The 120466-nt window shown below is 42.8% G+C and overlaps 5 protein-coding genes across 5 annotated transcripts; 2 read left to right on the top strand and 3 right to left on the bottom strand.

Annotated features, from left to right (window-relative positions):
- Positions 1-3196: 3196 nt before the first annotated feature.
- ppp2r1bb (protein phosphatase 2, regulatory subunit A, beta b) lies at positions 3197-12902 on the bottom strand. Its single transcript, XM_068745236.1, has 15 exons — positions 12796-12902; positions 11950-12040; positions 11664-11764; positions 10991-11223; positions 10312-10459; positions 10067-10222; positions 9155-9269; positions 8966-9036; positions 8277-8411; positions 6813-6986; positions 6581-6641; positions 4906-5060; positions 4620-4762; positions 4455-4546; positions 3197-4366 (listed from the first exon to the last, which is right to left on the bottom strand). Exons 1-15 carry the CDS (start codon positions 12871-12873, stop codon positions 4350-4352), a joined length of 1770 nt encoding a protein of 589 aa, XP_068601337.1. The 5' UTR covers positions 12874-12902; the 3' UTR covers positions 3197-4349.
- A 598-nt stretch (positions 12903-13500) lies between these two features.
- On the top strand, positions 13501-16105 carry med29 (mediator complex subunit 29). The gene is made up of 4 exons (XM_068745489.1): positions 13501-13712; positions 13850-13908; positions 13995-14079; positions 14714-16105. Exons 1-4 carry the CDS (start codon positions 13518-13520, stop codon positions 14969-14971), a joined length of 597 nt encoding a protein of 198 aa, XP_068601590.1. The 5' UTR covers positions 13501-13517; the 3' UTR covers positions 14972-16105.
- Positions 16106-16638: 533 nt separating this feature from the next.
- mlf1 (myeloid leukemia factor 1) lies at positions 16639-24135 on the bottom strand. The gene is made up of 8 exons (XM_068745264.1): positions 23997-24135; positions 23390-23546; positions 19798-19842; positions 18661-18735; positions 18421-18549; positions 17970-18129; positions 17658-17796; positions 16639-17533 (listed from the first exon to the last, which is right to left on the bottom strand). Exons 1-8 carry the CDS (start codon positions 24044-24046, stop codon positions 17467-17469), a joined length of 822 nt encoding a protein of 273 aa, XP_068601365.1. The 5' UTR covers positions 24047-24135; the 3' UTR covers positions 16639-17466.
- A 691-nt stretch (positions 24136-24826) lies between these two features.
- Positions 24827-111303, bottom strand: rsrc1 (arginine/serine-rich coiled-coil 1). The gene is made up of 10 exons (XM_068745141.1): positions 111217-111303; positions 110505-110718; positions 108148-108252; positions 91404-91625; positions 77679-77715; positions 68638-68689; positions 41752-41820; positions 28960-29066; positions 27063-27170; positions 24827-25500 (listed from the first exon to the last, which is right to left on the bottom strand). Exons 2-10 carry the CDS (start codon positions 110690-110692, stop codon positions 25408-25410), a joined length of 981 nt encoding a protein of 326 aa, XP_068601242.1. The 5' UTR covers positions 110693-110718; positions 111217-111303; the 3' UTR covers positions 24827-25407.
- Positions 111304-113652: 2349 nt separating this feature from the next.
- On the top strand, positions 113653-118732 carry shox2 (shox homeobox 2). Its single transcript, XM_068745573.1, has 5 exons — positions 113653-113920; positions 115518-115726; positions 117487-117544; positions 117834-117922; positions 118439-118732. Exons 1-5 carry the CDS (start codon positions 113662-113664, stop codon positions 118730-118732), a joined length of 909 nt encoding a protein of 302 aa, XP_068601674.1. The 5' UTR covers positions 113653-113661.
- Positions 118733-120466: the final 1734 nt, after the last annotated feature.

Raw genomic sequence — 120466 nt, 5'->3', positions numbered from 1 at the left:
ATCATCTTATTTCAACATTTAACTCTTAAACAGAGCACTTCTGTGGCGCAGCTTGAACATTCAAGTAATGAATAAAATACTTTTTCCACTTTGGACTTGGACCAGAGCAAGAGGAAATATTAAATACGAATATTTAGAGCAAAATGAAATGAACAGCAGCTCAATCGGCAGCTTTCTGTCATCCGCTTCAAAACACTTCCGCACCGCAGACATCCTCGCGCGACTCGCTTCAAGCTGCTTCCGTGTTTAGCCAGCATTCAACCAATAGTGTCACAGCAAGTGACGTCATTCCGCACGCGTCACCATCTCTGTCTGTAGGAGAGAGGTCTCACTCTGTGCCACAGCGTAACTCCAGATCTGACAAAAGGTCATGACAAATAACGCTCCATATATATCCGAGTCCTGATCCGATCTTGTGATTGGGCCCGATTTCCGATCACAAAGATCGGATCGGGACATCCCGAGTTACAAGTACCGACCATAAAGGCTGACAAAGGTGTTTCTGTGAGGTTTGTTAGAAAATGGAAAAGTAAATTTCCTTCTCAGTATCTTGTTTCAAGCAGAAATATGTTCTAGCTTCCAGGTAAGGAATTTCATGAAACATCTTCAACCACAAAACAAAAGTCCAGTTTCTTCAGATTCAACTATAAAGAATTCATGACGTGGATGAAGGAAAATCTAAATCAATATTCAGAGTAAAATGTGCTGCTAGAATGTTCGCCTCAATCCAATCAGCCCGCTCAGACAGAGAACAGCTAATCCTGCTAACCAGAAGAGTGGGTGGGTGGGGGGCTCTGATGGAGAAGAAAGAACCCCCCCCCCCCCCCCCCCCCTCCTGCTTTGCGGGGTGGGAGGGAGAAAACAGATCATTTCAATTTTGACACACTTTAATTCTATATTTTAAAAAAAGCGCACGTCTCCTTACAAGATGGCAGCATTGTCTATAGTTGAATGCAGTTATTTATAGGATGTCCTCGGTGCAGCTGTCTGCTTCTGAGCCCTTCAGCAAGGCAGCCTGTCAAAGACGCTTGGGGGGCGAGAGACGCCAACAAAAGGCAGACGGGAATCGTCTCTCTCTTTATCCCAACAGCATATCACAATATCAGACGCCGATTCACTCATCAGGCCCCCACGTACACTTTGATGACATCAATGGTCGCTATGACAACAGCAGGAGGGTGGATGACAACATCCGACTGCAGGTTTTTTTTTAAGAGCAGGAGATCACAGCGCTGTTTTCAGCATCGGCGCTGCAGGGGGGGGGGGAGAAAAGGCTTGGCGACAAAGGCTTGAAGCTCTGAACGCAAAACGGGTAAAGCTGCACCTCTTAAAAAAAACTAACTATATAACTAAAGGCACCAAAATGCATTTATTGTGAGGCACGTTGCAGCATGCATGTTCTGCTTGGTCCCTCGGCTCTAGGCTGGAACACAAGCTGGACAGCAGATGGACAGAGGCAGAAACCCCGGTTCAGAAAAATCGGGAGCGTCCTCTTCCCAAATGACGTTTGTCATTCGTCACCCCTAAAAAGAACACGTGACCTGACTGTGTGTGACGGTGCTGGGGGGGGGGGCTTTGCTCGGCTCCCTTTATTATAAATGACACAGTCCTGGGAGGCAGCTGCATTGACGTCATGGCTCTTCACTGCTGTCAAAGGCTCCGGCTGCTGAGAATAGAACGCTGCCTCCGGTGGATCTCAGCCCTCGCCCTCAAGTAACTGTGCTTTACTGAAGAGTTTATGTTATTGGAAAATTGCAGTTCACAGCTTGGCATTAAAAAAAAAAAAAAAAGTCTTCTTGATCTGTCCCAGAGGTCCAAACGCACCATCATCATCATCCTCCTACTCTGAGCCATGAAGCCGTTATCTCCTAAATAGCTCTGGAGGGGGGTCTCACTGGACCAGAATGTGCTGACACACACACACACAGCAGCATTTCAGTGCGTGTGCATCGCGTGTTCTGACTCGAAGCGCCGGGCGGCTCCGAAGAAAGCTGATGGGAGATTTGAGGAGATAAAAAAAAAAAAAGATCTCATAAAGATCTGTCATGTGATTTTTATCCCCCTAATCCCGTCTCCCCAAAAGGACAGCGTGTCCCCGGTCTGATCAACGACAAAGCAAAGCAAGACAAACAATGAAAATGTCTTTGATGCTTCCGTGCTCCACCCCCCTGAGGAAAGGTTCAAGGTTCCCGACCCAGCCCTTATTTTGCAGCCGACCCCTTCCCAGCAACGCTCGGGGCAGAGGGCAGGTGTCAGCTGCAGATCCTGCCCTGCTCTGCTCTGCGTGATTCCTCTGTGGCTCCAGCGCTTTCATCTCCACAGCAGCTGCATGCCAGGTTACAGCATGAGATCGGGAACATTCGAGAGCAATCCCACTTGTTTACAGGTTGAGCTGCTATATTTGGTGTTGAAAAGGAGGATGCCGTTTCAAAGAGTATTTACCATTCTTGGACCGGAGGTTTCACATCATGAAGTCACAGCGGATATAATCAGGCGTCTTTCCTTTTGATGCAGGATACGTTTTACAACAGTTTGCTGAGAGCACACCAGTAACACATCCTTGGGGATGCTTCTCTTCAGTGGCTCCTGGAGGACATGGAAGCAGCAAAAGACAGAAATGACAGAGGAAAAACCTGCAGGACAAACGTGCCTGCGTAGATTTAGTCTCCAGCCAGAGAACAAGCCGAAACGGACCCCGAAAAGCCTCTCGCAGAAAGTCTCGAAACATCCGGTCCAGATCTCAAACACAGTATTTCGGGCGGGGCTTGAATCTACATCTACCAGAGACAACTATTTTTTACTTCACTAAAAAATCAGCAATGATTGGTCTCCATTATTAAATCCATTAATCAATCACCTGCTTTTGTCACACATTGAGCCCGACGGCTGACCCAAACATCCTGATGCTTTTCATTGTATTCAAATGAGAAACACAAGCACGTATCAACCAAGTCCTCAAAACTCTAATGTATCTACCCATTATTAGCCTGACTGAGAGGTAGCGTCGACAATCATTTCCTCTTTGCTCATCACCAGGCAGCAAATTGGCAATTACACTGACAAGAGGCCTCCGTGTACTCGAGCAGAGACGCAGGCCTCAGCGGTCCAGGATTTACTGTAGTACTGCATCCCAAGACGCAGTAGTACTGCATCCCAATTCATAGCAGACCTCAAAATAAAATAAGAGTATTCTGGATACAGGACAATCAACAATCAAGGTTTATTCAATAGAACAAAATAAGAAGGGCGAACAGATACAACACATCCCATAATAAAACACACGCGCTTCCTGACCTTGTGCACGGCGGCGGACTTACCGGGTGTCGAGGTTTAGTTCGTGCCCCCCTCCCCACCCCCGACAGCTATGATTCATTTCATTCATTAGCATTCTATTAACGTCGAAACTCACAACAACTGATCAGAACAACAGAATCAGAGTGGATTTAGATTTAAACACTAAAACTGAGCTGGTTCAGATCTGAGCGCCGGGAAGTTTATTTACTTGTTTGACCAATTCAATCAGAGTTGCTGCAGAGGAGACGGGTTGAGACGTCTGGTCTGCAGAGCTGGGAGAGGACAACACTTCAAACACCAAAATAAATCCCTCAGAGCATTCTGGAAACATGGCAGGTTTTCATCTGGCGGGGGAAAAGATTAGCAACCCTGGACAGAGAACTTTAAGAACTCGGGGAAACGGAACAGAGTCAGAAGGAAGGCCGACACAAACGGTTTGCTTCACCATCTGCCGCTCGAAGAGTTTGGAATCAAGTGCAGCAGCCTGGAGAGCTAGCATGAAGCAAGGCGCCGCGTAGCAAACAGACACGAGGCAGACTTTAGCACAACAGCGTACATGGGAGGAATGTGGGAGGGGCTCTGGTAGCATTAGCGAGCTAGCACAATAGCACATTATCAGCATGCACGCCCGAAGGTCGTCACACTTTGCTTTCGTTGAAGCATCAAATTACAGCAAAGAGGAAGCTGAACACAGACGTCTGTGCTGTGCTACCATTGGACAGAACACAGACGTCTGTGCTGTGCTACCATTGGACAAAACACACGTCTGTGCTGTGCTACCATTGGACAGAACACACGTCTGTGCTGTGCTACCATTGGACAGAACACAGACGTCTGTGCTGTGCTACCATTGGACAAAACACACGTCTGTGCTGTGCTACCATTGGACAGAACACAGACGTCTGTGCTACCATTGGACAGAACACAGAAGGGGCCGATCCATTGGTTAACACCTTTCTCTATACATTAACTAGTCGTTCCTGCACAGCAATAAATATACTGTAAAAGTGTTTGTGGTTCGGGTGCTCGTCTGCTTCAGCCATGTTGGGTCGGTTCTATTTGAGATCCAGAACTGTGTAAAAAGAAGAGAAGGAGGACATTAAAGTTCTGACTCTTCAAGGCGTGGATACGAGGGCCGAGAGAACGAGAGAAAGGTTTACCGCTGATAGCCTCCTGGGCAAAGTACTTGACGTCCATGTCTGTGTCTGTGGCCAGTTTATCCAGCACCGGCTTCACTTCGGACTTCAGGGTACTGGGGGGGGGGGGGAGAGTTGTGAAATTCATCATCGCACCAGTTGACTGCGATGCCGCCACAGGACGCGTACCTCTCCTCGAGCACGGAGCCGATCTTCTGGAGGGACTTGGCCACGTTGAAGCGCACGTTGGCCACGTGGTCGCTGGACATCTTGAGGACGACCGGCAGCATCTGCTTGGCGGTGATGTCGCGGCCGCACGGCCCCGACAAAGCCTGAGACACGATACAGGCGGTCAATAAACAGGTTTACAGGAATGAACACGGTGCAAGTCAATAAACGTGCATCGCGTCATATTATGGGATGTGAAACCAATGAAAGAATGTAACCCCGAGAGGAGACGACGCCGTCGACTCACGTTGATGCAGAACAGAGTCGTCATCCTGTGCAGGTAATTGGGGTCGTTCGCCATGCCCAGAACTTTGGGGACGATCGTGTTCTGAGCCCAATCGGTACCGAACTTCTCCACCAGCTTCATCAGGTTACAAGTGGCCGCTTCACGGATGGCGTAGACTACAAACACAGCGACAAAATTATTCTCAGGTCGCCGTGGCGGCGGGAACAAGCAGCTGCATTCTTCATCTTAACTGCTCAAATGTTTGTTTTACAGACTCTTTAGAGACTCGAAATATAAACACAACAAATACCTCAAAATGGATATTACTGCAATACCCATTTCATTGTACCTTCACAAAATATTAACACGAGACTTCTGATAACTATCAATTCATTATCACTTATGTATTGACTTGGTATGTGTGACTATGTCAACATTATCTCCAATGCGAAACACCAGAACAACACAAAAGCATCCTTGTAAAAGAATCGGAGGGGGAGGGGGCCGCTCTCTGCTGTCCCCAGTTCTCACCTCGGCCCTCTACACAAAAACAAACACACACAATCACACCAGCAGCATTCCGATGACGCAACAGAGCTGGTCCTTCGTGCTCAACACAAAGTGTGTGTCTGATTGGAAAGAATGCTACGTGCAGAAAACTCGAGACGCTGCGTTTGAGTATTGGTGACTGCCTAACAGAAGAGCTGCAACTGCTGGACGAGCCTGAAACAGAAATCTGTTCCTTGTTTGTGTAAACACACAAAAACATGGTTCAAGTCCAACCCTGACAGAATCAATGCCCTAACCTGCTCCAACATGTCAAACAAAGGCTCTTTTTACTGTATTCCTTTTATCAGACGTTGTTATTAGTACTGATGCAGTATGCGATGAGGATGAGTACCAAGAACTGCTTCCAAACGTATCCAAGTCCTGATTAGAACTGGATGCTGCGTTGGTATTTATGCAACATTTTGAGTCTGTAGCTGATGGGAGGAGCAGCCTGTACTTCTGCTGCCACGCGTCTGTTCTGTGATCTTCACTCATCATCATCATCATCATGTAGATAGGCTAAGACGGTGGGGGCACCGTAGGAAAGCAAACAAAACTTCACCCAAATAAAGTAATGGAAAGTTTTGTGTATTTAAAGTGGGGAAAAAACAATGCGATAAACGACTTGCAAATACAACATTTGAAAACTTGAAGGTGGACGGCATGTTTGAGGTACTTTCTCTTCCTTCCAAATACACGCAGCTTAGGTGAACTGGTAACTTAAAATTGTCCGTAGGTGCGAGTGTTTATCTTTCACGTGGCTCTGCCGTGCGCTGGCGACACGTCCAGACAACAGGACTAACAACCGACGCAACCTCGCCATAGCGCGCGACACAAACAGAAGACCAGTGTTCTAATTTAAGGTCTTGTGTATCAAGCAGCGTACCACGGGACAAAGCGCAACCACAAACAGTTAATACAAGAAACCATGGTAACAAGGGATTTGGTCCAATGACAGGAAGCTCCTTTGGAAATGAAGTGATTTTTGTGATGAATTAAAAAAAATAATTGCGAATTAAAACGGATGAAAAAATTCACATTTGAATTCACAAATGTGAATTTTCTGCATAATGGATGATTTTACGAGTTCAATTTGTCCCATCCCACATCACTCACTGGGAAACGTGAACACGTAAAAGTGCCTTACCGTGGTCGATAAGCCAGGCCATGCAAAGGTCGTTGAGCTTCTCATCAAAGAACTCCACTCCCTGGTAAAACATGAGAGTGTAATTGGAGAAGGTTCCGAGATGCCTTCCGCCTGACCGGAGACGTTCCGTTTGTCCGAACATTCCTGATATTTCCAGTTCTACGAGTTGCATGTTAGAGGAACTTGAAAACAAACTTTGTCTTTCAGCTATGTCCTAGACTCCACAACTCACCAACTGTCCCGCCAAAAGTGGCATGTACTCAATGATAGCAAGACGGACGCGCCATTTTGCATCCTCTGCCAGCTCCACAATGGCCGGCAGCAGCGACTGGGAGAGCTGACGAATGCCAATCACCTCATTTACACAGTCCAGGTTGGAGATGATGTTAAGACGCACCTCAGGGCACTGAAACAGAAAATAAAAGATGGGCAATTTAAAGTTATGGATCCATTTCACCATCAAAAACATTCAGATATCTATATCATTCTAAATACACACAGTACACAGCTTCGTAGACTTACAGCCACAATTGGTTAGGAGGGATTTGTCGTAAGCTGACTTGGTTGTAAGTCGGCCCATGCTAAAGTACCCTAAGTATATTATGCTGCGTCAGTTAAAGAGGTGCTGGAGTTAAAGAAGCCATCTATGTGAAACTCAACACAGGAAGCTCCTTTACCATCAGCAGTCCTCCACGTACAATGGAGTCTAGGGTTCCCTCCCAGCGGTGGGGGCCAACAGCCCTGGCTATCAATGACTCATTTGCTTTAACAAACTTGAGGACTCCCACTTGGTTAATATCTGGACTGTCCAGAAGTGTAAAAGTCTCTCGTATGAAGAGCGAAATGTCTTCAAGCTCTCCCCACCTTCAGCACCGAGATCCACCATGACCTGGATGACAGAGTCTCGACAGACACGACTGCAGAATGTTCCACAACTCGCTTTAAAAGCTGCCATCAGACAGACGCACCTTGAAATGTTCAGGTCAAAAGCTGTCAGTCTGGACCTTTAATCCAATTGCTAAATAGACGAAAAGGGACTGACAGCAGTCACAGCATCCAGACCTCCATAAATCTGTGTAACTTTAGTTGCATATCACAAATACTGCTATTTCTACAGCTGTTATTGGTAGTTTCATTATTAATCTGAGAATCATTTTTATTATTGTTGACGTCACAGAAATGGATTCATTGTAAAATCCATGACTCAGCTGTTCTAGACAAACCAGTTATGTTTGAGGAAGAATGTGCCATAAACAGCCCAGTGCGACTACAGACTCATTAAATACTCATCTACATCATTTTGTTCTTTTGGCAGCTCCAGAAATGTTTTCACAAATACAACCTGATACTAACAGTCACAAAAGAAATAGAGCAGACCATAGTACGGATGTTTCAAAATGACCTTCTGCTGTACACGTGGTGCCAGAGAAAACTTTGCTGAACCACTAAACTTACAACAGAACATACAATCTGAATATACCAACAATTATTCAACGGAAACACTGCAATTTAGCAAGTCTTCCAATTGTGCGGTTTCAGTCTGGCAGCAAAACAATCACTATCATCCAGGTACCGTCGTCCTTCCTCAGTCTGACTGGAGGCCAACGTATTTGGTTGATGCAGTATGTGTAAACGAATAAGTGTACAATATAGAGGGAATAAGTAGGACCCTTGTTTAAGCCTGCATTTCCTTTACCTCATCCTTGAGCTGAGCCAGGAAGAGAGGCAGCAAATGCTCTATTGTATTGTCCTTGCCCAGGATGGTTGAAAGGCCCATAATGACTGAGGCCAGGGCAGACTTCACATGCTGGTTGGTGTCTGAAACAAGTTCCTGGGGACAGAATGGACATGAATCAGCACAAGACCACTGCTATGGGTTACATTCACACCGCACTACAGAAGTCAATGATAAGAGTCATGGCAAATTCATACCATTACAGAAAATAGGCCTTACAGTTAAACACTGTATTTGAAATGAACTCAAACTTGGGTGTCGACAGAAACAAATGTTTATAATACAAACAGCGCTCACAGAAATCACGTTTACTGAGACCGATATCTATAATCTGTACCTTTATAGAAAAATAAACCCAGGACAGCAGCTTAATTTATCCCACCTCTACTGGTGATTCATTTGAAGGAAGTCCTAGGAAATTTAGATTTTTACATCAGTTGGACTAAACTGTTTTTATACAACACTGCCCCCCGCTGTTCAAAATCTAAACTGAAATTGGTTTATGGCTTTAATTCATGCTGCAAATAAGTGGCCCCCAACTTGATTATTTGCAAATTGATTTTTTCCCCCCCTTCATGACTGAGTTGAGCCACATCTAAGTATGATTTCTACTGATGGAAGAGCTGTCTGAAAACAACGGAATTTTTTACCTTGACGCAGGGCAGAATGTGAGTCATGATGACTTGTTCACGACTGTCTTCCGGAAGGTTCTCACAGAACTCTAATATAAAAAAATTAAAAAATACACACTTGGATTAAAATAAACTGCACATCAACGTGGGGAAAAAAAGCATGTTTCATTTCATCAATGTATCTGCAGTCCGTGCTCATGTTCTGACCTTTGACCTTGTTGGCTGCAGCAGCACGAACCTCGGCTTCACAGTCCTTAAGAAGGTTCTGGAAGGCTGGGACAAGATCGTTTTTGGTGATCTCTGGCCCCACTGCCTTTTGAAGCTAAATTAAGATGCATCAATGTGTCATTCATTGAACAAAATTGTAGCGACATTAATTAAAAAATATATTAGAGATAGAAATGGCCAGAAATCAATGAAATTTAACAATCATATATAATGCTGAGTTACAGCTAACAATGACGTTTGCAACGTCAAACCTTTATCTCCAAATCCTTTGTTTCAGCCACATTTGTGTTGATTCTAAAGAATTTTTATACCACACTTATGAGAATGGAGAAAAAAAACCTCTTAGTATAGAACTAAAAATGTTACAAGCACCACTCAATGTTCATTTAAATATATTCAGTGATTCCAATTGTCAAGATCCATCATTGCTAAACCAAACAAAATAATAGAATATTGGTCAGTTTCACTTGTATTTGCTGACGTGAGAGTAAATGGACATTTGATACTAGTCAGGATACCACTGAGCAAAAATCACACTGGAAACCTGTTCAGACAAAAAATAAATAAATCCAACACTTTCCAAAGTACTAGCACCCTGAAACAACATCCATATCTTTAAAGACTATGCCAGCCATATTCTTTCCTTAATGAAGCTAACACAGATAAGCTTAGACAATGAGGGAATAACCACTTTGATTTACTTTGGATGCAAAGCAAACAATTTCAAGTGTTGGTTAAGACCAAATCTTCCAAAGTATCTTGATGACTGTGATCTGGTGCTATATAAACTGAATGGATTTTTTTTGCCCTTTTTAGCAGGTCAACACAAACATCAGTCTAAATTGTGATTTTTTCATTTATAAACTAAACCCAAACTACAGCAAGAATTACCTCTGAGAACTTGTCAGCAACCATGTAGCGGACCCTCCAGGACTTGTCCTCTGCAGCCTGGCGCAGGGTCGGCATCACAAGGGTCTCCAGATCTTCTTGATGCAGCAGAGTCGCAATGCTAACACAAGCCTCCACAGCAAGCAAGCGCACAGAGTCCTGATGGAAAAAGCAGTATTGAGGAGTGATTAGAAAAGCCACCTCCGGGTCAATAGCATTTAAGATCGAGGAGATGCAACTGGTCATACCTGCTCGTCAGAGGCCAGAGCGGTGAAGAGGGAAATGATGTCACTTTTTACATAATCCAGCTCCAACACTTTGGCAAACTCCCCCAATTTAGATGCTGCGGCACGGCGCACCATAGGAGTGTCATCTGAGCACAATGTGCGAAAATGCCTGGAGATAAACAGAAATATGTAATCATATCCTCAAAATCAAATTGGATTTGCTAAAAACAATAAACTGAGGCGCATGTATGAACATGCTTTACATCTCTAGGGGACTAATAAAATATCAAAGAAACAGTTGACACCAGCCTTCCAGTAGAAGGATGCAAGTTTCAATGTATAGTACTCAACTGAAAGGCAAAATGTATGTAAACATAATTCATGTTGAGGTTACATTATATCTAAATTGTTACATTAACAGGCTAATATATGATTTAACCACTCATACTCGGCTATGTGTAAATCTGATGCATACTACGAGCTCCTTCCAAGATTTTAAATATAACTCAAGAACACCACAATTATTATTTTTGGTTAACTGTGATTATAGCACAGTATGACTTTCTTTTAACAGTAGCATTTAACTTGGTCTATTTAAACTTGTAACGTTTTATGTATTCATGATCCTATTGATAATATCAGTCACGAAAGACAAGGACTTAAGGAATTAAACATTTCCCTTTGTTATGAAGACACTTACTGGCGGATCTCTGCCTTGACAGTGCTGGAGACGCGAGGATAACAAACACTAAAAAGACCACAGGCAGATGTGCGAGAAGTGAACCAGTCCCCACTAGCCAGTCGCTTCACCAGAGGCTCAAAATGGACTTCCAGATCAACTGGCGAGTGCTCCTGAGAGATCTTCCGCAGGGACTCCACAGCTTTATCTCTGACTACTGTCTCCTCCACAGTAGCAAGGCTCTCCAATGGAGGCTGTGCATCAGGAAGGAATGCAAGACATTACTTATGTTTTTTTTTTCCCCACATGACATGCATGTAATGTGTGTAAGGCGCTAGTCAATGTTAGAGGGGAAAAACATTTTAAGCTACAGTAAATATTTTTTTCTTCAAGAATTTCAATGACTATTAATTAAGCACCAAATAACAGTTTAGTCAATAAAATATTTGTTTACACAATTAATTTCCTAAGATACAAAAAACGAAATTCATTATTTATAATACAGTCTGTTTTATAGCTTAAGCCTTTGTGGCATCCTGTTTCCTGATGAATGACCGCAAAGACCGTATCTGTACCATAAATTGTATCCAGGAATTACGTAGCATATCCACATTACAATGTGGTGAATTGTATTTACAACAGAGCCTGGTTGTCTGTCTCTAAAAGCATAAAATTGAACTCTCCAGCGACTTACCAAGAGACAATGGACATACTCGGGCCCTCCAACCAACATAGTGAAATTGCCAAGCTGCTCAGCCAAGGCCAAGAGAACCTCATCTTCATCATAAATGGTGTCTAATGAATGAGAAGAAGTTTGTGAGTATGCATGTCTGGAATTTTAGCATCACACGCAGCAACTGCATGCAAAAGTTTCAGATGTGCTTAATGTTTTACAGTAAAGTCAGCATTATTCCATATAAATTCCAACGACCGCGTCAAACATCGGGTGGCTTAAGGTGTAAGATGACCGACTTTAGCACCTGTGAGGAAAGGAAGGAGTTCAGTGCGAGTCCTCTCAACACCAAGAGCCAGCGCAATAGTGGACAGCTTCTTTATGCTGTTTAATCGCAACTGCAACGTTAAAAAACAACAACAACCGCCATGCATTAGTGATGCATTAAGAACAGAATGAAAGCATAAATAAATCAGTGTCAATACGTCAAGTAAAATTTAACGACACGCAGCTGACTCATAATATTTCAGCTCCCAGCTTAACTATGGTTCGCATCTTCCTATATCAAGCAATTTGTCCCAAACCTTTAATGTATGATTAAAAACTGAAATTGTAACCATGAGTGAGTTAAAAGCACTGCGTTTAAAACGGCAACAAGCAAAGATAACCATGCCCGAATCAAACCCATAGCTGGCTTTTTATTCTTTATATATATATAACGATTGAATTAATTCGACAATATACCGCGACGTTGACCGACAATCGTCGTATATTCAACGTAAACCATTTTGCTAACGATATGCTAGTAAGTAACGATGTGATGTTAGCTCTGCTGGCTAATCCAATGCCGCGGTTAGCTTGCTATGCTGAAACAATACTTTACAGCTTCAGTTGATATACGGGCCTAAATATCATGGCACTCCACTTCATTTTAAAACTCAACGTTGTAAATTATAATAGCAAACCAGCGATATTCGTACGAGAGGGTGCGGCCGTCAGTAAACCTGGATAGGCCCATGACCGGGAAGCGCAGTTAGCATTTATACCAGCTAGTTGGCAAATTATTAGAAGCGCGACGGATGTAATGCTTCAAAATCGCTTCTTTATGCAACACATTAATAAATACATTTACAGTTGACGCTCAAGTTACTACCTGAACATCTTCATTTCGCAGTTCATCAATGAGAACGGCGATAGGGTAGAGAGAATCGTCTCCATCAGCTCCTGCCATTTTGAATAAGGCTGCAGTTACCGAATGGCGCTGTCGTGCCGCACTACGGGGTTTCTGCGCGAGCGCCGCGGCTACAGGGCCCTCCCTCCGCCGCTACTGCGGTTCCGCTGCCTTCAGGTAACGACCGAGAAAACCTTCATCAACAAAAGCACACTCAAAGTTGGTATACATCAGAAAAAGATTATATAATTAAAATCCAAATTAAGCAATAACAAATAGAAAATTAATGTAAAAAGTGTTTTACAATGTAATAACATTAGAAAGTGCCAATAAATTAATGTAAAGTTAGCAAATGTGCTTATCCAGTCTTAAAATAATACATTTATTCACTTTTTATTCAATTTATACCAAACCAGGTATAAAGAACGACTTTCAATTCTGTCATTAATTATAATGCAGCATTTCCCCTGATAAAATGTTCGAATTAGGGTAAATAATATCATCATATATAAAGAGTCCTATGTGAGCCGTGAAAGTCACGTATTAATGAGAATGTGGTTGAAGAGTGGTGTGCAACAATGTTTACATTTGACAGGTGAAAACGGAAGCCAACGTTTAATTTTTAAAAACAAATCCACACTTCAGATATCAAAACGGAAGTAGAGACACATCTACTTCCGGGTTGTTTGTTCTCATACAGCAAGATGGCTTCTCAGCAGCAGCCCGGTGGTTCCATCCCTCAGCCCCTACTACAACAGCCGGCTTCGCTACAACAACAGCAGCAGCAGCAGCAACAACAACAACAACAACAACAACAACAACAGTTGAGCCAACAACAAGATTTTGATCCAGTTCACAGATTTAAGATGCTTATTCCACAGCTGAAGGAGAGTCTGCAGGTAATTCTGCTGAAAATACCGGAAGCACCTGGCAATAATAACTAAAACAGTTTTAAATCCGCCATAGTTATTTTAGAAGTTTAATACATAAAGCAGTGCGCTCTAAATATATTGTTTTATTTTAATTATTTTTTTAGAACGTGATGAAGATTGCGTCCCTGAACTTGGCCCACAACACATCGATTGACAATGGCATGTAAGTTGAATGTTGTAGCAATGGTCTTGAAGATTTGAGTTTCTGTCAGTAAGTTTTTATGTGTAATTTTTATTTTTCTGATTTAGCAAAACCAGCGACGCTTCAGTTCAGCGCTTTGATAAAAGCCTTGAGGAGTTTTATGCTCTTTGCGATCAGCTGGAGTTGTGCTTGGTAAGACATAAACACAGTACACACAGGTGGAATAACTGTATTTATCAATCCCAGATTAGGACTTTACAAAAGCAAAAGTAATCTTAATTGATCACGCAATCTACTGCGTGGGTTCTCTCCGGGTTCTGCGGCTTCCTGCCACCACCAAAAACCACCAAAAAGCAAATTAGGTGTATCGATAAACACTAAATTGTGTGTGTGTGTGGCCCTGCGATGAACTGGCGGCTTGTCCAGGGTGTACCCCGCCTCTTGCTGCCTAGTACTGTGTATGCATGCATGCATGTATTTCTTAAAATAAAGCAGCATGTCAATTTAAAAACAGACAAATATATGATCCTGACCAGTTTAACTGTAATCAAAGTAACATTACTGATATGGAACCAGAACTGAGAAGATTCTTGTGATTATAGGCATTCATTTGGTCACAGCTGATATAAACGACACCCTTCACCTTTAAATTTTTTTATTTACTTTTAAAATGTTATTTCTTTTTTACAAATGATTTATTTGACGTTCAAAACCTCTCAGTCATCTGTTATATTTAGTAGGTGGAAGTACTTCTTAAACCCATTTACACACATGTACTGTATTTACGGAAAAATCTATGACACTAATGCTCCTTCCCTTTCTGCAGCGGCTGGCGTATGAGTGCCTTTCCCAGAGCATCGACAGTGCCAAGCATTCACCCAACCTGGTCCCAACAGCCACCAAGCCAGACACGGTGCAGACAGAGTCCATGTATTATGCCCAATACCTTGGTATGATCAAGTCTCAGATATCTTGTGCAAAGGACATCCACAACGCTCTGCTGGAGTGTTCCAAGAAGATCGCAGGAAAGGGACCGCCTCAGGGAATCATGGGCAAAAAGAATTCAACACATGCAGAGAGCTGAGATCGTCAGGTCTCTGCATGTGTTGACCTTTTTGAGAGAGATGGCTGGATTTCATATTTTGGGCTGTCCCATATTCAAGGGTCAGTTTTGCACTACATTGGTCAATGTTTAATTTCTCAATACTTTTTTTTTTTTTTTTTAAATGTATGATTTGTGTGAATATTCCTGAGTCATGTTGTAAGATGACCAGCAGGTGGCAGAGCTGTACTCATTCACGTCTTTTATTGTTATTTGCATTGAATATTAAAATCTTTGGAATGCCAGTATTTTTACTTAAATGAACATGCAAAAAAAGAAACGCCTCCTATCGATATCTTTAACAGAAGAGTACAACCTTGCACGCAGGTTACAAAACAAGATCCGATTGATCATATCTTAGTCGTTAGTCAAATTCTACAAAATCGACAACTTGAATGGTTAAACTCTCGTTCAGAAATTACAGAGGCAGCAGAACAAAACTAGAAAAGCACTGAGCGCAGACCTCCGCCAAGCAGCTCAATTTCCCCCCATACCTTGATTCACACCAAGAATAATGGTCCTATATTCATTTTTTCTACATTATTAGATTCCTTGACCATGAAAACATACCATTAGTGGATTCACATTGACAACATCAGTTCAGCAGATATTTACAAATGGTAATTTGGTAATGGCATCTTCTCGATCTAGTTCCATAGGTTTTGAAGATACAACAAATCCATTGCATATTACTGACTCCATGGTGTCTTTGGTCTATTTTGGTGTCTGTTGCATATTTATATCTGAATTTGTTCCCTTGTAGTGACAAAAATTCAAAAGGTCCTCTATTTTGTCTTGTTCTGGATCATAATACCTGGAATTTATCTCCGATATATCTTGTTCCTGTCAGAAACGTATCCCTGTATTTTTTTTTACAGCACCCAGACCATATATTGTGGTCTATTAAAGTTACATGCACACATGCTGAAAGTAGCCCTTGCTCCCAATGATAAAGAATCATATATCAACGATAATTAAAAATTCTTGGCTCCACATGGTGATCTGGATCATCATCAAAAGATTCTAAATTGTTCTTGGTGTCTTTATACACCAATGTTAAAAAGTAAAAGTAAATCTGAGTTGATGTGTATTTTACAAGATTTTGTTTTTTTTTATAAAGCCTCCATTATAAATAAATGAAAACATCTGGATCTTTCGTTCTTTTTTTTTTTTATCCAGACGGGTTTTCCGATTGCGCTCAAGATTAAATGGGATCTAAGTTAGACCAAGACCCACCTTGAGAGTTTTTCCTGTAGGTTTGACTCTTAAAGCATTGGTGTTTATACAGGAGGAAACTCCTTTGGGATTTAAAAGAGCGGACTTGTTCCAGGAGATGTTGTTGTACCATCGCTACATTTCCCCGAACTGACCAGCAAGCTACATGCGTATATTAGTCGGAAGCTTCTTGCTATCTGTATGTTGAAGCAAAGGGATTACTAAAGTCATGTATACAAGCACATGAGAAGGGAGCATGGTGCATTTGCAGCTGTTACACATCTCAAACCAATCCGAGCTATTGACAAGTGGTTAGATCCAAAAATATCTCACTGGGCAGCGACCAAACAAGCGCAACGAAAGGTTCATCACAATGTTACATTGTACACCTAAATTCACACTTAATCCGATGTGGACTGAGAAAAGCACCAAAATGATGTTCAATAGTTTTAGATTTTTATTTCAGACCATAGTCTGCATGAATGCAGAACTTATTTCTAAAGCTTGAAAAAATATATAAAGAATTATTGAGAGTAATTCAGGCAATTGTCAGAGTTCATGTGTGCAACCAAAGTAATATATATATAAAAAGGGAAGAGTATTACTTTTTACAAAGATTACAGCAGATAAATTACATACATGTAACGCATTGGATACTAGACGACATAACAAAAAGACAATTTAGGCATTGTCGAAGTGCATTAGTGGATTTCAGTCAATGAGTTTGCGACGTCTTTTACGATGACAGACGATCATGAGAATGCCTCGCGGAAAACAAATGCTGCTACAAAACTCTAAACGGCATAAGTCATGTGGATGACAATTTAATTACACGTTAATACAGGACATTAGCATGAGTGAATGTCAGCATTTTCAACACCATCTTCATCTGTCGAGCAATGAATGATTGAATGAATGGTTTCCTGGTTATGAAAGATTTAGGACCCTTTGTACTTCCTATGATCTATTAGTGTAGAAGTTTCCCAAACAACTTCAGAACATCAAGTTAAGGCCAGAGCCACCATGGGATAGAAATTAACTTGCAAAGACTTTCAAGATTCAATCTTTATATTGTCACACTGCTCTGCAGATCCTACAGGTCATCCCATCCTTATGTTATCGAATCCAAGCGTGAACTGCTCGAGGAGTCAAAAAAAGAACCGAGGGATTTGAGGTGGTGTGATGAAGCTGTGTGTGTGTGTGTGTGTGTGTGTGTGTGTGTGTTGTGCATGCTTGAAACATTTGACCACACAAACAGATCTTCACTGCTTTGCTGAGCCTGAGCTGGTCGCGTTGCTTTTCCCCTCAGCCTTGGCCTTTGGTTGCTTTCTGTGGACAAACAAAAACAGCATATTGTACAAAATGCTGTGCATGACTAGCATCATCGTCTCTGCTTATTTGTCATGCGAGTCTGAACAGCAGATTGTGTCCTGTCTGAGCTTGTTGTACCGACCCGTGGACCTGCTCAGGGCTGGTGATGGCTGCCCGGTGAACAGCGCGGGGCCGGGGTTCTTCCAGGCAAGGCACGGGGCCAGACGGCTGAAACGTGGACAACTTCTGCTGCCACTCATCTTCAAAAGACTGTGCTTCAGCTGGGGGGGGGGGGGGGGGGCAGAGAAGATTATATATAGCTGCTCCATGAAGTTATTTTTTTAAATGTAGTTGACTATCGGTGAATGAACAAAGGTATTTCTATATACACTCCTTGTACCGAGGCAAATAGGAATAAATAAATTCCATAAATATGTTTATTACTTTGACATACTTTCATCAATATTCTGAAAATCCTGGTTTAATTCCTTGTCTCCTGTTTTCTTGTTGTATTTCTTCTCAATAACGTGTCCCCTGCTCTGGATGTGGTGACCGATGGCCATCTTCTCCAGGCCGCTCTCGGAGTCTTTGACTGCTTTCCGGGTCTCCTTGATCTGTCGTTTAAAAAGAAAAGAACATTTAAACTTATCGGAAGTACAAAAAAAAAAAAAAAAAGCCAACAGGCTTGTTTCCTTTATGTGCAAAGAAGAAGATGGCCAATCGAGTGGATGCAATCGATGCAGGATGGTGCCAATCCACGAGCTTAATGGAACAGGGCCCGTTATACCCCACCGGGAGGAGTCACCACAAGGAAAGGGCTCGGGGGAATGTTAGCGGCGTGATCAAACAGGAACGAGACGCTGAGCGACTCCACAGAAGCCGCTGACGGGGGTACCGGTACTTACTCCTCCGGGAGCACGGCGTGTCGATGAACTGGCCTGGAAAACCTTGGGAGGCTCATTCCCAACCTTTGAATATGTCATGACTGATGAAGAGCTGAATGAGTGGGTGTTTGAATCCGTGGACATGTTCCCCTGAAACACACACACACACACACACACACACACGCAACTAAAGTTAGTGTACAGCAACAGCCTGAAAGCAATAAAAACGAAAGAAAAGAATCACCACAGAAAAAAACGCACAAAGTTTCCATGCAGCTCTTCCATCCTGTTCCTCATCGTGTTGTCAAACATGCCAAAAGGATTCCTCATCGTGTCCTGAGAAGATGAAAGGAAAAGAACAGACGAGGGGTTGAGCGGCACGGCTCGCGTGCCACATGTTCACTAGACATCAACAGCTTGTAAACCAGCCCATTATATGCACAGACGACAGCGTGCTAAAGTGTTATCTAGGACACCGTCACGTTTACGGCACTTCACAAAATGTGACCCGTAGCAGGATTTATCCTCGATGGAAAATGTAAAGGTGGCCATCTTGTTGCTATTGGGTAATGACCATGCGGTGCAACGCTTACTTTATTTTGAGTCAGCAAACACTTCCCGCCCAGATCAGGCATGTCTCAGAATATGCATTCAAATTTTGTTCTGAGTCACTCCCAAGGAGAACCTCAGCATCTTCATCTCCGCCACTTCTAACTCCGCCTCCTGTCTTTTCCTCAGAGACACTGTCTCTAAGCCGTCCATCATGGCTGTCCTACCCACTGTCTTGTAGACCTTTCCTTTCATCCTCGCTGACACTCTCTTATCACAGAACACACCTGGTACTTTCCTCCACACGGTCCAGCCCGCCTGCACACGATTCTTCTCTTCCTTCCCACATTCTCTCCATCACTCTGCACTGCTGACCCGAGGTACCTGAAGTCCTCTCCCTTCTTTACGTCTATTCCTTGTAACCTCACTGTCCCCCTGGGACCTTTACTCCTGTTCACCTTCATTCCTCTCAACATGCAAATGCTACATAGCTCTCCATCTAATTGAAATAGGGTCTGTTTTTGTTATGAAGCACACTTGAGAAAAAAAAAATACATGTGATAAAAGTACATTTTTCAAATCTATATGTTCTACAGCTAAAGCTGCTGCCCTGCTATACAGTATGAGGAAAATACATCTGGCTTGTAATGCAAATGACCTATTTAAAAAAAACATGGCATGAACTGGGATGGTGAAAATTGGCACGACAGCAGAGGAAGCAATGTAATAGCTGCTGGTCACCTATAAGTAGTGGGGCTGTGTGCGTTATAGAGCTCGAGCATGTGCTTGGTCAGAATATATTGAAGAGCATCTAAAGTAGTTTGAATAATAGCAGAGGACTTTACTGACCATGTTGTCGATGCTGCCAAAAGGATTCAGCGAGCGACTCGCATCCTGAGGATGAAAACACATGAAATCAGGTCAGTAACATAGAATCGTAGCATTTCACACATGCAGACACACAGATCAGAAAGGCCTTTTGCATGTTTGTGGCGGTTGTTGCCAGAAGCGGTTGCCCCGCATTGTTCACTAAGTCTTTCACACAAAGGGCCCTCCCCTCTCTTCAAGGCTGTGAACCCTCACCCTGTGTAGTCCAAATCTGCACGTGTTTATGACCCGGCGGCCCGGGATAAGCATCTCAGCAGTCATCGCCATGTGTTCACTGTCCAGGGGTATTGTGTGTAATCGGGGGGTGTTGAATGACTTGTGTTCCATGTGTAATTGGGTCGCATTGCCAGAGATTAGAATGGGTTTAACACTGAAACCGAGCTTCGTTCTGGGAAGGCTATGGTGGGCTGGATAGACCAGTCAGGGCAGGGCTCAAAGAGTCCAAGGCTGCTCTTTCAGCTCTTTTTCAAATGTCAAGCTGATGTAAAATGCTCCTAGTATCTACTGCATGAAGCCCCCCCCACTGCCAATCTTATCCCAGCGGGGCATGTATATTCTAATAAATGCTGCTTACATATCTAGCAGCATTATATTTAGACTGGGGTCGAGTAGAGGGGAGATTGATGATAAAATATGGAACGTAAACCCAGTCATCTTTAACACATTATTTTCGGCTGTCTGGATGACTGCAGGTTGGCATTCTCTGCTCTCTCTCTCTCAATCTGACATCGGACCTGCCGCTGTGTCCTCTGAGGTCGGCTGCTACTGCTGCGGAGCTATAAGTTACACCGCCAGGGACGTGCTGCTGATAGGATTCATGCTTAAAAGGGAAAGTGTTACACTGTGGAAATGCAGCGACTCCAACGAAGGCACGCGTCACCCGGGAGGGGCCGGGGGCATTTAAAAAAAGAGAAAGTGTGCTCTCAGAAATAAAAGGTCACAGAGAAGAAGAAAAGGAGATGCTGAACATGGAGGTTACGTGATCCTCTATGTCTTTTTATTTGCATGGTAAACTGACCCAACGCCTCTATGCATCAGATAGACCTAGACAGTGATCTGTACAGATTTGGAGGCGGGTCAACGTGTGCTGGGTCACAGTACAATAATATGAGGGGTGCATTGGACATAACTGAGGTTCAGAGTCATTAAGATTTCCTCAATCCGTGAAGGGAGGGTTACGCCTTTGTCTTCTTTTTGTAAATCATTACTGCTGCCCATCTGTTGCAGGATTTTATTTTGAAATCCATTTTAAGCCATTTTCAGATTGTTTGTGCGTTGCCACCTTTTCCCAGTCACGGCATCACTAGCCTTACGTATATCTATGATGTGTGACTGACAGGAACTCATAGCAGCCTGCAACACAAGCCGGGGCTTACTATCCCAGTGGGAATCTAAGGCTATGCAAGCTAATACAAGAAGTATGCGTGTGCATGCCAGAGCGTCTGTGTTACTCTGTCTGTGTGTAATTGTACATGTATGGAGGGAAATTAGGTCCCAAAAGGTCACAAAGGTGTATTACATGATCGACAAATGAAAGCTTCAGAACATGCACAATGATTTGTGGATTATTCTGGGCATTCTTTCAAATGCACACGCAACTACCGATCAATTATTAATCATCACAGTTGAATCAATATTGAAATTTTACACAGATCAGGTTTCATTTGCATGGTGGTTGGAGACACTTAATCACCTCTGCACAGAAACACATTTATGCATGCTGTCTTTGCAGGTGGAAAAACTGGGTCATCTTGATTGTTGGTAAATTTGTGTGTAATTTCAAGGTGAGAAGAGACTTGTTTGAAATAGAAATAATTGTTTGTCATTCCTCAGTACAACAGTACACATTTTCCGACCGTAGCTGCCATGTAGCCGCTTGTAAATATAGTATATAAAGGATGCGGTTTAAATATGTTACTGCTTGGTGCTGGATCTTTTGTGAAGACATGAAGACAGTTCGCTCAGATAAAATAATAAGCTAAGGCTTCTGGAAAGTCCGAGTTAAAGAATCCATTTTAGGGAGAAAAAAAAAAGCATTATAGTTATTTATACTTTCTCTATTGAAAGCAATATTTCCCAAAAGTATGTTTAAAGACTGCGCGTGTTTATGCATTCATTACTCTGCACACATTTGTGCCTGTGATATTGGAGAGCAGTGTGAGAGTGAGACATCTATCATCTAGCAGCTAATGGACCAGCACAGCCAAGGCACCGTCTGCCCAACAGAGAGAGAATGAGCTTGACATACAATTCAGCACCAGAGCGTTCACCCTCGGACCACTTGTGAGCACCCCCCCCCCCCCCCCCCCCCTATCCTAACATAGATGCATGTAGGAGTAAGAGAGCCAAGAAAAAACTCTGGATCTTTGTGGTACATTTGATTAAGCTCGATTCTGTGTATCTTGATTGCTTGTTGCAAATATAACAGACTAGAAATGAGAAGTATATCGATGTTCTTCCTTTCACCCTGTAGAGCTCTCCCGTCTGCTGCTCCAATTATCTGTGAGTGCATGAAGTATTTCACGGTGTAAAATATAGAATTTAATCTTTGAGCTTTTCACAATATTGCTTCTCATCTAAAACAAAACAAAAAAAAAAACTCTTAAAGGACTGACACTCTGTTTATAACTGTCCATGTTAAATTAAATCAGCGGTTTGGATGTACATTTTGCATTGTAGTTCCATTTCACCCGCTGTCACTGAGGTCACTGGTCAAGTACTCACAGCCCCTCCTTTGCTGGTATGAGCTCGTCGACGGCCTGATACTAATTCAGGAAAAAGCAGCTTGCTGGCTGTTGGAGCTCGTCCGTCTGATGAAAGTCATTATCAAGGATAGGTATACAGGTTCCCAGGAGGTAGCAGGTGACAGGGACTAAGTGCGACTTAGCAGGGATGTATAAGCAGCGGAGAGGCTGATTCGACTTGAAAAAGGTTAACGGGTGCAAACGCCACAGCCACAGCCAAACCCCACCCCCGACTTTTCATTACAATCATGCACAACTAATATTAAACTGCTCCAGAGCAAGCAACTGGTCCATGGATACCCTCAAAAAGGCCAGTTTTTAATGGTCTCACCCTGTATGAAACCATCGATGCAGCTATATGGGACACATTAGCAGGACAACTTGAGCGATATCGAAATGAGCCATCGCTGTCAGGGGGAGGTCACCTCAGCAGAATCAGTAAGAGGCTTGGGCTAGCGTTTGAAAGAAAGCAGTGTGTCACTGGAACAATGTACTATAAATAGAGCTCCTAAGCGCTGGATATAACTGTCCAGAGAGGCCAAGGGGGGTCACCCTTCCACTGAGAGGCTCACATGGTCCCCATACCTCAGGGAGCATGCTCCCGTTACACCGCCGGTGGCCAGCTTCCATCATAACCTCAGCAAACTTAGCACTTCCTCCAAGCACTAATCTTGTGCGGTTACAATCCCACGAGGACAAAGAGGGTAACAGATAATAGAGCTAAATGATTAGTATGTCACGCGTTTGATCAATTTGTTGCCAATTACTCGAGTCCATAAATAGACAAATTGAAAAGCGTGCTCTCTCACTCTGTGCTCGTCCCTCAGCGCCCGCGTTGAGCTGGGGTGTTCTACCAGGTCGCGGCCTCTGCCATCCATTATGCTGGGCATTAAGGGCCCTCCGAGTGGCTCAGAGAAGCTACGCATCATCTGCCGCATGTGTTCCCTGTGCACCCGGAATGGATCCCTACGGCAAAGAGAGAGGAAGAGAAGTCGAAGCCTCAGTTTCCACCAAGCAAAGTGACATTCACTGTCCTCTGATGTTGTTATTCAGCTTCATAGCTTTTTTATTTTATTTATAATTATGCAGGAGTATCAGGCCATTTCACCACATAGCAGATATTACTAAGACGACAATGAAAATGTACGACAAACGGCTCACGTTGATATATGTATATGTGCCATGTTATATGCAGTGCATACATACATATACACATATATGTAAATATATACATATGTGTATTATATACATATATTTCACCATGAAGTAGTAACATGATTCATTCTATCTCGAGTAGGATTACAGTACCTCAAATATTAAAGTAGTACCATAATAAAACGCTGTCAACCAACCAAGAGGTCCAAATCCTCAGTATATCCACGCAGTTTTAATAAATGACGAGTTGATAATACTCACGATAAAACCAGATCATCCTCAAACTCCCTGAGATGATTATTGCTAAACATTTCCACTGACTTTGATGCTGTAATTCTTCCCTTCTTTTAAATCAGTGCGTCTCCGTCGCAGGTGTCCCAACTCCACCGTTCACTCCGGCTGCCAAGCGATACGATTCAAAACCAGAGTCGCTGTGACACAGACCACGTGGCGCAAATCAGGTCCTCGGATTGGCTAGCTATTCGGAGCTTCGCACTGGTTTTGTCTGAGCGCTGTGTGTGTGTTTGCGGGTGGCTGTCATGACAACCAACTCTAGACTGTTCTTGTAATCGAATTTCCAAGTGTTTTTCGTGCTTTTCACCACAAAAAATATCAATATATTTAAATCGGACGTAACTTTATGAGCTGTGCAACCACCTCTAATTAAAAACGACAGGAAATATAATTAATTATGTTGAGGAAAGCAGTCATATTAATAAACTGTTTTTAGCTGAAGTTCCTGGGTTAGGTAATTAGGGTGTGAAGACATTTCGGACACCCAATAGGAGAGCTTATACACAAAATAAATGTTAAATTTGGTTTGTGTTCTTACATTACACAAGCAAATCATTTTACTTTTTTAAAATTTCTATTTTAACACCAACGTTTCGGAGGATACGAGAGCAACACGGTGTCCCAGACGCTGTATAGATTTACCATCTGGCCGTTCCACAAATAGGCCCGAGCCTGGACTCTACGCTGCATTTCATTCCCTCGCACACAAGGACACAACATTCAAACAAACACAAACAGAAGCCACGAGGTAAGGACTGAGCTCTAAGTTTAAGCAAGACAAGAAAAGATATGTATTCCAGTTTTATTTCAAATTCTAATGCAGACCAACATTCACTCTGCCTCAGGGTTAGGGTTAGGGTTAGGGTTAGGGTCAGGATGACATTTGTGTTCGTCTATCTGAAAGTAGTGCTGCAACTATAAATGTTTTGGTGTAGAAGTAGATCCTATTGTTATCAACTCAATCCCACGTCCAGGTTTATTGTACTATTCACTTACAAAGGCAGAATACACTGTTATTTAGACACCAAAATAACTAATTTATATTAATGGGATGATTTGTGAAAGACAAAATCTAGCAATGCTTCATCTATCTACACAGTAAAACAGATCAATAATATAAGGGTCTATGTAAGACCTTCCACCCTCATTTAAAAATAAATGAATCCAAATATTGAACAGGACACTTTTAAATTGAATTATATTTAACAGCAATAAAATAAAAAACACACCAAAACCAAATGTTTCTTTGAGTTTCAAAATGTTCCTTTAAGATGGAAAGAAACAGAATGTAACATTTTCAAGGCCTTAAACAGAAGGAGGACCCAGCAACTTAATCGCCCTGGCAACAGGAAGAATCCACTGGTTTTTTTGGTGTCCTTTAGGTCACCGGACTTCCCATGAGCCGTTCCTGCCTTAGTGACATCAGCCTTTTGAGCCACAGCTCCTCAGCCTTTTCCTTGTCCATGAACAACTGTAGGGTGGCACAGAGAGGACAAGTCAGGAAAAGAGGACAGGGACACACAAAAGAACGCCCAAAGCGTCCCACCTGTTACAAACACTGCATGAAGTCAGGTTATGCTGCTTTACGTTGTTGGAGAGAATGGACAGAGCTCAGTGGGGAAAATAAGAATATCTTAAGAACTTAGGAAGGACTGATGGGTATAATATGAACAAGAGAGAAAACCTGAAGACAAATGGGGAAAAATAATCACAGGATTCTATGACCAACGTGAAACAATAATTTGGACTTTAAAACACAGAAAAATCCATAAAGATTACCAGGTTTTTTTCATAAATTAAAATTCAAGAACATTTTCTGTGATGTAGGACAAGTAAAAGCACTTTAGTAGCTTTGGTAGCAATCGGATGGATAGAAGCCTCTAACAGTCCAGATTTAGCCTGCTTGGCAGCCGATTGATGCCCCCCCCCCACACACACACACACACACACACACACACACACACACACTCTGATACCATAGCAGTGCATTAGCCCAGTGGCATGCAATGTTCATCGTGGTACATCTCCAGCAGAAATGCTACTGACTGTGGGAGAGCTACGAACCCAAGTGTCTGACGAATGAAGGCCTCTGTTTATTAGAGGCTAACATAATAACTGTGGGGGGAAAAGGCAGTGAGACCCAGGGAGAAATTAGAAGATGATTTCTATATCCACGGCGTGTTTTTGAGACAGAGCTACTGTTGACATGCTAGCTGTGTGTAGAGTGCTTGTATATGACGATATCTGTCATTCATTATGCAAATCGTCGCTCCACCCCAGTCACATCAGTCGTTTATTCCTAACCCCTTGGTGCTTTCGGCTGCGCTGCATGCTAGCTGTGTGCTACATTCAACAGAGCATTCTTGCTTGTAATGTAGACCCTGCACTGGTGTGATGGTGCTAATGAGGCTGCGTGTGTGGGATGACAGTATCTGGGCTGGGCTAATGGGACTCATCTGTTGTAATTGGAAGTGGAGCTGAAGCTGAGGCCGGGGCCCGCCTGGGGCATATTGCTACCATACATCAGCCTGTCTGATCATGTGTGTGTGTGTGTGTGTGTGTGTGTGTTTGAGCTAGACGTCTGTGTGTGTGTGTGCGCATTTGTGGGGGTTATCTGCATACGTCAGGGCATAACTTTGTTTCCCCACAGGAGATAGATGACTGGGAAGCCCCCGGGAGCATTATTGGAGTTTAAAGTTTCCTTCTCGTTTTTCATCATTGGTCTGCAGGCAAGTGAGAAGGGCTAACATTTACTATATCGCGGGGCACAGGGTGGCGTACATGCGGCGTGGTGTTTGAAGCGCAAGGAATAGTTGTAAAATAAAGGTTTTTAATGTAACCCCCCCCCCCCCCCAAAATCACACAAGAAAATAAAAGATCAAATGATAAATGGTAAAAGAGATGGTGAGATCTAATTTAGCCATGATGATTTTAAGCGACTGCCTTATTAATCTGCCTGACAAGCTCGTGCTATTATTGCATCAAACACAATAATCTAAATCTGACAACGGTTTTCATCGTGTGTGAACTTACACTGGGATGAGCGAGCGCGTCGGTGTCATTGTAAATGATAGAGATAGGAAGGCTGACGTCCCGATATTCCACCGTGGCCGACTCCTGCTTCACCTCAGTGGGCTCGGTCTACACGCAGAAACACACCAAACGAGCAGTAACATGAGAATAGAATGTGCATTTAAACATTCAAATAGGTTTAGCATGCCAAAAGACATACCAAAGCACATTACATACACGTTTATAAAAAGGTAGTAAGAATAGTATTAACATAGGGGCACATTTTGTATATACTATATATTTATAGAGGGGTTATAAAAAATAAAAAAAAATACAAAAATGTGAAAGCCAATACAGCGCTTGTCCAGCAGATGGCAGTGAAAGTCTGACTAGTGCTGCAAAGCTTCTGGAGAGTTGTGTGGCAGAATCAAGCGGTTTGTATCCTGCATCTATTGCGCGTGTTATTTATCGGTGTAAGTGTTTCCATTATAAGATATGCAAGTGTCCTTGGCGTCCTACAAACACCCACAAGGAAACAGCACTATGACATCTTATGTGCCCTGATATTAGACACATTTTTTCAGTTGAAGCCAAGGAAAAAAAATCTTTCACTTTATTTGTTATTAATTAAAAGGATTTTAAAAAGTATCTGTCTCTCTCATGTTGAAGTGAGGCAAAGCTGACCGCAGAATATGTGATGTTTGTTTAGAAATTCTTCCTCCTCCATCCCGAACGGCATTATTTAAACGCTAATCAGCCCCATGTTTGGAACCATGGCTTGTTCTCCTTGATGTGCTTAATAAAGAAGACATATAAAAATGTATACTTTACCAAGCAATAGTCATGTTTCAAACACTCAGCAAACGTTTACCCAGTTGGAAAGATCTGCTTAAAATTCATTTGGCAAGACACAAAAAGTGCGTGGAATCTAGAACACGCTCGCTAATAAGGATTGTGAGGTGCCAAATATGAGATAGTATAACTGCGATCACAAGTGATGGTAACTGCATGCTGAGTAGAGATTCCATATGAAAGAGCTTGCTTTAAATCTTTGGCACCATTTACGTCTTAAGAATTATTCTTGTCAATGTATAAGAAAAAAAAAAAACATACATTATACTTGCTCTATCTGGAGTAAACAATGAAATATTTTTTTTTGTCAATTGTAGAACTCCATAATATCTAGTTAGCTATGTTCTCCGTGTTTCTCCGATGATTTGTGAGGCGAATCGTCAAATTACATATAAATGTGCTGACAGACCTGGCGTGTCATATTTTCATATACAGCATCGGTTACATTGAGAACAACGAAGGCTGCTGGTTGAACCTGGTTAAGTTTCATAGATCAACAAGAGACTAGCATAAGCTACCGGTACAATCTGTGCCTTCTGCCCGGGCCAGGCCCGACTGGCCGATTCCAGTCCAAGCTGTAGTTACAGGGCGGGGGGGGGGGGGTGTGGGGGGGCTTGCTCTTTGTCAGACTCACCAGGACGCGTCTGTGCAGCTTTGCTGTCACATGTTGTCGCCTTTCTTTTCAAAACAGCCATGAGCCTCAACAAATCAAATTCCTGCTCCTTCAGAGACATTTCAATAATGACTTCTGTGTTTTGTCTGCATCTGCACAACCTGTGTGTGTGTGTGTGTGTGTGTGTGGTGGGTGTTGGGAGGGGGAAGACACAGGATGGCTGTCGCCTGCTGTAGCTTTTGTGCTGGTGCCGTCTCTGCGGAGGCGCTGAGCAGCGGAGCATCCGATGAAAACGTCTCGGGTCAGAACAAATGGCTCTCAATGAATGTTTGATTTGGTCTGGGCTGTCTCAGGACAGACGGCGTAGCGTCGCAGAGAAGCAAATTCAATAAGAGACGGAGTGAAAAGACAGAGAGAGTGAGAGGCAGGGAGAGAAAGAGAGACAGAACGCACCTTTATATCGTCCCTGGATGATTTGAAAGCCTGAGGAACAAAGGAATCGCTCTCAATGGCCTCGATGTCCTTTATCCTTCGCACTTGCTGCTCCAGAGAAGTTCTCTCTGAAACACATGACACAGAGGGGAGGTTATGAAAAGCACACATGTCCAGGAACATGCGCACACACACACACACACACACTGTAGGCTTGTGGGGTCAGGCATCCCATGCCATTCTCTGAAAGGCCCCAGATTTCATTTGGACTCAATGTAGTTGATTTAGCGTTTTCTCTCTGACACACACAATACCAAATGTTTTATATTCCCCTATTTTAAGGGGGGGGGGGGGGGGGGGGGAATCCAAGGGCATTAAAGTTGCGACAAAAGGCAAGTGAAAAAAAAGACAAACAAGATAATAGCCAGAGAGTGAATTACACTGAGATAATGCATTCTAAAATAATCAAAATATGAACACAAGCTCTCTGCAATGGAATTTCATTATGGAGACTCAACATGATTAGGTTTCATATCGTTTTCATGTATCAGAAAGCATTTCGCTCCGGCTTGTACAATCTAACAAAGAGACGGAAATGGTTTCCGGTAAATGACTCTTGGATATAAACACATCAAGATTCTGCATTTCAGATAATACATCATTTCAAGGATTCAAGAGCAGCCGTCGTAGCGTAGGAGGGCAAAAATAGGTGTGCCGGGAAAGTTAGCAACGGAAAGTCTGAATGCTCCCATTATTCTCTGGCTGTCAATCTCTCCACTGATCAGTCAATGTTCATCTCTCTATCCCCCCATCCATCCGTCCTCTCCTGCACTCTCCCATCTCTCTATCCGTCAGTCAAGCAGACGTCTACGTTTCTCTGCTCTACTCGTGTAGGCTGTCATGAAAACAAGTACACAAACCGTGGAAGACCCACAAGCGCACACGTTTCAGCTCTCCCACACGGACACACATGTTTACAGTTACAGACTTTACGCTCGCATTCATGGATGATGTTAATGCACAAATGTCTCTCACTCACACACACACACACACACGCAACTGGAGCTAATAGCAGAAATTAATTCAATCCATTAGTAGCTACAGAAAGGGTGTCACAACAGATCTCCATGGTCCTGGTGTTTAATGAATAAATGAATATTTGTTTCAGCTTCCACAGCAAAGCATAAAATGCTATCACACACACACACACGCACACGCACACACACCCTATTATAGTTCATAACAGCACTCAAACAAACTTGATTTTGATTTAAATGCACTGTAGAATTGGACAAGTGAGTGACAAATGGTTCCTATCTGACAGACTATCAGCGTGTCATCCTATGGGGGGGGGGGTAGATGAGCGTGCACGTGTTAGACCAAAAACCAACATCACTGATTGGCTGACAATAAACTTTGCAGAAATAATTCACATCAAACACACACACAGATGCACAAAATATCTGCTACGCAGGTCCTCTGCAGGTCTGTCCTGCTGCTGCAGGATTCCATAAAAACGCATTGCTAGCAGATAAAACGCTTTACATATGCTTGTCGGTCAGATGTCAGCTGGAAAATATACGCATTTCAAGAAAAAACACCTAAAATAATGGACTCCGAGTGCAGACCTAGTGAGCTCAGCGACGGACAAAAATCAATACCCGAGCCGGGTAAGCACACTCAGCAGCTCGGCGAGGTCAAAGTTGATATTTAATATGGATGCATTATCCGGCAAATTAATTGAACAGGTCGAGTCAATCGTCACAGCGCTGGGAACGCTCGTCTTTCAGTGATGAGTGGCAGATGAGACGAAAGCTGAGAGAGAGAGACGAAAGGCAAAAACACACATAAAGACTATTAAATGTCTAATATGAACCTTTCCATTAGGTTAGCTGAAACTCTAACCAGGAAACGGGATTAAATCAATCCTTTAAATTCATTTTTCAATCTGGAGATTAGTGTAATACATGGCTGTGACAAGATTCATGGTGTGTGTGTGTGTGTGTGTGTGTGTGTAAAAGAGGGAGTAAGGAAACTTACTCGCCCGTCTCATTACTGAAATTAGTTGGACAGACAGCAGTGCTGATGATTGGCCCAGAATCAATAGGTTATTGTTATCCATTTGTCCACTTCATTGACTAAGAGCAAAAAGCGTGGACAGAAAATCAAACCAGCCAATGAAAACAGATTTCAGTTCAGACGAGAGCGCTATGCAGCAGTTACGCTTCCCTACCAGGAGAGGGCGCTGTTCAACCACGCATGCCTTGCATTGCGCGCAGGGGGCCTTTGGGCGATGGTAGCGTCATCTTCCTAAGCTTGACTTTGGTCTCCAGTTTGTCAATCAAGAGCAGCCGAGCTGAATATATTGCTGCTGCCGATTAATTCCAGTAATGGAGTGCACGAGCGCGCCGGCTAAATTACTGCAGCTCTTGTTGTGGAGGAGAAAAACTAACTCCCTGTTTTTTCCTGGGGTCTCCACAAATTGCAGAAGATCTTTGACTGTGTTTTGGAATTATATGGCAAACAGAGAGATTAAAGACTTTTAACGATTCCGTTAGAAATAAGCAGGCCATAGTACAAAAACACAATATATAGAAATGTAAAAACAAATTACGATCGGTGGGACTTTGGCATCTCAAACTTTCGTTTGGCAAAGTTTGATCGAAGACTCGTCATAATTTTCAGGAGTTTAGGAGTTACAAATCGTAAACTTTGTTTCTCTACGCAGCACAAACAGTGTCCTTCACGCCCAGCAACGATACAAGAAATAAATACACGAGCACAAACATTTATCTTATCTATTAGTAGAGTAACCTACACGTCATACATGCATGCAGACGGCAGCATTTCCGTTTCCCTTGGTTTCAATGATGTGCCCCCCCCCCCCCCCTCCTCCCATGATAAAGATGTGTAATTCAATCCTCAATTTAGGCCCGTCTCTGTGGAGATTTTTTTCTGCCTGCTAATTGATAGAAATTAAGCCATTAATCAAGCCACTCGCCATCATTCAACCCCGGGAAGATGAATACAAACTTTCATAATAACCACCTTACCCATTTTAGCCCTCATTAGCATTAATTTTTAATGCAATTATGCTATTCTTTTACACTGAGCTCATAAATTACTGCTCTTTTGTTGCTGGCTGGCCTTGTAAAATCCAAAGTAATGCTTTGTAGTCTGATCTTTAAGGCAATTACTGGCTTCTTCACTCTTTTATCTCCCTGCTTTTCAATAACCTGCTCTCTTATGATTTATCTCCGCTGTAGCCCCCCCTCCGTATTCCGCTCTCTGCACCAGCGGCCAACTGCCCCCGCTGCCACCCTCCGCCTCCAATCCCCCCCCATCCGCCCACATTCTCCCCATCTCTTTACAGCAGCCTCAGCTACATCAGGGATGCTCACAAGCACATGCACCAATGCTTGCCTCCATCAAGTTAACCATATTGACAAGCGTGCACGTATGAATCTATTCGACGTGTGTGTGTGTGCGTGCGCGTGCGCGCTCGCAGTAAGTTTGTTTACCATCTCCTTCAGTCATTTTCCAGCTCGTCCTTCATTAGTGAATTCTCAACACCAGCAATGGCGACAACATCAAGAATGCCAAGGTAAGAGCGGAGCGCTCCATCGGAGTCTTTCTCTGGTCCCCTGTGGGTCCTACCTGTAGGCTAGCTGCTACTGTTCATGTGACCCCTGAGCTGGGTAGACGCACTTACGTATGTGCGTAGTACAGAAAGCCCACACACTCTTAATGGCTGGCATTAAACGGCTGAGTTAGCTTAGCGGGGCCGTGTGCTGGAGCCCCATTCTCAGCAGCAGCATCCCGGGCTTCATCAAAGTCTTCGTCTGTACGATTCTCACGGCTCAAACAACCAGCTATAACGTATGCCTGGCCATCGGACTGAAGAGCAGCATTTACAAACTAGAATGGCTCACAGTAGAACAACGTACCTCCACCGTGTCCGTTCAGCTCGCCCGGCCCACGACGGTAAAACACCAAAACAAACTATTTTATAAAACCTCACTTTTTAATTAATGAGATTTATTTTTTGATATGACTAAAAACATCGGTGACCACCCTGCCTTGGCATAGAGCCGTCCAGTCAAAGATTGTTCTGCTTATCCAAACAGCCAACTCATGTTATTAAAAAGGCGTCTGGTGTAGGTGCTCAGTTAGGTAATACTTTTAGACCGTATTGATCAGGAGCCGTTGACAGGTTCTGATGTTTAGCCTTGAAAATGCATCAAGTGGCTAATGAGCAGCTATTAGGCCCATTGATTTCCTGATTTCAATTGATAGCTAGCAGGGCAAAGCTGCAAGTCAATATTTGCATAACTAATCCCCTGCAGCTTTAGGCATTGAAAAATGAGACATCAATGAGAGAGAGAGAGAAACAGAAAAGAAAGAGAGGGATGTATTACAAGAGAGAATGAGAGGGGATGAGGGTAAGAGCAGACGAATGCAGACCAGCCACCCAGATTTAGCCGTAAAGAGGCAAGCAGAGAAAAAACCCCAGCCTATCAGAATCATCCAAATGTCATGTCCACAGTTCTTTCCACCACTAAACAGATCTGCAAGTTGCCTGTAAAGTAGCAAAGCACCAATGGTGACATTGGAATAATGGCAAGATGTGACGCTGACGCCTGTCTGACGCCCGTGGCTGCTGGGGGTCGACGGGTCACGTGAAAAGAAGGAAAATCCTGTCGGGCTAAGCCAGATGTTCCGCGTGCGTGTCCCCGAGGAGTGCGTGCACATGTATTTATGTGTTTGTAAGTGTGCAGGGAGACGTCTGAGGACTAAGCAGTTTAATGCGTGTCCCCATGAGATAACACACACACACACACACACACATTCATCATGCACACTTTCCAAGAAAGCCACACACCTCCATAACCCAATGATGCACCTTCACCACACAAAAGCACACACAGGCCAAGTGATTCCCTTGTTACCATCATGTCAGCCGGTCTCCGTGGAGTTTGCCGTCCCGTCCCTGTGAGCAGGGGCCTGTCATGCATCAATCAGGCTTAGCTGCCCCCCCCCCCCCTTAAATCCCTTCTATGAATTTCCTATATAAGGTCTCTGGGTTATTAAGTGCACCAAACAATCTCAATTTTTGAATAAAATATCCGTTAGCATTAATTTCATGTGATATATTTATTCCTTATCAATTTGGCATCAGGAAATGAAGAGCAGCTGTAGACTGAGTGGCAAATACATGCACTATTCCTAGCGACCCCAAGAGATAGTGATCACCCACTCTCGAGGTTAATAAAGGTCTGAGTGATGAATTAATGCCCCCAAACAACCCGCTAATGACAGAATGACGCGGTCGGCACGTGTCACGCTCAGACGTCTTCTTCCACAGCTTTGCTCATCCCGTTATTCACCCTCCTCCCTCTTTTGTCATTCAACCACACTATGTCATCAAGCCCTCCCACTTTCTCTCTTCGATTGACCCGCTTCAGCACATTCCTACATTTGTAAATAATATTTTCTTTTTGAAAGGATCAACGTCTCAAGCCATAAAACCTGTTTATAAAGAATAATGATGCGTGGAATTGTTTGATTTACCCAAGATGGATAAAAGCAAATTATTTTTTTGCTTGAATTAAATTTTCCACCTTTTATCAAGACTGCACAGGAAGTCAAAAATAATCTAATGCTTATTTTTATGGTGGAAAAAGTTGGCTGTTGATTTAAAATGCGAGCTAAATGCTGACTGATCCTGCTGACCTCATAGCATGATGCTAGAGGTTCTAACTAAAACCAGGTGGGTGTGTTTCTTTAACTGTGTGTGTGTGTGTGTGAGACAAAGAGAGCAGTTTGAGTGTTAGTCGATGTCTTGTGCCTGGGTAGCATCATAGAATCTCATTAAATAGTGAAGCTTTCACAGGCTGAGTGGAGAGATCTTCAAGATCACAGCCACTTTCTCTGTCATCGTACTCAAAAGAGGGACTTGTGGCGTTCCCAACATTTTGTATTCCAGGATTTGCGTCGTGTGGAACGTCGTGGTCAGGGCAGGTTTATTATTAAACACTTTCCACACACAGAGAAACCTGACCACGTGTTTAATTTAACAGATAGGGTCTTTGAAAAATGATCCCGTGTTGGAAATGAAGGAACATTATCCTTCTGATTAGTCAGTAACATGAAGTGTAAGTGAAAATCAAGATTCTCTTCAGTCAGATGCATTCTGTTTTAGTGTCACTACAGTGAAAGTCATACATGATCAGAATTAATACTCTGCATTAACTTGATATTAAACTATGCCGTGCGTGTGCGTGTGTGTGTGTGCTTATGTGCATGCAGAAAAGAAGTGCAGCTGCCTCCATTTGTTTTAATCCCAGAGTGGTCAGCAGCTCTTTTATGAACATTCTATAATTAGGAAAAACACCACTGAACTAATTACTTGATTGGAGGGAGGTCTTTAAAATGAAAATGATGTAATTTGAATCCCGGAAACAGGCTCGATTTTGACGTACACTAACTAACACACATGCACGCACACGCACACACCTAGAGACCTACAGTCTTCTTGACAAGTGGCCATCAAGAAACCAACTCTTTCCTCTTGCTTGGGTTTTTATTGATTTCCCTGTCACTCCCCTGGCTCATGATAGGCAGCGAGTGTGTGTGTGTGTAGGCAGAGAGTCTCATGGTTTGTGTGTTCCAACTGTATTAGTAAAGGTCATGGTCATGATTGTGTACGTGTGTTTGTGTGTGCGTCTGAGTTATAATAATTAGGCAAATCCTTCTTATTTTGACCTCCACTGATGAGTAATAACCTTGGCACTACATTTTACCCTTCTGTTTTTGTAGGATACTGCCTTTGTAAAATAACCAAAACACAAAATGTAACTTTATTTATTTTCCTTCATTGCCTAAATTACTGGGGTAAAAACGGAAACAATAGATTATGGGCTATAATATCTAATCGGTTCTGACATGTTCAATTTCTGTCATTGAAGTGCGAAAGAGGGAAGTTTGCATTTCTCAACACCCCGATATGATGACGTTGTTTGCACAAGGAGAGGCTGCCGCTGCATCGCATCACAATCTGCTTGACAAGCTTCCTTCTTCTCGTGCCATATTTGTGTCATTGACTTTCTTGCGCATTTTAAAGACAGCTGAAGTTGAGTTGTGGATTGGATGAACAGCACAGCGTTCATAATTGTTTGCTGACAATATGTTCTTGTAAATTTTACCAAAGCCCCCTCGTACACACTCGTCTTTTCCAGAACACACACACACGCCCATAAGTTGACTAATGGCAACTTGCAGGGGCCACCACACGCCCACAGCCACAGCCACCCAGGATCCCAGCCCTTTGACCTGCAACAGTCTGGGAGTGCGTCTGATCGCCGTCTGACCACCCTGTTCGCCTGTATGATCATATCCAGACCAGACACGTAAGCGTGTGCGTGCAGTGGCCACTTTCACACGCTAAGCGTGATTTCAGTTTGAGTGCTGCACCAATACGCTTTCTCCAGTGAGCCCCATAGTAACAAATACTAATTTAGCTGAATTCAGGGATAATCTAAGTTTAAGGAAATCAATAAAAATGAAAGTTCATTTAAATGACTGCTCGTAATATATAAATATATATTAATTCAGTGTTGTAACACTTTCTTCATTATATGAATTTCTGTATTTGTTATTAACTGAATTAAGAGAGATTTTAATATCCAATACCTAATTTTCCACAATATGACATTATAAACCTAAATCATTTGGGTTTAAATGTGGATATATATCTAAATCGAGGTTGCTCAACACACGTTGGCCTCGTGGGCAGGATAATTGATAAGGCTGACCCATGAATGGACCAATCACGGAGGGTAAAAGGTTGCTGTCAATCATCTGTCCACTTGAGCTCAGTGGACACAGGTTGGAGGCTTGCAAGGTCAATTAGTGGTTGTAATCTAGCCGATGTCAGAGATAGCCAGGCTGCTATCAGGACAAACATGTCATTCCACAGATATCCTTACAGAAATGAATTTGCTACAGGCCATCGCTGCAGAAGTGACAGCCACAATCTAGGCAACATCAGCATCCCATTAGCACGGGGCAAAGGGTCACATGAGGTTGGAGGATTTCAGCATTCACCTCCATTCATTCACGGGAACAGAATGGGAGGTCACCTAATCACCCTGCTGAGCCATCTCCATGGGAGGAGAGGGGAAAGCAGAGGCAGGGAGGCAGTGGTAGTACGGTGGGATGGGTGGTGGGGGGGGATCAACTTTAAATTTGCAGTGATGAAAAATCAATAAAGTAGTAATTGCTTGGCTTATCACCGTAGTGATACAAATTGGGAAGCGAAGCAAGGGCTAGCATCCTCGCTGCACACCGGGGTTTTTGTCGGCTGCAGCGTCTGAAGCTTGCCAAAGAGACGAGAGAGAGAGCGGGAGGGAGCGATGGGGAGAGGGGGTGTCTGGGCTTCACTGGGCCAATGCAAGGAAAAAGGTCTCCTCGTGATAATTAAATCTTCTCACACTGATTTTCTGCCAAATTTATTTCCCCAGGGAACATAACTCCGATTCAGTGCTTACAAGCCTTGCATAACTAATCATTTAAATGTGTGTGGGGGGGGGCACAAGCTGAATGAATAGGAAGGAGAATATAAAAAAGGAGGGATGGCTAGATTGAATTTGTGGCACTTTTGTGGACCAAAAATATAAATAAGTGTGAAATGTTCTATGAGATTCTGCTTGAAACAGATCTTTAAAGTGAAGGTGTAGTTTGTTGTGGCCGCGTTTATACGCGTTTTCTGCCTGTGCAACACTGCAGAAGTGTTGCACAGGCAGAAAACGTCCTTTATTTCCTGGAACAAACAGAAGCCATAAAGCCAATGAAGTGTCGGCTCAATACTCCTCTGACTGTTCCTGGCATGATTGTGTTGAACATAATAACACAACAAATAAGGCCATTTATCTGAAGTAACGACAGGAGATGAGGCTAACGCCACTGATCAATACCAAATCAATACAAACCAGATTTTCTTACATCAAAATCACTGAGACAGATCTTCCTTCAGCACAGAGAGCACAAGAGCAATACGGTGCTTCCCTGGAGTCCTGAGGTAGATCATGTAGCCCGCGGAGAGAACACGGCTTAAGAAAGAGCGCGAGAGAGGATGCTGGGAACTACGATTATATAGCTCAGCATAAATTCAAACACTCTTTATTGAATCCTCTTGTTTTAGTTAATGCGACGAGATCACGGACACCAGATCACTCACTTACCAGCGGACAAATTTCACCGCTTGTCCTTCAAGTGGCAGCTCGAGCAGTGCCGATGCAGCGCGGCGAGGTAGCGCGGCACGCCAAACGGTGGCCCCGGTAATTAAAACATTTAAAGCAGAGCCAGCCCCTCTGTGCTCCCAGGGTGTGATATGGGGGTCACGCGCCTGTAGATTCTAATTTGCGCAGCATTTGTATTCATGACAGGCACGTGCTAAATATTTAACAGCAGCCCGGCAGGAGTTTTGTATTGTTAGGCTTTCCAGGTCAAATAATTTGATTTCAAGGCAGATTACATTAAGCGTCAATGTCCAAGCCACCGCTCTCACTTGCCTCTCATTTCCTGTCTTTTATTACAGACCAGATAGGCCAGAACTGAAGGGATATGGCTTTGGACTACACAAGAGCTTGTTATCCGTAGAATAGTTATTATTTTCAATTAGAAAAGAGATCACATTTATTATGGACGCACACACACCCACACTGGTAATGCATGCAAAGCGGAAATTTTAGCTGAGTGACAAATTGTTTTGCAGAGCATGTAATAAGACCTTACACGAGAAAAAATCAAACAAATTACAGTGCAGGCGCACGCACCTTTAGTGATGTTTCACTTCTATTGATTGTCTTTTGTTACTTATCCTAATTTCTATATGTTGAACAACTAAGGCAAGAACCAAATCCAGACGTTCTCCGTTTCAGCCGAGGCCCTGAGGTGATTGACAACAGACATAGTTAAACGGTGATGAGGCGTTAATGGATGCTGGGTTGAGGAAGTAGAGGTGGAGGGGGTTGGGGGGGGGGCTGCGGTTGAATATATAATGGTCTTATAATTCCTGAACAGAGACACACACAGACAGGTACGCACCCACCCGGTGACCTGTCCTACACAACACGTAATTAGGGAAACAGTCCTTTCGTTTAACTGCCAAAAGAGCGAACCGTAGGTGTATATATCCCCCTAATGATATGGGTTAAAGAGCTATTATACGTCTCATTAAAATATATGATCTCCCAATCTGGTGGCGGTTTTGAGGTAATGAGGACAGAGTGGCATAAGGGCTAAAATACCATCTGCAGGCTGTAGGCTAGTGTTTAGTTTAATTCTGTATGTCTGAACAAATTAACAGATGTTTAACAGCACCCAAACTTGAGTGGACGCTAATGTTCAGAGTGTGCGCAGGGTCTTTAGAAGCTGTGTGGGAATAAATGTGGGTTTGAAGCATTCGACAACTTTAAGTCCAACTAGAGTCTGTGAAAACATTTGAACCCTGTAGGACATTCTGCGTGCAAAGAAATTCAGGAAGAGTTAAAACTGAATTCTAATAATACATTTCGCCTGTGGACCTTATGCTACATCGAGATCTGGAGACATGTTCCAGTGAAATGAGCAGAAGAATCTATAAAGGACAAATGAAAATATCGTCTTAGCCTGAAAAATATCTTCTATATTTAAAATAAATTAGATTAACTTTATCACATGTAGATTAAGCAACAGCTGGCTTTGATGGGTCGTCATACATGAACTGAATATGTTTGGATTTTAGATCATTTTGGTTGGATTCAAATAAATAGAACACATGAATGAATGTTTTTAGGTGTTTTTTTTATCTTCACAGTCAAAACGCAGTCAAGTGGCAGACTGATAAATTACAATGGAAACTTTTGCCCTGTTTAATAATGACATGACCGGTTAAACACCGATTGCTTGGCATGAGAGTAAATTTAACACAAAAAGATACCATCAAATAAATAACTTTATTCGGCACAGTAATAAAGGCAAAGATGATAAGTGTAATAATGTCCACGACAAAAGGAAGTTCATTTCAGTCGGTGAGAAATAAACCGTCTGGTTTATAGGACGACAGAAAACCTTGGCTTTTCATTTGAGTGGCAGCCAACAGCGCAGCGTTCACCAGCAGCCCTTCTTATTATAGCTGGACGGATTGTGTTAGCTAAAAGCCTCCCGGGCACACAAGCAACATCTCTCAGCATTAACAGCCTAAACAAGGCAAGCAGCTAACAAAGAAGCCTTCTTATTCTCACACCCTTTCATATCCACATTGTTCCCTTTTTTCAACCACTCGCATCATCTGGCTGCCTGTAACCAGAAAGCCAAACATTCCTTTTAAGCGAATACTACTTTGTTAACTGATGACCACAGGGTCAGTTATTGATCCTCTCCTTCTTCTCTCTCGGTTGCTGATAAAAAAAAACAACAACCCCGTTTTTCCTCACAGGGCTGCGCAGTACCAAGCCACAGTTCGCTACAATAATAGCTTGCATATCGTAGCACTCACATGAATCAGATCTTGGTGGTTTTAGATTAGGGCTAAACCAACTCAAACGCATCGCCAGTCTAGGATGTGAATCTATTTATGAACGAAGAGTGTAGGTGGTGGTGTTCTGCACTTCTAGCCTGCACTCCCTTCAAAGGTTTTCTCATTTTAGTTGACTTAGTGGTTCAAGTGTAAACTTTCTAGTTGCGTTGACCTGCAAGAGGCCCTGCGGGGAACTAGGAGACCCCTGGCGATCTGCTGTTTAGCAGCAGCAGTGGTCTACCTCCCTCCATTTCATCTGTGTCGGGAGGAAGGCCAGAAGAGGATGGAGTTGGCTCACTCTACTTGTGCGTGGACGTGAGCTGGTGTGTATCTGGGCCTCCATTGGTTTGTCTTGCTACCATGACAATGGGTAGTTACATGACAAGCACTAGTCATCGGGGCACTTTCTCTTGCTTCTCTGATCATTAAATTTCCCCGCGCAGGGGAATGAATAAAACGATCATCCTCGAAGGCAGCACATGCACAGCATGCTGTACTGCGCCACTCCACTGCACAACCAAGAGACGTCTTACTTCATACAGAAGGAACAGTCGGAGTGAAAGACAGATAAAGCTCTGATCAAAGGGGAGGAAGAGTCAACTGAATCATAAAGAGACGCAACAGTGCAGTGTGAACTTAGCTGGAGGAAAGCTATTTGACTGGGAGCCTTGCTCTGTTGCACCAAGCGAGGCAATTAGTCACCTCGCTGATAACGTTTCCACAAGCACAGAGAAAGAAGCCGAGAGACTAAGAAAGTCCTAGAAAAGAGTGCGGGAGAGAGGTGGAAATGGTTAACCAGGACAAATGGAGGTGATGAGAATAGAACATGCGTGGCAGAAATTAGGAGGAAGCAGAAAGATGGAGGGAGGAAGAGACAGAGCTGGATAGAGGAAATTAATATAATGAATGTAAGAAGGGTAAAACACTGAGAAGGAAAGAATAAGTGAACTTTGGACAAAAGCAGGAGTGCAAGGCTAATTCATTTCTGATGGCTGGACTTTCATTTGGCTAAAAGTTCAGCTAACTTTGAAGGTTGGCTGCAAATGGCAAAGGGGGCAAAATAAAAATCACACTCAAAAGAGCGGCGGGAGAATCCAGCAACACAACAACCGCTGTAGAACATGTTAGACCATGACGCATGCCAAACTGCACTCCAAGTTTGCTTTAGTATTTATCAGATAAACAAGACATATGATAAAAGGTTTAATAAAGGTCCACATGTTGGATCTGTGACAGACAAGCTGTTGATTTACCTTCATCTTTCTTCCGGGCGTCTTCCTCTCTCTTGGCTATTTTGGCCTTCAGCACCTCGTCTGTTTTAGCTGAAAGAAAGATAGCAGGAAGAGTTAGGAGCAGAGAGCATCTCATTAGGGCTTAAGAGTAGAAACATTTTAATGATTAACTGCTGTATTTAGATTTTACTTGTATATTTATACTGAAAATAAAAACAAAAACAAATTAATGTATTTTTAAGACGAAAAAAAATACTCATTTATCCATGTGACGCATTTCTTTTGGAGATACTGAGTTTGTAATTATACTCATTGCAGAGATTGTAACGTATTACCAGAGAACAAAAAGAAACAAAACTGCACAAATAAAATAAAAAAAAATAAAAACCCAGTCGTGTCTACTTCTCCTTTCCCTACAAGGCAGCGCCATTCACTGCCTTTTCATTCACAGCGTTGTAAAAGTCAGCACGTCTTCCTGAGAGGTGTTTATCGTCTAAGCATAATGAAAAGCTTAAGAAAAACAGAGGCAGGGGGAGCAAACACTCGTCGGGGCATTTTAAGCATCTCTCATCACGAGCCGTGTCGCCTTGGCGCCCCCATTTCCCTCCTCAATAATCAAGATGTTAAGCCACATTAAAAAATATAATGCCATGTATGGCAGGACTATCAATACTGCCTCTAAATTAATTACATTTCAGTTGCGGCGCATCATTTATTTTGCAGCGTTAGGGCCTCAGCGGAGCCATTTTCCTTTATTGCCATCTCCACTTGGTTGATGAGTGAGCTATGTAAAATTGAGTCTCCAATATCATTACACTTAATGAGTTTAAACTTGGAGAAGAGAAAAAAAACGAGAGAGAAACAGAAGAGAGCAAGCAGATGAGAGAGGAGGAGGAGGAAGAGAATGAGAGCTCTGTACTGTTTTGGGGAAGTTTACACAACATAAGAGTGGGTGTAAAGTATCTGTGAGCGCGACTGAATGTTTGTACTGAAGCACAGATGTGGGTGTCCGAATGTGCTTCAATGCACCACTTGAGATGTCTGCTTGTGCACGTGTGTTTCGTTTGCGCTCCTCCTTTCGCATCTGATTTGCGCGTTAACACTTTGTGCTACAAGCAAATAAATGACATGAAAACACAATGCGCGCACACACACACACACACACACACACACACATCCTTGCGTGTGTTTGGATGCAGAAGGCCATGGGTTGCACTCGTCTTTCTGTGACTGCACTGCTGTGTTTGTTGAGTAATTGGCATAGACAAAGAAGCGTCACACTGCTGTTATATGGCTGGTTAAGTCTAGGGGGGTCCGCATCTTTGCTAACAATGACTCAACATGCATGACTGAACCACCCCCCCCCCCCACCTCCCTCAGCTACAGGGTTGTGCTGGTGTGTGTATTTGAGAACGCCTGATTAAATCCAGAGCAACAAATCTAATGTTCTCAGCAAAAACAATGCAGTAAGTTTTTATTTATGTATAGAAGAAAGTCAAGACCAAAGCAGAGGCTACGGCATCCTGCATGTTTGCAAGTAGATTCTTGCGTTCTTTTCTATGCACACGTGTATTTTGTGTGATTTGTGTGCATGAGTGAACTCTTCTCTATGTTCTTGTCTTTGCTCAGGGCTACCGAGAGGCAGGTAGGGAGCAGAGCAGCACTGAAGGTGTGATGGAGAGGGAGGAAGACAGCGGAAAGAGATATGGGGGGGGGGTATTTAGGGAAAGAAGAATAGAAAAACTCCAAGTGAGGAAAACAGACAAACATCCACACTGGTGTGTGCACACAAACAACAGGAGCGATTTGTGCTTGCATGTTTATCCCCCCCCCCCCCCAAACAGGTTCTCTTATCCTCTCACTCTTTTCGTTTTTTTTCGTTTGCCCTCCCGCTCCTCCCTGTTTTCATGCTTTCTCTTGCTCATCTCTCCAGTACACTGTGCCTGGGGGCAATAGCAGCAAATCAAACTGTTTATCCATCTCTCATCAGTGCACTGCCTCACGGGGCTCCTGCCCCCTCAAAACAATGAAAGTAGGCCTGAGCGCGGAGCCAGGGATACGATTTAATTACATCAATAAGCATCTTGGCTTTCAAGAAGAAAAATACACCCCCCCCTCCCAAAAAAAATAAAAAAATAAAAAAATGCATCAATTATGAAAAGCTCGTTAATATTACGGGTGTAAAATAAATAAAAAGATTTAAGACTCGCGGCTGCACCCATCTTGAAATATAGACAGAGGCTGTTTATTGGAAGTATATTTTTGGCAACTTAGTGGCTCAAGTTCATTGTCGGATGATTGCTTGATGGAATTCTATTAGAGCGGGTAATAAACGACCGGGTGTTGCGGAGACAAGAGGCCTCTTTCACTTCATTTAGACTTTGTGCTGTCTTGGCTGTAGGGGCGGAGGGAAAGAGGAGGGATGGCAGGAGGAAGGGGCGGAGAGTGTCAGTGAAATCGCATTGTGATTATGAATGTAATTGCAGCTCAGGGGCCCAGGGGCCATGTAACTCCAATAGTGCTAGTAGATGTTTTATGCAGGGCATCACAGAGGAAGAGAGTGAGGAAGAGAGGGAGAGTGGGAGGTAGAGGCAGGCTGCCAGGAAGTTCACAATTCTTTCTTTCAAATTATAGTATTTTTTCCCTCTCTCCTCCCCCCCAAAAAAATCTTCCTTCATTCCTCTCTCTCCCTTCTGCTGCTCACTTCTCTCCTCCTCCCTTGGCAGGATTAGCTGGGTCTCGTTAGAGGGGAAATGTAATAATGCTCCCCACCAGGTGGAATCGGGCCTGCTCCATTATCAGTCGGGAGATGGATGGGCCGTGTAGGGCCGGCGGGGGAAACACGCGCACACAATTTAGATTCAATAAACTGGCAAAGCAAGACCCCCAAACTGATTTATCTCTTACACGCCGCCAATGCTTGCTGCTACGACGTTGATTCCCTATTACCACTCAGAGAGGGACTATTCATTGAATGTAAGGCTCGGCAATCAGAGATGCTTGTCGGGGCCCCGGGATGGAGGCAAAACAGATACAGTAGAGGATTAATGCGCTTACACACAGATAAGCAATTAAATATAAGGCAGAGGTGAGTTACAGACTTATTAAGGTGGGACCGTTGGGGAGGGGAGGCGGGTGGCGGGTGAGAAAAAGGAGGACAGATGTTCACCACAGGACCGCAGGAGCTTGGATTTTCCACTGGGTACAGTAAGACTTGGAAGTGAGAAAGGACTCCATATGACGGGACTGGAGGTAAGAGAACTACAGACGTCTGTCTACAATGTTCAATAAACTCCTGGAGCAACACCTGGAGACAAACGTCACAAAATCCGAATCAGTGATGAATAAACAGGACAGATCGATGCACAATATACAGTGTTGTAGCGTATATGTACATTATATACAGTGTACTGGTTTGAACGTAAAGAGACAATGCAGGATGGTATGTACTGGCGTGTACTGGTGACATGAGTATAAATCATTCCTCGCAACTCAAATCACTGTCAAATAAATATTTTCTATATAATTTTTTTTTTTTTAATAATTCTTCCTTCCAGCCTTCTAAAACCACTCAAATCCATTCAAATAAATTCTATACAGTATTACTGTAATATAAAATGTGGTTTTATTATGAGTTTTACATTCAAAACAGACGATATTAGCTAAGAGCGGTGAGACGGAGGGAGGGAGGACGGGCTACATTGACCTGATCTCCATAATCACCTGCCCCCCATGACTGGATCTACGGTTGAGACATCTGTGTGCAAAAAAAGTTAAGATCTGACTACTATGATGTGATACTTTTATTATCGTTCTATAATGTAGAAAACATTAAATACACCAAAAAAACAATTAGATGAGTCCAAAATTCACTCTTGTGCTGTATATGCATGTATTCATGCATACATACATCAAGCATGTGACTATGCGTGTTTCAACGTGTGTAGCGAGAGCTGCGGAAGCGCCGATAGCGGTGGGTGGCGTCATTCTGTCCAGCCGCCAATCAAAGTGAACCCGCATGTCAGCAGGAGAGGAGGCATGATAAATCAGCCTTGCATCCAATGACAAACAGGGTATTGGAGGCAGCGCAGCGCCATTGGAAAAATGTCCCTTCCAATCAGCCAGGCACTTTGCAGCGAAGCTCGGCAGCCAGGCCTCCGACCAACGCTGAATACCAGAGAGACGGGTAAGACAACAAGACAACAAGCAAATAAGATACAGACGGGTTGGAAGACAAGCACAAAAACAAACATGCATGTGGCGATGGCGTCAGGTAGCAGCTCCCCCGCCAGGCAGAAACACGAGACAAAGCAACATCAGACGATAGTTGTGCTCGATGACAGACACATACGAATTGATACACCGGTAATTGACAAATTATGGTCCTGACGCCGGTTGAGATGGCAAGTCAAAGAGCTAGAGCTGACAGAAAGACCACTGGAGAGCCATGCAGAACAGAACATGGATTAACTTAAAAAAAAAATACAATCGGAAACAGTTTGTTGGCGCTTATAACACTACTGCTCTGCAGCTCCACCAATAATAGAGGGCTAAGTTTGCCAGGGCGATAAACTCAGCCAACTGAAATACATTTTAATTCCAAAACACATTGTTCATAATTAAAGAAAACAACTATGAAAACAGGATTCCTGAAGATTATAACGACAACAGAACTTAGATTCAGAGAATTGTGATATCTCAATGAAAGGAAATAAGACAAAACTTGGATGCTTTCTTTTCTCAACATTGCCTAAACACCTAACCTAATCAATTGATGTCACGCATGCTTTTTTTTAAATGCTATTTTAATAACAGGCTTTTATGTGAACCTGAAAACAAAAACCTCCTATATGGCTATCAGTGCATCTAAAACTGTTCTTCATCTGACCTCACCAGGTTATTTTAAGACTGATATTTCAAAGAGATTCTAAATACTTTTAAGCAAAATTGTCTTTCTTGCAGCATTTTCATTCTTCAGACCTTTGAATGTGAACCATGACACTGAAACCCACTGGATCTGAGGGAGCAGTGTGACGACATCAGCGTAAACTCCACACAGCAGGAGTAAAGGTTAAATGGATCACAGGAAGCTGCGGCATCCGATGTAACCACTAGGTGGCACAACATACAGACAGCACAAGCACAAAGCCTCCAAGGCCTCCCTATTTATGCGAGTGTTCAAATTCAGGTGTCTGTGAGTGTTTTCTATCACAATCTGCTCGTCTAGACCAGAGAGCTGCTGGCACAGAACACGTCACAAATGGATCCACGTCCTGATTGGATTGCAGAAATAAAGAAGCACAAACATCACGCAGAAATTATAAGCAATGAAGCACACAAAACAGTTCAATGGCAAACCTACCATAAAAGAAGAAGTTATGACATGTCATTGTAAAACATGTCTAAGCAGTTCTGCACATGAATCAGCACCTATCAGTTAAACCCTGTTCTGTTCTGCCTTAGTAAAACTGAGTGAAATCCTTCAGGGAGATGACGAGAGGCCTGGATCTGAATGATCTTTATCACAGACCGCCCCCTTACATCTGTCATCAGGCTGACTTAATGACAGCCATGAAATATTTATTAACAAAACAATTAGAGCGATATATCTTACAAAATCGATCAATTATTCATCTGAAAGGCTTCTGTTTTGTTTCACAGCGATATTCTGATGCTGCGGAGGCGCATCAATTAAGGCTTTCGCTCCTTTGGTGTCACAGATGCTTCAGAGAGGAACGACTGGCTAAATGAAAGAGTCAGATGGAAGCTGCCGGGAGCACGAAAGCTGCCGTACGAAACCAAATAAAATAAAAAAAATCTCTAAACAATGACTTAGTTTCACACTGAAATTGAAAAGTCTGATTTTTTTTTTGTCCTCAAATCTGTCGTTTTTGCCTTGACTATTCACAATTTGTGACATACATCCTGCTGATCAAGAGAAAATGGAATTAGCATGATGGTCATCAAAATTAATAAAATAGTGGCGCAGGAAACAATTTCTTGAACTGCTATCTGTGTTAACAGCAGTTTGATGAAAGTCTGTCAGCTTCTCAGGCCGAGCACAAGAAGTCCTTACAGGCACTTTTGCTCTACCCATTTATCTACTAGATTTACAACATCCTGTGTTCCTAGTTGTCATTGCTGTGAACCTCCACGTTTGGTTTTGTGATGTGAGCGCTGCTCAGTGGGAGAAAAGACATGCAAGAATAAGCTTCCTGCTAATGTGATGAGGGATGTTTAATCAAAATTCCTCTCTGATTGAGGTCAACTATAAAAATGAAAAGCTCACGACCCGGGCGATTAATGCTGTTCAATACTGTAATGGAAAAACTGGTCAGTCACATACAAGTACAAATAAATCGACATTAGTCCCACTTTTGCCCGAAGCGTGAACATAGTCGAAGTTACAGATTAAATCAGAGGAACATTTGGAAGATCTGAATTTGTGGAGGAATCAAGAGTCTCCCTACCCACACGCCCCAAAGACTCTGGAGCCTTCCTTGTGCAACATTTGTTCTATTAATTTTTAAAACAGCCACTTAACTCCAGACAGACCTGGGCTCCGTGTCAGCGTTTTCCATTTGAGTGATCGTGCTGTGATTGCATCTGTCAAACCCAAAGTGGTGAGGAATACATGAAGGGGGAAACAGGAGGAAATAATTCCATTTCATATTTGGAAAAAGTATATCTCAGTACTCCACCGCCAGCATGCGGTTGATTGGATGTAAACATTTTCCTTCCTACTGTGTATTAAGTCAATTTCTACAGTTTCAAAGTGAAAACTTGTTTCTGCCACTGCAAATATTTGATTTTACTAGTTGCAAAAATGGCCTTGCTCCAATCATAAATCAGATTAAAATGATGCCAGGGCCACTTCTCTCACTCTTTCAATACAACATTGTATTATGAATTCATTTAGACTCGTTTCTTCAGTCCTGCTACTCCCACAGGTAAACGTAGTCACATTAGAGCATCTACTTCAGGCTGAAACTGGTGCAGCTTACGCGGCGCTGGTGCTTCACAGCAAGAAGGTTCTGGACTTGAATTCAGATTAATGATGACCAATAACTCAAAATTCATCCCCATGAAGATTGCACAGAACAACTAACAGGTTTCATATGTCTTCAGAGACAGATTGGTCAACGATGAGACAAAGACAGGACAAAGAAATAACTTTTCGGCGTGCGAAAAGTTGGAACTACAGCAATTCAACTCTTAAACAGACATTTATCATCAGTCTTCTTCTAAAAAGAAGGTATATCGCAAGGAAGCTGTGGAAAACCGGTCTTTGCAAAGCATGTGGGTGGCTCATGCCCAACATCCAAAATCTGCCCTTTAGACCCAAGGGCAAAAGTCTATTCCCTTGACTGCAGCTGCAGCACCAGAGTGTGCCAGAGAGATGGAGGCCATAGACCGTGGGGCCAGAGAGGTGAGATGCAGAAAAGGTGGGGTGGATCAGAGGCCTCCAGCGGTCAGAAGAGATCAGAGAAGGAGGTTACTCTGAGGATCACTCTCCGCCATGGGCTGCATATACATAAACACACCTGGGGAACACACAAATGTGTGTCAAAAATAAGGCACAACACACGCCTGAGAGGGCGCGCGAACAACAAAGCTGCTGATGGTAGCCACCAGGTCAAGCTAAGTTCAACCTAGAAATCACACTATGGAAATATATGTTGATTGAAAAGGTGCTCTCCTCTGTGGGCTTACAGTAAGATATTAAAGCTTTTGTAAATTGATGGTCAGTTTATTGGTTTAGTGGCGGGGTAGGTGTGCCTTTAAGAAGAACACAAAAGTCCTGCCACAAGAACTTCCCTCAGACGAGTGATTAAGAGCATAACTGGTCTTGAAAGTGAAATCATCCCAAATCTATAATGCAGGGATCACACAGTAAAATATTAAGCATCCCGGGGACCTTGAATGACATCTCGCCCTCATCTTGAACCCCGCCATGCTTCTACATGCCACCATCTTTTTCATCTTTTATCTCTTTTAAGTCCCTCTATACTCATTGTCATCATTTCCCTAACTCTTTTCCTCTAAGTGCATTGCTTTACACCGTCTTTACATCTTGTAATCTTTGTACAGATTTTGGCTGTCAGGTTCAAAAGATACCCCCTTCAGATTAAACACTTGTAGTGTGCTAAAAACAGCATCAGCCCATATTTGACCATTGACCACAGATTAAAAAAAAAAAAAAAAAAACTAATTAAGGAATCATCCTGTGCTCCAGCGTTGGAATGCCTCTAAAAATCTGGCCACTGCAGTAATGTTTTTACACTTGAACATCAACACTGCATGACTTCAGCACAAAAGGCGCATGAATTAAGATAGCACATGTTAGAGAGTGTTAAAAAGTAAGCTGATTTAATATGCTTAAAATAGAAATAACTTTCTGTGAAACCACCAGCAATTAGGAATCTTTTGTGGTCCGCTTGCACTTGGGTATACATAAACCAATTATTAATAAGTCAATTATTAATAAAAGTTGTAATAAATTATTGGCAAATGGTGAAAATATCCATTTTGCATTGTTTGTAAAAAAAGAAAAATGCAAAAAAAATGTTTTTGAAGTGAAGCTTTTCTTAAATGTTCTACCCAAAAGAGGCAGAGTAGTGAGAAATGAAGACAGATGGAATGTTGCAACAGACAAACTTGCAGTCATTCATGCAAAACAGTTTTTGCAGAATCACATACATCCTTGTTTCCTGTTAATTATAAAAGTTACTCACCGCTGGTTAAAAGTTCATTAACCGAATACCTTTAACCAAAAATAATAAAATACATTTATTTCATGATTATGTCATGTCATTTCTGATATGTAAAAAAAAGTTTCCTAAAATGCTGCTCACAATAAAGTGTATAGCGCTTTTGAATTAATTGTACAGCTGCTAGATTTCCAGTGCAAAACTATTCGTGCCTATTCTATGCATGCTCATGTGAACACGCCCGAGCGTGCTTGTTGAATGGTGCAGAATAGACTCTGGCTCCCCTGCTGAAAGCCTGTTGGATGCCATTGTGATGGCAGGGGAGTGTGTGTCTCATGTGTGTACGATGGAAGGTGGCGGAGGAGGGGAGATGGGACTAAGTCTATCAGGACCCCCGCACATGAAAGGTACACTGGAGCCGCTAATCGCAGCGCTGACACAAGGAGGTTCAGAAGGGCGGCCACTTAGAACAGAAAGGCAGGAGAGCCGAGACCCCGGTGGCATCAATGGGACTCGCCACAAATGACCACATTACAGGAACAAACACTCACCGCAGAATAGACACACAAGCTTGGTGGTCTCAGCTACGCCCTGCCGGTGCTTTGGTGTGAACTTTACTTTGAGGATTGAGCGTGTGTGTCTCGAAAAGTATTGTGAATTATTTTTCAATTAAAAAACAACAACAAATGTCAAAGAGATATTGAGTCTATGATATTTGAAGTACAGTGGAACCTCGGTTATCGAACGACTCGATAGTCGAACAACTGGGTTTTCAACAAATTACTTTTTTGTTTAAAACGCTTCCGGAATCAACCAGATTTTCGGAGTTCAAACACACGAATGGAGCCGAGGCGAACCGAAGGCAAGCAAACAAAGGCGGAGTCTTGTTTTTTGTATACCCGTACCCCGATTTCAACCGGATCTGCTTCCTCGGGTATTAAAGATAGAACTAGGGCATACGGGATGCCAAAGGCTCCATTATAAGTAAACGGGAAAACCCGGATCGCATCCACAAACCGGATCCGATCCGGATGAAATTCATTCAGTCATAAGATAGAGGTTCCCACCCTACATGACTGTGTCAAATTCCATAACATCGGTCAATAATCAGCCGAGATATTGCGGAACAGATCTTGAAACTCCATTGACTCCAATGTTACCGAAAATGTCAAATTGATCCAGAATCCAGGATCTTTGTGGATCCATCAACAAAATGAATCAACTGTTCCTGGTAGCATTCCCAACCTGGTCAAAATATTTCATCAAGATCCGTCAATACTTTTTTGAGTTATCCTGTTAACAGAGGTAAAAAAAAAAAAAAACAGTAAGCATGAAACAGACAGGTGGCGCTGAGAGTGGCACAAGGAGGGGGGGATAAGGTAGACAGCGGAGGCAGTCTGGCAGCAGGAGGGTTAAAAGCACAGGGGGAGGGACTATCGAACCCTCCTCTCCACTCCCTTCTCTTTTTCTCATCTCTTAATGCTTATTTTCATCACTTTGCGTAAAATATTGATCATTAATTAGACCTACGTCTGTTTTGCTACAGAATCTGTGTCACGGTCTATCAGTCTGTCAGAGGCAATTCGCCACTCATTCAAAGTTCATTTTTCCTTGGCGGCGCTGAGCCTTTGGAGGAGTCATTACACAGGGAACATAGCCTGGGGTGCAATCACCTATTCTCTTTCATTACTGGGGAGATGGAGAAGGTGAGAGAGATTATTAGAACTTTGGAATGATCACAAAGCTCCACGCCGCCTGTCAGATCCCCCCTACGTGTAATTCATCTGGCTTCACTACTCCCCCCCCCCCCCCCCCCCTACTCCCTTCCCTTTGCCTCACCCCTCTATTCCGCCTCCCCCAGCCTCAGCCAGGGGTTTGGCCACAGACATTATTCATGAACATCTGCAGTGCGTTGAATATTCCACAGCCTCCACCATGATGAAAAGGGAGCTGCCCCTTTGACTCGAAAATTAACATGCCAGCACAGAGATTATGGACGCGCAGTTTCATTTCAAGCTTAGCTCGGCCACGCTGGGACCCGCGGCGCTGATGGTACGGGGCTGAGCGGAGACAGGCAGAATGAACGGGACAGGAAATGATTTCATTTCAAACTAATGGAAGAGCGACTGTGGTGCAGGTGCACAAACACGAAACATCACTGATACAAAATCGTACCAAAATAAGACATTACGAGGTGGAAACTGTTGCATGAAGGGTAATCAGTTTAGTATATCACATTGTGATCAGGTGATCTCATCAATAGGCAAGTGGCTGAGTTAGAATAGAATACATACCAGCACATCCTAGTAAAATCCTATTGAATAAATATTAAATCCTCTAGCATGGATTCAGTAACCATTTTCATTATCAATCTAATTAGTTCCTTCATTAATTGATAAATAAAGGTGGTCTTTACTTAACGATGGAGTTACGTTCTGAAGACCCCGTCGCTGAACGATTTAGTTGTTAAACGAAACCCTGTTAACCGTCAACGTGGCAGACATTTTGCATTTGCATATGTATAGGCCATTTATACGGTACATATGATACATATTGATCCTGGCATATATACACCGGTATCCACACACACAAACACTCACACCTCGGTTGTCTAACATAATTTGTTCCGTAATACTATTCGAAAACCGAAACTTTATTTCCTTTCAAATGACTAACAAGTCCCTCCCTCCCACCGCCGCAGCCAAAAAGTACGTAAATGATACATAATTGGGTTAAATTAACTTATTCTGCTTTTCACACTATTTACACTTTAGATACACATCGTTGCATATTAATATAACTGTAGTGTCTTTATCTCCACCACTTCTAGCTCCGCCTCCTTTGTTTTCCTCAGAATAATATATATACTATAAGCACATAATAAGGTAAACATGAGGTACTGTGGGTGGTAAAGCATAGCCAAAAAAAAAAATCTAAATGATCAATCATGCATCTATAAATACCATTACGGATCTACAAACTATTTTGTTGTTTATAGTTAATATTAAAATCATAGACCAACATTATTTGGGAAGTCATAAACCATAAATATGGTTAAAAGCCATTTACGCAGTAAACTGCAGTACTGCAAAGGCATACCGTCCCGAGCATGATGCAGAGACCTGAGAAAATATCCAGTTTAAGAACACGTCTGAGTAACTCTGAGAAAACTCCCAATCATTTTTGCTGACAGCAGCAGGTTGTCTGCCATCGCTGGTGATATCAAAGTGGCCTCACCAGAAGGCATTACTTTGTCCGCGTGAAGACAAGTAAACAGCGTGTGATGTGTTCAATGTAAGCAGAGACAATGACATTATAATAAAACATCCACCAACATATTTTCCGTACGCACGTTCTCTATGTCGACTTTGAGCACCTCTTACCGTACTTGAGTCCGCAGAAAAATTGGCAAGACACACAATGGAGACAGAACGATGGAGACATGGCCGAGAAATGGAAGAAGACAGACACACTGTGCAGGGAGAACGTTCAGTTCAATGTCAGTGAACAGAAGAGCAGTCTGGAAGGTTCTGACATGGGCTGGAGCGGGACTTTGTGCTGCCTCTTGTTGATTGTGGATGGCAGAGCAAGTTTACTCTGGCAGTTGGCGCCAACCGGGTCTGACAGCTCTGTCAGACAGTTTGAGCTGCTCTGTGGCAGAGCACGGATCGGGATGATCCCACCCCCTTTCATCTCCAAATCGACCATGTGCACGCGTGAAAACCTCCATGGTAATAAAATAGGGGGGGGGGGGGAACCAGCCTACTTTGGGAATCACAAGCAATTTCTTTTTCGGAACACTTGTCAAAATAGGAGAAAGAAAACAAAGAAGGCGCAAAAGAGGAGAAAAACATCAGACCGAAGACTGAAAAAGGTAGACGCAGAACAAACGTGTCGGAGGATATTAGTACGCTCTTCAAAATCACCAATGCTAATAATCCGAGCGCTCCGACCCACCTTCATCTCCCTTTGTAAGTTATTCTACAAGAATCAAATGGCTGAATTACAACCCACTCAGAATCTTGCCCTCTGTGTTTCCTCACTGCAGCCTACATTCTATTATTCTGGCCACTAATGCAACCTTTGGCACCATATTACGATACTCTTTTATAACAGACCCAAAAATCTGAACGCCGGCAGCAAGTCAACATGAAAGCCAGGTCTATTCGTCTCCTCTCCTAAAACTCTTTACTTTTACTTCGGGAAAGTCGGAGACGAAAAACCAGTCTATAAGCAAATGTCTGAGAGGAGGGTTTGAGAGAATTAAGAACGCATTACTAGCAGCGCTTTGCACGGTTACACTCCCATAGATTTAGCTCTCTGATCCGTCTACCTCTATCCGCTTGACTTTATTTTTTTCCTTTTTCAATTTACAGGATTTGTTCCTGTGTCTGATAGCGAGGAGGATGAGGTATAAAATTAATCTTTATCCTTGTTTTGTTGCGCTTCCTCCTCCTTGACAATGCATGTCAGTAATTAGTCGGCCAGTTTGGTTCCAGGCTTTTCAGCGGGAGCCTCCGTTTGCCAACTTTCGCCTTTTGTTCTAGCCGCACAATGCCGCCCACTCGCCCCTCTGTGTCTCTCACCCTCTCTCTCCCCTCACTACTCCCCATCTGACACCCACACAGGGCGTTACACAATCTATCCAAATGTACTTCACTTTAAAACCCCATTACTTAACCCCTGTTGTTTTGTTCAACACAATTAAAAGAGCAGGGCCTTCATGTGACTTTAGAGCGCCTCTCTCGTTCTCTCCCTCCCTTCACTCCTTTACTCTCATCTTCTGTAGCTCAGCATTGGCCCGAGGAGTTACTGTGAGGAGGAGTTACAGGGCAGCTTGGGCTTTGCTACCGCCGACGAGGTTACGTTTTCGGCTGCGTTGGTCTGTTTGTCCGTCTGTTAGCAAAATGACTAAAAAAAAGATGGACGAATCTTCTAATTGAATGCTTTAATGGCGTCATGTCAGCTATTAGAAGCTGTGGCTGTGTGTACCTGAACTCTACACACACACACACACACAGGTCTGCGTAGAGCCAGTTGCTTTTGTTGAAGAGTAGCGAGGAGGTCAACCAAGCCCCCCAAGCCCCCAAATAACAGGTGTGAGGCGCCGGGGGTAGTCTCAAGTTGTAAGCAGCTCTATTATTCAAACTGGACATAACCTTTAAGCACAAACAAGCCTAATGGATTTAAAGCACATCAGGAAACGTGTTAGTTGTGCGCACGTGTTTCTGTCACCGAGCCTGGATTAGCAAACATTCACCACAAAGGAAAACAAGAGTCCATTAAATTGACTCCATGTACGACTGGCAAATAGAATGAGACGTAACATTAGCATGCATTTAGAATCACATCATTTAGCACAGCATTTAGTTCACCAACAACGCCGCTAATGTTTCACTGGGCTTCATTTCAATGGGCTACAGACTATTTTCACATGCACACACTACTCTGAGCACATCATTGACAAGTGCATCCAATTCCTCTGGACCCTCTCCCTCACCAGTCATACTATCAAAAATATTGTATTGTATCTTTATAGCCAAATTGCCTGAAGTATCGCAATATTATTTAAAGGCCATATCGTCCACCCCTCGTGTAATTAAATATTATTTTTTAAACCACTCAATCATAAATTCCAGCCCCCTAATACACAGTCAGATAATCTCAAAACTGACTGGAAATGACTAATTACATCAGCGTTGAAAGGAAAGCATTGATCAAGGGCATTATAGGAAATTAAACTGTCCCTTCAAACCACATCAAAGTGAAGGAAAGTGCTTAAGACGGTTTCGCTGAGGCTCTGAAGACGGGAGACGGGATTATCATCTGTGGACACACATGAACACACCTCATTATAACAACACACTACTTAGAACATGATGCACAGATACATGCATTCTCTCATGACGCTGTTTCCAAACACAAACCTAGATCCGTATCTGCTGACTGGAAAACTGAGCACTTCAGATTCTATCATTTTTTTTATGTTTCGGGTTCTGTACTCTAACAATTATTTTAGAAAAATGACGGCCAAAAGATTTTTCCGCCGTTTTATCAAGCTATCGTGGACGAATGTGAGCAGGCCCCATGTCTAAGACCTGTGGAGGGGTGCACTGGGTAAATGAATAAAAGAACGGGGCCCCTGCTGGTTCATCTGGCCTTCTATTGGCACCCAGAGATTGCCATAATCTCTTTCCTCGTCCCACCAGCCCCACCACGGGCCCCCTTAGGGATCCCAGCCTGCTGCAAGGGGAGACCCTAATGCTTGATTAAAAGTTCTGACGCTGTACCGCACATGTACACGCACAAAGGAAAAATTGTGGAAGTTTTTTTTTATTCTTAGGCTAATTAGTATTTCAATCAAAAACCTAAAATGGTCTGATATAACTGCCCATAATTTATCTACTGCATTCAAGCGTTAAATGTCTACGTCAGGTCTTCATCAAACTATTGTTGGCTCTAATTCCACAAGTCAAAGGGACTAAAGCAGAAGTTTTCAAGTCAAACAAAGATCTAACTAGAAAAGCACTCAGAGCGCAGACCTCCGCCCAGCAGCTCATTCCCCTCATAATTGATAAAAAATGTGGACGGTGTAAATCAAATTATCAATTGTTCTTGGTATCTTTATACACCAACCATGAAAGGTAAAAATGAATCTGAGTTTATGTGTATTTTTAACTGAATTTGGAATCCGTAAATGGAGTTTTCAATGTTAAAATGTTATATTTTTTCCTGATCTCATTCTGGATCAGATTCAGAAGACAGTTTACATGATTAGTGCATTGAATCCTGGTGACATTCTCAATGTTTCCTAAAATTACATCAAGATCTGTCTGTAAATGTTTGAGTTATGTTTCTAACAGACAAACAAAATAAACCGACGGCGGCAAAAAAAGCACAACCTCGTCATCGGGGGAGGCAATAAACATGTTTAACACTGCAGGAAAACCAACAACACAAAAGTCTCCAGTTTCTATAAGCAAATTGTATTAAAGGTATGACTGTAATCCTCTTCAGCCACTCAAGTTGCAGTCACTGAGAAGAACGCCACAAAAGCAGAAAATCAGCCTTTGCTAAGTTAAGGCGAGCCGAAGTTAACATCAACTCAACTGTACACACATTATGTCTCAATCTACTTAAACTGGTAATCCGTGGCTTACATTACACTGCATATTGGCAGAATGAGCTTACACAGGCATTGTTCTAACTGGCCTTTTCTGAAGGAATCTGGCCGACTCTGAAAGAAAGAAAATTATTTAGGGCAAAAATAAAGTGCTTGTTGTTGGCCACTGTCTTCAGCTGAAGGAGGTTAGTGGATTCTGGGGGTGTTAAGATGATTTGTCGGCATTTTCTCCTATCAGATCATCTGACGCTGGCACTGTCTGCGCTTAAGAGATAAAGGGCGAGAGACAGACTTAAGAATGGAGGAAGAGAGTGCAGCAGACAGCGAGAGACCTGTGAGAAAGACAACAGAAAGAAGCAGGAGAGGAGGAAGAAGGTGGTAGATTATTTCTCAATATCATCACATGCCAGGATGGCCACTTTCCCTCTCCTTCAGCTTTCTTTTCTCTGTCTCCCTCATACACTCCCTCTATTCAGAAATCCATTTGTGCTTGGCCAAACAAATAGCTGACACCTCCTCATCAAAGCTTTGGATTGGCAGCCTGGGCCAAGAGGCGTTGTTGACAAGCGAGGGCAGTGAAAGCAGAGGAGGAGAGGGAAGAGCAAGACAGAAAGAGAGACAGCCGAAATCCCTGCCGTAATTCCCCAAAATGTAATCCACTGGGTTTAATGAAGTGTGTGTAGGGGGGGGGGGGGGGGGGGGGGATTATATATTTATTATGAATGCTCATCCTTGCTATCATTCTGGTGTGTGTGTATGTGAGGAGAGAAGCCAGCCTGTATAGACAGACCAACAATGCTGACTAAGGGATTTAAACCCTCGCTCTCTGTCATATAACATCTCTGACATATTCTGGCCAACTCCAAATAACGTCTATTCACTGCGGCTGATCCCAAAGATTATTAGTGATCTGGAGACGTCTCCCAACACAATCACGCTGGCACGCACGCACGCACACCATCAGTGAATTTTGAGAAATACTACCATGCAATAATGTAATGAAGTAAAGCCACACCTTTATAACATGTTACACTGGTGTGTGGAATGTGATCAGAAATGGAAATAATATGAACATTATTTAGTTGATTTGAGGAGACGGCCTTCCAGATATTCAACCATCCTAATTATGGGCAGAATAATTGTGGAGTTTAGATCTGACCCCCTAGACAGCCAAAACAAATATATTGCTGATCACATTTATTATTTGGCTTTGGCTTTGTTCACTGGCTCAAAAAAAGACATAAATCAAAGGGAGACATAGCAGCTTTTGGTAACAAGATGCAGTGGCAGACTTAATGTTCAGGGTTGACCTGTGAGATGCCGCGACAATAACGGCACAATGTTCAATTTGTCTATGCTGCGAGTTTAAAGAGTGATAAAAGAAGCAAGAGACAGAGGGTGGGAGTAAACAGAAGCATGTAAAGGAGGCAGTATAGAGAAATAATCAGCTCAGTGTGTGTTTGTGTGTCAGGGCAGGGTAAAAAACTCAATCTGTATGAAATCAAGACTCCGTTAGAAGTTTGAAACAACTCACGACTTCCATCTGTTAGTTAGCCTGGGAGCACGGGATTGGAGAAGACAGGTGTCTAAATATTTATCAGCCATGCAGCATTTATTCCTGTTTCTCTGAGTTAGGAGGAGAAATTACCCGCACTCATCTAATTCGAGCTAACATTCAATTTGAAGGGTTGCTGGTGTGGCAAGAAAAAAGCAGCACCGGACTGAGTACAGTACATGTTTCGGCATGTACGATCTGTTTTTTTTTCTGCTGGCCATTCGGTGGGTACCCCCCCCCCCGCCTTTGGCCCATAGCAAGCTGGGATCAGCTCCTGCAAGGCGGAAGGAAATTAATTAATATATTTTTTAGCTACACTATATATATTTTTTCCTGTCAATCCCTGCGTGGACGGCACTGAGCCGCTCCGCACCTGAACCCCGTTCAAGTACAGCGGCCCCCGCACCTAATACAACTAATACATGTTGATTTCTGAGAGAGGTAGTATCATCTACCGGTAATTACTGTACCTGAACTCATTCTACATCGAGACACACAGTCACTCTTGTACCTCAGTTCAGAGAGGGAATTTCCTCACGTTTCTTTAAAATTCACAATTTTCATTCCAAACCAGGATCAACATGAACACTAGTTGATCATTTCTGTTTTTGGAGAAGGCTGATAAACAAACTTAAACTCTGTCTGACTGCAGGGTCTATGAATGCCACAACAGAATATGTTATACGAGATATACTGCAGCGTTTTATGTTACTGCATAATCAAAGAATTAAGGCAAGTTGATGCCGTTTTTGTTACATCTGTGGCACCGGAACATTGATGACCATCTCCCAAAACGCAATGGAATACTGGAATAATACTACAGATATTGTGATGAGATGATGTTTCAACATTATTGGTATCTTTTTCTGTTTTTACAGTCGTTCAGGATGAAGGTTTGTTTCATGTAATTTCTACGTGCCTTTGGTTTTAATCCAGTGACCCGTCATTTGTAACTGTTACCAGTAAAGTCTCTAAAACATCAATTTCCTTCACAATCTTCTCCATCTTATTTCTCAAGCTATTTTTATCTGTATACGGTGTACGACATCAGCTTGTGCCATAAAATCTACAAGCCATAATTATAAATTCTATTTTCTGTGCTGGCGTTTTAACCCCTTCTTTCTCCTCATGTGTAAATCAGTCTTATTCCCCAAACAGCCCCCCCCCCCCCCCCGGGAAGCATTCACTCACTGTTGATGTATTTTACATAAATTTGTTGCCAATTTGCTGCTTTCCGTTGGAAAAAGTAAATGTAATAATGAGGTGGGGGTGAAATTCATTAAACATGTGTATGAAATGCTTTTCAAGTGCAACAGGAAGATTCATGGGGCTGTTCATATTGTGCGTAATCATGCTTCCTGTCCGCACAGCCTGCAACGGCATAAAACATTTAATCTGGGATGAACACTTTCTCTCTCTTTGGACCCTCTCCGTCTAAACAACCCCCACCCCCCGGCCTCCCACGCGCCACCCTCAATCTTTCCTTCTCTCTACCGATCCGTCTCCGCTACTGCCAGAATCCACAATCATAAAATTATTAAAATGCTGTTTGGCTGCCATTAATCAGCGGTGGTGATAAATCCTTGTGTGGGAAGTGACAGAGCATTAGTCAAATACCTCTTGGCCTCAAGAGACAGAATAATAAGCCACGAGCCAGACCAGGTCAATCATAAACTCATCAAATGCGTCATTTCATTTCTTCATTTAGACAAACAGAATTTGTTTATGAGAAAGATATCAGGTGTTGTGGAGTGAGGAACAGCGCTGAAATGCTGGTACATTAATCAGGGCTTGATTACATGCGACTCTCGGTTGTTTATCCTAATTTCATTCATTTCCATCAACAAAGCAAACACAGACGAACACCAGTCATTAGTAATGGTTGGGGATGGCACAATTACAGGCTCATATTAAATAATGTGATGATAAATGGTCCAATACAGACTAAAACAAAGGGGGGGGGGGGGGGGGGGGGTTTATGACTGATTCCATCCCAGCCCTCCCTTTCCTGTGTATGTCTGTAGTGACTCACAATTGAAAAACGAAAAGAAGAAGCTGATTAAACTTCACTAACAGACGGTCGTGCTGAACAGAATCCAAATCTAATAAAGAGAAAGAAGTTACTGTACATAATTTTTTTTAATGTACTGCTTCAATAAACTAAACACTGCGTTTGCAGCTTACTTTGAAGCACAGCAGGCCCTCGCAAAAAATGTATGTCTTATTCATAATAAAATATAAATATCAAGGACAATTCATGTCCAATGAGTCTTTAAATTTGCAAATTGGACATTTGGGTGCATGTGTTTATCTACATTTGTTAAATAGGGGGGAAGCCTTTCCCCAAAAAGAGACTTGGTTGAAATGGGTAGCATAAGTTACGTACGTGCCGTGACATCCTTAAACAAACATACATAAAGCATGCAGATCTTTCCCCAAACCCACCATAGCAGGCCAATTTACTTCCCTTTGATGCCAATATGTGGCAGTACTAAAGTGACATCAAACAAGCCTTGGTGCTGTTGTTGATGCTTTCTAAAGTAATACAGCCAGTAAATGAAATCTCCTAAAGACCCATCAGAAGAACCCAGTGTGATTAGTGTATGAAGGCCAAGGCTGATGCAGCCAGCCATCCTGGTCCATCTGGGATGGGATCACCAATCATCCATCCATCCATCCGTCCATCCATTCATCCATCGCCTGCACCCTCTTATTGTTATTCAGGGTCATATGGGGGGGGGGGGAGACTAGGACATGTAGTGGGTGATGGGAGGGGAAACATCCAAGACAAACTGCCAGTGTCAGCACATGCCCAACTCAATTTCTAGTTGTAAAGAGACCATGGGAAACATCTAAAATTTTAAATTTGTACTGCAGTGGAGTACATTTCATTACAATTTGACCATAACAAATTAGGTTGATCTGCGAAATGCACAGAAAACACATAGTGAATTGTAGTAATAGATTGTTGTGTGACCACTGATACAGCGTCTTTTGTTTCTTGTCATAAAAGGAAGACCACAATCACACTTTGTTGTTTCCTTTTCTTTTACTTTTGGTGTCTGTCAGGACAAAGCAGACAATAAGGAATTATTTTAAAATGTCTACTCCTTAACTGCCACTTGCATGTAATGTCCAGTTTGCATCTAATTATTTCAAAATCTGTTATCTGTTTATAAAGTACAAACATAAAGCAAGCACTCGCCGGTGTTTTACTTTGGTGGTTGTGTCCCATATGTCTGATCATTTCTGTGGTTGCGATGCGTTAAAATTGCAGATTTGAAGGATTTAGTGTGGACAGAGCGCATGACAAAATAAAAGCCTACTTGTTAATAAGGCAGAGTTCTGCACAATTAAACTTTGGACATAAGTGTGCAGCGCTGGACTGAACACAATGAACTGTATGTCAAAGGGAAGAAACTATTACAAATCACGCAGGCGGGAATGCACAGGTCAACACTTTGCAGCAACCCCTTAATGCCTAATAACAGATGCATCAGTTAAACCTACAAAGAAACACACACAACTAAACCAATGATAAAAACCCACTGATGGCATACCATCAGACTACTTGCTAAGACTCCCATCTCTTTCTTATCTCTTCTTAACAAAGTTGCACTGACTGGCAAGAAAAAATATGCTTTCCTTCACCATAGTAAGAATTCAATAAGACTGTTGATAGCAGTATACACCGTCTTTACTTTCTCCTTTGCATCCATCTCATTCTGCACTCTTTGCATTTCAGCTTTCCTTTCCACCCCCTCCTATAAAAAGCCCCGAGTGCCTGCCAGCAGTCCAAGGTAATTAAATTACTTAAGTTTACTCAACAGTAAATGGTTAGCAAAATTTAAGGTGATTTCAAATTTGCTTTCATTCCACTTCAATGCCAGGCCAGTTTAAGGCTCGTCTGCAAATAATTAGCACATACATTTGCATCAAAATCGTTTATGCCATATGTTGCAAAGTTATGGAAGGAAGCAAATTATAAAAAATATTCTTTTTCTGTTATGGAAATATCTAACTGAGTAGAGGGGGTAGATGGAGCGAGAGTGAGAGAGACAGGAAGGGAGAAGGAGGAGGGAAATGCATCACCATGCGTCTCCGAACACTGACAACAAGGGGGACAGAAAAAAGAGGGGAGGAAGGAGGGTGCAAGATATGATTCAGTTTAGAGTTGAACATACTCATAACGCCTTTTTCAAGAGCTCACCAGATGCTTTTTGAAATCTGCCCACAGAAGAAAAACAAAGCCTTCTCAATCTGCTTCTCACTCTCCACACACACACACACACACACACACACGCAGAATGATTTAGATAATTTTCTGTCTCCCTCTAGAACAGCGTAAAGCATGCGATGCTAACTTTTACCCAGATATGATTATTTTTAACACTATAGTTGTGAGCTTGACCAGTTTTATGAAGCAGAATTATGACCTAAACCTAAAAGATCATCTGATTATTAACATATTATCAATCACAATAGATATGATTTTACCTGAGACAAAACCAAGGAGGATATGTTTTCACTATATTAAGAAATTCACAATTTAGAAGCTAAAACATGTGTAGTATTGGTACAAGAAATAATTGTTGCTGACCAGTATTTTGTTGATAAACTGTAATTAATAGACTGAAATTATACATTTAACAATTAATCTAAAAGCTACAGACCAGTCCTGTTAAATATTCCCACTGGAAGCTGGGAGGGCTCAAGAGTTTACTAGAGCATAAAAACAACAAAAACCCAGGCCACAGCAGTACAGCGGTGTTTATTATACCCATAAAACAAACCAAAAATCAATTGTACATAAAACACTCATCCAAGCAGTCCTTAGGTCACTCAGCCTGCCCTGACATTGACGGACGTCTTTGAGCCTAAAGGCTTATTTGATGCTCAAAAAATAACAGCGGGGGGACCACAAAAATATATTTAAACACATCCTTTCTTTAAACTCACATCCACCTTTACCGAGACTAAGAGGCTCAGAAGAACACAGGACTCAAAAAACATGCCCTCCTCCCATCAACCAATCCATGTCACCTCTCATCTGGAGGTCCGCTGGTCTCCCTCCACAGTCAATCTGCTGCCAAGTGAGCAGCAAGGGCTGTTTAATAAAAGCTTATTCAGGTATTTGGGTCTTGTGTAACTGGAAGTCATGCTCTCCCGCTCTACGAGACATAATTACGACTGTTGACTGGAACAGTGAGGTAATGGCACATAAATCCAGTTGATCAATGGTTACAGAGACTAGATTACAGGACATCGCCTGTGCCATTATCCTCCCGAAGGACAACAGGAGACGCATTCCTGCACAGATGTAAAGGGGATTTCTGTTGCTACCACGGAATAGCATCATTTATTTATTATAATGTGGCAGAAGGTACATTTCTAGCTTTCTACTTAGATTTTTCACAAAAACATTCCTGCATAAAAATAAAAAAAAACTAAATTAGCATCAAATGAATCACTGTCACGCATCAACCTAAAAACATCTCTGCGGATTGGAGGCTTCATGAGATAATCCACTTTATGGACCAGGCTATTTAACCATAAACTATGTGATTATCTTAATGATTAGGCATCTTATATTTAACCAGTTTATTTATTCATTCACTCATATTTTCTGGTCTTTCTCTGAACCTTTGCTGTTAAATCAGAAACTTGATTCAACAGGAGGGAAATTGAAAGCAAAAAGTCTTATCTCGCAAAAATAAAATCATACTTCAGTAACACACACACACACACACAGTATCTTCTTACAGACAAACTGTTTTCAAGCTTTTACTTTGAAAATCCTCTTTTGTTATTACAAAACAAGTCTTAATTTCAGTTCAGTCAAATAGCATGCTGTTTGTGTTGATAAAATAACATATTAAGTCATTACTGGGATATTCCCTCGTGTTTTACAGAGAAATCTTCGAGGTAAAGATCACAGCTGACTGGCTTTTGGGACAAACAAGTCACGTCACAAAAAAAGTGGTGCCAGAGTGACGGCAACAACAACTCCAGTGCCGCATTCCAGAGATGACTGCTAAAAAAATAATACTTCTAAAGAACAAAATAAGCCGAAGGAGATGACGATGCATGCGCATAAGTGGCAAAGAAGTAGGAAAAGAAGTTTATATATTAAAGAATTTGCTCAGAAGCATTAAAGAAGGAGACTTGGGATATGTAAAGTGCTATGTCGGTCTCCCCATCGCCGTCACCTCCTATCCTGGCAGAACAAAGGGCGGCAGGCTCCTAAATGTGACGCATTAGTCCTTTAGTTCAAGAGGGGGTAAGGTGACACCCTCCATGTATGTGGTCTGTTCAGCGCACATCTGTCAGGGCCTTAGGGGGTGGGCTGGGGCAGTGGGAGGGATACGTACTGGAAGCCCAATGAAAATGGAGGAAAGACACTTAACAAAAATGTGTATGTGTGTCTTCCCGAACCACTGCTTCAACAGAGAAGCCCGTATTTACCCTGATCAGTTGATGCTGGTAAGTCTGAGGAAAAAGTAGCCGAAATCTTTTCAAACTGAACTTTTCAGGTCAAAATATTGCAGGTAATTATCAGTTCAATAAATGTAAAATCTGTTTGGCCTGCAGTATAGTTTGTGTCTTACATTTCGGCCCCCTTGTGTGACACCCCTGGCATCAACCATCAAAGAGAACAAATACATACTTTCATTGGGTCTCCTGGAGGACAGGTTTTCTATGACACTAAACACACCACGGAAATGTGTAATAAATGGCTCATCAGCTCTGGCTGTGGAATTATTTGACACAATTCCCTCAATGTTTTTGTATAATCAACAACAATCAATTACCTTATTTAAGCCAGAGTCATGGGACATTATTTGTTGAAAGATTTCACTTACAACTGAATGGGACTTTTTAAAAATTGCTTATTGCTGGAAATGACTTTGTTCCTTTGTTATTGTCATTTTAAATGATGCTAAAATTTGTAAATGAAACAAAGCAATGGGCAGACATTTGTTATTAAACTTAGATTGTATTAAAAGTAGCATGAAAAGGTAAAGCATTGGTAATAGACACACCTTTAAGTTGCTTATTGCAAATAATAAAAATAATTCAGCCATGTACAATATGTTTGTTTAGAGGTCTGTGCAACATTGCTCAAGTTATTATTGACAAGTATACCTTTAGCACAAAAAAAGGTGTGTCTTCTTTGTTTAGAAGCAAATACTAAGTCCTGAGATAGTAACAGACAGAAATCTGAGATGAAAACATGTATCCCATCCAACTTGAGGAAGATCTCAAACTAAGACAAACCGATAGAGAAAGTTAATTCAGACCTTCGAACCTCTGATGAGATCTTAAGAATTGTTTGTTTTACTGCTGTCAACGTTTCAAATAGGGATAAGACGAAGGTTTTGATGACCCTTGGCCTTCAGGTCTTTGGTCGGTGTTCTGCAAACACTCCCTATTGACATGTGGATAAGGAGAGGCCCGCTGCCGTGCACAATGCTAATGCTCATTTGAGTGGAAATGGAAATCCCCCTGAAAAGAGCCAAGAACCTAACAAGTAGCTGAAAAGAAAAAGGGATAATAGATATGTCTTGGTTGGACGTGTGCAAAAGCAGAACAAGAAGGAGTCCTGGTGACAAACATCCACAAAAGACTGAATATTGGGTTCTACATATGACTCTCATTCTGTATATGCTGTTTATCCATATGCAGTTGGTCATCCTCAACTTGCTCAGAATGTTTCCCTGCAATCCAGACAATCCAGACTGCAATAAGAAACCATCAGATGGGAAAAGCAGTAAATATGAAAAAATAAAACAAAATATTTACATTTTAAAGGCTGATATTTTATTTAAAATGTATGTTTGATGCTGATTATGGATAAAATAAATTTGCATGCGAGTCTCTGCCTGCACACACAAACACGTGTGTGTGTGTGTGTGTATGCGTGTGTTCGTGGGTGTTTGATATGTAGGCCAAGCAGGAAGTGACCCATAAATATATCCATCCAACTCTTTCATTGGAGGCCAGTGTTGCCCTCCTTCTCTCACCTCCTCATCCCAATCCCAATCCACACACACACACACACACACACTCAAAGCCCCCAGTGAGCGCTAAGCAGGCCAGCGGGCCAGCCGAGGGGGCTCATTACAGGTCCACAGAGCCCCCCAACACAAAGGCCTGAGCCGCTTTAGCCATGGGATGATCTGCTCTCTACTGACTAGAGAGTCCATAGACGGACAAAAGAAGGGAGGGAGTGGAGGGGAAAAAGGTGGAAGGGAGCAGAGAAGAGGAGAGGACTGGAGAGCCACGGGCTTTAAGGATGTCAGGAAACCCCAAGAGAGAAAGCCTGGCGGGTGCTCAGAGAGGAACAGAGGGAAGGAGGAGGAGGCTTAAGCTCCATGGCTACATCAGGACATTAACATTCACACAACTCCCAACATCTGCTGCTTCCTTCTTGCCCTCCATCCCTCCCTCTTTCCATATCTCGCTCCCTCTGACTGCTAACAACACTAGAACAAAGATGCTAATGTTGAGAATGAGAGGACAAATAGAGACGGCCAAAAGAAACGAAAATGAGATGTACAAGATGGACGAATTCAAAAGATTTCGGAGCTATTGACTTAGCACCTGTGGGGCCAGAGGACTTCAGACAAATGGATATTCCTGATACTATATTAGTATAATCTTTATAAAGTTAGCGAAGGCGATCGCAGAGGACAGAAAGCAGAACAAAAGGCTTAACTAAAATAATAAATAATATCGAGTACCAAATACGATCTGCATTGTTAAGTTTTGTCGTACGGATTTTACTTTCGATCTTTAAGAGCAGAAAGCACCTGAAGGCCTGGTGGAGGGCAGCCTGGCCTCTCCAGTGGAGCCAATCTTCCAAAGAGCCATAAACCTGTTCTTCTAGAAGCCTCCAGGAAAGAGGAAAACCAGAGACGTGTCCAGTAAAGCCTCTCCCCCCCCACATCTGGCCCTGGGCCCGTGTCTGCGCCAGTCTGGGCCAGTCAGCGCCGCTACCCTCAGAGCCATATTGCTCAATTTTATGGTGCCTCACCACTATTAGTACAATATCAGCCTTGAGGTGGCGGGGCAGGGACTGGGAGGGGGGTCTGATTTAAAATAATTATAAATTGTCATTGTGTGTGTGTGTGTGTGTGTGTAAACATGCAGCCATCTTTCTCCACAGTCAATCGTTGCCTGTCACATCTGGCTATCAACTCTACCCTTCGAACCCACACTGGAATATATACATGGTGTGCACGGTGACATCTGTGACTTATGTGCTGGGAGGAGTGTTTGAAAATGTGAATATGGGCCCAGGAGCACCCAAAGTGGAAAGCAGGAGTGTGTACGGTACATGTGAGTGTGTGTAAGTTTGTAGTGTGTAGTGTATGTGTGTGATTAGGGAAGGGTGCAACTATCCAGCTCCATAGCTGAGAGTGTTGACAGGTGTCTGTGATTTAATCCTAGTTCAATGCAGCATTTATGTGGTAGGGCTTTCAAGTTATTTAGGTGCGAGTGTGTGCGTGGCTTACCTGCAGCCTGGAGGACCAGATGCATTCGAACTTTAGCCTGCTCTGCTGGAGTCTGCAGCACAAGTACAAGACAGAAAATTAGTCCACAAAGTGGTATTTCATTTATTATTATTTGTATGAGTTTCTTAGTCTTACTCGTTAGGTCACCTACAGAACACCCTGAACCTGGTAGGGCCTCAAGATTTGTCTTATGGGCAAAGGATTTCCTGAGTGTGTTCTTAAATGATGATCGGACTTGTGTGTGGCATCAGCCTGCAGCCCGAGCAGGGCAGACTGCCTCCACACTGACACGACATTATCTACTGTATGTAATATAGCTCTGAAACGGTTGTATCCCTCAGGTGGAAATATATTTCACCCATGATAATCCTTAACTGCATCTTTTAGAGTGAAACTGTCCATGTAGAGCACCAAGGGACAACTTCCCTTATTTACTAGTTGAGTCGTCTGCAAAAGCAACAACATCTCTGACACACCAGGGAGATTCAATGAGGGTGAGATGAAGAGACATTTAGAGACAGAGAGAGAGAGAGAGAGAGAGGAGAAAAGAGAAAACAAAAGCTGCTGTAACAAGTCTTTTGAGAGTTGGATAAGAGGGCACAGTGAGCACATTTTAGAAAGATCACAGCCAAAGATTCAACATATTCCCCTTCCCAGTGTGTGTATGTGTGTGTGTGTGTGTGTGTGTGTGTGTGCATGCGTGAGAATGAGAGAATCAGAAACTCTTAGCAGCCATGAACGAAGGAGGGGCTTGTGCTTTGACAGCTGTATTAGGAGGGGCAGCTTCTGTTCCTGACACAGCCTCAAAAGGGCCGTGCTGTAATTCCAATACCTCTGCTAATGGATTTGAAGGTTTTAATCGTCGAGGAAGAATGATGGCAGCGACAGGGCCTGGATCTTAAAAATGCAGGAACATTTGCAGATTGCATTCTGCGGTTTTTCGGCACTGCCGTGGGTACATCGGCCCTCGTTGCCATGCAGCGGTGGAGACTGCGAGTAGGATTAGAGAGAAATTAAATGCTAATGGGGACGGGATCTGAATCCGCTGCCTGGGAGTATCATTTAGAGTAGACGACAGGGACGGGGCGTCGCTGACAGGCAGTGCTTCCTCCCTCCTCCTCCTCCTCCACAGACAACCCGGCTTGTCTTACCATCATTCCATCACAGTGCCCTACCCCACCCACAGCAAAAAAAAAAAAAAAAAGAGGGATTATCAAACTGTAAACTTGTCACTTTGTAAAAATGTCATTTTTTCCTGGCAGCCAGGGAAATATAATGACCCCCTTTAAAGTAGCAATGTCAGGGTGCTATATTCTAGATGGAACACACACATCAAGGCACCGCAGACAGACTGACACACACTTAATGCAACATGGATGCGTGTGTGTGTGTGTATGTGCGAGTGTGTGTGTGTGTGTGAGTGTGCATCTCAGGAGGAAGTGACATACTATAGCACAACTACGCTGGCTGGCACTGCTCAACAGCTTAAAATCACTAATCACTATTACTCTGGAGCCCATGAACATTTGAGGTCCACATACATACACACACACACACACACACACACACATCCAAGTTCTGGACAGAAAGATCTTAGCGTGCTGAAATTCTAAATGCACAAATCAGTCTTGGTGAAATCATTTAAACGAAAGCGATAACACACCACAGCTTAACGGGCCTGAACATTGTGCGCTCTGCAATCATCTTAGTTACAGTTTATTACAACGCCCCCTCTGTAATTGCATTAGCATTTGTTTACATTGGCCTTGAGGCATGTGAGCCCATAGATCCTCAGCACACACACACACACACACACACAGTAGCTAGCAGTGGGTAATGCAATACTGAACCATTCAGGATAGAAAATTACTGCAGCATTGTCTTTCACTGTTGAAACTTTCAAGTAAATTTGAGATATTATAGCAACTTTTTTCACAGTAAGTGGAAAAACCTTTGCTTCAACACCAACAGCAGGAGTGCGGCCAGAGGTGTGACACTTCTATAAAGCTAGGACTGATTACCGGTAATTAGAAGCATTTTTAGCCAATTCAGTTATCAGTTGAAAAACGGGCGGGAAAAAATATATCGATGTTCATATAAAAAAAAAGAAGAGACTGACATTTTAAAATGCCGTCTATGCATCTATCCAATAGACTCTACTTCAGCACTTAAACAAGTAAATCAGTTACAAAGCAGAGCTGCTGGGATGGGTAGACATTGCAAGCAGTGACACATCTGACCTTTTTTTTTATTAACTACGCCAAAAAGTACTCGTCTGTGTATCCAGGAATGTAAATGGGATTTTTCTCTGTGGATGATTTATCAACTGAGTCTTTTTATTGTAACAAAGAGTTTCACATCCATTTTCTGCCATGCGTGATTTAGTATTTAAATAAATGCAGAAAGGAGAGGGGGGGGGGGGAATCAACTTTGGGCTTCCTGTCTGTGGAGGAAAATTGTTGCTGTGCAAATGCACGTTAATTTCCATCAGATTATTGTCACAAGAGAAGATAAAAGGTACTTCAATGTTAGCACACAACTAAAACAAACAGTGATGAAGAACCCACATCAATGCACACACACACACACACACAAACTATGGCAAGCTTTAACTTCCCGACAAACTGATTCTTTTACTCTCTAATTCACACAGCCACATTCTCTGAGTGTAATTTATGAGTAAACAATAAAAAAGGCCTTAATTGATCCTCCCCCTCCACACACACACACACACACACACGCGCACACACACACACACACACACACACACATCTAACAAGATGTAGAGGAAAACTGTGTGTGTGTGTAAAGACAGACAGAGTTAGTGTGTGTTGGATGTGGACTGGAGGGGGACAAAAGAATAGATAATGTTGGCTTTGTTTTCTCCAGGGTTCAAGAAGAAACAGTAAACAGTCTATTCTTATGCTGCTGACCTGACAACATAAATAAGAACTTCATCATAGAGACAAGAACGGCCACCTGAAAACTGAATCGTTCCATTCCCAATGCAATGTGTCAAATGAACATTCAGTGCTACCGATACTCCAAGGTGAAGAAGCAAACACAGATTTTACAAGGACAAGTACATCCACTTCACCTTCAGAAAAGGTTGAGAGGTGCATCTCCTGTGCCTTATGGCTGTAATATTTGGTAAGAGCAGAAGCCTTATTATTAGACATAGAAATCTAGTCAAGCCGGTATTACTATCAGCAATGGAGGAAATACGTTTTACCTCTCTATCCAGCAAATGAACGCCTTTTGGCTAAATATTCTCCTTTCTTTGGACTATTATTAGCAGCATCGACACCCTCGCCCGCTCGGCTCTGCCCTGTGGGTGACAGGAAGTTCAGCATGCTCACGGTAGGCCTCCCAGCTTGTTTGCTTACCTCGCTGACGCGATGACAGACACACTGCGGCATGCTTAGCTGAAGCGAAGTGCCCAGCATCTGTCCCATTAGTCAAAAATAAACATGTCTCTTCAGAAAAATAAATAACCCTCTCTAATCTGGGTAAAAACAATGCTACACTGTGTGTCATGAGCCACTTGCCTGCAGGAAATGCCATCTATTTGTAGTCTACTATTCTTATCACCATTATTAGACCTGAGGCCAAGCAGCCGGAGGAAAGCAGGACAGGTGAGCAGATGAGATAAATGCCTGGTAGAGCAGCCACAAAGAATCAGAACAGGTCAGGGAGGCCTGCTTTGGCCAGCCTGTGGTCAGAGTCAGATCCACTGTCCCGCTGCAGGATTCACTCCCTCCACCATAACACACTGCAAGAAGAATACAACTTGCCGGTGGTGCAACAAAGAGGTGGGTGTTTGTCAGATGCCAAAGTGAAACTACTAAATATTTTACATGGTTTGTGCATGAAAATTACAATTGTTTGATTTGTTTCTTTTTCAGCATTAATTTAATGTTAATTTTGGCACAAATAAAAATCGATAAAACGGGATAAGCAATGAATCAATGACATCAACTGTATTTCCACTATAAACTTAAATCCACCAGGGCAACCAGTATTATCTGTCAATAAACCATTTCAGGAAACACATATGCAGCCTCTACTTCATCCAACTCTTTTTATGCCGAGTTAATACGCTCAATATTCATCCCATTCCATTTCTAAGTCTCCATCTGTTCTCATTTTCTTTCATTTGTTGCATTCTGCTTGGGCTTCTTCCTCACCTCTTCTTACTCGATGCCCTCACAGCCCCACCTCCCACACCCAAACAAACAGATATACAGTATCCCAAACGCAAAAGAGGACAGGGGGGAAAAACAGAGCCCCTAGAAAATTTAATATTTCTGTTTTTAATATCGAGGTCTATAAGATCAGAGCAGAGATGGGCTCCATGGCAATATGTTTATTTATATATTTTATAAGGAGGGAAAAGAAATCTGGCTATCAGTGTATGCATTTGGGGGACCTGAGACACTATCGGCGCTCATCTTATATGAAAAATAATGTTGTGTATGGCTATACTTTTATATATAATGGCAATATGGGATCAGGGCTCTTTTACAATGTGCCATACTTCAGGCTAGGGCTAACAGCATTTTATGGCCCACCAGCAGTTCATCTTCATGTCCCAGGCAGGCAGGAGCATTGCATAATAATGTCGTTTCCTGCCCCCAAATGCTATTTCACAGGCCGGGGCTCATTTCTCAAACTTCACCACTTTTACAATTTCCCAAACTTTTATTCCCGTCATTATTACCAACAAGATTTCATTACGTATTTAGAATGTAAACAAGTCTGAGTAATGACACTCCCCCATCTCCCTCGAATCATTCCCGCTGATAGCTCTTCTGCCATCTCAGACTCACGAGCAAAAGCACACACACACACACACACAGTAAAACATACATACAAATACACATAAACCCCTTGCAGTGCAATTTTCCCAAATACAAATATACGACGGGAAGGCATGCATAGAGTCATGTGAAATGCCAGAGTCAAGATACGACTCAAAGGCAGCAATTTACTACTGTGTATGTGTGTGTGCATGTATCCATGTCTCCCGATAAAAGGAGATGCAGTGAGGCTGAAGGGGGGGGGGGGTATAAGAAGAGAGTTTTATACTCAACTCACATAAATCATGTAGAAGAAAAATGAGCAAATGTGCAGGCTAACTCATCTTCTCCCCATCCGGAGAAAATGAAATTCACTGGAATACCTATCAAAACTGCAATCATCCAGAGATAATATCTTCTTTGGTCTATCTGCACTTTCCGATTTAATTTCCTCCATGCCCTTGACATCCAGCGATACCATTAAGATGAAGCACATACAGTAGGGGAGTAGTTCTTACGTTTTGATATATGGGATCGCTTCGCCTAATGTAATATCATCATTTGAAAATTAATGCAATCTTTCTTTTGTTTGGGATGTGTGTGTGTGTGTTATTTTTTGGGGGGACACACACACACTCATGGAATGAGTCATGTGACAAGCAGCGGGCAAGACGGTGTTTGGAACACATGAAAAAGAGACAAAACATCCTGGCCTGCCTCAAGTCAGAGGTCACTCAAATTACTCCATTTGGCCGCGGCGACGAGACGGACAAAAACGCCGCCTCACCCCCCCCCCCCCCCCCCACATGTGATTCCACATGATCCCAACCCCCTCCGCTACATCAAATACGTATCATGAAATCATTAGTGTAATAAGCATGGAAATCTGTTTGCAGATTATCAACACCCCGCCACCCCTCCTTCTCCCACCCTTTATCTGTTCAATCTGTATTTGAGCAGTTCCCCCTCTTTATCCTACGCAATCACATTAGAGACGAAGAAAGACAAAGGAATAGAAAGAGAGAGATGAAGCAAACATGTTTTAGACAATTAAAGTCTGGCAACATGGCAGGAGATTAAAGAAATCACATCTGATTTTCTCCTTTGAACTCAACCCCTCGTCTATTACACCGAGTCATCAGGCTAACGTTAAACAGTGATACAGGTTACCGCTGCTGCCCTGTCTGTCTGTCCGTCTGTCTGTCAGCCAACAGGGCTATCTGAAAACTCTCCAACTCACCAAGGGACACAGGGTTGGATCTGATAGCACCAGCCACCCCTATAGAAGGCCCCGTGTACATCAGTCTAATGACCGATGCTCCTCTATGTGGCTTTTCAGATTAAATAAACACACTTTTCTTGTTGTGCGGAATAAACGAAAGATTGAAGCTTTGGTCAAAAAGACCCAAGTCAAGTCAAGATTTTTTTTTTAAATATGTCGAGGAAGGATTTGTTACCTTTTAATTCATTGCAAACGTATATTCCAGCGCCATCATGACTGGCAGCTAGATAAAAAGAGATCATATATTCCTGGATTATTTTACCTAGAAAGTCTTGGAATCACAAGTTAACTTTTAAAGGATGCATTTAAGCTTTTCAGAATACATTCAATAGATTTGTGGAAATGTACCTATGACATTTGTATTACCACATTTGTGTAATCTGTTAACAGAATACATAATAAAATGAAATACTCAGATTGAGTTGCTGTAGGCCACCTCTTTCACCATCCCTCTTTCTCCCAGAGCAAGGAATCATTTAACGCAAACTTCCATGATTTGATGTGGATTTCATGTGTGTGTGTGTGTTTGTACTTGGATGTAGCATGTGTACGTGTGTACAATAAACTAAAGCGGAGCACTGGGAGCAATTAACTTCAATCTTCAATTCTCTGTATTGCATAACGCATAAATCTTAATTGGCCATTTATTTACTTATTCACCATGGAAAAATCAAATGCAGGAATTGCCACTATTGCAACTGATTTGAATTCAAATTAGGGAGTAAATTATCATCAGTAAGAATAAAACGGGATTCCTTGATAGAGACCAGGTTCAAGGAAGCCGAGTATAAGACTTGAGCTTGGCTACGCCATGATAAATGTCAATTTGGCCGATGCAGTAATCAGACCAGTACGTCAAGAGAGTGTAATTAGTGCCTGTTTAGAAACCTACGGGGATATGTGTGTGTGGTATAGAGGGAGAACAGCATGTCCAACAGCTCTTCAACGCCACATGAGAGGGAGACGAGCTCCGTTATTTATGGTGCACCATCCCAAATCGTAATCAGAGCCTCGCACTCCTCAGGCAGCGGGCTACTGGGGAGTAATCTCCCCATAAGCATAAAAACACCCATAAATTCAAACGCTCATTTACAGATATTAAAATTCCAAGAGACATGTATACAATTACATACTGGTAAATATACAAATGTCTGCGCGTGTGCGTACGTGTGTGTGTGTGTGTGCGTGTCATGTCTAGCTCTTAAAAAGATGACAGATAAGAATAAAAATCAAAGGTGTTGTCATGCTTAATGGGAAGAACAACACAAACCACGCAAACTGGCAGCTCTGACTCCTGCAAAGAAACTTGCAGCTAATGCAAAGACGCATTATGCAAAGACGCGAGGTCAATTTCTGTTAACATCAAATCTGACGCATGACTGACAGGATAAAATGACAGAAATATATTAAATGTATAAACAGGGAGAAAACATGAAACATCCTTTCCGAGTTCACCTGCATGTTCACTCGGCATTGTGTTGCACCGCCATTGACTCGGCATCGCTTGTCACGTGAAAATCACTTTTCATTCCTGCACTTGCTTTTAAGCGGGAGATTCATACTGGCCACAAACTGCATAATGTTTTCCCATATATAACATATTGATTAGTGCTGTTTATTGCGCATAATCTCCTCTTGAATAATTCACACAACCTTTTAAGGCGCACCACAATCAATTACATGTCCAAACTGGACCATTAATATTTTGTGTACTATATTTAGTATCTGCCATCTTAGATGCAGCAAATGTCTGAATTATAATGTTCTAACCGTATAGAAGCAACTTGGGTGCACGGCAACACAGTTTTAATGTGAATGACAGAGGTAGAATCGCTCCATCGTCAATGACAACAATAAAGAACGATTCTGCGACTCAACTTCACAAGGTCTAACGAGAGGTCAGCTTAATCTGCCTATTCTTGGATACAGGATCTCGGTAGTGGGGGGGGGGGGGGGGGGGTCATTTGCGTAGGGTGCTAGGGGCTGCGGTTTAGTATGCTGCAAGGCAAGAAAGGGAAGGCATGTGTCATCCACAGAGAGCCAGGACCCTGGCTGACCCCTGTCTATAATTCATCCCTTGGAATATGGGGCACATCAATCTGGGTTCTTCCCCACCCAAAAAGAGGAGAGAGAACCTTTTGACTTTGTTGCATGGCACTCTGACCCCATATTAAAGCAAGTAGCAAGCGGAACCTTGGAAACATTGGCCATTAAATTTTCAGGGCTGTCCCAGGAGAATTTCCAGCAGGCCCTTCACTCATGGATGGAAGGCAGAGTAACGGTTCGACGCTGGCAGAAAGAGGAAGGAGGAGAAAGATGACAAATAGTTTCACTTGTTATCAACATGTCCATGTGTGGACAGGCAAGGAAGCTGAAGTTCCAAACCAAGTTTGCATACCCATGTGCAAAGCCGTGACTGCAGTTCCACCTATGACCTGCCAGCAGACGTGGCAACAGCCCTAAATCGATGTCTGGATCAAAGGAGACGATGAGTTCCGACTTCCAACCGGGGGATTTAAACTGGAGCTAGTAGCAATTAACAGCAAGGTCAAAGAAGAAGAAGAATCAAATGAACATTTCTTAAAATTGGGGAGAAGATGCAAGAAGTGAGTCGTCACCCTCAGAACAGAAGAGGAGTTCAGATGCTGTAAATGTAGCATATTTCACTGTAAAATGCAGACATAAAACATCACACCAATGCGCCTGGATTACAAGACACTCATCTTTGTGTGCATAATACAAGAAACCAATTTGAAATCACACACTGGGACGGCGTTATGCAGCCAATGGTGTGTTCAGTGCAAAAACAAGTGCAGCGTAGAGAAGGGTCTTCGTTTCAGCATTATAGCGGTCTATGTCGGAAGGGCCTCTCTCTGTGGGTGTTCTGGTAGCCTGACTCTGTGTGTGTGTGTGTGTGTGTGTGTGTGTGTTAACAGGAGGCCATCAAAAAAAGGACTTACCAGATGTTCTAAACTGGCATTGATGATCCCGTCATCCCTGCAACACAACAACACATTTCCCCCGTTGTAATTAAACTGCCAGTACAAGACGTCATATATTAAATGCAGACAAAACACACATACTTTTTTAAAACCAGCTGATTTGCTTTTTGGTCTCAGAATATAAGGAACATGGGACCAGAGTCGCACAACGCAAGACTGATTTCAATTGTCTTTTGGATAAAGATGTATATTCAAAAGAGGATTAAGAAAACATCAAAACTTGGACTGAAGACAAACTGAAAACAAAGAGTCTCTTATTTTTGCTCGGAGAATAACTTCAGAGAATGTATTATTCCACAGTCCCTGATTCATTTTTTATCTTTGGACCAGTTGATGAGTTGGCTATTTGTTTCAGTTCTTGTTTGGACTACAGTCAGCCACCTCCACAATCCGCACTGGGTTTTTACTTCAAGAAACCAGGACAAAATTGTCGTGTAAGAAATTGATAATACAGTGTGTGTGTGTGTGTGTGTGTGTGTGTATATATAAAATGACTTCATTGCATGGCTTCAGAATGGAAATGTTGCATTTTCTAATACCAGTCAGAGGTTCACTAATTCTGTCGGCACACTATTGGCAGCATTATCAATATCTGTTAGTACAGAAAGAGAACTTATTATGTATGAATTTATATAAATGTGTATGAGATTATCACAACAGCATACTGGCAAGCCGAGGAAGTGGTAGAGGAGGTGGGGGAAGCACTCAGATTTTGAAAAAGCAAATTGGCAGTAAATAATAGATGCCATTTTGGCATATTTTAAATTTGCAGCAGTGGAAATCAACAGATCAAGAGAACACAAACAGTCCCCCCAACTCAATGCAACTCTGGCCCCCATTACAGGCAACTCCACCCTGGTCATTGTGTGTGTGTGTGCGTGCGTGAGTGTGAGTGTGTGTGTGCGCTGAGAGAGAGGAAGGCTTATCGACAGGCTTCAGTTGCTAATGCAGCCAGAAGCATCACAGTGTAAATCTATACCATCTCTAAAATTACATACTGTCTCATCCATCTCATCCTCCTCTGCTTTGCTGCAGCCATCCATCCACCCATCCACCCATCCATCCATCCAACCAACCAACCTTGACCACAAACCACCTCATCAAGATTTGTAAATGCTGATAAGCGAAACAGAAATGAATATAAATAAAAGAAACAACAATAAACGAAGGAAAAGGTGGTTTCTTGTATTTTCTTTAGTCAATGAGCCACTTTCAGACGAGCCAATCACTTAAGGCCAACTTCATTTAGCTGCGATTACATTACATTCTGACAACACCCCACCACAATTATTATGCATGATGGGCAGACAGACAGCAAGACATTTGTTACCGTGGTGACTGTGTGTAATCCACTAATGAAGCGCAATTAGTGAGAAACAATCTAACATGGGGGGGTGAACACATTGCTCAATCCCTCATCCTCCGCTTCATTTCTCCCCCTTCTTATGCCACACCGCTTTGCTCCCGTGTTATTTTTGCGACCCAGCCTTTATCAAGGTCTTCATTTCATCTCCTCACTCTGTCGTCTGCCTTCTTGACTACATCAAGGGCAAGCTGCCCGCCGTCGCCTGCACCCAGGCTGGAGGGATCACAGCCGACGCACAACGTTTTACATCCTCATCCCTCGCTTCAAAACATGATATAATCTGTTGAGGTCTTCAGGGACAGAGCCTTCCCTCTCTCTCTCTCTCCTTATCGCTCTCCTCCCTCCATCCATTCTCTGCACCTTCAACGCAGAGGCAGCATCGATTTCTGAATTACGGCACAATATTAAATAATTAATATACTTGCCATGATTGATGTTTTGCATTAGGCCAATATTAGGTTATCAATCAAAATCCACTTGGTTTAATGTAATAATATTGAAAATGTGTCAGTGCCTGTTCGTCCAATTTGTAGTGGAGGCAAGCCAGATAGTAATGGTGGTGTAGCACAAGGCCTCAGAGACACCAAGGCCTGCTCACTACAACTGTATGAGCACATTATAGCCTGGTCTCACAGCAGGGAGGGGCGGGAGGGGAGTGGAGACATGGGGGGGGGCAACAGGCAAGGCAGTCTCATTCCATATCGTCATCCGTACAAAAAATATTACAAAATTGAGATTAGAAATAAGCACGGTGGCGCAGTGGTAAGCGCTGTTGCCTCACAGCTAGAAGGTCACAGGTTCAAATCCAACTCGTGAAATATTTAGAGAAAAATAGGACAATTTCACTCTTCACAAGGCAAAAACAGTTTCAATATGTCTTTATAGCATTGACACGTGAGACACCAATCAGGTTGGTTGAACGTTCCATCATTTAATTAGTGGCCAATTCAAGAACAAAATAGTCGCAAGCCAGAAGCTGCCAGCTGGGATGGGAGGGAGGAGTGGCAGAGGAGAGTAATCTGCTGTTGCTTCTGCTTCAGGAAGTAGTAATCAGTTATCCAAGGTCAACTAAGTAAAACCAGAGAAACAAGTGTGCGTGTTAAACCGAGCCTGGCAAAGTCGATACTGACCAACTTAGCACGGCCACTGGATCCATCACACTTTTCTCATTCCAGCTCTTTTATCTCCCTCAACGCTCCATCTTCTATCCATCTTCTATCCACTCCAATTGCACACTTTCTCCTCTCACCAGTTCGCCTCCATCGCTTACAATGCATGTCCTGTTACACCGTCTCTTGTACTCCGAGAAGGATCTTTGAACTGTTGCCGCATCTTAACTCATCTACTTCCCTTTTTTCTGGCTTGTCATCTTGCCCTTTCCCAATAACCCACTTGCCTCCCTCTCTCCGTTCCCTCTTTATGTCCCTCACCTTCCCAAATTGCTCAAGTCTTGCTAGCAGACCCAACCTAAAAAAAAAAACTTGTCATTTGTGATCAAGATTCTAATAATTGCATTAAGTTCAACATTTTTTTTCTAAAGATATCCTCTTTCTTTCCTTCAAGTCCTCTATTAATCTTTCTCTCTTGACTTGAACCCTCCTCTTCCTCTCCCCAACCCCTTGACAAGGTGAAGATAAATATCTTTTGTCCGTCATTGTAAGGTGACAGAGGGACTTAAAATGCAGAGGCAGTCATTTGATTTCCAGCTAACGGAGCTGCCCATTAGCCCAGCGCTCATCAGCCATGCATTATGTCTCAGCGTTGCCAGCTTGGAACTTTTAACCCTTTAAATGCCCATGCCTATCACATTATATGATCTACAATCTGTACTTGCAATGACTATTTTCATTAGCAACCCTTTGCTTCAGTTACCATTTTGGACTGCATAACTGCAACATAAAAAACAAGAGACAATCAGAGATTGCAGATCCTCGATTTTCACCTATCGTGGGGGGGGGGGGGGGGGGGGGTCCTGGAACGTAACACTGGGGAGGGACGACTGTCCTTAAAATCTGTACATAGGTACACTTTAAAAGGAAAAGGGGAGGACTATCTCTTTTTTTGGGATTTACATCAATTGGAGAAAGAAGATTGTATCCTGCATCAGCTTTTCAACTGTACATCAGACCTACAGGGTGTGTGTGTGTGCGCTCGTGCGTGCGTGTGTGTGCAACTCTGTTACATGCCTTGTCACTCGTGTCATTGAGCATTCATATGTTGTTTGGCTGCTGAACAAATGACAGTCATATCTATTAAAGAGTCAATGTGATGGGACAACATTGCGCGGGCGCGCACACACACACCAAGAGTACTGGGGGCTCAGCTTTCCCCAGGCCTGATTGCCATCTCCATAGCTTCTTTTTAACAGGGCTGCCAATTGACATTGAAATTGTGTTCTTGAGCTACCTCTCAGGATTTATACAGCTAAAAGGAGGGATGGAAGGAGACACACACACAAATTCACAAACTGCCTCCCCTTGCCCATGGAGGGGGCTCTCTTTTAGCATAATCCCAAAATGGAGGAGAAAAGAAGTCCATTAAAAATGGGCCTAACAAATTCAGCATTTAACGTTTCTCTTAGGGAGGGTTAAGTGCAGTTAATAAAAAAGTCAGGAAGGGAGAAATAAGGGAGTCAGAAGTTGATTTATAGTTGGCAAGTCTGTGATAAACACACACACCCACACACACCCACACACACACACAATCAGACTACAGAAGTGAAAGAGTATGCTTAAAAATTCAAAAGATTAAATTTGAACAAACGTCGCTAACTTTGTAAAAATTGTGCCTCATTATTGTTCATACTGCATGAAAGGAACAAGAAAACATATCGTCAGTTAATACTTTAATAGTTGTGTAAACTCCACCTTCAAAATGAGCACCATTTGTACAACCTTTCCTGTTCCTGAAACTCAAATATCAACATCTATACTGGCCTTTAAAAAAAAATCCAGTTTTGTGTGGCGAGATGTTTTTCCTTTTACATTCCACAATACGCCAATCTTATCTTCAAGGTGACCCTGTGTCACAAACCAAACATTTCTACCTCTACTTTGAATAAGGAAGATCAAAACTCAAGTGCTCGACTTCAGGCAGAGGGGCCCAGCGTGCCTGAATTTCAAACATGCTCACTTTTATTTGACTGTAAATGCCATAAATCATGCCAATCATATTTGAGGAACCAATTCCAACTTACTTTACAGGAAAACCCAAAATATAGACAAATCCATTCAAAATCGTCGTGAGGACATCGCTCTCTCCCATACCTCCTCCTGTTCAGTCTATATGCACCAACCCTATAGTGGAGAAAATGTAATACTGGGGCCACTGTTCTGAAGAAAATTGACTTTTAGTGTGTTAAATAGAGGTTGGGACAGAGACAGGAAAATCAAAAGGGGGACATGGAGAGAGCAATTAATTTCCCTGCAATTGCTAGCAGTCCTTTTCATACCTCCCCTAATCAGGGAAATACCTCTCCATTATTGAGACAGAGACAATGACCCTCCCCAACATGTCCGCCTGTACTGTCGATTGCAGTAGTGGAACACAAAGAATAAAGCAGTGGGCTATACTGTGGGGGGATGCTTGTGTTAAAAATCACATGTGGAAATCTTTTGGCTCTCTTCGCGGCCCCAGAAAAACTGATGGGGAACAATGGCAACCCGGCAAAGCATCTGTCATGGCACGATATAAAAAGATGATCTTGGCACTGAATGGACACAAAAAAAAAGGACGAGAGAGAGGAGGAAGAGATGGGAGACGGGGGGGTGGAGGGCTGGGCAAGAGGTAATTCATTTGCAAATCAGGCCCAAGCGCTCAGGTCTATTTCAAGCTGCCAGTGAGTGCCAAGAGTTAACAAGGTAATCAGTTTCAATCCTGCCCTCCGATTGTACATCACACCCTCATCCAGAGAATACCTAGGCCTGTCTATAGGGGCGGAGGGGGGAGCAGCAATCTGGCTGCTGGCTGTCTACACACACACACACACAGATTGTTATTTTATAATTTAAATAATTATTTTAAAAAAATCAAGGGATTAACAAGATAATTAAGACAATTTAATTGCCGCAAATGTAAAGTCTCTTATCTTTACACGCCGTCTTATTCTTCTCTCTCTTTTTCGGGGGCCCCAGAAACTGACCGTAAAACCTGTGTTCATGTTCTTATGTGTACTGTAAGTCTCTCTGAGTTCAACTCTTAGCTGAATATTAATATTATTCCGCACACCGTCCGTCAACGGCTCAGAGTTCTGCATGTGAAAAGATAGAAAAGAAAAAAAGCAAGCCACATTTGTCATAATCCCCTCTTCCTCATGTCAGCTGTAACCGGCTGGCCAAGAGGCGGTTAGCCCCCCCGTTAGCCACTCATCTGCATAATCAATATGACAACCTTATTTTTCTGATGCAAACAGGATTCTGGTGCTGTGTTGCTTGATCTGTGTGTGTGTGCGTGTGTTTCTCTGTGTGTGTCAGTGCACAGTCTGCTTCTGGCCAGCCTCAGTCATGGCCCTCTTTAGACTTAATTAGATTAGGTGCGATTATCCCAGCTCTACCTTACAAGTGTACAGGCGGGATAAAGCGGCCACAAAGGCCAGCCTGTCACCGAGACCGGGAACGGGTCTGCAGGTTATCGGGGTCCAGGGAGACACAACGCGTACATTGTTATTCATATCATCTGCACACCATTTTCTACATTGCCTTTTTCACTTCTCTTCGTGCACTGATCCTCCTTCTCCCTTATTCCATGTCTACAGTGTCAAACTGACATAATCACTGGGCTGGGAGAGCCTCTTCCCCCCCCCAATCTGTTTCAGTCTGCCCGTCAGAAGACAAAACAATATGGCCTCAAGCGCTCTACAGTCTGGCCAACAGTCAGAGATGCTTGCAGGCTGTGTTTGTGTGTATGTGTGAGTGTGTGTGTCGACTTCAAGGAAAAATGGCTCAAAGAAAAAGTTTACCATGTCTCACTTATCTAAACAGATGAACCAACACAGGCCGGTCTTACGTGGACAGAGAGAGCTGCTACATGCTGAGAGGATGCAAACAAAGTCCTCTTCTAAAGACCTGAACCCACTGCAGCTCCGGTACGGAGAGTAACTTAAACTACCTCTAGGCTTTATTCATAATCCTGTTGAATACATTAGTGAGGAAATAAACAACGTAAACTTACAATTTGTGTCAGATTTAGACAATTTCCTCTCTGCTGAAAGTTTTTTTTTTTGGCTTTGTTTGCTACGTGAACAGAAGGGTTGTTTGCAGAAATATATATTTATAGTTTTCAAAGTAAGTTTTCAAAAAGTTTTCTTTTTGTGAGAGACATCCAAAAGTCACACTCAATACTTGTTAAATTCATTCATCAATGATGCCGATATGAAGTATAAACATATAAAAACTCAAGTGTGACACGCACTCCTGCAGGAACATTTTCCACATCAAGCTCAGGACTGTGTAAGAGCGGAATATTTTACTGTCTTCATTTAAAAACAGCAATGCCCAAGATTTTAGACAAAACTGTACACACTTCACATGCGCCTTCAGATGAGGATATAAAAATCAGAAAGAAAAAGACAGGGGTGGGAAGGAAGGAGGTAAAGAAGGAGGCAAAGAGGGAAGCAGAAAAATGACAGAAAAAAGAAAGGAAGAAAGACGAAGGAAAAAAGCCCCATGATTAAACAAAGCCTGCCGGTGGGTGACACAGCTTTGCTTTAGCTCACTGAAAGAAAATCCTCTCAAAATAGTGACTGATTAGAAGCCTTCGTTGAGAATTATTATTTTATGTTTCCCTCTGGCCATTCAAACTTCCACCACTGAGTCGAGGTATTTGTGCTGTACGTCTGAGGCACCGTTCATCCATTCTGGAGGAGGCATTCTTGTAATGATCAATGCCATTAAGCAAGACCTGCAGAGCCCCATTTCTGTCTGGGAGCAGAAAGAGGTTCAAATGCAGGAATAAAGGTGCTTCCTGCCGACTGAAGACTCGTCCGCTCCGTGTCTTTTCTATCCTTCTCTTCTTTAGGTCACTTTGTCTGCTCTCTCTCCAACAAAAAAAAAAGAACATCTCTCACTATAATGTATTCCCACTTTCAGCCTTCCTCATAAAGACTTCAGTCAACACCTTTCCTTGCCCCTGGTGCAGATGAATAAGTACTGGAGTCTGGAGAAAATTAAACATTAACGGTGTGTCTCTTTTACACATCATTCTCCATAACAATATTCACTTTTAAGCTCCCGTCTCTGCCTTCGCCACAGCATCTTCTGAAAGAGGAGGAGAGAGAGAAAGAGGAGAAATACTAAAGGCTAAGAAACATTTTGTCGACAAGCACATTTACATAGCTCTCCTAAATCGGAGCTGGCCTGTCATGTTTGCTACTCATAATCTTGGCTGCATCCTCTTCAGAGCCATAAAGCATAAAAGCAAATTCAGGAGGAGAGGAGAGTAATTGGATTGGGGGATCTTCTATTTGGCCAGGTCTGGTCTCTGTCATCAGGCTCCAGGTCTCGCCTCTCTCGGTAGCTACAGCCGGTCTAACACACATCAACACAAACACATAAACACCACGCAGAGACACACACACACAACTGTAAATGTGATGCGTTCTGAATGTCTCCCCATGTTCACAAAGCAGACTGCCCTGTGCACTGCTAAAGCCAGCAGAGGGTGTGTGTGTGTGTGTGTGTGTGAATACTCCTTAAACAACTCAACTAAATGGTTAAACAGATTATAGAGCCCACTAAGTGGATTGTCACAGCTCTCTATCGCTCACTAAGGGTGTCCGTCCTGTGATTAGTGTGGCCAGATCTCTCTCTCTCTCTCTCTCTCTCGCCACACAAATCTGCACACACAGCAGAGAATGGTCAGTCTCACACACAGACAGCGTTTCTTACAGCAGCTGACAACAAAACAACAAAAATGTCTGTGCTTGTTTACAGGTGCCCTCGAGCTTTTCTGATGCCACCTCATTAAATGCTGAAATAATCCACGAAGAATTGACTCTTCTACTTTCTTTTTATGTTCCATTTGTTTGTAGAAAGCAAGAATGAAGTCGGCTGCTGACAGTCAGTGTCCCTGACTCCTCTGAGATGGGGGCAGGCCTAATCAAGATTAATCACTACCTGAGCAATTTCGTGTCATTCAGTGTTCAATTAACACACCGTTAGAAAAAGCTCTAAACCCACAGTTTCAAGCTCTAATCCCACAATCCTCGAGATGTTTGCCATTTAGTCTCGCAAAGTCTTCATATCTGCCACTTTGGAGGAATCAGATTAAACTGATATGGGTTTTGGCGCCGCAGACAGCAAGTTGTGTTTGTAGCTGCAAAACTTTCACCTTACACGGATTTGCTTGGCTTCTGGGTCGAGTGGTTGAATTCAGATACACGTGGCTTTGATAGAAACTGTAGGGTCCAAGTCTAGCGGTAGCAAAGGGATCCATTAAGATCACGGCGGTTTGATAATTATCACACTCATTGCTTTTTCCCAGCCTTAAACTCAGATTTGGACAAATGTCAGAGCCGGGAGGCGGGACCAACAGGGCTTTCGTCTTCTTTTTTCATGTCTCTTTATCTAGTGAAGATACAGTCGATATAATCAGGCTGTTTCTATCCAATGAGCTCATCTGTGAGGATAAAAACAGCTAATGACTACATACAGCCATGGACCAAGAAATCACAGCACTGTGTGTGTGTGTGTGAGAGTGTGTTCTTCCTTTGCATGTAGGTATCCGTCCAATTTCAACCACCCTCATCCAAACTACACACAGATTACAGACACGTCTCTTCTCTCGCCTAGCCACAAGGCTAACCCCCCCCCCCCGTTGACGCACACACAAATACACACACTTACAGCTCATTGATTTAAGTCAATGCGAGTGTATCCTAACCTTCCAAGGACGGTGTTTGAAGTCTCTCTTACCTCCCCAGACTCACACCCAAAGCCAGACACAGCCTAGAGTCCTGCAAGACCCAAAACAAACACATGTGCACACACACACACACACACACACATGAGGAGCAGCCAGTGGTCCCACCTACACCACCCATACACACACACACTCCCAGTAGGCTGATGTGATGCTGCAGGCAGGAGCTACTTACTTGGAAACACACGCACTAACACACTTACTTTCTCTGTGTATTACCGACACTAATGAGCTGATAGATGTTCAACACAGGCAAAGAAGCAGACAATCATTTCCTCAGAGTGAGGCAAGGAAATCAACAGCAGTGAGTGTGAGTGTGAATGTGTGTGTGTGTGTGTGTGTGTGCTCGTGTCTGGGGTCTTGTTTTATTTTCTCTCTGCCTCACAGCCTTTGGGCTTCCAGAGGTTAAGGCTGAGAGATGGAGGAATGCTCGCCAAACTGAGGCCCGTGGGTTCCGACGAGAGCCGTTTGGTGAAGTTGGGTTCTGTGTAGCTTTGTCTGGGGAAAAAAGACGGTAACGATCAAACTCACAAAGAGATGGAAATGAGCAGGTTGGTGGGGATTGGTCTCTCGACGAATGTCGGAAAAACACACTTAGATTTAAAGACGTCAACAAAACAAACCTCGGCCGTTTAAAATGTGGCTTTTATGAGCACAAACAACGGTTGTAGTTGCAGTCACTCTGCAGTAGAAGGAAAATCCTAAATGATTTGTTCATCGATAAAGACATCAAGAAGACTTTAATAATGAAAAGGCAGGCCATCATTTGATTTCTTTAACCCTAAGCTCATTAGACCGACTCAGATTTTACATGCACGGAGAAACGGTGGCTCTCTAGCTACCATGGAAAGTCTCCACGTTGCCGTCTGTGCCTCCGTGCTCATCCTCATCCCTATTTCTCATTAAATAACATGAAATTGAGTCGGAAGTACCACTGCTCATCCCGTGACCCAGCACAGACAAGAAGTTCAGCCTAATTGGACAGACCCGTCTGATTGAGGTTGTGGATTAAGGCAGCCAACCAATGGTCTTCCACTGCCTTGGTGATGGAGGAAAACCCCATAAAAAAAGGTCAACACTGCAAAAAGAAATGGGATCAAGACGGCTCTTTAAAAGAGACCAATTCTTTGACAAAGGAGTCGAGTGTGAGGAGGGTGACGGACGTGGGGAGAAAAAAGGAGGAGAGTAATGCACACCGGTGAGTGTGAGGACATTAACATTATCTGTACTCCATGCATACTGTAACCAAAAGTCCTTCAAGTCTGATCAAAGCCTGAACCTACGCTGGATTTATTTAATGATGCAGGAACGTATAAAAACAGACTCATTTTCTCAAAGCCTGTCACTTTTTTTCTTTTTAAATGGGGAAACAGCCATCTGTTAGGTGCAGTTTCTACATTTCTGCTCATTAATTACAGGTTGGAATTGGTTCAGAACATCAGGTGAGGAATACAGTTACATCTAGACTATGCTTTTGTCATTTCTCTACCTGTGAGCAGATGTGTGCGTCAGCACAGCCTAATTCTCCTTCTAAGGAAAGTAATAACTAACCACATTTATTAATTACGTCTATCTGTGTGGAGTTCGTATGTTCTCGCCGTGTCCGCGTGGGTTTTGTTTCCCCACCTCCAAAAACATGCAATTTAGGTGACTTGATTACTTCAAAATTGTGTGTAGTGTACGAGCGTGCGTGAGTGGCAACATATCCGGGGTGTACCCCGCCTCTCACCCATATCAAGCTGGGAGAGGCTCCAGCAGACCCGTGACCCACAAAGCGGAAAAATTGGTTGTAGCCGAGATGATCATCTCATCTGCGTAAAAATGGGTGGATAGACGGAACCTGACCTGCCTCAGGCCACAAGGAGTGATGGGAGAAATGCTAAAAAAAAAAAAAAAAAAAGATCTTTACAAAACAAAGAGGCAGCATCAGTGTACGTTGTATGAGAAAAAGATTGGGATTATATGCACTGATGTATCACTAATAGCGTTAAACAGGTTCATGGAGGCACCAACGACTGATAATCAACCCTTGCTGCTGAAGAGAAACACACAAACGCAACTGCTTAGACTATCAAAGGAAACCTCTGTGTTTAGGAGTCAAGAGGATTACCAAATAGAAACTGACCTACAGATCCTGTGAACGAAATAAATGCGCACGCACACACGCACGCACACACACACACACACAAAACCGCTTACCCATTTGCCACTGGTGAAAGGCAACAAGATCTCTTAACAACAGCTCGTCTTTTCCAATAAATTTTGCATGAAAACATGCCGCTGGAGCACCGAGTTGCCTGCTGTCATACCAGAGGAGTGTTAAATGTTTAATGACGACAACACGCACACAGTCAGTGTCAGGGCGCCGCTCTGAGGGGCCCCTCTTTCATCCTGACAGACACTATGAAGCTCCCGAGCCTCCTCTTTACCCCGCCCCGCCATCAACATCACATCGCTCCGCTCCTCTAATGCCACCCGGCAAGGAAACCTGGATGTAAATGTTAGAGTGCAAGCGGATGCATGCGTGTTTGTGCGTAAGAGGCGAGGATTGGGGGGGCTGGCGTGAAGATCCTACCACACATCACCATTAAGAGAAACAGAGCAAGAATGGAAGAGACAGTGGGGGGGGGGTAATTTTGGCTTGTCAGAGAGAGGTTTTACTGTAGAAAGTTTTGTTTTACATATTCCTGAAATGTCTCACTGCTTCTGATTTTCTTCTACTTGAGGCGGACTTGTTACGCAGCTCGGCTGCAACTCGGACAACGACAACATCATATCAGGGTCGACACAGACCAACATGATTTTCACTGCTGTTCAGTTTAACAGAGCAGAAACAGAGAAATGAAAGTTCAAATGAAGTGGGAAAAGATTAAGATACATTTCATCATTTATATTTTATATTATACACGTGCAGGTTAGCACCAGGTTTGGTTTGAATCTATGAGAACGTCATATTAACACGGGCCTTTGGAGTCAAGTTGTGAAGAACAACACTTATATAATATATAATACAAACGAGCCACAGGTGAAAACACACACAAACCAGCAAACTAACTTCGTATACACACCCCATGCACATAGAAAAGCTAACGCGGGGGTCAGAGATAAAGAGATCCCTATCGATGCTGAAGGATATTGAAGCCTTAGCTTTATTTGTTTTCTTGATTCTGATCTAACAAAGGCAACATGCATAGCTTGGAATAAAGACAACACTTGTCCTTTAAAAGCAAATCTTCATCTTCTGTCCAAATGGAGAATTCTTTGATGACCAATAACATCGGCATAAGAAATAAAATGTATGGAAAGTGTACTAAAGATTTTTCTTTTAGAAGGATCAAGTTATTATTATTCTATAATATATACCAAGTGTGTTCTTAGTTTAGAATTCTAAACAAACACAGAAAATAAATACTATAATATTATACATGATATATATTTATATGTATATATATATACCATGTATAAAACAGTCTATCAGTTATAAGTTAAGAGTCACATAAAAATACACTTTTTAATGTTTAGCTCAGATACAGCTTACACACACACACACACACACACACACACCTTTTCAAGAACTTTAGTGTGTTGACAGTTTGACAGCAGAATGCAAAGTTTTTAAGATTTCTTGGCTGTTCTCCAGTCTTTTCCTTTCAGTAATTACAAAAGTGATACGTTTCATTATCTGATTAACGCTGTTTGATCAACAACAGATCAGATAAATAGGGATCATTATCAGTGAGGTCAGATCAGGTGGAAAGGCTTGTACCACTGTTTAAATGTGCTATCCTTTAAACCTGTTTCAGTGTGTTCTGACCTGTGGAAGACAAAAGCTTGTAACTGCAGTTTGTTCTCGTTTCCGCCTTCGATGAGAAGCTTTCGCTTCTTTTCTTTTTTTTTTTTTGATGATCCCATCAGAGATGCATGTGATATTGTTAGGGGTCCTGGTTTATTGCTGGTGGGCCCAGAGGGTGAAAAGTGGAGCCCAAGACGTAAGACATGATCTGGTGAACAAAACACTTGCAAACATTTCCCTACAAACTGGAACTGCGCAGCACTCCCACCAAGCAACTTTTCACACGTCTCCATGACATCTTCTCTTACAAGAGGGAATTAGATCACATTACAAGGCCAACGCACCCTCGTGCTTCACTACAAGGGGAAATTGAGAAAGAAAGGTTATGATGGATTGATGGATGGAAGGATGGGGTGATGGATGGGCAAGTCGGTGGGGCTGAGACTGATCTCAATATTTAAGTCTGTATATTATACCGACTAAAATATTCTTTACTCCCGTGGAGCCTGGAGTTTAGATTGAGTTGGGCCGACCCAACACTCATTTGGCGCGTTTGTGTTCACCTGCGTACGAGTGAACGTAGGGGGGAAGATCAATCATCACTTACTCCTTTTTGCCTGCCTTGTCTTTACTCTTGTCCTTTTCTCCGTCACGCCCCCTGTCCTTCTCCTTCGCCCTCTCTCTCTCCCGGTCACGGCCCTTGCGCCGGCTCCGATCCCGCTCCCTGCTGCTGCTCCTCCTGCGACTGCGGCTCCTTTTGTGGACGCGATTCCGCCGCCGGCTGCGGCTGCCACTTCTACTACGAGACCGCCGGTGTCGAGAATGAGACCTGGAACAGATCAAAAGTCGCAAGACACATTTAGGTGGTGCGACAAATTTAAATGTTTATTGTCCTTTCTTCATTGAAAGCAAAGTAAGATCCTGGCTGTCTTACCCAAAATAAGACTTCCAATTTTTTTGTGGTGCTAACCATCAACATCAGAAGCTATCAACTTTCTGCCTTGTCGACCTCTATTTTACTTCAACAGAGCCTGTATTTGCCAGAATACCTTACAATCACTCCCAGCGAATGTGACTGAGTATGTTTCATTTAGCTGTCATGTGAGCGCGTGTGTGGAAACAGTGACAGGAAACAGGAATAGTTGGAGCACCGCAAAGACTTCCCACAGTGGGAAACAACTTTTAGATTTGGTATAGACGTCATGAAAATCTAAAGGTTTCTTGAAAAGAATGCAATGCAAACATTCTATAAAACGGATTTATAACTTTAGTTTAACATGTACATTTTATGGCTAAAAATAATAAATTATTGTTCATATAAAACTGGTATAATGTTACATGAAATAAAATTGTCTCCAAAGACCAAATTATATAAATCATACGAAACTAAATATTTAGTTATGTCGTCATATTTGTGTCGGCAAACGAACTGAATTAAAAGACACCAGCGCTGAAATTCATCTTTCAGTGGAAAAGACCTAATAAAACATTTTTTTTTTTTTACAATCACACACACAAGAAATGGAGCCAATTAGAGATCTGTACTCAGTATTGATCCTGACACTGGCCCTCTGGTCTCAAAATGATTTACACCAGATTTACTCTGTTAGTTATGACACACACACACACACACGTGCGTGCACGTTTATTTGTCATTGTCCACATTTGTTTTAATACAAACAAAATGCTGCAGCATATTCTATTCAAGTGTGTGTGTGTGTGTGTGTGTGTGTGTGTGCGTGCATGAGGGATAGAGACTGTGATTTGAGCCCCCAGTAGAAATCAGTAGCTGAGTTTCTGTTATTTTCTGTCATTTATCACTTTATTGATTTGTCTATAAAAACAGTCAAACCTGCTGTCCACGAGCTTTATTGCTTCCCCCCCCCCCCCCCTTTATTAGTTTGCAGTTTGGGACATCCAGCGCTGTCTCCCTCCTGACAGAAAGCTAATAATTTTCTTCAGACACCTGTCACCATCCAAACAGACAACACTCTGACAACTGTTGCAATCAATTAGACAAGGTGGTCCTGATCATTGGAGATGCTGCACCAGCCCAATGTCTTGAAAGGAGAATCTGTTTAGGGGAATTTCTTTTTTTTTTGCATCCTGGATTAAAGTGTTTCCTCTGACTCGTCCTCTGCAAAACTGAATAAACATCAAAATGTGTTTCGGTTCAGAAATTATTTTCACAATGACTTCATTTATTTTCTAGTCGACCGATAACACTTGGGTTGAATTCATTATTATTAAACCTTAAACAACAAAGCAGAAATAGTCACAAATGTCCATTTCAGTTTATCTGAGTCTTAACTACCATATTTTCCGCACCATTAGGCGCACCGCATTATAAGGCGCACCTTCAATGAGTGGCCTATTTTCAAACTTTGTTCACATAAAAGGCGCACCGCGTTAAAAGGTGCACAGTCAAGTTTTGAGAAAATTAGAGGCTTTTAGGTGCGCCTTATAGTGTGGAAAATACGGTAAAATACTTTTTCATTGAATAATACAGTATATATTCAGCTGACTTTAAACAACAGCGTTCTGTAATTTCTCAGAATTCCAAGACGCTCTGCAGTGTAATTATAATACAATAAGACAAAGAAAAACAGCGACTCGTCACATTAGAGATGTGATGGACAGCAAATGTTTGGAAATGTCGCTTGGAAAAGGGACTAACTAATTGTCTGGTCACGTCAACACCAGTTACAATTATACAAGATTTATTTGAGCAGATCCGAGAGCAGACACCCTGGAGTGAATATCAAGCGGCATCATTATGAAACGTTGAGAAGGTGAAAGCAGCCGTCAGTCACAGGACATCTGATTTAGCATGCTTGATATCGTGTTTACCGGACTTGTGAAGGCAGGGAACCACAGCTAAAAGGAGAAAGAAAAGACAAATGTTGGCATTTTAGGGGTTTGAAGCCTCCAAATGAGATTATCCGTCAATGACCCAAACGGGCCTTGGAATGTGTGAATCCATGTGTTGACAATATCTGTGTATAAACTTGTAATCAGCCATGCATGATAGGGAATACAACAGAGACTGTTCCAAGCCTACCGGTAAGTCTTTTCAGCCAAGCAAATTGTAGCCAGAAGCAGCAGATGCAATAAACACAATTTCCCTTTCTGCTCCCGTTTCCGTCTCCTTTCCTCTTACTTTCTCCGACAGCGGAGAAAAAAAAAACCCAACAGCCTACTTCTGTGGCTGTGCAGCAAATTAAATTTACTGTAGTTAATAGAGTGAGCCTATGCTGTTAAATGTCAATTTCCTGACCAAGTCCTTTCCCTTGGAGAATGATTAGCTAATTTAAAGATGGGAATAAATAGGCTAATGCGGGGGACACACAGATAAACGGCCACAGTTGGACCTCATACCAAGCTCTTTCACTGCTTTACATTTTATTGCCCTTATTATCTTCATGGAAAATGGGTCTCTGTGACCTAAACATATTTTCATCTGTAATAAAGGCCCTTGCTGGTCAACCAATGTACAACCCCCCCCCCCCCCCCCCCCCCCACCGCACCCAACCACACACACACACACACACAAACAGGCTGCTCCCTCAGACTACTTCCTCCATTCCTCCCTCGTCTTCCCGTCCAATCCATTAAATCGTAGCTCTGCAATTGGCTGGGACCATTTTCCCGGAGAATTATCAATAGAGTAATTATGCTGCATGTTGGGAGCTCGGCTGAAGCTTATCACTGCTGACCCCCTGCACACCAGGATATGATCACTCGCCACAGCCCATTGGGGTAATTATGTGGTCGGGTGTGAAGCTGGATGGTGTGTTACTCTTATCAGTCTGTATTCTATTTCTGTTTTCATTGAAAATTGGACATTAATAGAAGCACGTGATACACTAGTGTCGGATACGGGTGAACGTCTCCGATGGAATCCAAACCATTTAATACCCCGTTCATACTAGGCGGGGCAGGGAAAGGGAGCCACGGGTGGATGCAACAAATTACATTTATTCTCATCACTGTAACCAAGTCATTTTTGTAAGCAAGTCATTTTAATTTGGCTTTAGCACTTTACACTGTATTTTGCTACATTTTAAGCTACACCCATTATAGTCAAACGTTGTTTGTTAATTTGGACATCAGCGCTCGGCAGCACAATGTTGATTCTGAAAAAGAACTTCAACATGGGGTCAGGGTGAAACGACTTTAAACTAGTATTAACGAGTATTTTAAACTCCTATTTCTCAGCACGTTCTACAAAAGCTTTTTTTCTTTCATTCAGAAACAGTAATTGTACTTTTAAGTACAGTACAGCATAATTCTAGTATACCTTCTAACGATGAACAGCAAACACATGAATCCCACTCACTCATAGAACAATCACCAATTCAATTAAGAGTTACCAACAATCATTTTTGACCTTTTCCCAATCACCATCCAAAACAGAACAATGCGCCTGCAAAGTGCGCACGCCTTGTGCCAGAAAACACAAACATAGATGCTGCGTGACGTCCTCAGGAGTATCTCTGTCCGTCAGGTCCCAGTGGGGGCAGACCAGTGATTAATGGCTGTGTAACTTCAACCCTCTCATTTCAGTCTACACTGGTGATGGTGACGCCCGTCGGACCAAAGGCTTTCTGAGCAGCGGCACGTTAAAATGGCCTCGACATTGGGTTTAAAATGACCATCATAGATTCCTGGCTAGATACTTCATTAATGGCAAGAAATGCATACATGATCAGAATATGCACTTATTTTTCTAAATAGCTCAAATGTGAAATACTTATCTGTGCACTTTGTATTGCAAGTTAAATATGTATCCACTGCTGTACTTTCTGGTACAAAATATGTGGACCTTTTAATAAATATGTGACCAAATTATTCTAACAGCTACAACATTTCTTGGGCTAGACTTATGGTGCATTTTTATTATTTAATATTAGAATGATACCTAAGATACTAGTCTCACTAAGGTTAAAATACATAAAATACAGAAAAATAGAGTAGAGGACAAAAAAAATATTTATTGCATGTTTTTGAGTCGTGGGAGAAATTGTAAAACAAAAAGTACAAAAGTCGGTGGCAGAGAGGCTAGTCAAGACGTGATGTTGGACTGGTCCAAAAACGACTTATTCCCAATGTCACAATAGTTAAAAAGCCACAATATGACAAAATAATTACATAAAATACTATATATAATCGATATACTGGTACTGTATGCTGCTGCAGGAGTTTTTCCAACTCCTGCAGCAGCATTTTTTAAACCTTTTCGACCTTCAAATCTTTGATATTTATTCTTGCCATCTTCAATGTATTTTATGACTCAGCCTCAACCAACCCAACCTGATGGTGGCACAGGCCTATGCAACTGTAAATGTTAGAATTTGATTGCTTTGCAAGTTGCAACCCCCCCCCCACCCCAACACACGCATACACACATCACAAAAAATCTTGCCAACTGACTTTTCCGAGGAATAGACAGATTGAAAAAGAAACAGCTCCATTGAAAGTGAGAAGATCCACATTTTTTGAAGAACTTCATTAATGCGCTGCTCCCCACCGCGCTTTTCCCAGTCACAGAGCGCACAGCGGCAGCTTCTTGTTCGAGTTAAAAGTCGCTTTTCTTTTTTCTGCAATTTCAATGCATCTAAAAGCACCTTGAGTGAGCAATGAGCATTTCCTGCTGCCAAAAGACGTGGAAAACAGCTGTTCCTGCCTGACGCCGCCTGCTGAACGGAATGCAAATATGTTAACCATCTAGAATTTATTGCTTTTGAGTGCTCTTCAAACGCAACGGCAGACAAGTTTAATTTATGATATTCCTCTAATTATGAGAGCTGTTGAAATCATTTCCCAAGCTGCTTCCTTCTTCCAAGCAGCCACATTATCTGTTCCCTCGGTTCAGAGTACGCGCACGTACGCACGCACACAATCAGTCTTCTACCATGTCCACTCATACAGGAACAAAAATATACATACACACACACACAGAGACTAAATAACACACAAGGAATCTCAGCAAAATAGCTGATTGCGAGCACAATTAGCACAGCAAAGACGGAGAATGAAAGATTGGCAGAAATGTTTTTTCTTCGTTCCCCCTCTGCTTCATGAAAGAATGTTTAGATTTGTCATAATCTTCAGTTTGCTTTTAATTTAGCAGTCGTCAACACAAAACGTCTGCAATGCCCTGCTATGCTGTGAAGCAGAAATGAGACTCCATGTAGGCCACCCACTCACTACCCCCCCCCGCCCCTCCCCATACGCACCCAAACACACAGCCACAAGCCACAAGGTCAAGTCATTTAGCAGAGTTCAAAGGCCTTCAAAGACCCGTCAGATCTATATGAACCTATGACAGCCAGCCAATGATGAGGGGAAATGCTGACTTTCTGCAACAAGATGTTGTTTTTCATGCGCGTGCGTCTCTGTGTATCCGCACGCGGCTGAACGCGCGCCGCCGTGTCCATTACCCGCCGTCTTAATCGTCGCATATGCCCAGCGTCACTCAGTCTCCTCATCGCAATCCTAAACTTGGCCGTCTGGTGTGCCCGTCACCTTTGACCTCAGTGCAGCCACAGCTCGACATGACACCCATTAGCAGCTGGAGTTGGGGGTGGGGGGGAGGGGCCCGGCCCAGACACAAGGTCAACAGGAGGTCACACTCAGACTAGGTGCTAACTTGCCAACTCGCTCACAGCCACTCATGAAGTTGGACCCCCTCCCCCCCATCCCCTCCTCCTTCCATCCATCAAGGCACGGAACAATTAGTTACGTTGAGTTTGGAGAGAGTTGTTTTTGGTTGGGATTGCCTTCATCCGTAAGAGACTGGAATGAGGCAGGATGAGAGGAAAGAGCAGGAGGAGGAGGAGGAGGTGAGGGAGAGAACGACTGCCGTTTAGATGAGGGAGGACAATATGAGAAGGACAGCAGGAGGCTATGGAGAGAGAAGTAGTGATAAGATGAAAGGGAAAAAAAAGGTCATAAAAGTTATGCAGTCAAGGACGACCAGGGTAACAAAAAAAAAAGAGCGGAAAAAGAACAGAAAAAGAAATGATTGGGAGTTACGGAGAAGAGGGAGCAGACAGCCATGCTTCACATCAAGCTGGCTCCAATTAGCAGGTGTGCTCTCAGACGCTCTCTCCCTCTCTCTCTGGTCAGGGAAGATGTATTTTTCTGCCTTTTATACTCGTGTTTTTATGAAGTGGTGGGAGATCTGAAGGCCCTTAGCATAACAGCCTTTTATTGTTTAAACGTGGACCGCTCTGCCCCGTGTGCCGAAGTGATTTAGGAACCTCACAACTCTGGTATAAGAAAAATCATAAATGCTGAGGCAAACCATGCGGGTGGACCGTAAAAGGCACCGAGGAACGGGCCGACAAAAAGCAGACACACATTCCACTACTAAAGGGAAACTACACTTAATTAAACACCCAAGACACAACTGGAATAGTGCTCTGTAAAAAAAAAGCGTAGCACTATTAGTTTCCCCCTCTTCAGTGGAATATCATAAAGTTGTCTTCTGACAGAACAGAGGCTCGTCTCATAAAGAAGTTTCTAAAAATCCTTTTTTATGAACTGCTGTCAAGATTGAACAAGGAGATGGAGAGAGAGAAAGTCGAACAGAGAGAGAGAGAGATCAAGAAAGGAATAGAAAGAGCAAAACTCTATTCCTCTACTCGGGGGGGGGGGGGGCCCTCCCCTGTCGCTTCTCGTAGTCTCCATGTCCCATGTACAGATTTAGAAGAAGCTCGTAAAGAGGGCAGACTGTCTTCTTTTGCCAATCACAACTGATGACTGTGACACAAACCCCTAAACCGTGTCAACCTTTCCTGTCTGACAAATAACAGGAATAACTCTGCAAAGATAATTCAGCCATTATGGGATGTTGGTACACAGCTTTTACTACGTCCCATTAATTTAAAAAAATTATTTTGCTCTCTTATCTCCTCAAAAGGTTGTTGATCGTTAAAGCAGCCAAGGTCAACATGATTTCTAAAGTAATTACGTCTATTTAAACTCTTCAATGAAAAATGTAAATTCAAACCACTTGCATTATTTGTAGGAGTAGTAACAGTCACTAATATGAAAAGGTTGATTTGTTTTTCGATTGGATGTTGGCAGCCGCGATTCAAATAGACGCCACATTTTACGGTGATGGGTGATCTGCAGTAGCACGAGAGAGACGGGGGGGGGGGGGGCACACTTTGCTACCTTCTTTTTTCCGACTGTAACTATCCCACAGTTTACACAGAAATCTGGCAAGTTTCCACTCCAACAAAACTGTTGACCGCATTTAAATCAATTACATTTTTCCTGCTTTGATTCGGTGCCAAAATCACAACTTCCACTTCCTGTTGCACCAGTCACAGAAGCCTTCTTCTCTGTGTTCAGCCAATCACACGACAGTTGGCCCATGCATCTTTTGGACGGTCATTCCATCCCCACTTTCTCCTCGCATTCTCAATGATTCCAAACGCCCCAGAAAGGATAGATGGACCAAAAAAAAAACGATCAATTTCATGCAGATGTTAAAGTGTTTCATTACTTTTATAAAGATTGTCAAGGTTTTCAGTCAAGACGCACAAGATTCGTGTTTCATTTCTCTGCCATCCTCTCTCATTTTTCTCTTCCTTTTCAACAAATAAATTACTTAATGTGTGAGTGAAACCACATGCCTGTGTGTGTGTGTGTGTGTGTGTGTGTGTGTTCCTGCATTGTCCAAAGTGAACTGACAGGTGCATGCAGTGGTTCCATTAGCTGCAATTTGCTCCCGGGTTGTCCAGGAGGGCGAGGGAGATGGGGTGATGTTTTTGTCGGGGCAACACACATGTCTCTGTTTGGGACAAGGTAAGCGAGGTGCTCACACACACACGCACACACACACACACACACATAATCACGGGCCATCATTCAAATGCTACAGCAGCATGTGCAATCAACACGCACGCACAGTTTAATATTGGAACATGACAGTCTAGGTATGATTAAAAATAATGGAAACATAAATCTACAATAAACGTGCACACATTTCCCATGCGCTTGATTAATGTGCACTAAAAAGGTCAAACGTAAATCTAGCCTGAATATGACAAAATATATATAAGTGAACACACATTTCTCCTCCGAGTCCCAGAGAATCCCGGTGCCCATATGGTTTGAGCCAGCACTTAACTGGAGAACAAGGTAAACACGCCTGACTGAGGTTGGTCCATGCGCGCTCTTTGCATTGGTCTCTACGGACGGGCTCAAAACCTGGCCGCTGAATCACAGCACATAAACATAATTCCATCCCTTTGTGTGTGTGTGTGTGTGTTGCATATTTAAGAGTGAAAAGAACAGTGGACAGCCGGCGACGTTTATCTGTGCATAAATCAAGAGCAGAAGCTTTTAATTAAAGGGGGGGGGGGGCTCACATAAAATAAAACTTTGCTAATCGGCTACTTGGCAAGGTGACCTCTGAGTCCAGGCGCCATTCTAGAACCTGCTGTCCTGCTGGGGGGATGGGGGGGGCAGTGTGCAGGTCCACCTATGAGCAGCAAGCGACTGGTAGTGGGCCCCCTGCGTTTTCCCCTCTCTCTCTCTCTTTTTACATATCACTCTCTCTTGTTCTCTCTTTCCGCCAAGAGCGTTATTAGACCCAGGGCTCCGCTGCGGCTCCAAACAGCTCGATGACAACACACAGAGCCTGCCAATTAGAAATAATTAGACAGTCATTTCAGTGGCAAGTCTTTATAAGTGCATATATAACGATGCAATGATGCCTATTAGCCGGCCTGAGCCGGCAAGGACCAGGGCCTCAAACGATTCGGCGCTGGAGAAAATAATTATGCCAGTGATCACAAAGCGAGCTGCACATCTCTGTACTTCACCTCCGCGCGTTTCAAAAATCCACTTCATTAGCTTCCGTAATTAATCCTCCATTAATTGCAGGAAAAGCCCAGTTTACCTCCCTTCGTTTCTAATTATCATCTTATAAATAGTTATGGTTCTAATTAATGTGTTCATTAGGCAGGATATTTCTCTCAAAGCCTTGCTGGGAGCCAAAGGTCCGGCTCAGCTCTCTCTGAAGCCTAACCAGCCAGAAGGTGAGGCCATCCTGCCTGCAATTGCTTTTATTTTACTACATTCAACCTCCTAATTGGCATTTAAAACCCAATTTGGAAGAACTTCAAGAAGCTTAAATAGGAGAAGGCAGGAAGGAGAGAGAGAGAGAGATACATTTGGTGTTCCTTTTCCTATGCCAGAGCAAAACTGTTTCTGTCTCCGTATTTCTGTTGGTCTGGCCAGACGGGTGAGTCTTTCTGGTGTCATAAAGGGAACACAATGAGGTCTGACTGCATGGTGATTCTTATATTTTATTATAAAGACTTTATTTGTAAAACAGTGCAAGTGTATCTGCACCAAAGGAGTAACGGAGCACACACGTTAGCCTTCAAACAACCAAAGTGTGTCATTCACAGAAGAAATTAGTTTTGGACTGCAGATTTGTAAATTAATCACACAAAATCTGTTTCTTTTCGGTTAAACAATGGACATAAATCTCTGAATATAAAAAGCTAATGATCATAGCTATAAACCGTTAACGTATTTTGATATAATTTTTTACAATATTACTTTTTTTTGTGAACCAAATCAAAATATATTTGTAGACTTGGGATATCTGAATGATGCATTTTGAAATATAGCTCACAAAGCACTTTAAGCACACTGCAGTAATTGAATTAAATAGGTTTAAGTAAATCAATGATATTTTTTTGTGTCCAAGGACAAAGATCCGCTACATCTTTGAAAAGAAATCTGAATGTGAGCAACCTCACGTGAAAATAAGGTTATTTTAATTCAATAAAATAATATTTAAAAAAATAAGCAACTTCACGACCCCAATAATGCACGTGTGACATTTACATTTAATTACGTTCAGTATTTTTTTGCGGGCAGGTGTATTGTTCTGCATCCTTTTACTGATTAGTTAATAGTCAGCGCATTAAATTTAACTAAGTCTGAACATCTCTCTGGGCTTTACCTTCTACACGCCGAAGCCAGACCGGAGCAAGAGAAAGTTTTGATGCAAATAACTTAAAACAGAAAAGCTGTTCTAATTTTAGACAGTATTCAGCTTCTCTGCATCAAGATAATGACTGCACATTGCAGGAAATGCCCTTGACATCCAACGTATTTCACGCTCACTTTATTTCATGAGCAGGTTGGTTAACTGTGGAAAACATGCACGGGTGATTTGCACGTCCCCGATGTTTGCTGCTAAAGCTCTTTGTATTAATCAAAATACAAGTTTAACAGAGATGTTTTCACTGTGTTAACAAATACAATAAAAAAAAATACATAGAAATGGGACAGAATTGCAGCTCTTCATAATCATAAATGAGGATAACACTTTATCTTTTTTAAGGTGTTTCATTTCCGACAAGTTAAGAGATTCCTCATTTTCTCCCCACAGCTCAGGGCTATAAAACATAACAAACACAACATAAATATAACAATCTCTTTCACAGATCTGATGTTAAACTAGTCTTTGTCTGGGACTATCAGGACTGGAATGATGCCTTTTGTGAGGTGAATTTTGTGTGCTGATACACAATATAGACTTTACAGCTAGCTTGCTACCCAGGGGAGCATGCCGGTGTGTTGTGAGCCTTCAGGATAGAGGGGTGCGGGCGGAGTCGGGTGGGGGTAATGTGGCTTGGCAGGAGTGAGGGGTGAGCAGGGGGAGTTTCCTCCGGCAGCGAGGGGCAACACCGCTTGCGGCGAGGCCTGGATGAAAGAGGATGTCTGTGTCAGTCACTTATTCCTCCCTTTGGTAAATAAAGGTTTCTGACAACAAAGCTGAGCAGCGCTTGACTGGCCTTTACAGTACCGGTAGATAAATAAATAAAAAAAGACAACAGAGTAAAGGCTAAGACAGAAAAAAAAGAGAGAGAGAGGAAAAGAGGAACACAACAACAAAGGTGCTCAGATCTCACAACTGGAAGCATGTTGATTTTTATGGAGTAGAGAAGACGCAGCTGAACTAAACGAGAACGCCTTTCAGTTCAAATCAACGCTCGGCAAGGCCGGCAATAGAGGGGCAAAGGAAGAAAGGGTCGAATGTCACGTGGAAAGGGGGGAGGGGGGGGGGGGGGCGGGGGGCAAAGACATGGGTCAACAGGCCGCTGCATGAAAAACCAAATCTGCTCTTAACATCCCGAGACAAACCCAAGACCACGACGCAACTGTGAGAACACCGACACGGTGACACGTAAAGACGAAAAGGGTTCCAGGAGTCGTTTGCAGTCCTCTTCATCTTACTTCCTATTCGTCAGCACCACCCGTTCATGCCTTATGGTTTTCTCATACAGCCAAGATCGCGGCGCTTTTGTTGAGGAAACCCGATTTCACTTGTCATGTCCTCAAAACACACTCACGGTCGTTTCCCTTATGAAGCCAGCAACACCCAAAACCATCTGCCACATCACACACACACACACACACACACACTCTAAACTGTGTGAATGAATATATGCTGGACACAAATGGACAGAAACATTTCCACACTTGCAAACCCGACAGGGGAATTGCTGATCCAGGTGCAGTGAAAAGCTGGGAGGTCACACAGTTCAGCCACACTAAAGTCCCCAATTTCCCTCACCCCACCTGTCTTCTTGCCTGTCTTTCCCTTCCTTCTCCAAGAGCCTTCAGCTCCTCACCTCAGCCCTCCCCACTTCCCAAGCCGCCTGTGTGACCTTGCGCTCCGATCACCCGCCTCCACCTCCCTGCATTTCAGTGCTAGGCAAGACAAGTCATCGAACAGATGTACGACACCTCATCTCATAGAGGGGGAAAATTGCTGTGTGAAATAAATACCAGGCCATCGGTCAAACCCGGGACACGTGTGTACGAAACCACGCGAGACTTTTAGTTCTTCTGTGATCTCCAGTGCAGAAAGCAGAACTTATGTCACGGAACTTAAACATCTAGGTTACACAGCTCTAGCACGAGAGAGTGCCTGAGCGGTTGGACCCCTAAGAAGAAACAAGCGACCCCAGGCGCTGTTCATGACCCCTGACCTCTGAGACTATAAACATAAGATTATCTGAATTTTTATTCTTATTATTAGTAGTAGTATTACAAGTAGTCCGAGGCGAGGCGGAGGTTATGTAATCGCTGGCGTTTATCCGTCTGTCCGTCCGTTAGCAAAATAACTCAGAAGGTTCTGGGCGGATAAGGATGACATTTTTGGAAAATACAATATAAGCTTCAGCAGGTAAACTTGGGGGGTTATTTCAGAAACAGTCAAAACGTCGACTTTGCTCTGAAGCGGACATGTTGCTATGGCATCTTGTGTAAAGCTAGAATGCTGCATGGTTTCAACATGTTCAGAATAATATTGATTTTTACACCATTTAAGCTTTTACAAACGTTACAAATTCGTAATTACAGAAGCCAAACGAAGCCTATTTTTATTTTCTTTATTTTTTTAATACGTACACTCCTCGAATGTGGCTTCAGGTTGGCCGAGATCATTGGCCATATAGGCGCGGAGGGTGGTGCGTTTCGCTTATTATCCAACTTCTGCGTGTGTGTGTGGGGGGGGTCTCACTCACTCACTCTCCCTCCGAATCATGACAGCAGCCCAGTGATGAAAATCTCTCGTGTTAGCGGACCTAAAACCTGACGTTAGCTTTGTCGGTCTGCTAACTCAACGCACCCCTGAAATATGAATGAGTAAAATGTTGAGTATTAGTGCGTGTGCGCACAGATGAATGAATGAATGAACAAAAATACTTTGATTCTCTGACAGGTCACATGATGGACTTTGTGCACCTGTCATTCTTCCACGTCCTCCAACAGCAGCACCTCTGCAACTAAACTGTTCAGTGAATGAAAGGCTGGCAGAACGACTGACCGAGCCGCACGCGTTTGACCCCTGCTGCATCAAAGCCTCACACTCTGCGAAGCTCACCTAAAGACGAGGCTGTGATCCGACTGTGATGAGGCTCCGTCGTCTTTGTTGAACTCGGCACGCCGCTGCTGCTTTGCTCCACGCTACCCTGCCCCAGTGGACTCAGCTGTGCCCCCCCCCCCCCCCCCCAAATCACCAAATGAACATGCATTGTTGCAAATCTGCACACACGTGCATAATCTTAACCTCAAACATTCTCGCTTGCTGGCGTGCACACACACACGCACGCACGCACACACACACCAGCCTGATATGCCTGCTCACATCAAAGAGAATAAACATTAATGGCAAATAGGTAATCTGCTCCTCTTGTCTGTTTTACATTGCAGGGCAAGATTGACTGCCTCTGGGGGACCTGGCCTTCCCCCTGATTGAGGGCAGGTGGGGGGGGGGGGGCAATAAGCAACAATAGATGGTAAACACAAGATAGAGCATTATTCTTATTTCATGTATCACTTTATTTTTTATTTATACATGAGAGGTTGAAAAGAAGGTAATAATATTCCCTGCCTTCACCCCATGCCGGCCGTCCGGCGGTCCTAATCTTCTTCCCAGCAATATTCTGATGCAGACGTTATTATTCTCACTCCTCGTGAATAATATCCCTCTCTCAAGCCTATCTGTCCTCTGTACGCTTTTGTCTTTCCTCTTCATCTTCCTCCTGGAGGATCTTCTCCGCTCGCTCCCTCTCTCGTACTTATTCTCCCACACTTTGACTCTAACTGCGCTTCCCTCTCTCTCCTTGCTCCAGTCGGTCCTTCGGTCTCCGTTCTTTGCCGCCCTCTTCTGAAGGAGGTGTAGGCTTGGTTTGGCTGGGGTGAGGGTGAGGGTGGCGGGCAACACCTCATATCCCATCTGCGTATCAATCATGAGGTGCTGTCCACCCAATCCTCCTCTGATCCATCAGCCAGCTCAGCCATCCTCACACACACACACACACACACACACACACACACACACCATTGACAAATGGCAGTCAGGGCACCTGTGCACAGCACACACCAGCCTTCGTTCATCCTGTGACCACAGTGGATATAGAATGTGGAGTTTCCCACAGTAGTGGAGTATATATATATATATATATATATATATATATAGAATTTGCTCATCGTGCAGCAGAAAAAAATGAAAACAATGCATGTATAGACTATCTTTATTATTTGCTTTAATTACATTATTTAATTAATTATCTTTAATACGAATGAATATTGTTTGTTACTTCGACCAAGGAGGTTATGGACCAGTTTCCAGTGGTTGATTTTATTATAAGCAAGATTAGACAAAAACTACTGGGTGAATTTAAATGTAACACATTGGAAGGGCCAGCTATAGGCCTTCCTGTGTAAGGTCACCATTGTGGGACAAGAGAATGTTGAAAGATTACACACTGTTTAAGCAAAAACAGACAAAACTATTTCTTCAAAGCTTCTGTAACACTTTCCATTACATTGCAAGATCGGGCAAAATGATGTGATTTAGACCAAACTTTGTGTAATTGTGAGTTAAGACACAGACTGTTGGGTATAAGTAAGACTGAGCTCTTCTGTGTGGGTTCATTGTTGATTAATTAGTGAGAAGAATTTGCATATTTTTGCCCATCTGCATGGCCTGACTTATTAAGAAACCCTAAAAAAAAATACAAGAACCACAAAAAAGATAAAAACAAAAAGCAACCGTTGCAGATGAGAAAATTATTTTCCTTTATGTCTGTTATTTTTCTGATGAAGGAAAAAAATAAATAATTGATTAATCAACACAGTTTTAGTCCAATGGTTCAATGACATAAGAAAACAGGAGCACACATGGGAATGCCAACGACAAACTTTTGCATTAAATTCTCGTCAATGCCATTATTTCACACATCCTCAGTCCAAACGCCGCCTCCACCACACAATACCGTCAACACAAGCCCAACCCACCTGCTCTCCGCTCACCGCTAAGCCGATTACACAACGCAGCCCTCCTAATCACAGCCCAGCATTTGTAAACACCGATGTCATCGACTGTAGTTCTAAATCTCCCAAATCCCCTCCACCCCTCATCTCGCACCGCACCAGTAATGCCATCGTCGCCTGATGTTTTAATCAGCAGAGCCGCTGTGAGTGACTGCGTCCGTGCCACAGAGTAGGGGGAGAAGGTGTGAAAAGGGTTAGAGAGAGAAATGATTTCCATAAAATGTTTTAGTTCAGGAGTGTAGAGAAAGCAAGTAGAGATGCTTTTAATGGTTCCCTCAGATACCCTTGTCAACGTGTCTTCTTTGCATCCTACGGTCACCCGGACAACAGAGATATGAAAACACTTTTTCTTTGTGATTAAAATGATCCCGCCTCTGCCACACAGCTATGCACAAGTAAATAGAGACCCTGGCTCACGCATACATTAGGACAACCTTTTCTTCAGTTGTGCACCCATGCATGTTCGTGTGTGTGCGTGCATGTTTGTGTGTGTGGGGGATTTAAAACAGCACAGTTTACTGGATCATTAGCACCAGATTAACTATGCTAATGACATGGATCACCACACACCAAGACTTCGCCATTATGTTTCCGAAAGAGATACACGACAAGCTATGGCTGAGCGCGTGCGTGCACATGTGTGTGTGTGTGTGTGTGTGTGTGGTGCGGGTGTGTACACAAACGTCTTGTATGAATAAGCCAGACCTTTATATAAAAAAAAATTATAATAAAAGCAAACTATGCTGATAATAATCATAATTCCACAAAGTGTGTGGGGCTAATGATGTTTTAATTGCATGAATGAGTGAGGAGAGCGGCTGCCAGAAGAGATTTGAGAAGGATTGGAGTAGTGTTCCATGTGACGTGCCGTCACCGCGGGGCGCCGTTTCATTAATACTCGCACAGTAAGATGAATAGTCAGGGCAAACTGAGACACTACTATATGTAACACACTAATCCAGACCCAACACACAAGTTTCCATGTGGTCCCAACTGATGACACGAGCCATAAATATAAAATGATGTGTTTGTTTACAGTGAAGTAAACGTCCAAAAGTTTCATTGCCTTTTTAATAAGAAAAGTCTGCAAAAGCATTCCACATATTGATTTGTAATACAAACACCCAAAAGTGTTTCATGTTTTTTTTTTTTGTGCTCCTAAATGATGCTGGCATCACTCATCATTATTCTTTGAGTATTATATACACTTGAATACATATACACACACACACATGAAGAAAGCACCATGTTAAAATGTTTAAAAGTGACAGAGTGGAAATATTTGCAATCAGAAACATATATATTTTTTAAGTTAATTAGATTCATTGCAGATTGAACTTTTGAGCATCTTACGTGAAAGAAGCACTCATTTGGTTTTTAAAAATCAAACACTAAATTAATGTACCGGTAATGTGTGTAAAACAAACGGTGAGCTGTGAAATTGTTTGCGAGAGTGACGGCGTTACCTCTTGTCTCGGTGGCGGCTCCTCCCTTTATCTCGGTCCGCACTGCGACTCCTCTTCCTGCGGGACGAGCTGTGGGATGAACTGGTGCTGGAGCGTCTTCGCCTCCTGTAGCATCCAGACCAAAAACAAGCCAAATGTATTCAATTACTTGCATGATCCTGTAGAACAAAGGATCAATCAAGAAGCAGAATGTATTATTTTATTAATTTTGTTTTTTAACAGTCAGCAGTGCAACTTTTAAATATATTCTGAGAGCAAAGTGAAAGTCAGAAAAGAAAACCTAGATAGCTGAGATGAGACATCAATCGTAGCGACCCACACCAGCTCAGATGGGACTCAAGCCAGTCAGCGAAGAATGTTACGATTGGTTGAAGTCTTCTTTGTCTGTTGCTTTTCGGTAGGATGCATTCTAGTTTAGTCCGTGTAGCACATGGGTAAAACTGAGCTGGCAGCAACACCCTATAATTGTGTAGTTCACTGTGACAAATCATCGGTGTACTTTGATGCCGAAATGCGTGGATTGGCAGGTCTGCTCATGTCCCAGACAACCTAGCGGTAACCTATTATCAGCAGTGCTGATGGCTACGTTGCGTCAGTGAGCATGTTTAGCGTTCCTCCACAGAGGCCCTCTGGTGCCGTGCTGCTCTGTAATGTGGCAGCAGCAGTGTGTGCAGTGTTACGTCTATTTAACACACATTAAACGCACTGCGTTCAGATTGATACTGTGTAGCAGAAAACATTTTACGGGGGTGACTGTAAATGCAGAACACCCCCTACACACAAACAGTTTGAATGATATTCATATTTAAATGTTCTCCTTTTATTTTTCCAAAGCCAAAAATACCCATATTTTTAGGGCCCACACAGGCGCGCACACACACAGAGTCCTATGGGAGCTCTGCAAAATAATAGACAAAAGAAGAAAATAAAAGCAGTACAAATAACACAGAGGCTAAACTATCAAGCCAAATTTGTACCACAGAAAGTAGAGCAGGAAAGACCCATTTGTATTTCAAAGGCTGGATCCCGTGAGCGGGGCCTTATGAAAGGAGTTGCGCAGCCCTCCTACAACCACCTCACACATTTGTGCAGAAGAAACAGACAACACTGCGCTGAGGTTTTATTGGAAGGTAGCTTACAGTTCGCTCACACTTTCTCTCAGAAGCCAGAGCAAAACACAATGTAATAAAAAAAAGCATAATGACATGGGAGCCGCTGCTTAATACTGAAGCTTTTCAGATGCACAGACACTCTTTACTTTTCATGCTCCCACAAACATAGTCGGGAAATCAGCAATTACAGTAAGAGCAAACAATTTCTTCCGTTTGACCTCAAGTGAGACCTTTTTGCACCCTTTGTATGCATGCGCAATAAACGCCACTGAATGTGTGCCCTCTCTCATGAACCTAATTAAAGAAGTACTTTCTTTCACCACACAGACAGAAGCACACAACATCGTGGCTTATTGATTAAAACATACAGCTAACAGACGAGGGCTTTGGTGCCATGGTTTACACTGCCCACCAAGTCCCATCCCAAACAGCCAGACAACGGCTCTCAATCAGCAGTAATGGACATTGAGCAAGGCTCATAAATAATTACCAACAACTGGCCTTGTCTGAAGAGTCACGCACAGCCAGCAGCAGCTGTGGAGAGACGATGGACGGGGGGCAGGTCTGCAGGGTACTTTGGTCAAGGTGAGTAGAGGCTTAAATACTGTTATGAACTTTTAACCTTTCATGCCGTGGGAAAAAAAACAAGACTTCAAGTTTAAGTGTTTTGTTCTCCACACGAGGCATAAACAAAGTCACGTGTGAGTGCTCCAGCTGTGAATGTCAAATGAGATAATACGCCACAGAACACTGATTAGGCCAGAGCAGACATGGGCAAACTACGGCCCGGGGGCCATACAAGGCCCGTTAGGCTCTATAATAGGGCCCACCAAACTTGTCCAAATAACATCATTAAATAAAATGTTATTATAAACCTCATTCATTTGACCTTTTTCCCTGTAATGCTACCTGTAAAAGGCCATACGCTTTCATGTAATGGCTTTTACATGTCATTTATATTAGTTCACACAAACACTCCAGCCTGGCCCGGCCCCTCTGTCAAATTTTAGAACCCATTGTGGCCCGCGAGTCAAAAAGGTTTGCCCACCCCTGGGCCAGAGGGTCAAGTCTTACCACTGGGACCATACATTTTACATTCTCACGTGCTGTATGCAGAATACTGCAATAATCCATCCTATGTAGACCAGAAATATACCAACAATACATTTTAAATCGGATTCACTTTCACAGCTGCGCCCAGGGGGACTTCTACCCGCTCAGATCCACCATGCATTCCTCTCTCACCGCCTGTCTCGGTCCTTGTCTCTGGAGCGAGAAGGACTCCTACGAGTGGACCTCCGGCTCCGGCTGCTGGTCACTCTGCTGCCTGATGAAGAAGAAGAAGACGAGGAAGAGGACGAAGACCGGCGGCGCTGTTTCCTCTTCTTCCTCTTCCGACTGTCATCTTCACTATCAGACGAGCTCCGACCCATCCTTTCCTTTCCTTTCCTTTCCTTTTCTGACAGTCAGCCGGCAAAACACAGACGAAGAGAAAGGTTCCCATCGGTTAGAAATCAAAGACAGCATTATCAGTACATTGGATACAAACCAAACAATTCAATTATTTGTTTTTCGACATTTCTCATACAAAACCTGGTGTTAATGTGGGTTCTCCAACCACAAATGCCGCATTAGGCTTCGGGATGTTTAGCTAGCCGATAGGGAACACAATGACGTTATGCGGATAAGCAGCATTGATATTACGCAATCTGAAACAGTGTCATATCCCCGGCAACACTGCTGTCACACTTCCCGTCTACAATATATGAATATAATCTGAATTCTTTGAACTAGCGTGGAGGCTAACCTTCTCAGCTAACTCCACGAGCGTGTGGCTGACGTTAGCTCTTGTTTTGACTGAAGTCTTCCGGCCATTTTAGAGCGAAAGTCCGTCTCACGACGTAATGAGGACGGCAAAACGAAGAAGAATTTCATTTTCCAAAAATAGAGAACTTACCCGATAGTCAAAATCCCGCTCCCTGCCTTTAAATCGCCGAGAAACGTCGGAAAAACTCTTCCACGCTCTGCTCAGCAGACTCGACACATCAAACGGGAGAGAAGCGATGAGGTTCAGGCAGCAGAGTCGACCACAGAGCAACGGATCGCGTTGATATCATCGTGGATATTTCATGATTTTGCCCCTAGATATGCTCTCAGCCTGAAATTGGGACAAAATACAACAGTAGATTTATAAATGTAGCAATAATTTATAACCGATTAATATTACAGCAACATTTCAAAGGAAACTGATATGGTTCTAGATTAAGGGCGCATGTTGAAGAAAATTGCTGCACTTCGATTTTCGCGTGACAGACAGACAGACAGACAGACAGACAGATAGATAGATAGATAGATAGATAGATATCATATCTTCATTTATCACATTATCCATTATAGATTTTATATGTCTGTCGATGTATCCTGAATCAATCATGTACATCAAATATGTTTCAACCACTTGTTTCACTTGTTTGGTGTGAAATACATCATATTACATTGTACATCTGTCGATTACGATTTCACCAGCACATACACCAGAAACCTGCGAGAGTAGACAATTTATTGAAAATTAGAATTCTAATTAATTACTTCACGAAATAAGAAAGAAGCGATGGAGATGAAGCTCAAACGACCATGCTTTACTGCCAATTATGCACAAAATGACGTGCGTAACTGCTTGAAACACGCTAATGGAGTTTTCACTGTAAATAAATACAGGAGGCATTTTATCGCTTCGATTATAGTATTAAGATTTAAGAATCAGCTGAAATAATATAGCAATTAATGCTTAAGGTTCCAACTGAAACATCGTTAATATTTAATTGGGGAATTTGTTCAAGCTCTTGTGTGGAAATAAGACTTTATATAGATTATCAATAAGAGCTCTTCATTTTGCATCAAATTCATGTCGACGTTGTCAAATCCCACCGCATCCCGTTTCATGTGTTTCCCCCTCTTCTCACTTAATTGCTCTCTTTTCGCTTACCTTTACCGCAAATGAACCTTTGTTTATTTATATTTGAAAATACAGCCCGGGCAATAATTTCAGTGCGCGCGTGTGTGTGCGTGTGTGTGTGTGTGTGTGTGTGTGCGAGGGGGGTGGGGGGGAGTTGAATACCCTAATTAGTGAGCCCAGTGGCAGCGCATCGCAAGAGGCCATTATAATTAAACGTTTAGCTGCTATTTAACATCCTAATGACTTAAAAAGTCTACCGAGAATAAATATTAAGCGATATAGCCTCACTAATGATGCCAATTCAAAAATACATAATTGCAGATTATAAACATAAAGCGACGCTGCATTAAATGATTTGTCTCCCCAAAACTTTCTTATGTCTTATATTTTAATAGCTACTGTTGTGCAGGTACAACATCATTAGTACATACTAATTATTATTATTCATATTTACATTATTTATTATTATTAAAATTAGACCTTCTTGTCATAAGAACATTTATGGAGGGTATTTTTTCTTAACTTAAAAACCGCATCGAATTGAAAGAAAATGTGACTGTGTGCATGAAATGGCGAACATTGTGATTAAAATAGCTGGCCCACTGTTTGCAGGGGTTAAAGCTAAATATGTCCACTGGAGCTTCCTCTGAAACTCCTTGGATAAAGGATAACTCCTAGCTCTCCCCTCTCATGCCCAGCTGCTCCGCTTTTCCTTTCTTTCTTTCTTTCTTTCTTTCTTTCTTTCTTTCCTCTCCGTGTCATCCTTGTGACTTATTTTCTCCCCAGATCACAAAGATGATGCACTGAGGTAGGACTCCTCATCTATGTGCTTTCTCCCCTCTCTCCCTTGTCATTTTCAGATTTTTTTTAGGCCACACCCCTGCAGAGAGAGAGAGAGAGAGAGAGAGAGAGAGAGATTCATGACCATTTCCCGTGTGTTTAAAAACTAACTCAGGGCAATAGCGGCGAATGAGCGCTTAATTAAATTAGTCCTTCTTGTCAATCTTGGATTAATGGCCAATAGCGACGGTGCAGTTTAATGTTGTTGTTGTTTTTTTTTTTACTCGTCTTCTCTCTTTCGCCAGTATCACTGAAGGGGGGGGCTCATCCCGGCATCCTGAGGGGAGGTAATTTGCACGGATCAAGGGGGCAAGGCGCCGCAAAGTATAAATACTGTGACTTCAATAGAGGATCACCAGCAGGTTCCCAACTCCGCTACCAAAGGAGGAGGAATTGCCTGAGAAGATATATTCTTTCTGAATGTTGTACCTTCCTCCAGAGTTGGCAGCATCACCTCGCATCATTTTCAAGGGGTCAACTTGAAAACGAGCAACACCATTGATGTCTTAAGCTGTCGTGGAGCAAAGGGAGAGTGTGTGTGTGTGTGTGTGTGTGTGTGTGAGATTTTTTTTTTTTTTTTTTTTTTTAAGAGGAGTGAAGACAGGGATGGAAGAGCTCACCGCTTTCGTGTCTAAGTCTTTCGATCAGAAAGTGAAGGAGAAGAAGGAAGTGGTTACCTACAGGGAAGTGCTGGAGACCGGCTCGACGCGGGCAGGGAGCCGGGAGTCTTTAACCGGGGAGCCGGGGAGCCGAGAGGAGGCGGCGGCGGTCGTCACGCGGAACGGTGCGCTCTCACCGGGAAGGGAAACGGACATGCTCGGACCGGAAAGAATCAGGGACGCCGTGAGCCCGAAACTCATTGACGGTAGGACGGCAAAGCGTTTACTGTAAACAGCCGCTGTCAACGGGGATGTCAGGAGCGCTTCCGGCGCGGAAAGCGCAAACATGCAGTGTGCGCGCACGCACGCACAAGAGGAAACAAAGCAGCCGCTCATTGTGCTTTTTGCAGGTCTCTCAATCCAAAAACAGAAAATTCCGTTCATTTAAACTATGCTTTCTAAAATATGTTAATGGTTACATTTTTTTATTATTATTTTTAATTACTAGACGATACTTCCTTACACTGAGGTCTCATATTTCGTTGATCCAAAAGCATCTTTAAGTTTTTGTGCATAAGCAACGCAGTCATTTACAAAATATAGTTGCAAAAGATCTTCGTCCTGTTTTTATTACGATCCTTTGGATTTTATTCTAGTATCAATAGTGATGACGTTGGAGTTGTAAGTCTTCTGTAGCAGAAATCACGAAGCGGTCCGTCTGAAAGGGCTTTTATTAATTTAGCTCACGTTGATTTGTTCAAAACAGCCCATAAACTGGGGCCAGACCATTATGGCGTTAACTGCTTGTGCGTTTCATCTTGAGATCTTTTGGGCTATACTAATGTGTTACTGTGGCACAGTTCAATTTTTTAGTACAGGAAAAGGCCTATTTCAGAAGCGAAATAAATAGTAAGACAATTATTTTTACTTTAGTCCAAAATAAAAAAGTGACACAAACTATGTGGTCCATTTGTTTTCAGACACGCTTCCGTTTAGAACAGCTTACAGCATCCCGACAGTATATTCCATTTCATACACGCATCATTGATTGTCAGTCATCTCTTTCTTTTTTTTAATGGACGAAAGGAAATCGTATCAAACGACTGACACAGATCTCTGCACATGAAAGGTGGATATCAGCTCCTGTCATTTCTGTACAGTCTCCATGTTTTCAGATGTGAAAGAGTTTATAGATGACTGGATCGCACGTTTAATGAGTGCACGTCGTTAGTCATAATTATAGTCAACATTTTGATTTGGTGACAAAAAAAATTTTTTTAAGGAATTTCCCTTAAAAACTGCAATTGCGCAAAAAGTAGAATGAAAAAAAGATCTTGAATTTAAGACAAAAGAAATCGTACTTTTATTTTTTTTATTTAATAATAATTATAGTCAATATTATGAGTCCAGTTTTGCTCCTGTGCAGATAAAATACAAGACGAGATATTTGGAGTTGGGGCTCGTTAAAAAGACATTTTATGGGCAGCGTGGTTAAAAGCGGAACTGCAAATGTATCAGACATCAACAGTGGGCACAGCGTTGCATATTTATAAGCGGTTAATAATTAAAGAGCTTTATGTAGCTCCATAAAACATCCAAAGTCTGATAGCTCGATGCTCTTTGAGGACTGGAGCGTATTTCTTTCTTAGTGTGTATTTAAATGTTCTATACCTCTCTGGAGTTTGTTTCATTAGTTTGCTTGATCATTGATGCTATATATTAATCTCCCATCACACCCAACGATGTTATTACGCCAGAGTGAACGCTGAAACAATGACATAAACATGTGTAGGAGGCCATGCGGCGTCCATCGAGTGCAGCTCCGCGGTGTGTGACGTCTTCTCTGCTCTTTAACACGTGCAGGCAACACGGACGTGAAAGAAAGGAAAGAGGACTCGAAGCCTATAGAGGACGAAGCACAGACTAAAATCAAACAGAGGAGAAGTCGGACTAACTTCACCTTAGAGCAGCTGAACGAGCTGGAGCGGCTCTTCGACGAGACCCACTATCCAGACGCCTTCATGCGGGAGGAGCTCAGCCAGCGGCTGGGGCTGTCGGAGGCCCGAGTGCAGGTAGGATGATTTTTATGGAAGTGCTTGTGACAATATTTTGCAGCCTGACTTTGGCCATTTGGAAGTTTAAAGCAAGTCAAATTAGACTTACTTGAAGAAAGGAGACGAAGGGCTCACTCAATGTGTTGTGATTATTTTAATGTGTGATTTCGTTTGACTCCATTTATTCGTAATTGTCTAAATCCACCGTCGCAAAAAAAAAAAAAAAAGAAGGCTGCAAATATTTGCCTTCGGTCTTTGGTGTATGTTACCAAGGTCCTGTTTGTCAGGGACGCTGTCGGTTTTTCATGGGGACAGACCATCTGCGCAGAGATCCAGTGTGGCTTCTGTCTGCGGGGGGGCTGTGGGGTGAACACAGACTCCACTCATCTGATTTTATCAAACCCCTATATCTTATTCCAGCCCCTGCACCGACTCAGGGGACGGACTGAGCGAGCGTTTGTCTCCATATTGAACATGCCAGTCGTTGTGGAAAATTATAAAACGAGCCTAAAAGATCCCAAACCTAAACTCACCCTCCAAACCCCCCCCCCCTAAAATAAGACAAAAATGAGAAAAAAGTTAAAGCTGCAGCATTTTTTGCTGAGCTTTCCCGGTCCGGACTGGAATCTCACCAGCAAGCCGTATTGTGTCCCGAACAAGAAGCACAGCTCCGGGGATTTGCATAAATTATGTATTATCTTCAACCCAAATCAAGAGCAGCTCCCTCTCCCCTTCTCTCGGTCGAAGCTGCATGTTTTTACCAGTTGCACGACCCCACCCGATTATTATCATTATATATATAATTGTTCAATCAATAAAAGCAGAGCATTTGCGTTTATTATCGCTATAAATTATATTGGCTTACAAGAAGCGCGCACAAAAGGGCTTCCGATTGACTTTCACTGTGGTCAATAAATGAAGCCATCTGACAGCCAAATCAATAAAATATTTCAATCGTGCTTTTAATCCGTGTGTGTGTGCATGGGCCTGATGCAAGGGGGGTTTCAGATTGTGTCGCATCGTGGGCTAATTTAGCCCCGATCTTTGTCTGGGAGATTCAAAGCAGATTCATCGTTTAATCTGTGTTTCAAGGCGTTTCTCTGAAACTGACGCGCTTGACGATTTCAACCGAAAGGAAAATAGAAGAAGTATAAGATGTCTTTGAAGCAGTGTGTGTGTGTGTGTGTGTGCGCGCGCGTGTGTAAGTGCGCGTTATGGCGGTGATTAGACGAAACTGCGAGGCAGTTAAGCTTTTCTCCGACATTGATTTTCTGTAGATAAGGGTAATTAATTTCAGCGGTCATTTAATGAGAGTTGGATAGAAAGAAAAAGAGGGAGATGCTCTCAGATCGCCTCGCTCTGATGTCCAAAAACCATAATAGCGCTGCTATTCGATATCCGAGAGTCCCATTCAACTCTTTGGGGACACTAATCTATAGAAAGATGAAACCAACACTGACAGGGTTATTTATTATAGTCGAACAGTCTTGCTTATTTCCATCAAGGGTGTTTCTGTTCTCCTGAAAAGGTTCAAATCTCCCCTCTTTTTGTATATTTACTATATTTTCGCTCGACCATCTCTCAGTTTCAGCCTCCCACTCCCTTGTTAGAGACTAAATGTAATAATCCAAATGTAGGGGTTAAGCAGTGTCATTAATATTTCAGCGCTCCTCCGGGATATTGTTTTTCTGCGGTTGTTGTCACTTTGAAAGGAATTACATGTGGCCTCACAAGCAGCTGCCAATCAGTAGGCCTCTAATTAATTTCCGTCCCTGCAGGTTTGGTTCCAGAACAGAAGAGCCAAATGCAGAAAGCAAGAGAACCAGTTACATAAAGGTACGTGTCTACCCTGCACGCTCCCAGGAACACAATAAAGGCGTTTTCTATTTCAGTCCATTCTGTTAAGGCAATAACACCGGCTTCCTTCATCTTTAGAAGCACTGGTTTTCTTTGGGTCGTGGTTTAATTCCCAGTTAATTAATGCATCAGAACAGTGTTTTCTGTAATGAATATACCCCCTTGTTATACAGCCAGTTTATTCTTTTAGAATAGAATAGATTTTAGAGATATCCTGTATTCGTCTCATAATTAGGCTATCATCTTTTTTTTTTTTTTTTTTTTGCAGGAGTCCTTATTGGAGCAGCGAATCAGTTTGAAGCTTGTCGTGTAGCGCCATATGTCAACGTCGGAGCTTTACGGATGCCATTCCAACAGGCAAGTCACTTTGAAGCATCTAATCTTAAAACCAGACCAATCCCCGGACTGCTGCCTTGGCACAGACTCTGCCCAAGTGCTATGGAGAGAGTCCAGTTCCAATATGGGGGGGGGGGGGTGTAACTAAACTCTTATTACACACTGACAAAAACATTTTGCCAACACAACATAAGCTGTACAAAACTAATTGGAGAATTCCGTGTGTGCTATTTATTGGATCACCAGCAAGCAAACATATATGAGGCATATTAGGGTGTTGGACAGACAGCCATCAACATGTGTGTCTTATTTACTGCATTTGATTTGAATTAGATTTGCTGGTGTCCAGAATTTAAGTCCAGTTTACAGTAGTTGGTATTTGACCCTGTAGCCCCTCTGAATGTTGACCTCTTCACCCACTGGGGCTGGACCAGCAGCCCCAGTGAGATGACCCTTGCGACGACGCAAAGTTAACGCATGTTCTCCCCCCCCCCCCCCCCTCCCTTCTCTCCCCACCCGTGCGTCCCCGTCCCGCAGGATAGTCATTGCAACGTGCCGCCCTTCTCCTTTCAGGTGCAGGCGCAGCTGCAGCTGGACAGCGCCGTGGCGCACGCGCAGCACCACCTGCACTCTCACCTCGCAGCGCACGCGCCGTACATGATGTTCCCAGCGCCGCCGTTCGGGCTGCCGCTGGCGACGCTGGCGGCGGAGACCGCCTCGGCCGCGTCTGTCGTGGCCGCCGCCGCCGCCGCCAAGAACACGAACAAGAACTCCAGCATCGCCGACCTGAGACTGAAGGCCAAAAAACACGCGGCCGCGCTGGGACTGTGACGTCAGGTAGACGCGAGGATCCGAGGCGCGGGCCCGATGAACACAAACGCGTATAGCCTACAAGGTGAAAAAAAAAAAACATTTCCAAGGACAAAGTGAGGACAAAATATCTGAGGACGATATTTATGTTTTTTTTAAATAAAGGACTGCAAGTATAAGTATAAAAAAAATATAGGCTATTTATGAGATGAAGAAGAGACAATGAAAAAAGAGACTGTGGCGTGATTGTCCACTCAAGTGATTTTTGGACGCCATAAAAATGGCGAATGGGATGCCCAAGAGAGGTCTTCCTCTGATCCGCACATGCCCGAGGAGGGTGGCGGGACACCCCGAGGAGGAGGAGGAGGAGGAGGAGGAGGAGGAAGAGGAGGATGCAGCTGGGACGGTCGATACTTTGTCAAACAAGGAGAACCATTCTGCAATTGTTTTGTTATGTTTTAATATTATATTATTATTATTAGTATGTTTTCATTCTGAACCTATAGAGAGGCTGGCCTCGTTATGGAACACGTTCTCTGCAAAAGGACAGAGCAGGAATTCTTTGAAGAAAAAAACAGGACAGTATTCAAAGTTTTCCTTCATCTCATGTTGTTCAAAGTTCAAAATGCCCAAACAGTATTTGCACGAGTTTGTCTTCATGGATGACATTATATGAGCCACCCCACATCTCTTTTTTCTGCCCTCTCTCCCTCTTTCTTTCCATCTCCTGACACCAGTGTTTGGCCTATATGTGACTTTAATTGGACCCCCCTAAGGTAAAACGAAAGGTGGCATACCAAATGTGTTAGATTATATATGCTGGATATTTTTGTCAGGATAAAATGATCTAATGTCCACACAAGGTGGCGATTTGTCCTTTTCTAAACTAGAGCATCCAATGTCATAAATGCCGTCTCCAACACAGAGAACAAAAGATCAAACGAACCGGTACGGGCACGTGTAAAATATGTTTATACACAAGAAACACGCATTATTTTTTTTTATTATTATTTAGTGGCTTCATGAATGCCTCGTGGGGGGATCTGTTCATTTTGTATTTTTCTTTATTTCTGTGTATTAAAAATCATGTGCTTTCTGTACCTATGTAATTTCGATGTTTTTATAACAGTGAAAGTGAACTTACCTGAGGCACGGGTTTCTAAAAAAAAAAAGAAAGAAAAAAAGAAATTGTTTTGTGAAACGTGAATTCACCGAAACAAAATGTTTTTCGTTCTTATAATAAATTAAGTAAAGTTCGTTAATGGGTTGATTTTTATATTAATAATCGGCCTTTCTGAACTAAAATGTATTATTATTATTGCTTTAAGCGCATTTGATTTTAATAATACATGCCTGTGGATATGGGTCTTTTGATAACGCCACATGACAGGCCCGTTTAGTCAGGAACACGCGTGTCAGTGGCTGCTCTCACACCGAACCGATGCATTATTCATCGTTTGGTTGTGCAGCGTTTGGAGAGGCGGACCGGCGTTTTACAGTACAAGCTGGAAAAACTGTGGCAGATAAAGGATAAAAAACACAGGAGAACATTCAGGGGCTCAAATATAAAGTTCTTACACACACACTGCGTAGTTTATCAGGCTTCTTATTTTATATTTGAAACCGTTGTGTTATTCTGGCAGTAATTAAATGATCGAACCCCAACGGCCTCATCTACAGAACAAATACGCAGTTTTGATTTGAATTATAGCAAGAGTTTGTTTGTGGTGCTTGCTTGCACTAAATGTTTAGATT

This window comes from Brachionichthys hirsutus, chromosome 11 (genome assembly GCF_040956055.1).
Source record: "Brachionichthys hirsutus isolate HB-005 chromosome 11, CSIRO-AGI_Bhir_v1, whole genome shotgun sequence".
Taxonomy (NCBI): Eukaryota; Metazoa; Chordata; class Actinopteri; order Lophiiformes; family Brachionichthyidae; genus Brachionichthys; species Brachionichthys hirsutus.
Note: the sequence above shows the minus strand (reverse complement) of the source record. Positions and strands in the feature narration are given on the sequence as shown.

Coding starts and splice junctions, on each gene's coding strand:
- med29 (XM_068745489.1), top strand. CDS start 13,518: ATGGCTTCTCAGCAGCAGCCCGGTGGTTCCATCCCTCAGCCCCTACTA. Junction 13,713..13,849: donor AGCTGAAGGAGAGTCTGCAG/GTAATTCTGCTG, acceptor TTATTTTTTTAG/AACGTGATGAAGATTGCGTC. Junction 13,909..13,994: donor ACATCGATTGACAATGGCAT/GTAAGTTGAATG, acceptor TTTCTGATTTAG/CAAAACCAGCGACGCTTCAG.
- ppp2r1bb (XM_068745236.1), bottom strand. CDS start 12,873: ATGGCAGGAGCTGATGGAGACGATTCTCTCTACCCTATCGCCGTTCTC. Junction 8,412..8,965: donor ACATTCTGCCCTGCGTCAAG/GTAAAAAATTCC, acceptor TTCTGTCCCCAG/GAACTTGTTTCAGACACCAA. Junction 6,642..6,812: donor CACTTTTGGCGGGACAGTTG/GTGAGTTGTGGA, acceptor ATGTTTTACCAG/GGAGTGGAGTTCTTTGATGA.
- mlf1 (XM_068745264.1), bottom strand. CDS start 24,046: ATGTTTAGCAATAATCATCTCAGGGAGTTTGAGGATGATCTGGTTTTA. Junction 19,843..23,389: donor CGCTGAGGGACGAGCACAGA/GTGAGAGAGCAC, acceptor TTTCATCCTCAG/GATGCGAGTCGCTCGCTGAA. Junction 18,550..18,660: donor AAGAGCTGCATGGAAACTTT/GTGCGTTTTTTT, acceptor TGTGTGTTTCAG/GGGAACATGTCCACGGATTC.
- rsrc1 (XM_068745141.1), bottom strand. CDS start 110,692: ATGGGTCGGAGCTCGTCTGATAGTGAAGATGACAGTCGGAAGAGGAAG. Junction 77,716..91,403: donor GACAAGGCAGGCAAAAAGGA/GTAAGTGATGAT, acceptor GTTGTGTTGCAG/GGATGACGGGATCATCAATG. Junction 27,171..28,959: donor CATCCAGGGACGATATAAAG/GTGCGTTCTGTC, acceptor TTCTGCGTGTAG/ACCGAGCCCACTGAGGTGAA.
- shox2 (XM_068745573.1), top strand. CDS start 113,662: ATGGAAGAGCTCACCGCTTTCGTGTCTAAGTCTTTCGATCAGAAAGTG. Junction 117,545..117,833: donor AGAGAACCAGTTACATAAAG/GTACGTGTCTAC, acceptor TTTTTTTTGCAG/GAGTCCTTATTGGAGCAGCG. Junction 117,923..118,438: donor TACGGATGCCATTCCAACAG/GCAAGTCACTTT, acceptor CCCGTCCCGCAG/GATAGTCATTGCAACGTGCC.